Below are 144,179 nucleotides of genomic sequence, written 5' to 3' on the forward strand. Positions count from 1 at the left end.
CACCCTTACTGGTCTGTAACTCGGAGAGTATATAAATGGAACCGATTGAAACCTTAATCGTCCATTCGGTTGCATTTGTACACTCTCTGAGTTATGGGGGGCGCTTGAAAAAAAAAAAAGGGTTGAGGAACCACTGCTCTTGTGCTGTAGATTGGCTATTTTCGTTGAGCGACACCGTCGTACAATGGCGTATGAACGAAGCCTTAAAGGAGCACTTCACCCATTTTCAACCTATCTTCATATAATTGGTCATCACTAACGCTCATTATAAGATGACACCATTTCTGTCTACTCACTCTGTGTCTCAGAGGAGGACTGTGGACAGTTCATAAACCAGCTACATCATCGGTAGGCAGGTTTGGACATTTCAAACCTTTGTTAAATGTTTTTATTAATGCAATAACGATAGTTTATATTTCAGCATTGAAAAGTAACTTTCCAGGAAGAGAAAGGCTGTAGTTTCTATTAGCTCGGAATCCCCATCAATGATGTCACTCAAAGGCAGGTTTCTGAACTGTCCATAGTGAATAGACAGACATTGTGCCATCTTATATTGAGTATCAGTGAGGACCAATTATGTAAAAGAAAAGTTTGAAATCGGTGAATTGTTCCTTTAATCTCTCCTAGAGCTGAATGTACAATGGACAAACTGTGATGTCGTGGAAAGAGCTTTCCTAGCCCCCAATGCTTCTGCTTCTAACCGAACGCTGTGAGAAAAGCATCACGCTGTGTGCCTCTGTGTCCTACCCTTAAATCCTGGACAGCGACTGTCCAATAATTGCAGTATCAGCAATGTACATATTACAATGACTGTGCCATTACAAGTGTTCTTCTCTCCTGTAATTCAGAGACCTTAGAATTGACAATGTTGCAATAAAGTTTACATTTTTCTTAACGGTTTCTTGAATCACTTATAGTTAATGCTAATATGTCACGTTGAGCAGTTCAATTGTGGTATTATTGTGTATATTGGATGTATATACAGTAGGTGGGTGTGTGTGTGTGTGTGTGTGTGTGTGTGTGTGTGTGTGTGTGTGTGTGTGTGTGTGTGTGTGTGTGTGTGCGTGCGTGCGTGCGTGCGTGCGTGCGTGCGTGCGTGCGTGCGTGCGTGCGTGCGTGCGTGCGTGCGTGCGTGCGTGCGTGCGTGCGTGCGTGCGTGCGTGCGTGCGTTTTGCAGACCAGGACCTGATGACCTAAGCCAGTGGTTCTCAAAGTGGAGTCCAGGGACCCTCTGGGTTCATTGTAAGTAAGTAGCACTAGAACCAACTGTCCCATATTTATAGTCTTTGGTATGACCTGGTATTTGGTATGACGGGGATTGAACCCGACCCCCCACCTCATGGCGGACACTCTAACCATAAGGCCACTGAACTGGTTTTCTGGGTTCCTTCCTTGAGGGGGTTCCAAATGGATCCTTATAGTCTGTAATTCTGAGATTTATGGGGTTCCTTAAAATGGTTCCTTTGGCCCTAAACCGCTACGTTATTTGTAGACAAGAAACATTGTTTTGAGGCCAGTTGTATATACAACACACTGGCAGCCAATGTAGAGACCAGAGAACTGGTGTCTGTTCTGATTTCATTCCGAGTCTTTGTTAGAACACTGGCGGCATTCTGAATGAGCTGTAGCTGCCTATAAGAGCTTTTTTGGGAAGGCCTGAGAAAAGACTATTACAGTAGGCTACTCTAACCCAGTGATTCCCAACCAGTGGGCCGGGTCCCACTGTTGGGCCATGAGGATATTACAAGTGGACCCCCAAATAATTGGCAAAACGCCAAGATTTTATTGATAATATAACATTAATATAAAAAGAGAAAAAGTAGCAAAAGTCTCAGGTTGCGTCCGTAACCACATACTAATGTACATACTAACTAACTAGTACTACACAGTATGCTATTTTCAGCCTACTGTTTCGTATGTACTAAGCAGTAGGCTCCTCACTTCGGACATACATATACTGTACATAGTGTCCACTGTTGAATACTACAAAATTGCCTGAATTTAGTATGCATGTCACATATAAGCTCAGACATACTAACAAGTAATTTGTACTAAATAGTATGTTTGCATGTGATTTCGGACAGGGCCAGAATGTAGTATGAATCTCACATACTATTTAGTAGCTACTAAGCTTTCGGATATACTAAAAAGTAATTTGGCATACTGTTAGTATGCGGTTTCGGACAGGGCCTAAGTCTAATATTGACAAAGACTGAGGACATTTTCTCGAAACACAAATTGCAGTTTCAGTTAGTTATCTTTTTGTTGTTGTTGTGTAAAGCCTCGTTTTTATTTTCATTTGAGTTACTCAAATGTTTTGTCAATTCTAGTTTTTGTTAGTTTGTTAGTTTAACTATAATAACCTGGATCTGGTGTCATTGCTTCAAAGAAATAGAATCCAGATGTGCACCAGCTCTCAGCCTTTCTCCTTTTGCACCAAAGACGAATCATCTCAGTTTGTGTCCTTGTTTAGTTGGGAGGAAGATTTGGCACACAGAAAAGCCCCTGACCGTAACATCCGTGTAAGCATGTTGACGACTAACGTCTCCACTAATTCCTCTTAAACCATATAAAAGGTATTTATAGCTTCTGTGAGCGTGCGGACGGCCAGATTCTCAGGGGAATCGCATTCACCACCCAAGCCCCCCTACTCCTTCCTCCCCTCTCTCCCATACCTTGACGCCCTTTGGCTGAGGGCCACGTTGGGGCCCCGAGGTCCCTGCGTCTGTAAGAGCAGCCAGACAGGTGCAACGGGAGACGCGGAGACCGCACCACCAACCACTCTGCTCACCCTCTCCTTTTACATGCATGCCAAATCCACTTCAATTCATATCACACTTTGTTTTTGTGTGGATGTAGTTTCTCTGCAGTGGTGGAAGAAGTACTCAGATTGTTTTACTTAACCACTTATACCCTATCGTTGACCGGGGTCCCTCAGGGCTCTATACTAGGGTCTTTTTAGTTTTATGTTGCCGTGGGGAAAGCTTTCGCTGTGTGATTTAAGTGAGTAAGTAAAAGTAGCAATACCACAATGTAGAAATACATACAGGCCCTGAGATTACTTGAGTTAAAAGTACAAAAGTATTGGCATCAAAATATACCTAAAGTACCAAAAGTGAAGGTAGTCATTATGAAGATTTTTCAAACAATTTGAAAATGTATCAAAATCTTACGAAAATAGCAGAACTAGAGCGGCCATTTTCATATAGCCGTAGTATAAAATAGGTAACGAAACAGGTGGTTAATGTACTTTTTGTAATAATAATCTAAATCTGCTAAGTAACTAATAAATAATTGTAGTGGAGTAAAAAGTACAATATTTTCCTCAGAGATGTAATGGAGTAGAAGTTTCAAGTATCAAAAAGAAATACTCAAATAAAGTAAAAGTACCTCAAAATTGCACTCAATTATAGTACTTGAGTAAATGTACTTAGTTACTTTCCACCACTGGTTCTCAGCCAGAAACACTTGACCAGACATTCGGGTTTGTGAGGTGATGATGTTGTTCATCCTGCTTTATAGGCAGGCTGTGAAACTCAGCAGAAAGGGTCATTTCAAGGATGGATCCATGAATAGACCCAATCATCATGGCATCACCACAACCACAAATGTATTTCCAGGTAGATACAGTACTGTAACGCCGCCAGTATTTCAAGGATGGATCCTTATAACTAAACCCTTTACTTGGTTGACCAAAGTCCCTCAGGGACTTTGGTCGTGCTAATGCCCCCCATGGACATACCGGTACATACATGTACCAACACGTACGCACGCACGCACGCACGCACGCACCCACGCACGCACGCACGCACGCACCGCACGCACACACACACACACACCAACACTCTCACTTTCACACAAGTAGCCTACTAAGTATTTCTTGTCTTTATTGTCGGTTGCTGGGTGTTTTAGTTGTGGTGTATATGTATTCATTGTCTTGTCTTGAATGTATATGTTACAGGGAAATTGGCATTCCAGGGAAATTGAAAAAGGAGCGCTTGTTTTCACCGCCCCCAGGCAATTCTGTATAACCAACGCTAGGTGCGCTAGAGGGCACTGAATCCACACTGAATCTACACGCATGCATAGATATCTCTGCACGCATGCACATGCGTGTGTGCGCATGCCGTGTGCACACATGCACACGCACACATGTGTGTCGTCGTGGACACTGGATAGTAACCATAGACTGTAACCCATGAAAAGATCTATTCTCCCCCTATCGGTTCACAACTCGGACGGCGCTGATTCGACTAGCAGACCTTCGGCCGGTCGGCGCGGGCACTCGCGCCTGGAGGTGAAAGCTCTGCTGAGTTGGCGCGCCTCCGTCATGGACAATAACTATTATCACATGTGCGTGTGAACGCGTGTTCAGTTCCCCTAGCGTAGCTTCCTGGTTGCTATGTGGGGGGGAACAACAAAAGCCAGGTCGGCCTCGCATCAAAGCCCTGCCTCGCGCCTCCTCCTCCTCCTCCTCCTCCTCCTCCTCGCGCCGCCTCGTATCAAAGCCCCGCTCCTATGGATGCTGGGGTTTAAGTGGTTTAATAGACCAAATAATCATGACAACCAAAAATTTATAACGCCGGCACTTGGCAGCGGTATTATTCAATAACCTTATTTCTGGAAGAACAGGACACTTATGATATTGTTATTGACATTGAGAAATGTATCATTTTGCTCGAAATGTCCACAGGTTGACAAACATAGCTAATGTTCTGGACACATTATTTTATATTGTGTAAATGTCCATAGACATTCTCCCCGGAAATACCAACCTACACGTTTGTTTACAAACATTCTGATGTGGTCTTTAACCGTCATAAGACATCACAATACACATATTTTATCATTTAACCACTTAAAACCCTATATACTTAGTTGACCGGTGTCCCACAGGAGTCGATAATAGGTACGCTGCTCCTTTTTTCGATAATATCTTTTCAAACATTTTAATAACACAAATCCTGTTTGGGGGTCCCTGGCACAGACTGTTTTTAGGGGGCCTTGACTCTTTTTTTTTAACCGTATAAAAACTGACGGCCAACATTTGTCCCCCACTGTGTTTTTTTGGGGGGTGTTGTGGAGTCCAAGTGGGAGATGAATTAAACCGGTGACAAGCGGAGGCCGGAGACCTCTCCCACAGTCTAACTTTAGAAAGTGCAAGTCAAGGTTTTATGTTTCAGCGTCTGCTCCTGACTGAATGGGTTTTCCAGCTTTGCCAATTAGATGTACAATTTAAAGGCCCTGTTGTCCACGGGCCAGCTGGTTGAAAAGTCTGTGTGCTGGATGGACTTGGCCTAGACTGTGTGCATGCGTGCGCGAGTGTGCACGTGCATGCGTCTGCGTGTGTGTGTGTGTGTCAGTCAATATTATATTTCGAGCAATCTACCACATTCTATCAGTCCAAATCCAAATCCTTCCCCATTGTTCAGAAAGAAGCCAGAACACTTCACAATTTCAAAAAAGAGAAAATAAGTATATAAATAAAGATAAAGACATGGAAAGAGCTGTAATCCTTCTCTCCCTCAAGCAGCCAAACGAGTTCACGAGGGGCAAGCAGACCTCAGGAACGCAGCCTTGAAATGTTAGCACACCAATGGAAGCTCTAGGCCGGGTTACATGCACCATTGTGTGTGTGCGTGCATGCGTGCGTGTGTGCGTGCATGTGTGCGTGTGCGTGTGCGTGTGTGTGTGTGTGTGTGTGTGTGTGTGTGTGTGTGTGCGTGTGTGTGTGTGTGTGTGTGTGTGTGTGTGCGTGTGTGTGTGCACGTGTACTGGAGAGGAACTAAAAGGGAAGCTGTCAAATGTAATCACTTCCTGACTCTGGACTCCTGGGAAATCTTGTCACCTCGCAGTGGCTTAGGACATCTTCTCTTTAATGTCATTGCTGTCGGACAGAAACCTTGTATCTCCATATTTCAACGTTTTATGTTTTTTTGTTGTGTAAATGGATGACCTACATTGCCATACTAGTGCCACACAAAAGTAGCAAAAATAGCTACAAGCTCACAAGCTTGTAGATCTGCCATTTTTGAAAACATTTTATAGTTAAAGTGAAGATAATAAAGTGTCTGTTCTATACATTTTGAACCTTTGAAATGCATTAACAAGAGCTTTGTCATTGTTGGTCGGAAACCTCATATCTCCATAGTTCAACTTTTTATGCTTTTCATAAATTAATGCCCTAGGCCTACTTCATCATACAAGAGTGTCACACAAAAGCAGTGAAAACAGCAGATCTACAAGCTCACAAAGCGTCACATGGGCTGTTTTTAAAACAATAATAAAAAAGGAAAGGTTTTGGACATACAAGGTTTCCACCTGACAGCCATGAGTTCATAACTGAACACCTTAGGAAGGCCTTATTTATACCGCTGCCGGGCTCAGCGGCGCGGCGGTGTGGTCCACTTGAGCCCAGCCACCTGGCGGCATGGCGGACCGGACCAGGAGCCAGATTTCCCCCTCGAGGAGTAAACACTAAGCCTGAGGCAGGAAGGATCGCATTTTCACACGAGACTCATTTCAAGAGGTTTTCAGTGAGTCAGGATTGAACGATGATGATCTACTGTATGTGAACTGTATCTACTGGAGCCTACGCCTGGGGTCCTTGAAGGGGTTCCAGAGGGTCCCCATGCTGCAACATTTGTTCATATTCACCTGTTTCCTAGGCTGTGTGTTTTCCACTTCCTGTCGATTTGATCCAATGAAATCCAATGAAACTGGTCAGATGACCAATGATATCCAATGAAATCGACAGGAAGTGGAAAACACACAGCCTAGGTGAATAGAATCAACATTTTTAGTTTAACCACTTTAATCCTATTTTATACTTTAGCTATTCAAAAATAGCTGACCTGCAAGCTCACAGATCTTCTATTTTTGAAGAATTTCAAAAATATAGAAATTTGTAAATCAATTTTTAAAGTGAAATATAGTTACAAGCTAGTTGTGTTCTGATTCTCTTATGGGGGTCCCCGCTGTCACAAAACCTTTTCAAATTAGGGGCCTATGCGGCAAAATACCTTTTGGCGGAACCACTGCTTTAATGCACAGGCATTGGCTTCCCTGATTGGCCCACCCAACCCATCGGCTTCACAGATTGGGTCTGCTGCACCAAGATAAATGGTAGCGTGCACAACATAACTGCTTCATGGTAGTGGGTACCACAATTAACCACTCAAACCCCTGACCTTATTGCTTGTGCCACGCTGGCATGGATGATGCAAGTGCAAATTAAATACTTAACCTTGTAGAATTTAGAGGAGAGTGCAAATGTGTCTAATGGTAGTCTTGAACCCCAAACAACGCTTAGCAGTGGTGGAAAAAGTACTCAAATTTTTTACTTATCTGTTACAAGTATAAGTCCAGAATTCAAAATTTACTTAAAGTACCAAAAGTAGAAAGTACTAAAAAAAGAATACTTTTCTGTTACAAGTTAAAGTCCAGAATTCAAAATTTACTTAAAGTAAATTTTCAAATGGCCAAAATATATATAGGCTGAAGTGGGTAATGTATATGTTTTGTAATAATCAAAATCTACAAAGTAACTAGTAACAAAAGTTTTCAAATAATTGTAGTGGAGTAAAAGTATAATATTTGCCTCTGAGATGTAGTGGAGTAGAAGTAAAAGTACTGAAAATTGGAGATACTCCAGTAGAGTAAAAAATCCTCAAAATTAAAGTACAGTAGCATACTTGAGTAAATGTACTTAGTTACTTTCCACCACTAGCACTTACAAACCATTGACACAGCTCTCGTGCCACAGAAGCATGGACGATGTGAGATTGAAATACTTTACCTTGTAGGAGTTAGATGGAGAGTGGAAATGTGTCTAATGGTGGTCTTGAAGCCCTAAACTTGTGCTAACACATCACTGGACACAGCTCTCGTGCCACAGAAGCATGGAAAGTTGCAAGTGAGAACGAAACACTTAACCTTGTTGAATTTAGATGGAGAGTGGTCAAAACAACTTGAACCCCAGTATTCATATTCTGGGGGGAATATTAGCCCAAAATAGTCTATAGCTATTTTTGGCAAAGAGATTTGGTGGAGAGGAAAACAAGCGATGTGGTATTTTCTCAAACTTATTTCAGCTAATCAATAGGAGGAGCTGTGGTCATAATACAGCACTGTTTGAGAAATTAGTTGAACTCTTTATATTAGAGCCATAATTGTTTTAATATAACAGTCCAAAGTCAGAACAGCAAATGTACTTGGTTTAAGTTCTGGTTGATTAAACCTGCTATAGTTTTGATCATCTGAAACTAAGAAATTGATTTGAGAGAAAAAGGGTAGGCCTATTAGTTATATTAATAGTGGGAATGTGCGTGCAAAGTTTCAGGGCAATCTGACAGTGTTCATGGTTTGTGGCATCTTATGCAAAACAGGTCACTCCCGTAAACTTTGGAAGGCAATAGTAGCCAATCATTGCAGCCAAAAATCTGACCCATAGGCCTTGATCACGAGAGATAATGTATACTGATTTGCATGAGGTTCTGTAAAAAAATCTGTAGGAGTAATAGGCCTATAATAAAAATATATATATTTAATAAAAATTGGCCACCTGGTGGCACTATAACAGGCCGATTTGAAAAATGTGGGGCAAGGGTTCTTTCTTGGCCTCTTGGGAGTGTGTGTGCAAAGTTTCACGCAGTTATGAAGAAAATATTGAAGGTTTAAGAAAGGCATACATTGAAGAAAAAAAAAGAGAGAAAAAGATACAGTAATAAGGCACATTGATCTTGTCTGACATTCACTTTTATTGTGTTAAATCTGGTTTTGGTTTATCAGCTGCTTGTCTTGTTTTCTGTTTAAACATCTTTTAAATTAAAAGGCAAACATTACACCATCATCGTCATCATCATCATGTTGAAAACCATGCAGCAGCATTTAAACATGAGGTCTACTGAGAGTCATACTATGTGTTCATTGTCAAAGTCTGCAATATCAAAATTAAAAGGAATCATAAAATGTTTTTTTTTGCCTGTTTTAACTTTTCTTTCTTTTTTTAAACACTTTTTGAAATTCGGCGCAATTCATGGTAAGCCGCACTCAGCTGATACATACATACATACGCCATGTCTAGTACAGTTGTGTGAATACAGAGGTTAACAACATGGAGGAAAAATAAATAAATAATGATGGAGACAGAACAACATATACAGAGAACAGAAGTGCATTTCCTATGCATGAGAACTGAAACGTAATCTTATATCCTATGCATCGCTCACTGTACGCCGGGATTGGTCTGGTTTCACACAGACATCGAAATGTTACATGTTGTCTAATACCAGTGGTTCTCAACCCCTTTTCTGGATCAGGGCCCACTTGGAAATCTCAAAAGTCTTTGCGGTTTATTTTTATGATCGGTCAATCGATTGCGACTGAATCAATGTGACATTATCATTCAAATCTTAAGTGTTTTGGCCAATTATTTGGGAGCCCACTTGCAATATCCTCACGGAGGTTTGAGAACCACTGGTCTAAAAAAATACAGAAAGATCCAGGAGAAAAACAGCAACTTCCTGCAGGAGGAAACGTAACAACTGACCGACCAATCAAGCCTTTCATCAGACTAGGCAACGACAATAACTGCAAATTCAGCGATGCTGAAAAAAACAAAAACAAATGCACTCGAAAATGACATCTTGACAGTGAACCCATAAAAGTTTACGAGTTCCCTTTTATGGGTCTGACATAATGCCCGGACCGTCCAGATCGCACTGGTCTGACGGCAAGGCAAAGAAAGCGCTATCAAGGCGTCTGGAGTCTGTTAGATTGAGCTTGAAGGACCAGTTTTTTGGAGTGAACAACAGCCTTAGCCACAAGCACAGTGACCCAAACCCCTTCGACACGCCAAATAAATACACTGGCCAATGCTACCGTCAAGTCAAATTCAGCACATCATACGAATGAAATGAGCCCCGCCTGAAGCGGTGAAAACAGCTCACCGGTGTCACTCACATGGCGTTTTCTATTGCATCTCGAAAATGTTTATGTACCATTAACACAGGTACACGCCAACTTAAGCTCACGGCTTTCCAATGCTTTCAGCCAGTTAACTCTACGATACTAGGCCAAGTTAATAAAACCTGAGTATGGAAAAAACAAAAACAATAACACACACACACACACACAAATGATCTGCCTTTATCACTAAGTCATAAAAACATTACTGTAGCAGCTAAAAAGAACAAAAACAAACTGGCTGAACATTGTGAGAGTCAAGAAAGGCAACTGAGATCCATTCTGGACCAAGACTGGACCACGAGGAACGGTCCTCAAGTCTACTGGGTCGCTGTCCAGCCTGCTTTCTAGTCAAGAGTTGTGCTGATCTAGAGTCACTTTACATTAAATATGTACACGAGTAAAGATGATTCTAGATTCTGCTTCCACTCTGCGAGGCTTCACGATTATGCATCAGAAATGTTCTGAGCATGTAGGAAGATGACAGCGGATGTTTTGATCTCGAATGACGCATATCATTAGAGCGTGTAGGACATGCGGGAACCGCACATGTTATTTTTTGACTGCCCATCCCGGATAGCTTAGTCGGTAGAGCACTCGCCTTTGGACCACAAGGTCATGTGGTCCAAAGCCTATGAGTAGCACGGCTTGGGTTCAGGAAGGTGTGCGGTAAGTACTGGGAGCTGATGGTAGGTGTTGCGTTCCACCTCAGCAATCCATCTACCAGGGGTCCAGCTTATTGAAACGGGGATAGAATCCTGCGTTCTTGGCTGATACCGACAATAAGCCTCCAAACGTACTTACTTACACTCCCACCCGCAGCAACTTAAAAAAACGTCCGCTCCCATGAAATTTGCATTGGGTCCCCAATGCAGGGCTCTTGCGTGTACCATTGACCATATTCACATGGTGGCCATTTTGAATCAAGGATCAATAGGGTTGTCACTCAATCACTCACACATGTACAAGCAGCGACATTTTGTTCTCCTGTCATGTTGTTCGGGGGTGGGGAACCCCACCTCCCTCTGACATGAGAACAAAATGGCCCATGTGTGAATATGGTCAATAAGATCTACCAGTATGTTGAAATAATTGAACTCCAAGCTCTCGTCAAGAAAGGCTCTGTGGGGAGTCAAAATCCAATGACAGGACGGACTAATGTGTGGACAAACTATGTGTCCCCTACCCAGATGTAAATTTCAATTCATTAACCACTGTGAAGCCGAACACTTTTTTTTTTTTACTCTTATGTACCTGTACACAAGACGTAACATTTAAGAACCTTGAACATTGAACCTTGAAACTCATTATAGGCGAAATGTTTTAAAAACATGTCAAAAACGTTCAAAACAACAATTTTCCAAAATAGCGAAAATAACAGATCTACAAGCTCACAACCCGTTGCGTTGCAATGCGACACGTTGTGAGCTTGAAGATCGACTATTTGTGTTATTTGTCGTAAAACAAAGTATATAGGGCTTACATTGTTAAGTTGAATGATGTCAGACTGCTAAAACTTCAATTGGTCTTAAAGGAGCACTTCACCCATTTTCAACCTAATCTTCATATAATTACTATTGTTCATTATAAAATGGCACAATTTACGGCATCTACTCTCCCTGTGTCTCATTGGTGGGCTGTGGACAGCTCAGAAACCTGCCTACCAATGACATCATTGATGGGAAGTTAGCATGCTAAAATAAAAGCCATTGTTCTTGCATAAATAAATTAAAGAGAGAGAGAGAAAAAAAAAGACTGACATTTAAATGTCATTTACAGGGTGGCTACCAATATAAAGAAAGTGAGTGCGTCTGTCTGTCTGTCTGTCTGCCTTCCGATGATGTCACTACTGTAGTAGGCAGGTTTCTGAACTGTCCACGGCACTCTGAGTCTGAGACACAGACCGAATATGGACAGACACAGTGCTGTCTTACAATGAGCATTAGTAAGGACCAATTATAATGAAGATAAGGTTGAAAATGGGTGACGTGGTCCTTCAATAGCTCAGGTCAAAAGGATGTGATCTCAGCCTTGCAGAGCACAAACATGGCACTCAAGTCTCTCCTCCCTTTCTGCCCTTCTAGCACATTAGTGGGTTATCAAGGCACCGGTGCTTACAGTCATGCAGAGAAAACATTTTGATCTGTGCACTACCCGTACCGAATCCCCCCTACTAGCCCATAATATATACACACGCACACACATAAAGCCCTCACAAAAATAAAACAGTGACAGTAATGTGTTAAAAAACACCTCTGTTTTCCTCTTAAATCGTCACCGTTTCTTTAACCATTAATTAACTTAGGAATAAAGCCCAACATTTATGCTTCTCTGTACAAACTTCAGGAGGAATATGCCTTTTTTTGTTAAAAGCAATTTCTAATGTTTTTTTTCCTTTTTCTATTTGTGTTTTTTTCTCTCTTTCTCTCACGGCAGGTCTATCACTTGATGGCTTTGTTGTTGAGCTGGAAGAGATCCAAAATATCCAGCATGGCCTGTTTGATGTTGGCACCAAAACGATGGGAGTCCTGAGACAGAGAGAGAAACATAATTTGAAAGCTGAAACAATGGACCAGAGGGGAAACTGAACTGAATCCATTGGTTCTCAAAGTGGAGTCCGGAGGGTTCCAGGGGGTCCCCAGCGAAATTAGTTAATGTAGCAGCACAATAATTTTATCCACTTTATCCATTTATACGTTGGCTATTAAAAAATAGCAGATCTACAAGCTTGTACAGCTGCTTTTTCTTAACATAAATCTTCTCTCCTGGCACGGGTCCGCGGCCAAATACATTATAATTTGGGGGTCCTTGGCACAAAAAAGTCTGAGAACCATTGCTGTACATATCGTTGCTGTCGGGCGCAAACATCGTATGCCCCAATGGATCCAATGTAGTCATTATTTACTCACAAGCTCTTACTTGCTCTTTACATACTTTTCATTGGTTCAATATATATAAAACCACACACTTAACCACTTAGAAAATAAAAAAAATAGCAAAAATAGGCGATCAACAATAGTAGATCTTCTATTTTTGCTAAAGCAGGCCTAGGCCATTAATTTACGAAAAAACTGAAAATGTTGAAATATGGAGTTTGAATGTTTCCGCCCGACAGCAGCATATGGGAACGGCATGGATCCATTGTGGATCTCTGACTTCATGTCACATATGAGATCACATACGAGAGATCCACTTTTCACAGGTTGTGAGCTTGTGGCCGATGTATCGAATATAGGGTTACAGTTGTTAAACCGTTGTTAAATTGTTAAAAAATACAGTTGTTAAATTTTTATGCTATATGAATTAATTTTGCTGGGGACCCCCTGGAACGCCCTAAAGGACCCCCACTTTGAGAACTGCTGTTATACGGCTAGACTCCTGCAAAACCGTGGCATAAAGAGCAGGCATGAGGGGAAATAAAACAGGTGCACTTACAGTTTCTGGGCTCGAGTGCTTGCTGGAGATGTGGAAGTTGATGAGGTTCTCGCCAACAATGATGTAGGAGACACCGTAGCCGTCATCAGCCACCTGGTGGATCATGAGGAAGACAGGAAGAGGGTTGGAAGGTTGAGTTGGGGGACAGTGGTGGACAAAGTACCCACGGACCCAAGTACTTGAGTCAAAAGTATAGATTCTCCATGACATGGATTAAAGAAAAATAAAATCTCATGACAATGAAACAATGTGAAAGGAGCCCCCCCAAACACACACACTAGCGCTGTTGCATAAACAATTAAAATAATATGTAAAATTATGATGTTTTTGGTCATATTGTTCCTGCTGTTCTACAGGTGAAGAAATCACAGATTGAGGCTTTATTTGATTTTATGAAATATCTGAGACCATGCTCCAAGAAGATGCCTTTGAACATATTGCTAGTTTGACCACTTCAAATGCTCTAATCTTAAAACAATAACCAAAGATAGGCTATCTACGCATTGAGAGCTTGTAGATTTTCAGTTATTGTTTCCTATAGAATCCAAATGACTGAAATCAGTCATGGCGACTGAGAACTTGAATCCATGTGATGATGATGATGATGATGATGTGAAGGGACAGGAGGTGTGTTCCGGTAAAACTCACCGGACCGAAGCCGCCTCCAGAGGACACGTAGTTTGGGTACTTGACCAGGTCAAACAGCTCCACCTGCTGCAGAGGAGTCTGACTGGTAGACAGCCTCCACGGCTCTGACAGCACCTACACACAAACACACACACACACACACACACACACACACACAGGCCTTTAGGCACAGCGCTTCGAAAACATTTTCATGTCAAGGACCCCCAAATTGATAAATTGCGCTGTCGGGGCAGAAACCTCTTATCTCCATATTTTAACTTTTTGTGTTTTTTTCTTAAATGAACGCCCTACTTGATCATACTACAGCGTCACACAACAGCATCAAAAGTAGCCGATCTACAAGCTCGAAACGCGGTGTGAAGCGATGTGTTTTGAGCTTGTCGATCTTCTTTTTCATTTGAATCCTGAAAAGTAACAGTTCTGGACATTCTGGTTTCCACCCGACAGAGACGATATGTATTTGGTCATGGACCCCCATCTTGAATTTTCGGGCCAGGGACCCCCAGAAGATTTGTGTTGTTAAAATCCCCACAATTCTTCCAATTCCGAATTGGCTACCCTGGCCTGCAGTTCTAGATGCTGTCCCCTGGAAGGCGCTAGAGCACACTGCACTACAGTGTAACAGTACAGCAGCACAAAATGACACATTCTGTAAGGTTTCAGTTATTGCAGCTGTTTTGTGTCCCAAAAGTGGTCATAATATTTTCTCCTTCTGTGGACACTATACAAAATATGCACAGAAGGGATGTTCACATTATATGAATTAATTAATTAAGTTAATTAACCGGCAGACACGTTAACAAGCAAAACAAGGACAACCTACAGGTGTTCACAGTAAATTTCAGTGTCACTTTACATCATTATCTTACATCATCTAGGAAACCTAATGTAGGAAATAGAAATGACTTGTGACAAGCTTTCAAGTGCAACCAGTCTCATCATTCTATGAGGAACTAGTCCATACCCGGGGATGTGAGCACTCAAAGTATTTGCAGACTTTGGGTTATGCACTGTGAGAGAGAGAGAGAAGTCTTTCTCCGCAGCCGGCTCGTATCATTTCTCAACTTGAAGATACTTGAAATAATGTACTTTCTGACCTGCGGTGAGATCGCACATAACACGCAGGAATGTCGAAGCGGCAGCGCTTGCCGACGCTCTGCTCCGTTGTATCAATGAATTAACAATGTACACACGCCAACGTTATTAGTGAGTGTGTGTGTGTGTAAGCCAAGTGTAGCCAGTGGCTCGCTAGAGAGATCCCATAGCTGCGGGGCTGTAACCATGACGACAGATCTCATAGGCCGAACTCCAAATCTCTGGTGCGCTATTAAACGGCTTAACTTTTGGGGAAGTGAAAGACAGGCTTCCTCTCGGTGTGCATATGCTAATGGCCAATGCCCATGTGCAAGTGGCTGTGACTGACTGACGGACAGAGGTTTCCTTTTGATATGTAGGATAGTTCCGAAGTTATTGTATGTATATTCCATTTTGTATATATATTCCAGATGAGTAGCAACAGCAGCAGCCAGTATGGTAGTAGTGTACTGTACCTCCTTCAGGAAGGCAGAGTCCTCTCCCAGGTACTTGGAGATCACGTAGAGGCAGAAGAGGTGGCGGTCGATGCCCATCCCCGTCATGGCCAGACGGTACAGGTTCTGGTGCTTCTCTGCTGCGTCCTTCAGCAGCTTCATGCACTCTTCTTTCTGGAGATTCACACAAAAACACAACAGGTGAGAGAGGATGATGGTGGTGTGATAGAAAAGAGGAAGGTTGTCGTGACTCGTTTGAATCCTCCTCTCCAGCTGTCAGGTGAAGCCATTCTGCGTTCTACTTCTGCACTATGCTTGGCAACGCCTTTTTACATAAAAACCATGAGAAAGAAAAATACAGGAGAAATGACGCAAAAGGCGACTCCAACGCAAAATATTGTCACCTTTAAAATAAGAAAAAAAATATATAATATATAAGTTGAGAATAGTTTTTTGTCAGCTGACCAATCGCATAAATTCTGTCTGTCGTCTCCAGAATGCTGACCCAACCCTCCAACAAGTCTCCAAATTGCCTGGAGTAAGCTTTAAAAAGGGCTTCATCCAGATCCAATTAACACTAGGCTTTACAAAAAAACGAGAACTAACTGAAACTACAATGTGTGTTTACAAAATGTGTTAGTTTTGCAAACAAACTAAAAGGTTGTAGTCGTTTCATTTTTCATGTTTGGCAATTTTCCAAAAAAAATCTTAACTTTTTGAACGTCACACCTGTCAAATACACCGAACTACAATGAAAAAAGGAACACTAAAACAAATTATACTAAAACTAAGCCACTATACTATCTAAAAAATTAAAAATAAAACTCAAACAAAAATAATAATAATAATAAATGCAAAACTATAACAACCTTTCCCCGCACCCTAATTTATGCTTCATCACGTGACAGCGTCGCGCGCCGAAAATAGCCGACCTACAAGCCCACGACGCAACTTCTAGGGCGGCTATTTCCGATGAGCGACACCGTCGTGCAAAGTACGAATGGGTCTAACGGCTGCTACAGGGGAGATGTGGTGATGCTCCTGGGAGAGGCTTACCGTCTCGTCTCCGAGCATGGCGCGGACGAAGGCACACGTCTCCATGGTGCAGGAGCGCACCGTCTCTGTGCGTCCCTCTCTGAACAGACGGGTCATGGAGGCCTCGTACGTCAGGCAGAACTTCCCCTTGTCCTGTAGCAAGACAACCCCCAGTTATAAACCCATGATATCGTTGCTATCGGGCAGAAACCTCTTATCTCCATATTTTTTTTTTTTTTTTATTAATGCCCTACGCCTACGTGATCATTCTACAGCGTCACACAAAAGCATCATAAGTAGCAGATCTGCAAGTTCGAGCTTGTCGATCTGCTACTTTTGCTATCTTTGAATTTTAATCCTGAAAATTAAGTTGTTTTCGACAGACAGAGACGATACTATACATGCACTGACAAAGCAAAGCCCTGGCACAAAAGGGGGAATATATAACAAAAGCAAACATATATCGCTATCGGTTATCAGCCAAATTATTGCTATTTCAAACATCGGCCCTGAATTTCCACATCGGTCCACCCAAGTCAAGTCAGTATGGTAGCAAAAGTTACCAAAGTTACCATAATAGACCTCTTGCAGAGACTTTAAACTTGCTTGAGATGGGTAATCCAACATAGTATAAAGTTAAAGTTTGTTGTAGTGAATTTGGTCAAATCTGCATCAATTTGCAACAATTATAGTACGATTTAGGCATTTAGCAGACGTGAATCCAGAGCGATTTACAGTAAACAAGGGGAACACAAGGTAATACATCAAATGCATAGATATAATAATCTAGGATCATAGGTAAACCAATAATCTATCATCAGTCTAAACAGTATAATATTTAAAAAAAAGGATAATCTGTCCATTTAAACTACAGTATACAAACTATAGGATGCCAGGTCTACAAATGAACCTGGCATCTGTTTGATAACGAGCTAATAACAAGATGTAGAAGCAGTGTGAAGCAGTGTATTTGTGTGTTGTTGAGTGAAATGACTGTAGTTCCATACATACCCTGAAGTGGGCGAGCTGCAAGGCAAGCTGGATGAAGGCGTCGGGGCTGGTGCGGCACTTCTTGATCAGGCCCTTGCCAAAGTCGTTAAAGGGGAAGATGTGAGAGTCCACGTCGTCTGCCAGATTCCTGGCCAAGGTCAGAGAGCTCTGAATCACCTCCTGGCACTGTGGAGGGGAGAGGTGTAGGGTGGCATGGGAGAGCGTTAACCACGTGAACCCCAACGCCCCCATTCTGAGGGGGGGAATGTTCGCCAGAAATAGCAGATCAACAAGCTCACAACGTGAGCTTGCATGACACGTTGTGAGCTTGTAGATCTGCTATTTTCTGCCGAAGAGATTCAGTGTAGAAGGAACAGCATTTTGGTTTTTGATATTAATGCATTGCTTGTATTGACATTTTCCCCAAAAATGTAAAGATTTTCCTGAACTTTTCAACAAATATCAATAATAGTGAAAATAGATCTACAAACTCACAAAGCCTTGCATCGTGACATGTTGTGAGCTTTAGATTGTAGATCGGCTATGTGTGTATTTAAACTGATTTATTTATATTAACAACTTTTGCTGGGGACCCACTGGAATCCCCTCAAGGACCCCATTTTGAGAACCACTGCTGTAAATGACTTGACTAATTATGTAAGAGTAAGACTCACTCACATACTGTAGGACTTTTACTGACAACCGTCATGCACATGGCTAAACCTACCAGCAGAGGGCAGCCAAGGTCCAAATAACGGTCTCCAGTAATAAGTACTCACATTTTTTACTTGTATTGTGGCCTGTATTTAGAATAATGCACTGTAAAAGTACAAAAGTATTGGCATCAAAATATACTTAAAAGTACTAAAGTAAAAGTGCTATTAAGATTTTTCAAAATGTGTCAAACTTTTTCAGAAATAGCACTACAAGTAAACAATTGTAGATAGAAGTATAAAATAGGGCTTAATTGGTTAATGTATGTTTTTAATAATAATTACAAAGTAACTCATAACTAAAGCTGTCAAATAATTGTAGTGGAATAAAAAGTACAATATTTGCCTCTGAGATGTGGTGGAGTTAGAAGTATAAAGAATTGGAAAAATGCAAATACCTCAAAATTGTACTTAAGTACAGTACTTGAGTATAAAGGTACTTAGTTACTTTGCACCAGTGTGTTGTAGCAGTTTCCTACCTCAGCAGGGATGTCCCACTGGAGCCTCTGGGGACCAGGCAGGTTGGAGTGGGGTTCCCCGTGGCAGTGACCCTCCTCAGTGTATCCCAGTTTGATGGGGTCCATGGAAAGCACATGCTGAAATACGCGAAGGTGTGTTTATATGATTGCCCTGATAGTCGAGTTGTTTATATAGCACATTTCATACAAAACATCTCTCAATGGGTCTGCCACCAAAATGTTGAATGGCCTACCAAAAGACATAAAGGTCCTCGACTCCCTACCCAAACTCAAAACTAACCTAAAGTAATTCCGGTCATGTTAATAAAGCATTCAAGGAATCAATCAAATAGGACAAACTCAATGCGCTTCAAAATAACAGAAAATGGTCAAAACGGTCAACACAAAATACATACACAATTACAACAAAAAAAAATATTCACACTGCAATAAAAAGAAGTAAGATAATGGCACACTTTCACAAGCTAAAAGCTTGTGAAAATAGTTTTAGCCTGCTTTTAAAAGAGGACACTGTCGTAGCAGACTGACATAGATCAACTGAGCACCTGGTATAGAATTCCATAGAGTGGAACCATAGTGACTGAAAGCGCCATAACCTGATTTAGGCACAGTGTCCACTAGGCTTTTTCCCCCAGCTGAAAACGCCCTCGGGTGACGTATGTCCCTGCCCACCACTAGTTTACTAGACAAAAGGCACTGCCACATACCTCCCAGAGATGTCCAATGATTGGAGCATCTGCCCACGAGTGCTCTGCGTTCAGTCCCATGGTACCGTTCTTGAACACGATGAGGTTGAAGGACTTATCAAACCATCTGAAAGTAGAAAGAGTTCATTTTGAACCATATACTGTATGCCAAGGGTACTCACACATTTTCATGTGAAGATTTGTGTTGTTTAAAAAAATTAATTGTTATAATAAATGTTCAAAATGTTTCAAAAATAGCTTATATACAAGCTCGCAACGCATCGCGATATGACGTGTTGTGAGCTTGTAGATCATCTGTTTTCGAATAGCCAAAGTATAAAATAGGGTTGAATTGATTTTGATGCTACATTAATACATTTAGCTGGGGACCCCCTCAAGGACGCCTGGGGGTCCCCGGACCCCACTTTGAGAACCACTGCTGTATGCTTTTGAGGAAAAAAAAGGACAAATTAAATCCAGTTCATCGTGACCACAGACGTACCTGTCATAGCACTTTCCATGAAGCAGAGACTTGGCATAGCAGTCCAGTGACTTGACGGGGTTGTCCGCCTCATAGCGCTGCTCGGTGTCGTCCAGGGTTACGAAGAAGGCCGCCTTCTCGATGATGTCCAGAGACTGCTTATTCTTACCGCGGATGAAGTAGTCGTCACGAGCCTTGGCCCATGGAGTTCTGCAAGGCGTTAACAGAGAACACCGACAAGTAAACCAACAAGCAATGAGATGACGGGCCATATTTTCGCCGGTGCTTTACCCATTGTCCTTAAACGTCTTTGCCATTTTTAAAAAAAACTATTTTTAAAAACATTTTAAAATAGTTCAAATAGCCAATCTACAAGCTCACAATGTGTCGATGTAGATCGGCTAGTTGAACTATTTGAAAATGATTTAAAAAATAGTAAAAAATGGCAAAGAAGTTTAGGGATAATGGGTAAGGCACCGGCGAAAAGAGGGCCCAAAGTCTTGTATTTATCCTGTTGGGGGAGATTCAGTCACCAAAGAAAGCACAGCAGTTAAGCTAGTTACAGGACAAGAAAAGTACTGTAGATACAGCATGGTAAAATACATCACACTAAAAGAAACACCATCAATTAATGAACAATATACACTATACACACTCTTAACAGTGCATGCATAATGAAGGACATAAAAAGAGAACACACAGTAAGCGTGTCAGATGTCCTGTAATGAACAGTTGTTAATTCCCCGCAAAGTCTATTGAATGAGCCGAGTGACCATCATTTGCCTCATTATCCATCTTCATAGTTAATGGCTCCCAAGGGGAAACACAACACAAAAGACTTACAGTCTTTTGCGTTTCCCCTTGGGGAAGATAAATCTATCATTAATCAATATTAATCAATATCACTGTTGATTCAGCGAGGTTACCAAAAGTACAGACCCAACAGCACAATGCAGAATATTTGAATGAAGCATCTGTGTGTGGACTCTGAACGGGGGGGGGGGGGGGGGGGGGTCTTAACAAATCCCCCCTGTTAACCACCAGTCTTTCCAGGAGGAGGAAAGCCTGGTTTTCATTCCGAACTGACCAGTGTGATCCGGTCTAGGCCACCCCTACTAGAAAGTTGTTAGAACTTTGTTACTGTCCACCACTGATGGCAAGTTTAACAACATTAAAAGAAAACAAGCTTAAGTACAAGCTTACAGCACTTAAAAGTAAATGTACTTAATTTTTTTTTTAAATGTACTTCATTACTGTCCACCACTGTAGGGCCCCCCCCCACACACCTTTCTCCAGCAGTGAGCGCAGCCAGCTTCTCCTCGCCTTCCTGGGGCTCCGACTCGTCCGCCAGTATCCTGGCCATCTGCTGTTCGATCTCCCTTGGCAGGAGCAGGCGGCCGTCGTAGAACATCCACACCTTGAAGTAGCGTCCCTTGTGGTACACGGCGATGTGCTTACTCTCGTTCACGTGCTGAATCTCATCTGGTGACAGAAAGACAACAGTAGGTGGAGGAAGACATGGCGGGTGGAGGGGTAAAGATGTACGACTGTGAATACACTTTATTTTTTTTCTTCCCCCCCTACTCTCCTATAACTAAATACAATCTGTGAATGAAGCTTAATAAATAATAAGAAGAATAATTAATAATTCTGAAGGTACTATGGGGGCAGGACCTCAGAGGATATTGTCGCTGTCGTGTGGAAACCATGTCCAAAACTGTTAAGGTAGGGTAAGTGATTTTCTTTGGTTAAAATAAGTGTTAAATAGCTCTATATTGTGATAGTACTCATTGCTATAGAGTGTTTGTTCAGTACAAGGAGTCTCCTTGTCTCTCCAGCTCTTTATAAAACAGAAAAAGCATTTTCGTTTCAGTTTCAGTTTCATTTCCAATTTTATCCAATCAGGATAGCGAACTCAATCAGGATATAGATTAAACAAGTGAAATGGGAAGTGATGACAGTAAGAAATGAGCAGGCAAAATTGGAACTGGAACACTATAAAAATGAAGCTTAAAAATGGGTACTTTCTCCTGATTGGCTGAGATTTTGACACCTACCGGAAAATGTATTTTCTTTTTATTAAAGAGCTGGAAAGACGGGGAGACTCCTGTTACTGAACAAACACTCTAGTCTATAGCAATGATTACTATCATAATATAGTGCTTTAACCTTTTAACAAAATACTTTCTGTTTTAACCCAAAAATATCACTTACCCTACCTTTAAATGGACAAAAGAAAACTTTTCATTAGTTCAATATTTATAAAAACCCACAGACTACTTTTTTGTGATACTCTAGTATAGTATCACAAAAAAGTATAGGGCATTAATTTACAAAAAATCTAGGACGTAGAAATATGGAGATATGAGGTTTATGTCCGACAACGACGATATGCAGATGTCACAGGATTTCATACCACAGTCCGTGAACAAGATTTTGGTACCAAAAACTTTGATCATAAAATTTGGAGATAGAACAGAAATGACTCATTGTGATATTACCATTTTTCATGAAGTTATGTCATTTTTTTTAATTACTGATATTCATTTGAAAACAAAAAAAACTAAAAACATAAAAAGTAACTAAATAACAGTAAGTGACGATTAGACTAACCAATCCACAATGAATGTAAAGCATCTTAAAATGGGTAGGGTAGAGGGTGATGGATGGATGGGAGGGAGAGCGATTTGGGAAATGGGTTTTGGAATACAATGGGTTGGTGGTACAAATAATTGTTTGAGGAGCATCATTCATAACCATAGAAACAGAATAATTACACGTTTTTTGTTCTTTATTTGTTTGCTTTGAAACCCTCCAAAACATAATCATTTTTGCGATGCCCCAAGCATTCAAACAACCATTTGCCCTGTTACAGGTATGACAGGAAAAGAGTGTCTATGTTAATAGGAACAGTTTGGCCCCAAGAGCACAACGAGCTCGCACCCAGGTTAATGTAACGAGCTCGCAGCCTCGCACCCAGGTTAATGTAACGTGATCACACCTCACCCAGGTTAATGTTTAGCCTTTAGCCCTGTAATAATGAACATCTTACTGTAAAGGCCCAGTCGCCAATGTAGTTTCACCTGGAATGCAAGTCAGGGGGGCTGAGTGTAGACATTTTTTTTAAATCATACAAAAGTAACTGGGGAAAAAAGTTGCGGAAAGTTTTCCACTTAACCAGCGGTGTGAGGTCTATACTGCTGCCCACGCGTTTCGGTACCGTTTTTATTTTTTGACAGGAAATGGGGATAGAGATGGGGAATGACACGCAGCAAAGGTCATCGGGATTCGAACCCGCGACCCGCTGTCAGGCTGGCATTGCAGCCTAGGGTGCCTAGACCGCCACGCCACGGCTCAGGCCATTTCGGCACCGTTTTAATGCGACTTCAGCAACTTGTAATAGTCCAGTCTTTTTAGTGTTTTTTTTCATTTTTTCCCCCCATTTGGTGCCCTCCAGAGCTTGGTGCCCAGGGCTGCAGCCCCTAAAGCCTGTGCGTTAAGCCGTCTGTAACTCTGAGAGTGTACAAACGGAACGATGTTGAGAACCAGTGTGTAGTTAGATCATGCAACATGAGTCCTTAACAGACTGGCAGATCATGCTCAATGTTAGGTTAGCTCCTTGCAGAGGACTAACATATGAAGTGTTTGCTCAACTTTGGACTTGGACTCCTTGTTCCTTGACGCAATATACATCAATACATTTGAATATGGGTCAATCTAAATAATAAAATATGTCTCAACTATAATAAAAAGCCAGATATGACTGAGAAAGTTAAGATTGATGGTAAATGTTTAACACCTTTCAGATTCCTTAGATTGCAGATGTTATGCCTATCATGCTTCTGTATCATTTGATCCATAAAGTAGTGCTGAGCAATTAACAGGAATTATGGTTTATTTTCTAGGTTAAAAAAAACTAAGAAACATTGAAAACTGGATAATATGCTCTTCCCTCTTTTCTCAGAGCTCAGTGTGACTGTCAAAAAACCTATGGATTAAATGACATGCAGTGCATACTATTGACTGCAGAGGGCAGCAATACACCTTCCAGTGTCTAACCTGTAGGAATTATATTAAAGACTTTGTGGTTTCAAAATATTCAACACACACAGTTCCAAAAAACATAATCCATGAGAACATTTCTCCTGAAGATGTAATACTATTGTTATACAAATACTAATGTTGTAAAAATACAATTTCACTGGTCATATTCAACATAGAGGGGGAAAGAAAAATCCAAATTAAAAATTACTTTCCAATACAGTATATGGGGGTCTATTTTTATGTCAAAGCTAAAGTTTAGAATCAAAATTGATCTTTTGGTAGATGAGTCTAGAGGTAATGAAACCTGGGCAAATCATGTGGTTATTGGATTAAAACACTTAAATGAAATGCATTTTTTTTTACAATGTAGTTGCTTTCCTCTCTATGTGTACTTCTTTTCTCTTTGTATAACTCATGTGTATATATACCCATGCTACTTTTTTTGCGTTTCTGCTTCCTTTTCTAAATTGGGTCTTGTAATGTTAATTTTTCTAATAAAAAAATAATATCGATCCAATACCGAACTCGAAAACACTGCTCAGCGCTACCATGAACCCAAGACGATTTAGTAACATTTTGAGGTAGCTGGATGGTCTGTACTAGTATAGTGAGTTATATACTCATCACCGACCTTGAGCTTTTGCTATTTTCGGCATGTGACACAGCGCGCAATTAAGTGCAAAATCTGACATTTGTGTTCCTGCACTAAACGGCAATGTTTCATTCACATACAAAGATCAGTACTTGCCACGTCCATATGGACCAGCATGCATGCATCATTATTAATACTATTATTATAATTTTCATTCAGAGAGATCAGATCAATCTCAATTTTAGAATCGAAACGTGCAAAAAGGTGGTGGGGTTGGGCGACAGGAAGTGGTGGAGGGTAGGAATGAGGCGGTGGTGTTGCTACCTGTGTCTACACCTGGGGTGCGACTGGTGTTGAACATACGCTCGTATTGGGATGAGCACATGGGGATTGTGTTTAGGAGCATGAGCTGAAAGGCAAAAGGGGAGAGGAGTCAAACACAAGAGAAGATGACAACTAAAAACTAAAAACCAACCCACCCACCAGGAGAGCAGCGGAGGACAGGACACACACACCTAGAAAAAGAGGGACAGCGGCGCGGGTGAAAGAAGAGGAGGAGGAGAAGGATGAAGATTGGGTTGACAAGCAGCCCTAAAGGGTGGGGAGGGAAGGCCTCGGGAAAACTGCCAGGATGGGCGATGTGAGTGGAGGAGGATGGGGTCCAGAAACCCACCTCGATGCCAACAGCAGAGCCCTGAGAGCAGGCAGAGCATTCAAATTAACCTTAATTTTTTTTGGTGAAATTAAGTGCCTAATTTTGCATCTGCAAACAAAAGCAGAATTGCTCGTCACATTTTTGGCTGGGAGGGAGGAGGGGTTAGTCCCCCAAAACAGGTGGGTTCTATTCACGGCCGTGCTGGTTGACACCGAGTCCTAGGGGTCAGGGTTTCCATTTGGCTGGATGTCTGGGGGACACAGGGCGGGTGTCATGGGGTCACCGCTGGGCGTGGACCCTCCTCTTACCTGTTTCCAAACCAGGGACACGGGTGGAGTTAAACATCCGCTCCCACTGAGCCGAGCACAGAGGAACCCTGTTGGCCAGCAAGTATATCTAACGCAGCGTCCAGCCAAGAAACAAAACAGTAAAACAAGAGACAATGTTTACCCAGTGCACAGTGGGTGTATGTATGTATGTATGTATGTATGTATGTATGTATGTATGTATGTATGTATGCATGCATGTATGCATCAGAACCATGATGATTTCACTGTGCGTACTGTATGTTTGTATGTATACAAAAATGTACTGTATGTATACTTAAATGTATGTTTTTTTTTTAACATTTGGAAACATTCCGACAACATTTGGACTACTTTTGAAAATGTTCACCTATGAAAAATAGGAACGCCAGGGTGAAAGTAATTAAGTATGCACGACAGATATTGAAGAATTTGCATCGGCGGTGCATGTGTGTCTGTGTGTGTGTGTGTGTGTGTGTGTGCAGAATCTACAGTCCATTAATTTAAGCATCAAGCAAAGGAAGAAGTCGAGGAGAAGGGTTATGAAGTAGAGGGGTGTGTAACAGCATGGAAGAGGAAAATATCCTATTCAACATGCACAGAACTAGCCATGATCTCATGACCATAGTCCTTCATGCACAAAGCGCTCATGCAATGTGCCTTCAAATTACGCAAACGTCACAATCACAATCAACGCGCAAAACGGTTAACATAGAACACACACTGAAGCAACAGAAAAAAGCGAGCATACAGGGGACATAACCGCTCTCCTTGTATACCTAATGGACAGATATACAAACTGTGGGAAAGAGAACTTAAAAACATGGGAGAACTTAACAACATGGGAGATAATGGCAATGAGAAAAATGCATTTCACTGACGTCACAACACATCGTCTCTGTCGGGTGGAAACCTGTCCAAAACTGTGACTTTTCAGGATTCAAATACAAAAATAGCAAAAGCAGCAGATCGACAAGAGCCTGTGGATCTGCTGCTTTTGTGTGACGCTGTAGTATGATCAAGTAGGGCGTGAATTTACGAAAGAAAACAAAAGGTTAAAATACGGAGATAAGAGGTTTCTGCCCGACAGCGATAGACAAACTGTGGGAAATAACTTTCACAGACGTCACAACACATTCCTATGTGAGCGATAAAACATTTCCACAGGACCGATGTGGTCCAACTGAGTACACTTTTATAACAGGGCATGCACAATGATGCCGTTCATACTAGTCAAATGAATGTAACAGATAGAGCTAGGGCTGGGCGATACGACTTCAAATCAGTATCACGATTATTTCAAACTTATAAAATATAAGAGAGAGAATCTGCTTCTCGATGAATCGTTTAACCTGCATGAGCAAGATAAAGATTACAATTTCCGTTTTAATATATTGTCAGTTAATTGCCTAGCCCTTTTAATCAAATGAATGGGAGAGATAGAGATGTAGAAAGAGAGTGAGAGAGAGAGAGAGAGAGAGACACTGTACTCACTGGTTTGATCTGGGCTCTGTCCAGCTTCCTTCTATAGAGCATAATGGCGTGGATGGCATTACCTGCTCTGGCAGCCTGGACGGACGTGGGGAACACATACAGGAAGTCCTGCAAAAAACAAACAAAGGAGAGGCTTTTCATTTCAAGCAAAACCCATAACTCTTTAGAGAGCACAAATGGAACCCATTTGTCGTCGACCAAAGAAATTCTTAGTCAACTAATTGTCAGGAATTAGGTGACTAATCGATTAGTTGTTTCACCCAAAAATCTTAAAAATGGTGTTTGTTGCATACAGTCATACAAAGACTAGCCTTTTCAGGTGAGTGAGGTTGAGAGCTGAACATTCTAATGGTGATTTCACAATGACCATTGGCTAGTTAGTTATAGACAAGCAAAATTAAAGTGTCATATCTAGTAGAGTTTACAAGAGATATGAATGGAAGCAAAAGGAAAAAAAAGGTAAGCCACCTAACAAAGTCTTGGTCAACTAAGATCAAACTGACCGATTAATCGACTATGAGGGAAGGACAGCCCTAGTTCTTAATTTAGATCAGTAGCATACGTGCATAAACCATGGCCTGCAATGTGTCCTGCTATTCCAACCATGTGAGGAGTTGTTCCACTGACGTCCACACTCACGTTGTCCACCTGAACTGGCAGCTGCCTCTTAAAAGGACTGCCAGTCTGAGCGCTAATCTAACGTTGTGTTTAACCTTGCTACAGTCACTGAGCAGGCAGACCTGTCCCAGACACTTGAGTCAGAAAAGAAAAACCAAAAAACGATGACTAGCATGAATGCCTACCCACGCACGCACGCACGCCCACAAGCGTCTGTGTCTCCGTGAACAATGACCCATGCCTGGTGTGCTACTGTTAACAGTGCAGTCTACTGTCTGCCTCCTTCAGACACAGAACCAAAGTCTCACATCAGATGACATAATAGAGTGCTCTCAATGCAAGACAGTTGCTATGGATATGGGTGGGTGGGTGGGTGGCTTCTCTGGGTCAACAAACACAGCTCTTCTTATTGCACAAATTAAAAGTCAAGGTGGAAAAACGCTGCAACTGTAAACACGCACCAACCCAGGTGATGAGCAATTCCCATGCTAGTAGGTCTTCAGTTATAATGAGCCCTCCAGGGGGACTCTTGTGATGTACTGTAGCCCCATTCCTGACATACTATAGTGAAGTGGATTATGAATAAGGCAGAATAATGCTGCGTTCACACTGGCAGCTACAAAGCTACAGGCTACCATTCATTTTCAATGGAAGCCAGGCTCACTCATCTGACACATGTTGACGCCACAAAGTGTGTTGATCAACACCTCAACAGCGACTCGGCGATATATGCTGCGTCACTTTGCATCTTTTGTAGCTGACAGTGAACAGAGCATAAGAAAAAAATAAGGCAGCCGGGAGCACGCACTGGCCTAGCGGTCCAGGCGCATACCACATATAGGCTGTAACGCCGACGACCTTTGCTGCGTGACACTCCCTGTCTGTCTCTCTCTCCCTGTTTAATGTCTATCTCCACTGTGTACTATCAATAAAGGCAGAAAAGCCCTCCCCCCCACCCCCCCAAAAAAAAGAAGAAAATAAACAAATAAGGCAGCCAACTTCACCAAATGAACAGTGTATAGTAATAATGTACTGTCTGTGTCTCGGTAATGACCCAGACACAGACTTCATGCAGTGAAAACAGCCATACATATAGGGTGAGAAGTCTTACCATGGCATAATAGTTGCTGTTAACCATGATGGGCCCACGGCCGCGCAGGTAGATGTACTCTTCCCACCAGTCACTGACCTGAGAGCCACAACAAGAAAAGAAACATGACCCCATCAGTCACATGGGGGATTTGTTGTTTTCATACCGTCACCCAGAAACCTCTAATGTCCAAAACAGTTACTTTTTTTTTTTTTTTACCCGTGTTCCAATAGATCCTAATGTAGTTATTAATTAGTCACAAGCTCTTATTAATACTTTTCATTGGTTTAATATTTATAAAACCCACGATCAGACTAAACTGTCACTTTCACTTTATTTTCAAGAATAGCAAAAATAGATGCGATGCGTTGTGAGCCATTTTTGCTACTTTAGTGTGACACTGTAGTATGACGAGGTAGGGCATTAATTTACAAAAATAATACGAAATTGAAATGAAATTATGGAGTTACAAGGTTTCTGCCTGACAGCAACAATATTCTACGCTAATCTGTGAGCAAAGTATGAGCAACAGCGTCATTTAGAAGCGAATAAAAAAAAACTTCCAAACTTACGTAGTTGGACGCCCACCAGGACTTGAGTTTGAGGTACCACTGTAGTCTGGGTCCCAGGGTCTTCTCAAAGTCCTTAGCCAGGCCCTCCATGCGAGCATACTGGTCATCATCCATCAGAGGGCGGGCTGACTCCAGGTACTGCAAAAACGCGTTCAATTAGTTTAGTGAAGACAATGAGCTGAACACAAAGAGCTCAACTCAACCGGTTTAATGACAGATGAGCAGATCGGCCAGAAAAACTGGCCATGTCTCGGCTTTGTTTTCTTGGCAGATAATAATCAGTGGACAGATTTGTGTTTAGTTGTTAATACCCTAGGCAACAATATCCTTCCATCCCTCCCCCCCTGGGTTTCTAATTGAAAGCCTACCCTGAGTTTATCTCGCATGGTTTAATCACATGCTTGGGTTTGAAAAACTCAACATGAACCTTGTTCATGTCTGTTGAGCTGTGACTCTGGATATTCTCAAGTAGAGAGTGGTGTTTGGTTTCTTTAAATAAGAGCTTTGGCAATACACAAGTGATCGGATTACTCAGGTCCATCTTTAGCGGGAAAAAAGGGCTGCCATGAAAAACACAAGACTGAATTCCACAACATCTTCCAATAAAAACAGAATAATACCCTTTTTGATTGATGACACCACATGGGCTATTATTAGCCTACTCGTGACAAAATGATTTGTCATTTTTACAACTACAAAGGGATACAGAGTGCAGAAAGGACAAAAGATGAGTTAAATCAATATGATGACTAGGCTCTTTTCCAAGCATGGCTCACATGCTATCCTCTCCCTGCAGGCAGTGGTGGACAGTAACAAAGTACTTTTACTTGAGTACTGTACTTAAGTACAATACATTTTGTATATGTACTTAACTTGATTATTTGCAGTTTTGGATACTTATGACAATCTCAAAGTTAAATATTGTACTTTTGATTCCACTACATTTCTAATAAAGGAAGAAAGTACATTATGAATAAACTTAAACCCTATAATGAAAATAGCAGATTTATAAGCTCACAACGCATCAATATCTTTCGAAAATGTCTGGAAAATCTTTATATAACTTATAACTTTTACTTTTGAATACTTAAGTATTTTTTAAAGCATGTACCTTTGAACACTTAAGTATTTTTTTTAATCAAGTACTCAAGCACTTTAACGTTTTAAGTACAAATTTGACAGAGCAACGTTCACTTGTACTGGAGTAATAATTGACCAGGAGTATCTATACTTTGACTCAAGTACTGGGGTCGGTTGAGTACTTTGTCCACCATTGCCTTTAGGTGACAGTACAGGTGGAACTCACTCTTCTGCAGGTGTCCTTGACAGGAGGGACAGGCAGTCGAGGCAGGGAGTTCTGGAAGCTGTACAGCATGGGCTTCCTGCCAGAGAACAATTTCACCAACACCTGAAAGAGCACAGCAGGGAGGGGGAGACAAGGAGAGAGAAAAATAAATGGAGGGGTTAAATTAGCCTTCGCATAATAACCTATATTTGACAACATGTATTTTGCTGTGGACCGACACAATATTTGTGTTATTAAAATGTTTCAAAAATATTCCTGATTATCCCCCCAAAAAAACTTTTTTGTTTGGACTGATTTTGATGCTTTATATGATGCTGGGGACCCCCTTGAACGCCCTCAAGGACCCCTGAGAGTCCCCGGACCCTGACTTTTAGAACTACTAACCTGAAGGATATAAAGCTTAAATATATAGGGTCGCACTTGTAATTCACTCCGGATAAGAGAGTTTTCTATATGCCTAAACTGTAAATTGTTAACCAGGGGGTTAAACTGAACAAGACCACTAGCTCGGGACATAGTCCTTCCTTGGAGACATACACAGCGGCACACACAAAGAATCAGTTGTATCCTTAGATAGGCTAACACGGATACAAAATGTAATCACACAAAAAAACACTATCAGCTATGTGTCGAGTACTTTTGCTGGTCTTCTGCATGACTTGAAGGAACACCTTGTAAACTCTGATTTAGATTATTATGGGTGTTATGTGTTAACAAAATAAAGTGATTAAGGCAACCCTGCAACAAGATAATCTTATACATCCTCTCACAAGTCACAAGAAGTCTTTGAAACAGATAGAACATGAACAATGGCCTAATATGCTTCAAAATATAATGTACACCAGGCTCTCAGATGCTCTGACAATGGCTCCCATAGGTTGTGCCTTCACTGGATTCGAAAGTGAATTATGCTCCATTGGGAGAGTATCGTGCCCAATAACTGAAATATTGGTGGGGCCAGAGACTGTATGACGTAATGCTACGATGCTATAAATGCTATTCTAGTGGGCATAAATGCTTCACTGATAATGGTCTAAGCCCGCGGTTTTCGAAGTGGGGTCCAGTTACCCCCAGCCAAATGATGAGTAGTTTAATTACAGTATAATTAATTTCATCTGAAATTATTAGGCTACACTCCAAATCAAGACAGAGTGTAAAAGCTGTGTGGCCTCCCTGGCCCATCTTTTAGCTATCAATAGTAAGTATATGTGTGCAGTTTATGAACACAGTCAGACAAATCACTAGTAAAGTGCTCAGTGGTGAAGTCGCACTGTACAGACTGGCAGCTTGTGTGCATATCCTAGTGTGCCGTCAAATGAAAGTAGCAATCTTTAAAAAATACTAAGCCATTAACAAGAAATGTGCTTCACAAGGTTAGACAGAACAACATAACACAGATTTGCCAAAAATAATATTGTTTGTAATGTACACATTTTCAACTACAATCCATTTCAATGGTCGCTAGGACAGAAACATTTGAAATGGGGAGGGTCCATGGTCTAATGGAATTCCATTTGGGGGTCTGTGACATGAAACGGTTTGAAAAACCCCAGGTCTAACCCGCGTACTCCCCAGGTCCTTGTCTCACCATCCAGAGTTTTGTGGAAAAGGACACGGAGCCGTGGCGGGCGTACATCCAGCCGTGCCACGACAGCAGGGACTTCAGGGCGTTCCTCATGATGAAGATGATGGTGACCCACAGGCCAGTGCCCACCAGCACCCCGCCCACTATCTTCTGGGTGTCTGTGGACATGTAGCGCCTGGAGTCGACAGAAGATGGATGGAGAGAAGAGGGAAGGAGAAAGATGTCATGGACAGGGTCGGAGTTCGCAAACATTGCTTATAACGACTTAAGCCCACTTATCATCAATGTCAGGTGCAAACCTTGTATGTCCAAAACTGTTACTTTTCAGAAAATTGAAATGTGCTCTATTGTAGTTATTTAGTCACAGGCTCCTGGTAATACTTTGCATTGGTTAAATATTTGTAAAACCCACATAACCACTTAAACCCACTTAACCACTTTCACTGGCATTGCGTTAAAAGAAAACCTGGTCAGTCCAAGCACAATCTGTGTGTGTGTGTGTGTGTGTGTGTGTGTGTGTGTGTGTGTGTGTGTGTGTGTGTGTGTGTGTGTGTGTGTGTGTGTCTATCTTGCAGTTCAAAGAGGAGGAAGTAATCATCATATAATAATTATGTCACAATGAGAGTGATTTATCTAGAGTGGAATAAACTCCTTTTTGCAGTAATGACTAATCAATATTATGATACTCTGTGTGCCCAAGCAAGCCTTGGTGATGTGTTTTATAGGCCTGACACGCAGCAATAAACTAATCTCTAAAGTCAAACCAAAATACTATCAGGTGGAACATTGACCTCACAACGTTAACTTCAATGAAATGCCTGAGGGTGTATTCATAACAATGCTTTCATAAACACTTAAACAGTGCCCTTGACCTAAAGGATTATACACTACACCACTGATAAGAAACACAGAAATCATGTACAGTACGCGTGTACAGTACAAGTGAAAACATTATACAATATTAACATAAACAAAATGAGCCAGCAAAAAGTAAAGAAGCAGGGGTTCCCAAGCTTTTCCAGCTTGAGCCCCAAAAGATACATTCGTTACATCGACTGTAGGCTGGATTATTGCAACTCGTTATTATCAGGCTGACCTGATAAGTCTCTAAAGACTGTCCAGCTGGTCCAGAATGCTGCTATGCGTGTACTGCAGGAACTAGAAATCTCTCCTTCATTAGCCTCTCTGCACTGGCTCCAGGTTATATACAGAATAGAATTTTTAATTCTCCTCACCTAGAAAGCTCCAGTGTATCTTAAAGAGCTCATTGTGCCTTATAAAGAAGCCAGAATTATATTATACTACTTTTATACCTGCTATTATTGTTATTGCTGTGATAGCTCTTAGTACTGCTGTTGCTACTACTTACTGTTATTGCTGTGAAAGTGTTATTGTTGTTGTTGCTGCTATTGTTGCTACTGCTTGTATAGTATCTCTCTCTCTCTCTCTTATCTGTCTTTCCCCCTCCACGGTCGAGGCAGATGGCGGCACACCCTAGATGCTGGGTATGCCTGACGTTTCTTCCAGTTAAGGAGTTTTTCATTGCCACTGTCGCAAAAACATTGCGACTGTGTCTTAAAACTGATTTTGGGTGCTATATTAAAGCATTTTGTTGGGGACTCCCTGTTACCCCCTCAAGGACCCCGGATCCAACTTAGAGAACCACTTAACTAGGGTCCTAGATATGCGGTCCTAGGACTGCATTTTTTACTGATCCAGACCCCTAACCTTATTAGCACAGACAAAACAGAATTTATAGTGGCCACCGGGTCACCAGTGCCGGGCTTGTCTTATCAGCAGCCTTACCCAACAGGTATGTGTCGGCCCATCTTGGCAAACATTCCCAGAGAGGGATCCAGCAGGTTATATTTATTGTAGGACATGTAGGACACCACCACCACCATGAACCCGCCAGGGCTGCCCGGGTAAACGCCAGTCATTACCCCATTCTGTGGAACAGAGAAACAACACATGGTTTAGGGGTCGTGCAACAGGTAACCACTTGAACCCACTTGAAAGTAAAAAGTACAATATTTGCCCCCTGAGATGGTAGTTGAGTACAAGTATGAATTATCGAAAAATGGAAATGCTCATGTAAAGTAAAAGTACCTCAACATTTCACTTTCAAACTTGTTTGGGGTCATTTTACTCCCCCGTGTTTCTGGGGAGATGATTCGCCCAGAATTAGCTGATACGAGCTTGTAGATCGGCTATTTCTGAGATTTGGTATAGGAGGAAACAAGAGCAGACCAAATACAGAGCCAACTCAGGTCTGTTTAACTCAAGTATAAAGGGTTATCAAAATAATCAATTTATAAATCTACAATAAAAAAATATATATATTTTTGCACGTACAATGTTCCCACCCGACAGCGACGATAAAAGCAGTTTCGTGGGTCATACTGCTGCTACGTGTGAGTCTAGGGGTTATCAATCAGATAAACAATGAGCCACAGGGTCGTTGTATGTGAAAACGTTAGCATGTCAGAGGGTCGGGATGATTCAGTGTGTCTGTGTGTGTGTAAACAGATGAGATAAATAGGCCAAAGGCTAGAAAACAAAGAACAGACAGGAAGGTTACCGTCGCGTCGCGTGTGAGTCATGTCATGTGGGTGTGCGTTCACTAGATGCCTGAGCTTCCTCTGTGTGGCAGTTGATGGATTTCTTTTATCCAAACAGGCAGACATAACGTACTGTAGTATCTCCACATCATGACCCCAGTCAATAAATAAACACATTTCTCAACGGCATTGAGAAACCCATCAGACCCTTAATACATTGAATGCGTACAGAGTCCGTTAAAAGCACAATTAAACTTTGGTAGAGGTTTGGGTTGGGTTGTTACCTTGCCATGATGAAACATGGTGAAACAGATCTGAAAGGCCCAATTCTAGCACACAAATGAATGCGACAAACTGGATTCTGCCAATGTATACAGTTACAACCCCAGTTCAGTGTTTGTTGTGAAAATTTTGATTTTACAATTTTAATTAGGAAGAAGATCCCAAAGGTACAGTATGTTTCCTGAACTGAGAATGTTTGTTATTGAGCATGTAAGAAACATATCGTCGCTATCGGTCAGAAACCTCTAATCTCCATATTTTAACTTTTTTTCCTAAATTAATGCCCTACTTTATCATACTACAGCGTCACACAAAAGCATCAAAAGTAGAAGATCTGCAAAGATCTGCCGAAGTAACAGTTTTGGACATACAGAATGAGGTTTCCACCCGACAGATATGATATAAGATGCATGTAAAGAGTACAGGGGGAAATTAACGGTTGTTTGTGTTCATTTGTACTAAATGTGTGACTTTGACACCTGTTTCACCGTGCAATGTAACTCAATGGGGAGAATACTGAATCATCCATTTCTAATCTACGGAGCAACTACTGATGTTATCTCGCCAATATTTGGAGTTACATCATGGCAAGGTAACTACACAACCCAAACCCTCTCCCACGGTTTACATTGTACTTTAAGTGAGAAGTCACTGCTGTTGTAGCAAACCTCTGAGGTCTTCACTCTCACGCCTAGTGGCTCTTCTTCTCACCTTGAAGCGAATGAACCTCTTTTTCCAGGAGTGGAGACCGGAGAGGTAGATCTGCCGCAGGGCCTCGTGGCACAGCTGTACGTCGATGCCATCGGGGGTGACGGAGAACTGGAAAGCCACCGCCTGGTGAGCTTCTGCCATGGTGGCTGCTGCTGCACTGGGTCACTGGGGGAAGGGGCACGAAACACATGGACGTTAGCAGAGCAAAGTGCAGTACAGTATACAGGCAAAGGTGACTAACCAGGGGTGTAAGTGGAGGGGGAGCGCGGGGGGGCGGCGTCCCCCTCACTTCAAAAAATACTATAGTGTTTGGGTTTTGGTCAATTGATTTAGTTTGTTTTCATATTATATTGACACAACGCTGTCACCACAACCTGCTGTGGACGAGGCCAGGCAGAGCCCGTCCATCGATTGGTTGTGATATCGCCCTGACAACCAACAACAACCAATAAAACCCATGGCTGTCCCTTCGGGCTATAGGATATATTCTAAACTAAGGTCTCCTGGAGATGGAATGATTGGGACCCTAAAACTCAAGTCAGACTCAGGCTGCGTCCTTGTATTTTAGTTATGAAAAAAGTCTTGTTGAAAAACATGTCAACTTCCTTCAATGAACGCATATAGGCTATGGATGGGACACACACATTGACAGGTGCATCGTGGTTGGTACCGGATCACAACAAGATAACAATTAATGCCCCTGGGGGTCTCCGGACCGCATTTTGAGAACCACTGCCACTGCCAGTATACTTCCTCATACGATTAATAGCAAAAATACCAGTGAGCTTGTAAATCTGCAATTTTTGCCGAAGATATTTGGTGTAGAGGGGGGAAAAGGAGGGGATCAAGTATAGATCCCTCAATAGATTAGATGTTTGCGTTACAATATTTTTCTTTCTGCTCTTTTCTTTTTTTTAAATAAAAAAACAATCACCCATAATAACATTAATGTGGTTGATAAAAAGTACAAATGATTAATTAACAACATAAGCTTCCATCCTACTCCCAATTCATCTTTTCAATGCCTCACATGTACCATTGTACACAGCAAACATGTAGCTGTCAAATTCAGGAGATAGAGTTAACACAGCCAGGTCAATTTCCCTTCCTGATGTCAGGATGCCATGTGTTTCTGTGTTACCCTGCACTTACATCAGCTGCTCAGGTTTATGATGAGCGCTCGAGGTGGGGGGGAATACATTTTCAGGTGGGTTGACAACTGCATCCAATCAGGAGAGAGTACCCATTTATCAGCTTCAGTTTTATAGTGTTTCAGTTCCAATTGTGTCTGCTCATTTCTTTGTGTCATCACTTCCAATTTCACTTGTTTATCCTGTGTGAGTTCGGTCTCCTCATTGGAGCAGTTAGGGATGTAAGTGTCCTACTCAGGGACACTTCGACACATAGACCAGGTGACCTTCTGATTACCAAGCTATGGCCGCCCCCAAGACTTTGCCCTTGTATGTCACCAAGTCGCTGAGTAGCTTGTCTCTCTCATATGCATGATGAAACTTTTAACTCTTTGCCTGTGAGCGTTGTTGTCTGTCCATTACCATTCATCCCGGAAGAACCTTTCAAACAGCGATTAACAGCTACATTAATTTAAACTTCTCAGGGGTTTCAACAAACTCTGAATTCTGTCTCATTCCCTTTATTTATTTCCCTGTAAATTGTCAGACATGTCAAATAAGACGGGAAAGGTTCATTGTCCCCATGTTTCCTCCATATGGTTGACAAACATAACATATACTGTAGATGGATTGCCCTCTATTTTGTGACTGACAGTGAAATATTTTTTTTGCAGCAGCAGCAGAACGCCAGATGAGCACATCTACCCTCTGATTAGCCACCAGTGTCGCTGCTTGTTTGCAAAAAGTCAAAGGCGAAATTTCACCCTCTGTCTCCTCGTTGCCGTGCTCTTTGGAAAATACTTTTTCTCTCTCACGAATGATCGCTGGCTTTGCGAGTGCAGGTCACACAGAGTATGTAGGCGAGCTGTGGTCATATGAGAAATGAAATGTGCATGGGCAGATCACCCATATATCCAGGCATGCAATGCTCATTTGGTATGTTCTTGCACTCTATTTCAATGACGTGACGCGCACGTCGCTTAACACCTACACTGCAAGTCACACAATGGACAATTGATATGCATCTAGGCTTATTCCTATGTTAATTCGCTAGGTGTGAGTCGGGAGCCTTTGAAAACTTTGTTGAGGTGCGAATTTAAAGTAGTTTTAAATCTATGCGTGTGCCTGCGTGTGCTCCTGGTCAAATAGGTTCCGGCACGGCGTGCAAGGCCGTCCAGTGAGCATTGCACCCCTGCACGGAGCATCTGAGTGAGCAATAATGTGATTGGATTTGAAAGCAGGAGGGTTACGACACTACAAGGAGTTAAAAGGCCAAAAGGCCATCGTCTCAGACACTATTAGGTCTATTCCAGGGCCCACAGATACACGTGGATACTGTGTATATAATTACTGTGTCACTGCTGTTGAACTGTGTCAATGACGCAGACACCATATGGGAAGCCGCACCTCCTAATGCATACTACTATGCCCCAAGTACAGTATGTCTATTGAATTGGAAGGTCTCTCCGGGTCCACAACTAAAATCACCATAACTGCCTGAATTCTCAACCGATTTTCAAGCGGCTTGGTTTGTTACAAATGCAAGACACATGTAGTTATGCTATGAATGATATACTTGGTTAGATTTCATACCAAAATACCATCTTAGATAGTGACAGTAATGTTTATAAAATGTCTCCTTGATGACACAGGCACATTTCTTGCAGTTATGGCTACCAATATGGCAGCGATGTTGACCTACGATCCCAGTGGCCAACTCGGTATCAACATGACTGTAGGTACTGTGTGTATGTATCAGGATGTGCATCTTACTAGGGCTGGTCAATATGGAAAAAAATCACAATATTTTTGATCAAATACCTAGATATCAATATTGTGATTATATCGTGGAGGTGCTTTCATAAAATATTTTCAAAATTACCTTTTTTAAATAAATAATAATCAATATGCCTGTATAATAACTAAGAGGGTAAAGGCAAATAATAGAGCTTGAACAGTCAGGTAAGTTCTGAAAATGTTTTGACTTTATTGTAGCACTTATGCCATATCACAATATTATGATATCCAAAATCACAGACAATATGTAGTCTCAAATCATGATATCGATCATATAATATCGATGTATTGCCCAGCCCTATGTCCTACTACCCGTAATTGACACGGGTAAACATCTCTAGTCAATTAGCTGAATCTAGCTTATTGTGTACTTACACTAAAATAGAAACAATAGATGTGTGTTCCAGAGTCTACAACGTATAACTTTCTTTTCACTGTGGGTGTGTGTGAGACTGATAGGAAATAGTCGTTTAGCTCAGTGGTTCTCAACCTTTTTAGCCCGCGACCCCACAAAATAATCATATTGGAACTCGGGACCCCCAAAAATAATCATCTTTGCCTCACCCTAATTGAGGCATTACATTTAGTTTGACTCGGTTCCACAAATAAATACTGTGAAAATAGCAGATCTACAAGCTCGCGTTGTGAGCTTGTAGTTCGGCTATTTTCAATTCTATTTTATATCTTATATTATTTGACAATTTGGCCAATGTTTGGCCAGTTTGTTGATTACTTTTGATGCAGTAATGGTCTTTTCTTTTTCGAGATATTAAAAAGGTCTTAAAAGTCAATTGTCACTTCATTGTCATCTGGGGACCCCCCAGAAATCATGTGGGGACCCGCCTGGGGTCCCAACCCACAGGTTTAGAACCACTGGTTTAGCACATACCTCTGGAAATCCCCCCCATTTAGTCTACAGGTGTTAGTCCGGGGAAAAAAGTCTAAAGGGGTCATGCCTATGTAGGCTACTGTGTGGTTTGCCGCACCAAAAAAGAAGAAGAAAATCTACACAGTGAAACTATAGATACCAGGTAAACAATGAACCTGGCATCAGTCTAAACAATATGCTATCGAATAACAATCTGCACAAAACTATATAGGGAACTCAGATTAAAGGATACCAGGTAAATAATGAACTTGGCAAATGAAAATAAAACCATCTGGAATTCTGTGTTTTCTTGATTCAATTTTTTTTTAAAGATGCCCGGTACTCTAAATCGAAGTCTCAAAAGTTACTAAGAAGTTCTGCATGTCAGGAATAGATCTTTATCTTTTCAAACTTCATCTCAGATATAGAGACCTCTTGGCCGAGAGATTCTCAATACAAATGTTATACACAGAGAACTGTGTTCTCAAGAGTCAGACAAGAACAGCTGGCCAGTCCTCCTCCTCCTCCTCCTGACAGGGTTGTTTTACTAGCTATACAAGTATACAGTATACATATGGAAATACAGTAGGTGGTGTGAATCAGCTGCTGTAAGGGGTTTGTGTACTGCCACTCAGGGAAGAACAGGTGATGATCTCGCCCCCCTGGAGAGAGAGGATGGCAATCTGCATCTTCACTACCCAACTTAGAATTGACAAGTACATTAAGCCATTAAGACTTTAAGATTACTCAAATCTTTGCTTCTGTGGGATTCCTGGAACTAAATATTTTGAGAAGGGTGGGGGGGGGGGGGGGTCCGTGGCCAAATACATATCATTCTGGGGGTCCTTGACATGAAAAAAGTTAGAAAACCACTGATATATATAACAACAAGGATTTAGAAGACGACAAATTTTCACTATTTTTCAAAAATAGCAGATCTACAAGCTCGGAGTGCTACGCTATGAGCTTGTATATCTGCTATTTTTTTAATAGCCAAAGAAATGACACAGATGCTTTCCTTGTCTTAATGGGTTAAATATAATCAATACCGCAATGACTCTTATATGAATTCTGTCCACCACAGTACTTTATGATGTCCATGTCTGAATAATTCAACATCTAATTTACCACTTAAACCCAATAAGACTAGTTGACCGTGGTCCCCCAGGGCTTCATACTAGGTCTGCTAGTATTTCCGTCGTATGCTCATCCCAAAGAAAACAGATAATGTCACTTCTCCATTGCACAGAACCGGATCAACTCGACTGTGTGTGCGTGTGTGTGTGTGTATATTCCATCTCTGAACTGACCAGGCTACATGCCTGGTCAGGGTACAATTATGCTAACCATTCAGGCCTTCCTACAATGTTCTGTTTTGATTATTCTTAGTTTGTAAAATGCTATACAGTACAGGCACACACACACACACACAATATCCCAATGATTTCAAACCTTTGCCTCGATTACGATTAAAGAACGCTTATTAAAAAAGAAAAAAATAGTGAAAATGGCAGATTTACAAGCTTAGCTGTGTTAACATTAAACACAACACAATGAATACATGTTTTACCCATGCATCATTCTCTACCAGCAGTCATCACTGCTGCTACCTGCAAGCAACCACTGGAGTAGTCTGGCGGTTTACCTGCTGTATTTTGTTTTGGTAAACCCAAAAAACATCCCCATAACAACAATGAAACAATGAACAATGAAAACATCAAAATACAGCGAGGCGGCAGTGTGTTTCTGCAGGTAAACACCACCACACTACTCCAGTGGCTGATGCCTGCTGGAATAGAGGGAAATGATTGGTAAAACAATCATTTATTGTTTTGGTATGTAAACACTGGGCAAAGTTACATACTATGCCTTTAAGTTGAAGGTTCTTCTGATATTGCCCAGGGCCTGAGATAGCAGAGGTCAACTCAACAGAGAGAGAGAAAGATCTATAGGATTTTAGGAGGTTTTCTACTTATATGTGCCACTATAGGCCAGTGCAGTGCTATGGGCTTTCCCCCCTATGTGCCCATATTATTACTCTGTAGATGATAAACAAAGAAGGCACAGATAAATATCCAACAAAGCTGTTGTATGTCTATTTGCAATCCCACACACACTGGTCACACTAACCCAATGCACTCTCCTGACCCTGGCCTGCATGCTTCTCCTCCACCTCAACCATAAAGAGTAATTACTCAGCAATTACTCAGTATTACCACTTGGATGTGCATTCTCCTTTAGGTCAATACAGCACCTCTCTGCAATGGTTTTGCCCCATCATCAGCATGTAACTCTGATGGTACCAAATTGAACCAAATGGACCCATAAGGCTTGACGGGTCCATTTCAGGGGTCATCTATATGTCCGTAGTGCGTACATGGACAAATGTGTCGGTGGCAGATTTTAGATTTTTCTGTTTCTTACACAATTTTCAATTCAATTCAAAGGGCTTTATTGGCATGAGAAAACATACGTTTACATTGCCAAAGCAGAAAGCATAATACAACAATACAGCAATACAATCAAAACAAAAAATATGTACATTTGAAAGTCAGAATCTTCAATAGATCAATTTCTATGTACCAAGATCACTGGGTGCAGATATAGTGCCGGAATATACCCAATGATTAGTCTTTAGGGTGGTTGTGTTCCGTTTGATATCCTTTTCCTATCACAGCAACTCACGAAATGGTCTTACACACCATTATAATGTTCTTATTTTGATCATAACACCCAATTACTGAATGTCAGTCTCCAGGTTTTCTTCAGAGTATGACACTTATTTACTATGACACTATGTATGGCACATCATGAGTCCTCTAGTACTAGTGGTTCTCTCTCAAACGTTTTTTTTTCAAGGATCCCCATAACTCTGAGTGTACACACTCAGAGTTACAGATCTGTAATGGTCATTTTATGTGTTTGTCTACTCATTTTGTATGTCCATCATGGCAACAAAAAAAAAAATGTCCACCACAAGCCAGCATGGCGATGACCCCCCCTGGTCCATTTGGTTCAGTTTAATTGGTAGGCTACCGCTACCCTCTGCAGAGTGAAATGAGCAGCGAGGGCATTGAGGTGCTCTTTTCAGCAGGCAGCCGGTGCCTTTCCCTCTTCCCTTCCCCCATGCAGCCGGGTCCATAGCATCACATGATCCGCCTGTGCTGCTGGAAACTAGGGGAAAGGTCGCAGCGGTGTGCCGGGCCAAAAAACTCTGATCTACCGGCGATGATGCGTTCTGATTCATTCAGCAAATAAACAACTGGTGTCGCAATGATGCCCCATGGCGGTTTCACACAACATAGTGTTTATATGGGAGGTGTTTTTTTTGTAAGATCAGAGTATGCCATTTAAAGGAGTAGTTCACCCAAAAAAAATAGAATATGTAGGGAGCATGAATACAAGAATTCAATGCTTCATGGGGTGTGGAATTGATAGAAAATAAGTAATTTATTGGGTGAACTACCCCTTTAACCTGTTTGTTTCTTTTCTTCTGGACCGACGTGTACTAAAACTGGTTTAAGACCAGAACGACGGGGGGGAATGTGTCAGACACCCCCCACCACGTCTTCTAACCGCGGTAAAGCTCCTCCAACCACCAGTAGCCAGCCTACACCAAGGTTTTAATATCAGTTCATTTATGATCAGAAGCATGCTTGTTAGTAGCCTTCATATAAATATGTAATACAACTTATTCCAGCATTGGAATATGAACTATACAATAGATGTCCATTATGCAGTATATGCCAAACCTATTGGACGTGGTCCGTGTTTGGGTTTGCACGACCTCCCTGACTCAACAAATAATCATTTCCATAATCTCATAAATACACAAGACAAGTGGCAGGTCACTTTATGATGCTCCTCCTGCACAAGACTCCATGGATGAATGTGCTTCCATCCATCACTAACCTTCACTGAGGTGTCACCCCTGGGGGGTTGTCACTGTCACCTCAGGTGACAGTGACAACAGTAAAAACAGTAAAAACAGGTGGAACGTGCCCCCCTGCTTTGACCCAATAACTTCATGGCCCTACCTAACCACAAGGGTTTGTGAGCAAATGACCTTAACTTGGGACTTTTGCCCACAAATGTAGGCTATATTGTATTGTTATAGTTTACCGTATCATATCAACATGCATTAGAGCACTATTAAGTTAAAGGCTTTTTCAGCAACAGCCTACGTAATTATAGGCCTTTTAAAAACATAATAAGGGCCACGTAAACCAACCAAGTGCATGGGGAAACAGAGGAATGTCACATGTTAACACTGTGCTGCTGCTTTCAGTTTCATCATAAACAATAAGGGACATTGTTGATCATTCTGCACATAAATAAACTTTGTTTCCCCCGCCCCATTGCCCTGGATTACCAACTATAGCTATACTAGGCCATACGAGGACGTTATTCACACATGATGTGAGACAGTTATGACCGTAAACACTGTGAATGCCTGTCTGAACGTAGATGGATGTTGTTATTACACCGTATGTCGGCATAATATTTCAAACGCAGGTTTTTTTAGACCTTCTTTCGACCCCTGCAGCCATGATGATATGCGTAGCTTCGGCACCACACAGCAGTGTTGCCAGATATTGCGAGAGAAATAAGCAACTAGGTCTATGAAAACAAGCCCAAAAAGGCTACCTTATAGGCCATGAGCGTCGGATTTTTGAAAATAGCCGATCTACAAGAGATCTGCTATTTAAAAAGAATCTTGGGGGAAAAAAGTGAAACATTTTGAATACCTTTTGACATTTTAACAGTAATCTGGGACACAAAATACTCAATATGGGGGAGGGTCCGTGGACAAATACATTAATGTGGGTGTCCTTGGATAAGAGAGGTTTGAAAAAACACTGTTTTAAACAACATTTAGGAAGCAAAACCCAAAATAAGAAACATGAAGCCCAAAAAAAACGCAACCCGCAAAACTACCAATATTTTACAAGCAACTTTACAGAAAAACAAGCCCAACGTCGCTTATAATAAGCGGACGTGGCAACACTGCACCTAGCACAGCACAGAGACGCGGAAGGAAAGGAAAGGATCAAAAAGGAGAAGTTATTATGAACGTTACGTTACTCACCAAGCCGTCCACTTAGTGCTGGTCTCGCAGATCTACAAATGGGACTCTGTTGGATGGACGTGTGCGTGTGTTTGAGACGGTCGATGAGGCTGATCTGTTGTGACTGAGTGTGTGTGTGTGCTATGATACGAGCCCTGCATGAATGAGAAGCAGAGCCCTACTGAACACTTGTACACAGACCGCCCCCAGCTTCAAACGTCACCTCAGTGCTGAGCTCTATCTATTCCATTGGTTCTCAAAGTGGGGTCCGGGGACCCCCAGGGGTACTTGAGGGGGTTCCAGGGGGTCCCCAGACCCCCAGCTAAATGATGGACAGGAACCAAATGGACCCTTATGGGTCTGTAACTCTGAGAGTGTACAAATTTGGACCCTAACGGGTCCATTTGGTTCCATTTGTACACTCTCAGAGTGAAATTAACATTGGTTTTACAATGTGAATTGGGGTCCCAGAGGTATAAATGCCATTAAATGGGGGTCCGTAGCCTAATGCATGTCAAACTGGGGGTCCTTGAAATTAAAATGGTTGAGAATCACTGCTAGAGAGCCGTAAAAACCTTCTCTTATTGGGGTCCCTGGCTTATCTTTTCAAATGGGGGTCAATGAATTAGGGGGTCCTTGACATGAAAAAGTTTGAGAACCACTGCTCTATTCTATCATTCACTCAGTGGTTCTCAAAGCTGGGTCCTTGCATGGGTCTGTTCCAGGGGGTCCCTTGCAAAATGTGTTTATATAGCATCAGAAATCAGTTTAACCACTTTAACCCTCCAGCTATTTGAAAAGTGTAGATGTACACAACAAGCTCATAATGCATTGCCTTGTGAGCTGCCATCCACCCCCCCCCCCTTCCCCCTTTCGTGGCGTCGACTAGATTTGTTTATTGACGATTTCTCATAAACGCCACAATTTAAATATGACATTCACTCATTTGTATTCCTTCCCCTTCTGTGTATTCTGAGAGAACACACACACACACACACACACACACACACACACACACACACACACACACACACACACACACATGTACTTGCTTTTTTGCTTGTGTGTACATATACACACACACACACACACACACACACACACACACACACACACACACACACACACACACACTTCCTTTTTTGCTTGTGTGTGTACACACACACACACACACACACACACACACACACACACACACACACACACACACACACACACACAATTATATTATACACATAAACACAGACTGCTATACTCATTATAATTACATAGCCTAGCCTACCTAGCTATAATTATGTCCTTATCACATTATAGCAGGCTATTTATACACGAACACATATAGGCCTACGTAAACTAGCCTACATCTAGGCCTACTCACTTTATAAATTATATATTACTATACATATTATATCTATAAGCTACGTAGCCTCTAGGCTATCCACATGTCATGAATCAACATGACTATGCTAATACTCCTATGAAAACATGACTACTGTGCCAATAGGCATATATATGCATTGTATGTGTTTTACAAAATAACGCAAGTGCAGCTTGTTGTCGACATGCATGTACACGTCACTTTAAGTTTTGACACCATGTGATTTCATAGCGCCAGGCGGCATTGAGGAAGAGCATAGATATGGTCAAGAGGTTCATTGAGTTCGTCTATACATTTTCGTTAAAGCACTCTCAGTGAATGTCTGGAGATACATACAGCGCCCCCCTGAGGATTATGGCGCTATGGCAAGGTTGTACGAGGACATGTTTTCTGCACCAGTGCACCACCCACCCATTATGCATTATATCATATGACAAAATAATATATTGGCATTTCCCTACTAAACAATATTTCCTTTATGCACTCCTGCCAAAAAAAGCTATTTAAAGGTTGTTTTGTTTATCAGTAGCCTACTAGCCTAATGATGATGATGTTTAGCTAAAAGGAGATCCTAATCAATATTAGACCTGCATAGTCATGTGATAATTGAAAGCCTTGTGGTTTAGCCTTATTTCTAACTCTATGGGTTTAGCCCAGTGGTTCTCAACCTATGGCCCGGGGTCCACTGGTGGGCCGCAAGGGTATAGCAAGTGGCCCCCCAAATAACAAACAAAATACTAAGATAATAGTGATGATACTACTGATAATATAACATTAATATCATTGCTGTCGGGCAGAAACCTCTTATCTCCATATTTTAACCTTTTGTGTTTTTTCGTAAATTAATACCCTACTTGATGATCATACTACAGCGTCACACAAAAGTATCGAAGCGACACGCTTTGAGCTTGTCGATCTGCTACTTTTGCTATTTTTTTATTTGAGTCCTGAAAAGTAACAGTTTTGGACATATGAGGTTTCCACCTAACAGAGATGATAGGAAAATGTACAAAATAAATACAAATGACATTGTTTTTCTTTAAAACCTTGAAAAATTCATTTTGATACAGATATTAAGAATGTTTATTTACAACGTTGTGGTTCCATTGATCCAAACCGGAACACAATCGATTGATCGTTCATTAAAATAAACTTGCTCTGAAGATACATTTAAGTGTTGAGTGGTCAGATGGGTGGGCCAGGAACGGTTTCAAGATTTTCAAGTGGGCCCTGCTCCAGAAAATGGTCCTTACAGGAGCAGAGTGAACAAATGAAAGTGTAGGGTTATTTAGACCAGCTGAGTTACCTATACCCTACCCTGCTGTAGTTACCATGGAAATTAGTAAAGATTATACAGTATATAATACACATCATCTCCACAATGAACTAAATACAACTTAACTAAATACAAGTAAATAATTTACAATTATTTAGTTGTAACAGTATAATAATTAAATAATCTATTCTTCTGTCAACACATTGGTGTGTTATAACATGAGATGGGCTATTGTTAAGCTTAATTTATGGTATCATACAGTGCATCGTATACATGGTGACAAGGTGTAGCCTATCCTAAGCATTTTGCCTGTCTTCCAGTGTGCAGGAATTCTGCAGTTAAAAAAAAGACATGGACACTTAAGGATGGTTACATTCCAAAAAGTCTATAGTTAGGAATGATCTTCTACCAGGTCTGTCCTCTTCTGCCAGAAATTTATTTCTAACACATGAATCACTCACTGAATGTATTATCCCTTGTCTACAGGGTTTTAAAGTTTTACCTGTGTGACCTTCCTGACAATCAAGAGACAAAGGACAATATAGGAATAGGCTATGAGGAATATTCCTATTTAATTTGAGAAAAATGACATTGAGGGAATGACCAATAGTCATGAATCATCCTGGACTTCACATGGTCCTGGTCATTCACCAGAAGCAAGGACAGGTGTTTTCATTGAATCTAACTTTAGTTAAAATGGAGTTTGAAGTTACAATGGGTGTGTACGAAGAGGGCTTGATGGATACAATGAATGTCAAATACCTAAACACAGTATTGAATCAAGCAACTTGAAAACTGTCTGGGGTGCACACAATAGCCAGAGTAGACGTTAAAATGGCCCCAGAAGTGTTTTTAAAGTGAAATGCCTATTTAAGTACAGTACTCAGTTAGATATTATTGCAAATTCTGAAGGTAATTCCATTCATGGTAGCCCTATACGTAATATAGTACCACTGCCATCTTGTGGTCACTTACACTCTTGGCACTGTTAGAATAGGATGGATGCCACTTGAAAACAGTGGTTCTCACTGGTCATAGTGATTCGATACTACTGCTGATTTTCAAGTATACCAAGTGGTAACTGTGGTTAGATTATGATTTGTCTAGAATGAAAAGAAAGAGTACTCTGGATCTCCTGGACTGGAATTACTTGAAACACTCTGCATCAACTTCAAAGTGAGTTGTTTTATGTAAGGGAGACAAGCAGGGATTAACACAGAATAACACAGAATAGAAGAACAATTATTAAACTGGCTTCCATGAAACTAGGATTTGAAAATTCATTGAAATTAACATTTCAAATTGGTACAAAAGCCAGAAATTGCTATTCTGCAACACCAGAATTTACTGTCGAGGCTTAAAATATAGTTGTATCCCATCCCATTTACTTCTGTAAATAACTGACAGAACCAAGACGAGAGACGACACAGGAAATTATGTTTTTGACAGATGACATTTATTCTCACCAGGCATCTGACATTAGAATCGCTACAGTCAACCATTTTGGAATAGCTGCTAAAACTCCAGTGGGAAAAGAGGGGAGGGCTCATCCAGAACATGTTGAATTAAGTACACCTCAACGATCAAAAGGACAAGAAGTAGGCCATTAAAACATCACCTGCTGCCTCATGTAGGCCAGGCTCCATTCAAATGCATCCGTCTCTGTCTCCGGACCTCTGGCTTCTCCTGCCAGACTGCCTCTAGCGTTGGTGGTCCCGTAAAACATTCAGTCACATTACACTTTTTCAACGTTTGTTGAATACATACAGTACATACTGTAATTAATGCCTCCTCCGGTTGCTGTTCTACTGAACATTCAAAAGCGACGTCACACAATCTTCACAAATAGACCAGCTGAAGAGAGGGAGACCACTACTAATTCACACAAGAGGGGGGGTCCCACCAGAAATGGGAGACAGACCAGGGAGAAGAAATGAACACCAACCACGTACCACTCAAATTTTGGCAGCGGTGGCTGATGACTTTGACTATGGCCAAACCCAGTCTCTTTTCTTATTCTGAAAAGAAATTTGGCATGTACGTACAGTATAAGAGCGAAAGTGAGTTATGAAGTTACATTTCTTGCCCAGGGAAGACTGTCAGTCTACACGGTTAGGCTTACAGCACAGGCAGAGTTCAAAGGCCCCTCTTCTCAGAAAAGAAGATACAATTATATACAGTACATCGCTACGATAACCAGGTGGACCTCACCTGGAGTCCGTTGAGAAGCCCTCATCGTCGGAGTCTGAGGTGAGCACACAACTTAGCAGCATTGGGGTGTTAGCTCTGAGTCCAGTTATGTGGTTTGGGGGGTACATGTGAGAGTGAACAGTACATCGCTACACATAATGACACAATGACAAAAAGTGGTTATCCTCACTTAAACACTGTACTTGCACATACAGAGAATGTGTAAGGAACACGAATACAAGTAGTAGTAATAGTAGCGTAGGCATCATTCTTTTTCTTTTTTTACAAGTGCTAAAGTGTGAGTGGCTAATAGTGATGTATTTGATTCACAAGTACAGTGCCAGTACAAGTTAAAGACAATGCGTCACAATTTTGGTCGCCGATTTTAAGTAGCCGCTTGAACTTGAAGAAGAAAACACAAAGCAAGAGGAATTTTTTTTAAGGGGGAAGGGTAATTTCTCTTCTTTTTCTTTCTACATAAATAAAGCCACTTTTGATATTTGAAGGGGAAATGGCCGGGGTACATTGGTTCTGATTTCAGTGCAGAGAAAACAATCGTCTCCGTTCCCAGGAGATTGGGGCTGTGGAGGCCAGCTACTAACCCCACTATCTCTGCAAAAAATCATTTTCAACTATTCATTTCTCTGCCTTCTCATTTTCTCATTCAATCATATGTGCTGATTCCTCCAAAAAACATCACAATTACCCTTTGAATTAGTATGGGTATATCGGCACGTGTTAAGCTATATGCTAGCACAGAATAAGCTGAGCAGCATAGATAGCTTAATTATGTTAAAGTGTATGTGTGTGTGAGTGAGTGAGTGAGTGAGTGAGTGAGTGAGTGAGTGAGTGAGTGAGTGCACGTGCATTAGCCTTATCCTATATTGTCAGCAATAAGTCTTGTGAGTGCAGGATATGCACGTGTGTGTGTGTGGCTTTGTTTGGATTCAGTGATCCATGGCACGAACATTTGTACTAAGCAACAAACGTGGCAATGAGGGGTTTATCTCCAAAAAGTCATGGATAGTAACAACTCCCCTTCTAGAGGAAAACCAGGCTTGTTTTACCTTATGCTAAAGTTAGGAGAGATTCCCCCTTTTAGTGTTTTCCTGTGCACTCGGCCATCGAGTTAGGATCAGAAGGGTGTAGTAGTTTAAAGGTGTGGTGGGGAGGGGAGGGGGGCAAAGTGCAGGCCAGGGCAGCTGCATCACAAGCCGCCGTCAAGAGTGTCCTTCCAGTTGTGACCGGCAGGAGGGCGCCAGCGTTCAGTTGCTGGCCACCTCCTCTGCATTGTCGGTGCTGTCTACGGTGCTGTCCAGTCCACCACGCGCTCGCCAGATCTTCACCGTCCGGTCGCTGGAAAATACATATTAAACCCATTAAGACCTGAGACCTGATTCTGCCTTCTAAATCAATAGTTCTCACACTTTCAAGATTTTTCAAAAATGTTCAAAAATAGCAGATGTACAATCTTGCAGTGTGGCACGAAGTGATGCGCTGAGCTTGTATATCTGCTATATTTGTAATAGCCAACGCTAAAATCGAATACACACAATATCGCTTGGCTTAGCAGCTAAAATCTAAAATGAAACAGATGCTTTCCCGGTTTTAATGGGTTAAAAACATGTACATATAATACACAATATCACTTGGCTTGAGTCTAGAGATTCACCGACAAAAAACACGGAAAAGATGATTCAATGCAGAAACCAGCTGAAAAAACAAACATAATTACGTTTATATTATAATAACATTCTTCTATTTATTCTACGTTTTATATGAATCTGACATTAATACAGTCTATTATTATTATGATAAACTAAATATCTGACAAAAAAATCTTTGGATGACAGAAATAGCAAGGTGGAAAAACGGTACAATACCACCAACAGATCAGCCATTTTCGCTGCGCAACATCGTTGTGCAATGAAAGAATAAATCAGGGCTTAAGTGGCTAAAGAATTAAGCCCAAACTTGGGCTTGCGTGTACGTGTGTACGTGTTTGTGTGTATGCGTGTGTGTGTGTGCATTGACTCACTCAGAGGCGGTGAATATATGGCTGCTATTGGTGGAGATGCTGTTGATGGGACTCTCGTGGCCCTTCAGCTCCCCTAGTGTCCCCAGCGTGTCCGTGTGCCACAGCTTGAGAACCCCTCCCCTGCAACCACTCAGCAGGGCCGGAGAGCCGGGCACCACCCCCAGGGCACACACCCAGTCACGGTGGGCGTTGGGCACTTGCTGTTGCACAGGAGATATTCAAGTTTTGAAACTTTTTCTATTTTGTTATGATGGTTACAGTGTGCAGAGTAAGAAAAGTTGTTGTTGTTGTTGTTTTTTTGGGGGGGGGGGGGGGCATGCAGTAAAACAGTGCAGTCAAACGCCCAAATCTATTTGGTTGCGGACCCCCATCAGGAAATATTTTGTGCCAGGGACCCCAACAAAATATTTTGGTTTTTTGGTTTGAAGCTTTACATTCTAAAGTTATACAGTGTATAAGTAAGTACACACAGTAGTTACATTTACCACCACACGTCTCCATAGCTCCATATCAACAGTATTGTTTAATTCCCTGAGTTTTTTTTACTTGGAAATAATCATTTTCCATACCAAAATTTACCACATAAACTTCCGTTAAAATTGGCTGGCAAACTAAATTAAAGCTGCACTCTGTAACTTTCATGTTCTACACAGGCCTCCTGCGCAAGTACTGACTTTTTTTGTATACCACTGAGCTAATAGAGACTGCCTGCTTGCTTGGAGATATTGAATTTTGACCTGCATTATATCAACATGCGCTACCATACAGATTGGACAAATTAACACAGTAACTATTCACTGAAGTACAGTATATAGTACAGCATTAACTCAAACATGATTAAAGTCCATTCTCTGTGTGGTCTACCTGCAGCAGGTCTTTGCGGGACAGGTCCCATTTCTTGATGCCATTGTCTCTGGAGCCGCTGAACAGGACGTCTCCCTGGACCACCAGGGACTCGATGCCGTCGTAATGGGGAGGCTCAAAGTTGTGTGTGGGGACGACGCTGCCGAGAGAACCTTCACTCACGTCAAACAGCTGCAACAGACAAAACATCAGGTGTCAAAAGGTACTCTCGCAGGAAGTCTTTCAACCAGCGGTGGTATGCCTTTTTCACTCCTTATAATCCGCCCACTTTCACTATTTTAGCATTTCAGTTGGTTGTCCAAAACCCAGCTCAGCGAATGTCCCAGAATGTCTTAGCATAGCAGAACTAGTCATTCTAATGCTTTTATTTAGGAAAGGTTTTGTGCTCTGTACCCTTTTGCTCCCTTCTTTGACTGTATGTAGGCCTACTGTATGTTTGTCTCAATTCTCAATTCAGATCTGCCCAGTCCATCGAGGCTTTTAAGTAGTTACTTAAGACTCAGTTATTGTCCCTGGCTTTTTAATCTCATCTTATTTATTCCACTTTTGTACATATATGTGTTTTTGCGTATGTGGGGACATGTGTACAATATGTTTGTTTGATTGTTTTTATCTTTATTTGAATTGATTTGAATTCTGAATATGTCATGACCCTGAATCAATGAAACATTAGGAATGTAACCCTGATAACATACCCACACCTCCAGTACTATGTGTACACCAGTGGTTAGACTTGTAGTAGACATTGGAACATCTACCTTGATGTAGTGGTCCTTGGAGCCAGTGATGACCAGGTCTTGGCCATTTCCTGTCTGGTCGACAGTCAGACACATGACGGGACCAAGGTGACCCGTCAGCTTCCCTGTGGATGCAAACCTGTTGACCACATAAGGAGAGGAAATCCATGTTTAACCGCCTTCGACCGCAATTTTGCAATGTAATGGTAATGATAAAATAAGGTGGTTTGTAAAGGCAAGGTCTAATGGGATTATTTTTGACAGTATTATCATGGTTGTGATTTGTCAAGGGTTTACGCTTTCTGGGGGGTGGATTCCTTTACAGGAGTTTCCATATCACTGACAACTACTCCTTATAACATGTCAATTTACCCTCAATCAAATTTGACTCCCAAAGCAAAGAAAAAGGAAAATCCATTCTCTGAAACCTTGGATATTACCACCATGTGACAGCTACCAATTAATGACATTAATTTGAACACACTGTACCTCCGGAGGTCCCAGACCCGGACAGAGTTGCCAGCGGCAGCATACAGGACTGTCCCGCTGGGGTTGAGGGCTATCTGGTAGATCTGGTTCTCCCCTGCAGGAATGGTGACCGTCCGGTTGGTGTTGGACGCAGACACGTCTCCCAATGTGACCTGACCGGAAGACCTGGGGAACATACAGAACATCAACAAAACTATCCACACACTATGAAAAGAAGAGAAGCTTGTAGATCTGTTCTTTTTTAGCAGACAACACCTTCGGAGCATAAGTGAACCGTAAGGTATCGTCTCTGTAGGGTGGAAACCAAGTCCAAAACTTGATCATGCTACAGTGTCACACAAAAACAGGAAAAAGTAGCAGATCGACAAGCGCAAAACTATCTGCTACTTTTTATGCTTTTGTGTGACGCTGTAGTATGATCAAGTAGGGCATTAATTTACGAAAATACACAACAAGTTAGAATATGGAGGTAAGAGGTTTCTGCCCAACAGCAACGATATATACACCACACTCACGTCAGGGTGCGGATGCACTTGGCAGAGTCTCTGATGTCCCAGACTTTGATGTAGGAGGTGGAGACGGTGAAGACCAGGCTGGAGCTATAGCGGACAGACACCACGTTGTTGGGATGACCTCCCAGAGACATGATCTCCTGTCCCGTCACCAAGTTCCACACCTTACATGTACGATCTGCAGGGAGCCGGGAGATAAATAATGACAAAATTGGTAATCAACAGAATACATTTTTATTGGAAGGAATATTTGATCAGACCAGCTCAGTGGCCTTGTGGTTAGCAGGGTTATAATAGTTAACTAAAGCTAATGAAATAACTGAAAGTAGAAATGGGGAAAAAAATCATTTTAGTTAAATTAAAACAAGGCTTTACAAAAAAACAATAACTAACTGAAACTGTTTGTCAAAAATCTGGTAATGGCCAATAGAAGCTATGTAGTCGACAGTTTTAGTCAACAAAATTAACACTGATTGAAAGATGGAGGGAATGCTGGTTCTGACCTTTGGATCCAGTGAAGAGGAGGTCATCTGTACAGTCCACACAGAGGACAGCCTTGCTGTGGCCCTCTGCTACATGGACACACTGCAATGTCCCCGATCGACTGCTCTTAGAGGATGGCACTGGGTTGATTACACCTCTGACACACACACACACACACACACACACACACACACACACACACACACACACACACACACACACACACACACACACACACACACACACACACACACACACACACACACACACACACACACACACACACACACACACACAGTCAGTGAATGAATAGTCATGAATATAACCTTTTTGAAGGTTAATAACCTTGGGAGAACAAGAGTTAACACCACATAAATCAACAGCACACTCTCAGTCATGCAAAAAATGCACATGCATTCCACTTGGCCAGGTAGCAGCATGCAGCAAATTATAGGAGAAAGTGATGACTCAAACAGTGCACAGAAGAGAAGGGTACGACGGACGTGAACAAAGCCACCCCCCGATGAAAGACAAACCCAGACACACAGAACCAACCCCCATTTGTACCTCGAGCTCTGAGGAGCCTCGCTCATCCAGCCTACAATAGATTAAGACAACCCAAGGAGAAAAGAGTCAAGACAGTCGAAACAGACATGTTCATTGGAAACTAGTGACCGACTGGGAGTGGGAACACTCATTCGATACCGTCAAAGGCAGCTGGATCTATAAAAAGACTGACTGATGTTGACAGCACATTGGCTCGTGGTGTCATTGAACTGTATGTACAGTAATGAAGACATGGGTATTGACTGTTGCCGGGAAGGGCTGATGGCCTGGTTGTCCTGAAGTCATTGTCAATATAATCATCGGTGAGGTGCGGGAAGATGAGGGTTAAAAGGACCATGCCAGCGTCAATCGATGTCTAGTCCACTGTTTCTCAATGTCAACTGTTTTTGAAGATTTATGACACCTAAATGTATGAAGTATTGACAAAGACTAAAACTAAGGACATTTTCTCTATGGTTTTATTTAGTTTGAGTTAGTTTTGTAAACTGACAATACAATTTCAGTTTGTTTTCTTGTAAATGTGTGTTCATTCAAGTTTCCGTTATTTAGTAATTTAGTTTTAATTAACTATAATAACCCTGGTCGGTAGTAATGTCACATTTACTGTGTCTAGCCCATTGACTAAGATTAGACTAGACTAAACATGCCGAAGTGCCGGTATAGTCCTTTTAAGTGTCTCTGTAAGGGGAAGGTCAGTAGTAATAGACTTAAGAAGGTTGAAAATTACTCTCAATTCACTTTGAGGCGCAATACTGTAGGTTGTGATGAGAGTTGGGAAACCACACCTTGTGAATACGCTCTCCACAATCACCTCCAGTTTGTGCCACACGGTTAAACAACAAATGTATACTTGGGGATGGAGGAGGGAACGGAGCAGAGGAAGTGGTGGAGGCGTCCGTTCATCCTGGAGGGGGAACAAAGTGTCCCGCATTCTTTAGTTTGTCACATAGAATGATTGCAGCTATCATTCACTATCTCTTTCTGCAACCCTTTCCTTATCTTTCATTTATTTATTGTAATAACGCATGCAATAGATATGCAGCTTTTTTGTAGTTCTTATCTCTCTTTTCATTAAGCTATTAATGTACCATGTCATTTATCTACAGTATGTATAAATGATAAATCATGCTGTCACAACTAACTTATTAAGCATATACCTCTCAGCTATTATGCAGCTCTTCTGACATCTAGCTTATTGTCACTTACTCTTAACCAGTACAGCCACATTGCATCAGACATTCAGGGTCTGTGACATAATATCCTGATTCATTTTGGACAAGCTGCCTGCACAGTCTTGACAGATCTTGTCAGTTGCAATGTACTGCACTGCATGTAGAACTAGACTGAAAACTGTAGCCTCAAGTCCGTGCCAGCCTAACATCAATCTCACTTCTCTCTCTACTCCTTACTCATGCTGCAGAGTGTCCGCAGTGCAGCCCAGATACAGACGGATAAACACGTTGGGGTGTTTACAGGGACGGATGCTAGAGGACGGGGGGTAGAGCGGGCAGGTCTTGGCATCTAAAGGGGACAGACTGAAAAGGTGCAGTAGACAGTAATCCTCCATTTATGCTGGTTGCAAACCCACCCTCCATTCACAGCTCATTGCTGTCGGGCTGAAACATATTATCTCCATATTCTAACTTTTTGTGTTTTTTCGTAAATGAATGCCTACTTGATCATACTACAGCGTCACACAAAAGTATCAAAAATAGCAGATCTGCAAGTAGATCTGTTGTAGATCAGCTACTTTTGCTATTTTTGAATCTGAATCCTGAAAAGTAAGTTTTGGACATAAGGTGGTTTTCACCAGACAGAGACGATATTAACTTTTTATGTTTTTTCGCAAATTAACGCTCCACTTAGTCATGCTACAGTGTCAAAAGAAAAGTTGCAAAAATAACAGATCTACAAGCGTTTTGACATGTTGTGAGCTTGTAGACCGGCTATTTTCTAAAATAGTTTTTCCTCCATCATCTGATGTCATGCATTCTTCAATCTTGTAGCTTAAATCAAGTCACAATACCTGACAAACTACAACTAAATAAAAGCTAAAAAGCCAGTCAATTTACTAAATCAAATTAAAACTAAACTGAAATCAAACACCGAAGTGAAAAACGGAATAAAATCTAAAACTAATGAAAATGTCAAAACTAATTTATAACACGCGTTCTCGCCCACATACTAGAGGTCTTTGGGTTTAATAGCCTTATGTAGCAGACAAAGAATTAATTCCCAAGCAGTGGAGAGCAGCTCACTCAGGGTTTTTAGCAATCACAGAAAATTAGTACCACATTTCTCAGGAAGTGTAAAGATAGCAATGTCTTCAATATACAGGTAAGACCTTATATTGTTTATATTATTGACTGAGTAGTTAAATAACAAGTTCAACACTGAATTTATGCCTTAAAATACCATGAATAAAACAGGCTCTCTGGAATTATCTCCCAACATATCTCAATAATCAGGCTGAAGCAAGAAATTCTAAACCACCCATGAGGAATATTGTCCAAAGACAGTACTTTTTAGGGAGCGAACTGTAGTGTAAACAAATCATACCTTACAACTCGTTTCCACTCATTTTGTGAATGTATGCAACCAGAAGTCCATTCACTCCTACGGGAAACTCACCGTGTACTCAAATCAGTTGCTTGACTATATTAATTAAAAACATGGTTGATTAACCACATGGTTAATTAACCATGAATTAACCACATTAACAACCAAACCAAATGGACCACGATCCATTTTGTTTAGAATAATAGGTTTGGTTGAAAATAAAAGGTTTGAGACCCACTGGTCTATATACTGTACAGTATGTATAGCCACAAGAACAATTATTTTAAATTCAGTGTAGAACTTGACAGACACACCAGGCACAGCAGAATTACTGATTTAGTTGACACACACACACACACACACACCATGCTTTTCTGAAGCAGGTAAACCCAGAGGAAGAGTTATTAGTGGAGTTGGAAGAAGGATACAGTAACAGTTAACAGTATGCGACTCGTTGGCTTCTCCAGCCTCACAATGTGGGACAAATTGTCTCCTTACTGTTTCATCTCCTTGACCTTGGAGCGGTCAGACACCGTTTGCGCCTTCTCATAGGTCTTCTCATAGGTCTTCCTGCGAGAGAGCGGAGAAGGTTCCGGAACCCGCTTTTCGGAACCTGCTGATGAAGTTCTGGAAGCGGAACTGCCGTGTTTCGCAAGTTCGTTAGCGTTAGCCACGGAACGAACGACACAAGGACACCAAAAACATACATAACATAAGAATGATGTGAAGCCAAAAAGAAAATAATGATGCAATAATGAGCAGCATGCAGTAAACATAGAAACAACATTACCTGACATTTAATATAGTCCCCAAAACAGTGGCTCTTCTTTCGCCAAATGGATTAATTTTATTACTGTTGGACAGTGTGCAGCGTTCACGCTACACAGTGTCCACCCAAAATCACTGCCTAGTTTTACTGTCAGCCAAGTTACTCTTGCAAACAATTAAAGCAGTTTACATTCTGAAGTGCGGCCTTCTGCAAGTTATTTTAAAGCCATAATTGGTAAGAAGTTAAGCTTTTAGTGCATATGAATGAAAACAATGCAATTAATAAAATGAAAGGAGGAATAAGTTTCACGCTACTGCAGTGAAAAGAGGAAAAAAATTGCGTTTAAGTAATGTAATGTAATTGTTATTATATATAACATGCCTAAATGACTAAGACTCATTTCAGTTGTCTTGGTTAGGAAATTATTGAATTCAATGTCAGGCAAACTTGTACGTGATATAAAATATAAAAAAGAATATTAAAAATGCCATTTCAACATGCAGGAACGACAGAAGCGGCAGCAACAGCAGCTTGCAGAGTGAGCGAAGCGTCAGGCCTGGACTTACATGCTGCCCATTTTAGAGGAAAAGCCGGGGGAGTGAGCAGTGAGGTCCCTGTCTGCACATCCCTCAGGTGTTTCAGCCAGTGGTAACATGGGGCTGGAGAAGTCAGTGGTGGGGGTGTCAGGGGCCGAGTCGCTGTTAGCATAAAGCAACTCCATCTGGGTGGTGGTCCTTCTACGGGCCTGTAGCGGAATACAATTCAATTACAATTTAGGCATTTAGTAGATGCTCTTATCCAGAACGACTTGCAATAAGCAAACACGAGCGAGTGACCAAGACATGTCTGCATAGTAGCCATATCTTGGTCATTCACTAGCATTCAATCAAGACAGGAATACAAGTGTGATTGAGAGAGAAGTCATAAGTAGTCTCTGTCGGGTGGAAACCTCATGTGCAAAACTGATACTTTTCAGAAAATGGATGGATCCAATGTAGTTTGTCACAAGCTCTTTGCTAATAGTTTTCATTGGTTCAATGTCTATAAAACCCACAGACACAACCACTTTCACTTTTAAAAAATGTGGACAAAAACTGCAGATCTACAAGCTCACGATGCGTCGCAATGTGACGCACTGTGTGAGCTTGCAGACCTGCATCAGAAAACATGACATGATACAAGCAAGACCATTCCAAAACTGGCGTACCTTACTCCTCGATTTGGTCTCTCCGCAGAGTTTCATGAGGTCTGATGCCAATGTACTGGATAAAATAGAACATTTGATAAATGAATACTACTGCAATACTGTACAATACAAAGGCATTTAGCAGATGACCTTCAGCAGAGCAACAATGTAGAGCAACAGAGTAAGAGACATGAATCCTAGTCAACCGACCGGGTATGTGGTCAAGCAATAAATAAGAGTCCTTAGCCAACAAATATGTGCTAGAAAGTAACTTGGATACAATATAATGCAACAGAAATGTTCCTAACCATTAGATGGCGCTGTGTACTTACTTTCCATCAGCAGACGGGCTCTGGGCAGACTCATCACTGCTGCTGTTGTCTCCATTTTCTGACAAACCAGAATGGAAAAAACATTAAAGCTATTGAACATCATTCCTTGGGTGTGAAGCGACTGAAATGACAATGCTCTGAACTGATACTCAACTCCTCAAATGACAAATTAACTTCACTTTAGATGCATTGAAGCAGTGGTTCTCAAAGTGGGTTCCAGTGACCCACAGGGTTCCTTTAGAGGGTTCTAAATGGACCCTACCAGGTCTGTAACTCTGAGGGTGTACAAATGGAACCAAACTTTTGTACACATGTGTACACTCTCAGAGTTATGGGTGGTCCTTGAAATAAAAGAAGTTCGAGAACCGATGCACTAAGAGGCTATATGAGCTTTTCATCAATGAATGTCCATTTATGGAAAAAGCGGCATTAGTTTTAGTTGATCTAAAATGAATGTGGGTAAAGATGACCGACAGAAGCAAATGGTGAAACAATGTCAGCTTAGCGCCATGCCTTTTTTATCCATAAAACGAGAAAAGCACGGTCCTTCGTCCACTCACTGCTTTCAACGGTGGACCAAAACAGGAGAGAATAGGAGGTCACAGGTCTAACAGACAGGTCAGTTGGGGAACGGGTTATAAAGATGAGTATGCGTGTGTGTGGGAGTAGGAATAAACCCAATATGATATCATACAAGATGAAGAAGGGTCAAAGGGATTATTAGCCCGTTGCTCCCCGGAGTTCTGAGAGGAATAAAACAAAAACTGTGTTTTAGAGTTCCTGCAGGAAGGTTCCGGAGGTTCTGGAGTTAGCTGGGAAGGGAAGTGCTAAAGCATGGTGACTGTAGCACATGGTGAGCTAGAAGAATGTGTGGAGAAAACGGGAGAGGAGAAGAAGAAAAAGAAGAATGCCTAATTTCTGCTCAGTTGTACGGTGCTGTCACACGCCGGAAATAGCCTATCGACTAGACTGGCTATTTCGGCGCGTGACACGGCCGTACAGCGAAGTATAAATCAGGCTGAAGAGGGGGGTAAAGGGGTGGGGACGGGGTCAGCAGACAAATGGAGGGAAGCCTGGTTGCATCGCACCTCATGCACCTGCATATGTTATGTTGTTTAGTTAGTTCCACAGTGTGGGGAGAGAGAGGGGGGGGGAGGCCACCATGCATTGGTAAACATATAGATAAGGAGTCTAATGTATTTTCCACTTACCAGCTGGGATGTTACCTAGCTCTGGAAAAAAGAAAAAAATCAAGGCCACATGGGGGAAACAAACACAAAATCAAAAACACATTCCCCCAGAGTAAAAACTTGAACTGGACAGAGGCTGGCATAAAATTCCCCAAAATAGAATATATCAGCATAATAAATGGATAAAAATACAAATTCCTCAGCTTTCAAGGAACAGTCGAATTATTTAAGGTTCATAGGTTGAATATTAGTTCCATACCAACACAAATACAAATTTAGCGGGACTTTTAATACCAGCATCTGTTCAGTGACAGGCAACAGGCAAAGGGCAGCTAAATAGGCCCAGTCATGCACTAAACCAAACTAGCCACACAGCCCTGGTTCTGGAAGCCCAAATTCTTGGTTGGGACTTCTGATAAATGTCAACTGTCGTTTAATTAATATCAGTCAAATTCCTGATAGATGAGCGTGAGACGTGAATGGAGGAGGTGTCACATGAATTTCTGTTCTATGTTGTCAGCTCAGTATTGTAAACGGGTGTTTTTGGGTGGTCCACTTAAGGTCTTCCATCAAATCTCGTCTCTGTCGGGTGGAAACCTCATGTCCAAAACTACTACTTTTCAGGATATATTTTTTTTTTTAGTTCAGTTTAGTTTAATTAATTTTTTGAAAAGTTTTTAAATAACAATTATTATTATTTTGTATTTATTTTTGTCACAACCCATACAAAACTGGTCCCAAAACCCAATGTTTGGGAAACACAGCTCTACAATATCAATATCATGAATCCCACAAAGTCCAGGAGGCCACTTCCAGGAGCAGGGCAGAGCCAAGGGTTTTTTGAGCCTGGTTTATTAGCTACTCCAACTCAGAGAAAAACACAGCTACATGTCCAGTGTGATGCGAGTTCCAGGAGGTGCAGGGTGACCGTTTACCTTGCAGAGCATTCCCCAGCAAGGCATCCAGCTCAGGGTTGAACTCAGCCTTCTCCTTCAGCATATGGAAGAGCAGCTGGTTCTGCGTGGCACTGGTGATCTCCGTCTGCTTCAACCTGCCCTCCATCACCTTCACCTGGGATTCCTTCTGAGCTGCCTGAAGGCCCTGCATGAGGAAAGAGCACAAGCGGCCGTTATTTATATATTTGATTTATTTATTTCCTGGACAGTGCACATTAATAAACATTTCAATCAAAAAACATGATATGTAAATATGCCAGATTTAACTTGACAACAACAGAGAGAACATACTGCCTAAAAACTAATTTTAAGAACACCATACCTAGTTTAAACCCAACTAAAATCCCAAATGACTTGACTACCAAAGTCTAATACCTAAATAATAGAATATCTAAAGCCTAATTTGAAATCTAAGATTAGCATTCTATCCAAAAGTGGTCTGCCTACGATGGACCTATGGTGGGATTCTACTGGGAAAATTACCTTAAGGTCAACTGTTTGTAAGACCATAGGTTTCCAAAAATAATTGTCTATAAGTCATATATAAATGATATACACACACATCACGGTTTCATATGGAGGTAGGTCTGTTTAGAGAGTGGTAACGATCAATAAGCTACAAGATTGGCAGGGCTATCATAGCCAAATATAAACTAGAGGCATGTAGGAAGACAAAACATTCTTTGTCACCTTGGGCGGTAGCAATTTGTCAGTATTGCCCCCTGGACTAAAAGGCGTTTTATTTCCTTAGCATTTTTCTGTACTTTGCCTTTGGCATTTTTAGCTGGTTGTCCAGATTTGAAATATGGTTGACTCTTGACTCTGCTCTCAGTCGCTTTAGGATGAGAGAACCATGCGCTTTCAGCTGGGAAAGAAAAACGTGTTGGTGGCCACACGGCCAGTACAGCTTTGTTTTTTATAAATAAAAACACAAATATATAAAAGAATAAGCAGAGAAAGAGATAGAGAAAGCCGAAAATACAGTAGTACCTTGTTGACCGCCATAGACATGAAGTTGTCGAGGAGAAAACGGGATTCTATCAGCGTGCAGGAGCCAATCACAGCGGAGATGTCCACCGTGTCTCCCTCCTCCTGAAAACGCACAAGATTTCAGTGTCAGTTAGTTCACTTTAATTTATGCAAACACTCAGCATCACACCAGAAAAATAAATGTCATGATCTGATTTGGGATCATGGTTGGTACAAGCATGCTTTATATTCATACACTTGCACATATCTACTCCATGGAACTGCCTTGTAGAACTATAGTATTTTACTGCTATATAGGCTACACATGGTATATCGTTGCTGTCGGGAAGGGAAAAAAAAGAATGTGATTGTGGAGAAAACTAGGGAACGCTTTTCTTCTTTTCACACCTCCAGGATTGTCTACCTAGCCGATATCACTTTAGATAACACCAATGGAAACACTGAGTGTGATTGGTCAGAAATTCATATTCCATAATTAATGCGTAGGGTTCAGTATGGCAGTGGTTCTCAAAGTGGGGTTCTGGGGTTTAAATTCTTTAAAGCGTTGAATCATTTTGACAAATCTTTGCTTCTGGGGGTCCCAGGCACAACACATTTTCTCATGGGGGTCCATTGCCAAATAACGGTACATATAAATTTGGGGGTCCTAGGCACAAAAAAGTTTGCAGAATCGGCCTCAAGTCTTAATGGGTTAACTAAATGTCACCTTGGCTTCCTCCAACTGCATGATGTTCGCCTGGCATTCTGCGATGCTGTCGTTGATGTAGTCGATGTTGGCCGTCAGCGTGTCAATCTCCTCGTTCAGGTGAAGTGCCGCCTTCTCTGCTTCTGGCCCCTCCCCCGACGCGGCCGACAGCCGGTCCCGCTTCCTGATAACCTTCTCTTTGCGCTTGGTCAGCTCCTCCCGTTGCTAGGAAGATAGGCACAGGACACAACACATCATGCATGGCGAACATCATGGATGGAACCGTCTACAGCAAGGGTCTTCAACAGGCAGTCCGCCAAATCTTTGTGTGATAGGAACTTTGTTTTTACATAAAACATTTTTTTTAATGTATTTTATAATTTTTCTTCCTAATCGATCAAATTGTTTAGTTTTGGGAGTTGTTGTTTACCTTCAGCAGGCGGTTCATGTCCGCCTCCATGTTGGCGATGGTCATCCTCTGCATTATGACGTCAGTGACGCGCCTCTCCATTTCGCGCCATTTCCCCCTCGCCACCCGGGTGGAGTACACCCCCGCGGATCGTCTGTACGACATCCTGGGTACAAACGTAGTTGAAGTTAATGATGTCATCAGCTGAATGAGCCCGTTCATTGTCAGTTTCATACAGGATACATACAGTACACAAGTGCAAAATACGTAGGAATGTGACTGCACACCAACACACACACTTAAATAAATCTGCACAAATATGTGTTTGTGAGCACACACAGACACACACACACACTTACTGACCTGGTACCATTCGGGGCGGTGTTTCCAGGTGCGTACATGCGTCCAGAGGGGGGTCTGTGTGCGGAGTCCTGGAGGGAATCCGTAAAGTTGGACTTCCTAACGACCTTCCCTGAGGTGGGTCTGGCCTGCCTCCTCAGAGATGTCACCTAAAGCCCATGCACGCACACACAAACAAGATAAAATGTAAAAGCAATTCAATTAAAGAAATAAGAACATAAAAATGGACATTGTTATGATGTCAGGCAGGCATAACAAGAGACCAGTAACATTGCCAGTGACTTGCTGAACTGTTTGAGAGCTCAGAGTATACGTATACTTGTCTAAATGGAAGTATATACATTGATTGATTGATTGAATACTTTATTAACAGTATACAAATAGTACAGGGGTACGATTATACAATGATGCTAAAAGGATAACACAAAAAGCCCTAAGGAATTGTTTCCATTGTGGTCCTATGTATTCAATTCATCAAAACATTTAAAGACAAACATACAAGAAATCATCAACACTAGTAGCAATAAACGTATATGTACAGAAAACAATGGGGGGGGGGTTCATTTCTGGTGTCAAGCTTAGAAGACTTATCTAGGACCAGTTGCAAATTGCAGACATTATTATGTACTGTAGTGATGTGTCATATGGTGACTCACCTCTTCTGTCTTTCTCCTCAGAATCAACTCCTGTTGCCTCTTCTGAGCCTCTAGTAACCTCAGCTGGTGCTAAAGACACGCCAACGTCACAGTGTGAATACAAACATTTAATGAGTGGGTTTGTTAGGATTTGCGGATATTTAAAGCTCATTTCAAATCTCCCAACATATACCAACATAACTACTGTCACTTTCCAAGATATTTTCCATACTTTTGTGCGACACTGTTATACGGCAAAGTATAGGACATTAATTTATGAAGATAAAACATGGAGATACAAGGTTCCTGTCCGACACCAACAATAACTAGCATTTATCTATATACAGCAGTTAAGACTGATGGTCATGGAGGGACATAATGAGAAACAAATAAAAGAGGCTTGTTGCTGACCTCCTGCTTGCGTTGGTCCTTCTTCAGGGTAGCGATCTCTCTGTTCCTGCGAGACTCATTCATGCGGTTCTTCTCCTGCTGTTCCTTCATTTGCTTCATCAGACGGACCTGGTCCCAGCATGGCAAACATTCAATGATGTTACAGTTTATTACAGGTGTCTGCAAAGCCAACGCCGTCTCAGGAGAACAGTAAAATGTTGATACTTGTAGGGGTGTAACAGTTAATCTTTATCTTCTTATCTTCTTATAATACTATAATTGGCGCTATGGCGATATGAGGGTGGGGGGGGGGGGGTTGAGTGTTGGGGGGGTGGGGAGATTATGGCGGTATCTAGGTGGGGGGAGGTGGGCGATGGGGTGGGGAGGTTATGGCGTTATGGGGGTAGGTGATGGGTGGGGTGAGGGTTGGGGTTGTTGTGGTATGGGGGTGGGGGGCTGGGTGATTGTTGTGGTATGGGGTGTGGGGTGGGGGTATGGAGGTTCTTTCAGGCAGGACAGGGGCCAAACGGCCCTAAGGGCACTTTTTCTTGTTGAACTAATCGAGGGTCTAAAACAGTAAAACATTTTCATATACAGTACACTGATGACACAACCGTCCCACCTTAGTTTTCTTCATCTCCGTGACGTCCAGCTGGAGCTTCTTCAGCTGCTTCTCGTACTGCGATTGGTTCTTCAGCAGGCGGGCGTGTTCCTTCTGAGCCGACTGGAGCTTCTGCATCTCCTTGTTCATCACGCTCAGCTTCTTCTCGTATTCTAGCTTGATCTTGCGAGCCTTGTCATCCTGGCCGGTCTCCACTGACCCTGGAACAAGGACACAAATGGCTCTATTCCACTGCGATGGGTAACCCTGAACATTCCACCACCTGAAACCAAACCTTCCAGAACCTATGAAGTTCTGTGATGGTTTTTTGTTTACGTTTCCACTATAACCAGAAACACCCCTGAAGTGGGAGATTAAGTCATAAAAAAAATCTAGATGTGCTATTTTGGAAAATGTAGGCAGATCAACATGCTCAAAAAGCGTTGCTTCGCATCGCGTTTCGAGCTTGCAGATCTGCTACTTCTGCTACTTTTGTGTGACGCAGTAGTATGATCAAGTACTGTAGGACATTAATTTACAGAAAAAAACACAAAAAGATAAAATATGGAGATAGGAGGTTTCTGCCCGACAGCGACGATATAACAGCTGATGCATGACTAAGTTTCACTCGTGGTTGAGTAACATTTGACCAGGAGTGCGTAGTGGCGGCGAAATCCTATGTAAAACTAGAGAAAGACACATAGGTTTTAAAGGCCTTTCCAGGCCTCTAAAACCTATGTGTCTTTCTCTAGTTTTACATAGGATTTCGCCACAACAAGTAAATGGTAAATGGTGCATTTATATAGCGCTCCTATCCGAAGCGCTTTTACATTGATTGTGCCATTAACCCATTCACACACACATTCATACACCGATGGCAGAGGAAACCATGCAAGGCACCAACCTGCTCATCGGGAGCAATTAGGGGTTCAGCGTCTTGCTCAAGGACACTTCGACACTAACTCTAGGGGAGCGCCCCAGCCCGGGATCGAACTGGGAACCTTGCGGTTTTCCAGTTCACTCTACCCGGCCACTCTACCCCTGAGCCACTGCCGCCGACAAGTGTCTAATACTCAAGTAACAGGGGTTGAGTTTACTCTGTGTCCGCCGCTGGTTCTTACCCATGTTCTGCAGCACGCGGTCGCGCTCCAGCTGCGTGTCTCTGATCTTACACTGCAGCATCATGAGCTTCTGCTCGTACTGCTGCTTGAGGGTGTGGAGACGCCGCTGGCTGTTCTCCAGCTCGTCGATCAGCTTCTGCTTGATGGCGATCTCACAGGTGATGTTGGCCAGGTCTGCCTGGAAGTTCTCTTAAAGGGGAGACGAGATGAAACGCACATGATTTTACCCATTCAATCCGGGAACGCATCTGTGTCGTTTTTTTATTTCTTTGGCTATTCAAAAAATAGCAGATATACAAGCTCCGAGTGCCGCGCTACGAGCTTGTAGATGCTGCTATATTTTGAAAAATCGTGAAAGCGTGTGCAAATCTTTGAATATATATATTTTTAAATATTATAATATTTTGATCCAGGGACCTCCAGAAGCAATGATTTGAGTTAAAAAATTTGTTTCAAAAATATATATATTCAAAGATTTGCACAAATGTTCACGATTTTTCTAAAATAGCAGATCTACAAGCTCATAGTGCGGCACTCGGTGCTGCGCAATGAGCTTGTATATCTGCTATTTTTGGAAAAAAAAGTATAAAATAATGGTTATAGCTCAAATCTAAAATGACACAGATGCGTTCCCGGATTGAATGGGTTAGAGGGCCGTTCACAGCCAAGCACTATAATTTATAACGATAACAGTAACTATAACGTTCCACAGTGTCTTTGTTAAAATATGGAGGGTGTGTGAACTCTTCCAGTTGATTTTACAGTTTGTAGACCGAGGATCCGCGGATCCAGTCAGAAAAGGGCTAAATCAACATGGAAGTTCTTCTTTCTCTCTTCACACTGGGTTTTGTGATGTTATATATAGTCAGAAGAATAAGCTTTGTTTGCTTTCATTTATTTGATAAAAGAGTCTTTGAGAGTTGTTTCACAGTACAATGGAAGTCAATGAGGAGCAATTCTTTTATTATTCATTTCAAGTCAACTACTGGGCAACAGAGCGATATATGTCACTAACTGGACTAATTACATCGTGACAAGGTAAGTACACAACCCAAACCAAAGTGTCCTAAGGCTGAGTGGAGGAACTGGTACCTTTCTCATCCTGTTCAGAGTCAGAATCATCAGAGCTCTCCTCAACGTCCATCTCCTCCTCATCCTCGTCTTCTTCCTCATCTGCATCCTCATGGTCGCTGCCTTCATGGACCTCCTGCCACATAAATTGACAAATCATCTAAAACAGTGCTTCTCAACCTTTTTCATGCTTTGTGCCAGGGAAGATTTGTTTTGTTAAATTAGTTCACTCTGCTGGCTCTTGTGGTTATGAGGACAATCTACAAAAATTCAAAACATTTCTTAGTGATTATTCTATCGATATAATAATCGAGGAGCATGTCAATGAACGACAATCAATTATTTCCATTAACCCCCGTTTTTGACAATTTTTATATTTCTGTCGTATATAATGACAAGGAATTATATTTCCCCCCTAAAAAAGTATTATTTTATTAAAATGGATTATTTCTTATAATTGATTACATTGATTAGTGTGATTACCATCTCAGCCTCCTCACTCGCTCTCTCTATAATCTCCTTCTCCTGGTCATTGTCAGGGACCTCCTCTTTGACAGCACTGAAAAAGTTAAACAAGAACATTATCAATCAACTTGCAGTGCACATTACAATGCAATACAGACGCTCATTCATATTCTGCAAGCACAACACAAGGCAATCTCAATACAAGGCAATCTCAATGGGCTTCAATGTGCAGTGTACTTCCAAAGGCACTCTGTACCGTTACATGACCACAGAAAGCGCACAAAGACTTCATAATTCATACATGAGCAATGAATACGTCCATCACTGTATGTGGCTCACAGCAATCCATGTGTGTGTAATACAGAACAGCCTCACACTGTTGCAGTCAAAGGAATACTGTAGACTTTGGAGATAAGCTGAACATTGCAGTGCAAGAAATGCGTTAGCATTTACCTCTGTGTGTTCAGTTTAGTGCACCACTATGACTTTTGACATGATGCAAATTGGGGTGCAACAGTTAATCGAAATAATCGATTATAAAAAATAATTGATAGGTTAAATGTTTTACAATTTTCATAAAAATAAATAGTGACGACAGCCATTCTACAAGCTCGTGGCTGTCTTCACTATTTTTGCATGACAACGTTATGCGATGAAGTATAAAATAACCCTTATTGATTTGTTGATGTATATGTTTTGGTTTAAAATATTCAAAAAACTAGCTTTTTGATTATTTGATTAATTGAAACAGTAATCGATAGAAGAATCGCCAGTTGCAGCCCTAATGCAAAGCTAGCTTGTACCACCAGCTACAAAAATAGAAGAGTGCTATAGTGTTAACGCACAGAGATTAAACTATACATCTTCTTGTGGCCCAAACAGTTCCGTTGATGTCGAACTTATCAGCCAAAAAGTGACAGTATTCCTTTAACACAGAAATGGGATGCTTTTCAAACATGTCATAAGTTTCTGCATAAAAACCCAAAGCCAAAAAAGCATGACAGGAATAAGTAGCACAACAGAAATCTGAGAACTCAGTTCTGTTGGATAATGCTTTATCCAATCCAAAGAGTTAGCAGGCCTTAGGTGGTGGTATGCACAACATCATCCAGACAGGCTGAATAAACGAGGAAAAAGAAAGATTAACACAGGGAAAGGAAAAATAGGTAGTTACCATACCACGTCAAGTTACACATATAAATAAAAATGTAAGATATCACATTTGGTCGATGCGATCAACTTCAAAGACCTTCTCAAAACAACTCAGACTTGGAAAGATTCCAACATCCACAATGGAAATATGGATTATTCTGTCGTCATATCAACCAAAACGGAGACACAGGCCATTTATTCCTTCATCCAGTTTGGGCTTTCAGTGGGGGAGTTGTATGAGAAATGCAAATGACTTTTGTACATGAATTGAAGCTGTGAATCAGCCAAATCAATAGTAGTACCAGATACTTAATTTGGGAAACTGTATTTTCTGTCATAGCACTTTTGCTATTACATGAAATGTGTCCTCGGCAGTTACCCATCCCAATTATTATTAGGATCAATTATTAGGACCCGGGTGATATTACTACGGCACCCAGGGAGCAGTTAGGGGTTAAGTGTCTTGGTTAGTTACACTGTGACACATACAGTAGTGGTAAGAGTGTGGTAAGAGACAGAATTGTGACACTCTCAAAAGGAATACTTCCATATTTTAAATATTTTTTTTCTATCACGTTTGGTGTATAACCTGAAACTAGAAACAGCAGGGGTAGGAACCATAGATCTTAGAGTTTGTGTCTGTCCAAGCTGACATGTTTGTTCCAAATATGGGAAAAGCGGGAAGAGATCGATCCCAGGAGAATGCCTGGGAACATGCGAATCGTGGAATTTCTCGGTGGAAAATCGGGAATGTTGGCGAGTGTGCTCCCAGGCTGGATATCTTTCCAGTCCCAAGCTTGTCTTGACAGGCCATGAGGAAAGCACTAATTATTAGGGAAATAGTATGAAGGGGGATTATGAGTCAGTGGTTGATGGGACCTCGGTAGCCACTACAGAGCATCTACAGGAAACATTAAGGCTTAGTGAATGTTAAAGTCTTTGGTGAGGAAATTATGTGCTGCTAAAGTAGCAGGTTTTTCTCCAGGTGTGGCAACTACCTGTCAAAACAAAACAAAACAAAAACAAACTCCACATGGTGAGTTAGAAGGACGGGAAGGAAGCAATGGAATGTGGGGACGTTTTTGGGTGAAGACAAGGGGGCGCGTTTTGGGACGAAGACAAACCTGGCGACCTCAACCTCCTCCTCAACCTCCACCTCCCCCACCTCCCCCTCCTCCATCTGTCTCTCTTCCAGCAGCTGCTGGAGTCTTCATGGGGGGAGAGGTTGAAGGTACACAAGGGATGTGGAAAGGAGGGGTGGGGAAATGGAAGGAAGAAAGGTCAGAGGGTAAAATGCAGACATAATCCATAGCATCTATGATCATTTGGTCGCGGTCAGGTGGAAACCTTGTATGTCCAAAACTGTTACTTCAGAAGATTCGGGGGGAAAAATAACCTTTGTTCTGATGGAGAGTAGATCTACAAGCTCTGCTAGTTTTGCAACTTTTTGTGCCCTACTTCATCAGCATTCATTTACCCCCCAAAAAGTAAACGCTTGAAATATGGAGGTACAAGGTTTCTGCCCGACAGCAACGATATTTGATAGATGCTTTTATCCAAAGGGGGCCTTAACCAAAGCACCACGACTACCTACTGTATATTTGTAGTGTAAGTGAACCCAGTGGGAGTCACAATCCTAGACGCAGTTGGGGTCAGGCTCTGCTCATGAGCTACATACTGTAGGAACAACACTGCTTCTCACCGTATTTGAACCCTAGCTAGGAAAATGGACAGAACCTCTACTGAGTGTGCGTGTCTATATGCACCATACCATCTAACCAACTGTGCGACCAGGCAAAAATATTTCCAGCAGTTAGTAAAAATAGTCATTCACTTTGAAGCTCAAAATCAACATAAACAGAGCTGTACAAACAGAAATGTATATATTACCAAATAAAATGTTACAATACAATAACTTACTTTATCATAGATGATCTATTATTATCTAATAGCATCTAACAGCAAATGCACAATTCTTCTGGTTGTGTAAGATAGTTTATTTCTAATGCAATGTCTCTGTCTACAAGTCTCTTTATTCCCTTTTAATTGTACAAACATTTCTTAGTATTGATTTTGGTTTGATTGGTTTAATTTTTGCTTTGGCAAAGCAGATGTACGTTTTCTCATGCCAGTAAAGCCCCTAGGAATTTAATTGAAATATCAAACGTTGCTTCAGACCCTAACAGACGTACCTTTTCTTCTTCTTCTTCTCCCTCTTTTTGAGCTTCAGCAGGTCTTTTTTGGCCAGTTCGATGATGTCCGAGGTCTCCTTCTCGGGGGCCATGGTGGAGAACGAGCCTGGCCCTCCGTAGAATGACTGTCGGTTGGAGGCACGGGAAAGGTTCTTCCTCAGGTTCTCGCTGATGGCCTCGCTCTCCAGGAGCTTGGCCCTGGAAGAGGGAAGGGGGACACACACAGGTGTCAAATGGGTCACAATTATTACATAATCGCCTGATCACAATAATAAATAAATGTTAAATAATTTTAGGTAATCATCAGAATCGTTCCTATTCATCTGTAGAAATTAATCTGTTGGAAAATTGCGGGAAATGACCGATCTACAAGCTCACACCGCTTCATGATGCGACGTGCTTGTAGATCAGCTAATTCCAAATTTTTAAGAAAGTATAAAATATTTAGATGCATGGCCTATTTGGGCCATAGTACATTTATTTCTTTGAATTTAATTGCTACTGGTCATTGTCCGTAATTTCTGTGTATATTTGAGTTATTTGTCATATCTGCCCTTTGCAATTTGTGTTTACAAAGCCTAAAAGACAAACAGAAATGTAATTTTGATTTATATGTTCCAATGTTCAATGCCCAAAACACAATTTGTACGACAATTAATCGTCAACTAAATTGTCATGATCGTGACAACCCTACCCCCACCAAATAGAAATATGAACAGATTGACAGACGGAGAGAGAGAGAGGTACTGTACTCAGTTATTTACCTGAGTTCTTCTATCTCTTTGATGTAACTCTGTATCATGTTGCCAATCTCCTCATTCCCTCCTTCACCTGGGGGATGAAGCAATCAGAGTTCATTAGAAGATTAGATTTGATTTCAAATGTGTTATTCAAAAGATAATGAAATAGGCACATCACTTCTTGGGGTACTGGGTTCAAAATAATCATGGAGAAAAAAAAGAATAGAACCTGCACACTCATATGCTCCAATAAAATGTATTCAACTTTTCTTTATTTCGGAAAAGTAAAAAATAAAAGAAAATGTATGAAATTTCATGTGATTATAAAGTTCATGTGATTATATCCTATCACATCTCAACTCATCCACAGTTTAGTTTAGTTTATTTCAATACATTTTGTGGGAACATAGTTACAATTACATAGGTAATATGAATATGAATGTATGCAGTGATGACACAATGTCATCTCTACCAGAGATGAATAAAGGAAATATTTATCTTCTAAATGCATTTTGGGGTTAGACTTAAATTAAATAAAGTTTGAATTGACTATGATCTGATCTCATGATATCTTTTTCTTTCTTTGGCTCTCATCGTAATTGTATCCACACTTTATTATCCCCTGCAGCACTAACCCAATATTTCCCCTTGCGGATCAATAAAGTTAATCTTTTCCTGTCTCATTTTACCTTCTCTCATATCATATTCTCTCTATTTGAACTAATGTTATCCCAACACACAGGGGGACTGCAAGTTTCTGCAAGTTTGAACACAACTGCAAGTTTGAGCACAAAAACACAGCTGCTGGGTTTTGTTTTGCAACTCTCAGGCTGAATTCAAGACGTATGATATATGATTTCAGCATTTAAGCCTTTAAGGCCTGCCTACACAGTAATATACTCATGATATCTATCCATGTGTAGCTCATGAGTGAATTAACAATGAGGAATGTAAACACAATTGAAGATTTGTACGACTTTTTAAGGACGTGCAGCAGACATGCTGTCCCACCGTCACCCTGCTGTCCTACCTGCCTTGGACCCCATCCCTCACTCCCTCCCTCCCTCCCACACCCTACTGTACCTGCACTGGACTTACTTTCCATTATTTCATTCGTTTTAGTTAACTATAATCCCCTGCCCTGGACACCCCCATCACCCCACTGTACCTGCCCTGGCCAGGGTCTGGTTGGCCTGGTCACTGAGCAGCTGGGTGAGTCTGGCTCTCTGGTGGTCGATGGTCTCCTGCATGGCCTTCACTCGGACCCTGAGGTTGCCGTTCTCTGTCTGCAGCATGGAGACCTCATGGAACATGTCACTGAAGCTCTCCATGCCGTCCTCTCCCACCATGCGTTTACCCTGCAGGGACAATGATGGCAACTCTGAATGCTGTACACTGGCAGCTAGCTACAAAGCTACAGTCCCCCTGAAGAAGGCAGCTCCGTCTGTAAAAAACATTGGTGTGTTTTTAAAGTCTCTGTGTAAAGTACTGGCATTGGCAGCTACGAGTGTGCGGAGACCCTTTTATTCTTCACAAAGCTACAGTCTACCATTCATTTTCAGTGGAAGCCAGCTAGTGCTGCACAATTAAGCTCCAGGAAGACACAAAGCGACACACAACATTTGTAGCTGCTACAAAGCTACAATCCAAGTTGAGCTGGCTTCAACTGCAGCTCCAAAACGACCAAGTGTTGTTAAACCATTTCCACTAAACTTCTCTCTTCACACAATTACTGCTTATAATGGTGGGAAACTATACAAATTTCCATCAACCAGTTCCGTGTTCTTTTTAACCCCAGGCTTTATATTTTCATTTATACTTTTCTTGCTCATCGGACGCATGCTTGATGTCCGCGACTGTGTTGATCAACACTTCAACACTGGCATCGCTCAGGGACAAATATTCTGCAACGCTTTGTATCTCGTGTACAGTAGTTGCCAGTGTGAACGCATCATAAATGTATGACTTGTCGACAAGATCCGACCTACAAGCTCTCAACAAGCCAGCTTGTAGGTCGGATCTTGTCTGTAAATGACTCAGACATACATAAGTCGGAGCATTCCCCCTGCCATTTCTCCATCTCTCTCGCTCTCTTTCTCTGTCTCTCTCTCACCGTCTTGTACTCCATCAGTTCTATCTGTAGTCGTGCAATCTCGGTCCTGAGAACGCTGATCTGCTGGCTGGCTTTGTCCTGGTTCACCACCACCTTGTTCTTGATGTTCCTGGCCCGGTTCGCGTACTTCAGCGCGTTCAGCGTCTCCATGAAGTCGCGGTCCGACGGGCTGATGCAGGCGATCATCACGGTTTGGCTGACGGGAAGAAAGCAAGAGAAGTGAGACAGAGAAAGAGACGGGAGAGAGAGACACATATTTGACATTAACTGCTGCTTTTTGTGAATATTTTAAATATGGTTGAAAATTGCTATACTGTAACTAGAATTAGGAAAGACTTAAATAGTTAAATGGATTTCTAGAAGCCTATTGATTGAAAACCTAAGTCTTTCCTGATTGACTTTCACTGGCATCGCTATAGAGACTGCTTACAGGATGCTGGAGTATCAAGTTTAATATTTTTTCGGAAATAGCCGATACACAGCCGATACAACCAACCAAAAGTATAAAATTATGACAAATAACTATAATATACAAAGAAATTACTGAGACTTTTAACATCTGCCCTGTGAAATGTTTGTTTACGAAGCCTAAAAGCAAAACAGAAATAATAATATCTATTTTCATGTTCAATGACAAAAAACACAATTGCAATTATTTGTGTGACAATTAATTGTCAAGTAAAATGTCATAATCGTGACAGCCCTAAAAATGGGTAATATCTTAGGGGGGGAAAAAGCATTTTTTGTCGTGCAGGAACCTCAGTCCACATACCTGTTTCCACCCAAAGAGTCCTGCAGCAGGCGGGTGAGTTTGGAATCTCTGTAAGGCACATGGGAGGATCGCTTGCTCCTGTCACCCAACGCACTGATTACATTCCCCAGAGCAAGCTGCACACAAATGATGCAGGAGAGAAAGAAAATGGGTTTCAGCAAAAACACACACATTGAGGCATCATTAGACATTGCATACTAAAGGAGCACTTTGATGTTTTAAAACCAAATCTCCATAATGTATCTGGGTCGTCACTAGTGCTGACTATGGGATGGTACCATGTCTGTCTACTTGCTGTGTCTCAGAGGCACAGCTCAAAAACGTATCCACCAATGATGTTATCAGTGGGACTGTCAATTTGACAGCCCCTCACTCAAGAGGAACATAGCAGAGCACTTCACCGATTCTGGACATAAGAATCTGTTTACTTGTCAGGTGGAGTTGAACATAGCATGTGAAAAGGCTTTTTAAAGTTTTCTGTACTTCACCTAGAACGAGAGAGTCTGATAAACAGATTGAATAAACAAATTCTAATGTCTAAAATTGTCATTGACAATGTGTACCTTTTCGTGCCATTAGTCTATTGTCATTGCAGGTACATTAGCCAGCCACTAGATGGCCCGATTGTGTAAGGAGTCGATTTTACTTCACTGTACTTACTTCAGTCGATCTTACTTCACTCACTCACGATCACTCACTCACGGTTGAATTACTTTCAACCTGGCAGCCCTATTTTGACCATGTCATGATATTGTCATAAACAAGTAAGAAACAGAAGCAATAGGCAATCTACAAGCTCACAGCTATTGTCGTTGTACGACAAAGTATAAAGGGAGGGCTTAACCATTGTGGTAGACGTAAACAAAGAGATGTGTTTACATTGTGTGTTTGGTGCCACTGTTTACGGAAGGTGTCGTACATCAGTGTGGATGCTCACATAATTATCGTTATACTTATCGTGCTCAGTGTTAATGGCGCTTAAGACTAGGTTAAAAACTGGAGGTGAACAAGTGTTTGCGGCGGCCGCCCCCCAGGCTCTGGAGCCATAGCAGAGCTGCCCAGTCATAGACATTTTTAAATCTCTATTAAAAACCTATTTCTTTTCTCTGACCTTTGATTACAGTTGAGCCTGGCACACTACGCCCTTGCCCTCTTTTCGTTTTGTATTTTACTCGATTGTGTATTCTATTGCCTTGTTGTTTAGATCTGTATAGCACTTTGGTTGAAATTAAGTTTGAGAACCACTGAGCTTGTTAGTTCGACTACAAGCAGCTTCAGGCTTAAAAGGAGAGTAGAGTAGCTCACCAGTCCACAGTTGATGGAGATGCCTTCTTTGGCTCGTTCGCCCGTCGCTCCCGTCCTCTTCAACCTCTCGGATCCGGCCAGGTCCACGAAGTGGAACTTAGCCGTCAGTGTCTCAAACTCGTCCATTTCAGAGTTTCCGTTGGACACCTTCTCAACAGTCTCGTCGTCTTGCTGGGTATGGGAAAGACAAAGGCTTTTAGAAGCGTAATTTATAGGCATTTAAAAAGTGTTCATTCTACTGTAATACATTGATGTAGCCATAGCATTAAAAATAATTGTACCTTTACAGCACATATATCACACACTAAGATATTCTCTCTTTTGCTTATTAATTAATTAAAAGAGATAACTTCCATTTATGAAATATGACACCTAGGCCTACTCTATAGTCCAAGAAAAGGACTGGTAGCCAAATATTGAAAACTAATTATTGGAATCCTGAGAGTATAAAAGGTAGTGCTAACCCTAAATAGACCAAACAATTCCATCACACACAGGATGGGTACACATCCCATACTGTACATACTGCATAACTGAACTCTTCAATTAATTTATAGCTCTGTCTAGGGCTGGGCAATTAACCAAAAATACATCGAAACCAATATTTAGAACCAAGACCGACTTAAAACCGAATAATCTTTTCTTTTTTTTTATCGTTTTTCTCATATCAAAGAATAAAAACAACTTTGTTGTACACTGTTGGCATAAAAAAATAGCGAGTGAGTTTTGAATCTGCTATTTTCCAAATTTTCCCATAATCGTTCATTAATCGTGATCGAGGAAAAGGTTTGAATCGTGATAGTGATTTGAAGTCACGTCGCTCAGCCCTAGCTTTATAACGGTCGACCACAAAGCGTGGCAAAACGACAGGTTACACAGGTGGACAGACGTACATTGTCAGAGGCACAGACGCGGACTTGGCACAGGTGGATGGTGAAGATGGCGTGGGAGCGAGAGCTCTGCACATTCATCTGGGTGCTGGCTGTGGTGCGGGACAGAGCCCCCAGCTTCAGGCACTGGATCATCTGAAACGTCAACACAAGGTGCTCCGTCACCTACGGTATAATGTACTGTAAATCTGAATCTATGTAACTATCACTCCATTTTGTTTCTGAAATGTTTCACTGAATTACTCACACACACACATACATATCTATCTTTTTTAGTTGTAGTTGTTTTCCTGATTTTTGTCCTTGCCAATTCCCCCCCATGTACATAGTCCCTGTCACTGTCAACCGCTACTGTTGGTCTTGGTAGGGTGTAGACAAACACATGTGTCCTCTGATACACATGCAGTCACTAGCCGCTTCTTTCCACTTGACAGTAAGGAGTTTCCCCCAGAGGGAGGAACCAGCTATACCTCCCAGTTCCGATCCCTGCAGAACAACCTGTAGTAGTCACAACATTTTCCAAGGTTCCAACAGGTACTTTCCCCCTACGCTACCCGGACATTCAGCTTTTTGTGTTTCTTTGTGTACATTCTTGTTTTCACAGTGACACACACAGATGCGTGACACACCTACTATCTATCTCTGCCTTGGAGGACACCGTTCGTGTGGTCACATCCATAGTGTGGAATAGATGCTCACACCTACCTCTGCCTTGGAGAACAGAACACGGTGTGTTTGGTCACACCCACAGTGTAGATGCTCACACAGTGTAGAAGCTCACACAGTGTAGATGCTCACACTTACCTCTGCCTCGGTGGACACGGTGCGCGTGGTCACACCCACAGTGTAGATGCCTCCCGAGGCATCCTCGTGGATCTTGATGTGAGATTTTTCCCCCTTATCACTCGTCGAGTCAAATAGATCCAGCACCTCCTCGTTGTACAGCTACAGACAGACACACACACACACACACACACACACACACACACACACACACACACACCTTAATTTTTGAGAAGAAATGGAGTACCAACGGCCATCAAAACGGGAGGTCTAGTAGTTACGGGAGGTCTGGTGCATCACAGAAACGGGGCACAACAGCAGACAGAAATACGATTAATTGCCTTTTTACTGCTAAGTATGAACAGTGACTAACGTTTCGATGCCTAGTACATCTTCATTAGAGTCATGACTCTGACTGATAAAGATGCACAAGGCATTGAAACATTAGCACCTTGTAACTAAAAAGGCAATTAATCATCTGAGATGCTCCAGTGCTTAATTCTTTCTGATATCTTTATTGTAATCATAAGGGCTACAATCAATTACTTTCTTGGCAATTATTCTATCAGTTATACTTAATTTGTTTTGATAAAATAAAAATTTACATGAATGAATTGATTAAATGAACTAGTTTGATTAACTCTTGCAGCCCTAGTTATCATTCATAATAAGCTGAATTTGTAATTAAGCTGAACATTCAATTGTATGAAATGACAAGCCATTGTCGATGAGAAGTACTTTTTTCACGTTTATTTCTAGTATAATATACCACCAGCAATGACTGGGCAGCCACTTCACTAGTGCTGAAGTGCTCCTTTAATGCTATAGCAACAAGGTCTAATAGCTCTGTGCTTTTAAAATGACAAACATTCGGCTGTCATTTGTCAAAATGAGTAGACCATTTCTATTGTTCTAAGCTACAGGAGCTAGAGAAATAAAACATGTAAATAGCATGAAGATGGATACAAAATGCAAAGCCTTCTCATGCACCATAATCTTTACTGCTAAGAGTATTTTGTGTTTCCTATTGCATTTCAATGCCTGAATACAAGCTTGAATATTGTATTACTCAGAAAGGCATTAAAGCTAAAAGGATAACAAAAAAGTCATTTGATGGAAAGTACAAAATACTTCCATGATAAATGAGATTGATTTGTTTACTTTATGTTTATTTTATGTTTACTGTATTTGATTAAAAAAAAATATGGCTGCTGTATCTACTTTGGCTACTGAAACAAACATATTACTAGGCCTGTCCCCGACTAAGGATTTGTATAGTCGAATCTGATTGGCGACTAATTGCCAATAGTCGACTGGCAGTCGACTAAGGACATACCCCCCCCCCCCCAAAAAATAATAATAATAAAATCGTTTTTTTTTTCTTTCTTTTTTTTCATGATTCCACTGAGATTGGCAGTGGAATCGGTCTGATTCGATGCCAATCTCTCAGTCAAATCATGTAAAAAATATGTTATGCAATAGAGGAACATTCCATTTGGGCTGTAGGGGTGATAGTGTCTGATTTAACATATACTATTGGTTTCTCCCAATAAATCATGATGTATATCCTATTTTTGGCAAACTATTAGTTAATTAATATAAAAAACTAGGCCAATCTCTCAAAAAAAAAAGTTTAAAAAAAGAAGAAAAACGTTTTTTATATTTTATAATTCGACTAAGAGATTGGCAGTCGACTCAGAGACCCCTCGACTAATTAGTCGACTATTCGACTACCAGAGGTCAGGCCTACATATTACATAAGAAAATGTATAACGTTTTTATTGTGTAAATGTCCAGAGGTTTCTGTGGCTGACAGGACGGCCTCATCAGCCTGTATCTAAAAGTTGATGGGTTCAATTCCTAGCCCATATGTCCATCAACAGCCCATGTATCTGTCAAAATGTGTCGTTCAGAAAGAGAACACTGAACTCCTACCTGAGTGCTCACACATTGGAAGTCTGCATGCATACATAACCTAAAAATGTCTAAACTATAGGCCAAGAAAAGTCTTTATAATACTGTCCTAACATAACTTAAGACTTTATCTACTTTCACACTCCTATCACCAGTTGTCACGAGATGCAGAGTTTAATTGCAATACCAATATTTTAAACAGAAACTGAGATTAGGATGTTAAACTCAACATTACGTGGATTTTGAAACTAAAAATGGCATGGGATTAAAAGTGATAATCCAACCCGTTTAATCTGAACGGTTACACAGTAAAAATCATCTGTGTTAATTCAACTCTGACAGTGCACAAATGGAACCAAATGGACCCGTAAAGGGTCTATTTGGTTCCATTTGTACACAGTCAGTGTTTTTTTATCTGCTTGCCTACGGCTGAACCAGCGCAGTGTGCTTGTGGTTACAGTGTCCGCCCTGAGATTGGGAGGTTGGGGTCGATTCCCAGGCCAGGTCATACCAAAGGCTATAACAATTTGACCCAATGCCTCCCTGTTCTGGCACTCAGCATTAAGGGTTGGATTGGGGGTAAGTCCCTGTGACGTACTAGCGTCATGTCTAGGGGGTGTACATGTACATCATGGCTGGGGGATGTACTTGTACATCAAGCCGCCTTACGCTACAGAAACAGGACTCCTGCCCCTATGGGCCACATGGCTTGGCAAGGCTTATACTTACAGAGCTGAAATATTGTCAACTTGGGCGTTTGGAAGCGGGTTTTTTTAGGCGAGCACCTGCCGTTTTCAGCCGGGAAGAAGCTCTTTGGTGGGCACACAGCCTTTGGTCTGTGTGATTCCCACACCTCTCATTGAGGGTCTCATGGCTCCGCCGCTGTCAGCATTGACAGCCCCCGGGCCACGCAGCTGTCTGTGTGTGCATCCCATCCCCTTTAACCCGTCCACTCCCAGACCCTGACTCGACACTTCCTAACCCCCCCTCCCTCCGACGATGACAGCTGCTGCACTTCAATTGTCAGTGGAGGCATGTTCTGCTTGATGGAGAGCCAATGTTAGATGCTTGTTAAATAAACGGTGTCAACGACACGCAAGTCTGACCTGCACGGTGGTTGTAAACGCCCGTGGTCCCTACGGATGGCGATATAAAAACGATGCTTTGAGCGGAGCAGAGCTGTCATTTGGCGTTCAAGAAGAGCATAACACCCCCCTATCCCCTGCTGTATACTTCTCAGTGCCTAGAACAGTGCAAGAAACCTACTTTTCGGTCATACTGACTGATGGATTCAGAACCATTTTACAAGCTAAATAAAACGTTTAAAAACAGGACTGGATATTTGAATAGTGGCTGACTACCTGCCAAAATTACCAGCGGACAGGCAGTAGTTTTGGGTAAGTCAAGGTACCGGCGCCCGGGTGGTGCAGTGATAAAGCTGGGGGTTCGAATACAACGCGGTGGTGTGTCCGGCTTTGTCGAGCGTATACGAACACTATTGGCCCGTATTTGGGGGAGGAAAGCCGGGCGGGGAGGGTGATATTTGTCACTGCATGTACTCCTACGGGCTGGGGCGGCACCAAGGGGCCAGCATCCGGCTTGTAAATTGAGGAAGTATGACAGTTCATATGAATGGCCTGTAGTCTGTTTCACCCCTGCTGGTTGCAGAAGCAATAAGGCTCTAGTCAAGCGGATGGTGTTTTGGCTTGATTTTACACTCTACACTTGATCTTATTACCTTAATTAAACATTGTAATAAATACTATATGCTTCCAGTCGCTAGTTTAAAGTCTTCTTTCAATCACCATGATATGCGTTTTGGTAAATTATGGTTCATTTTATTAAAAAATTAACGATAAAGTAGGGTTTCTACTGGTGAGGACCTGCCCTTGCTGCGGTTTCAGCCAATAGCATTAATTTCCGTTTGCATTTCAGACCGGATATAGAAATAAATTTGAAATCGCTGCAAAACAGGCTTCATGTACGGTCTGTAGAAACCAATGGCGTGACGCTGTCCATATTTCTTTATGGTCTATGGGCGGCACCTGTCAGCAGGGAGTGTTGGGCAGGAGGAGTAGGACGGAGGCTCTGCGTCAGATGAGTCAGTAGGATACAACAGCAGTGACAGTTCTGACAACACACCCAAAAATGTGTGTTCTGGCTAGACTCCCACCCTGGTACAGTAGGTAACTACAGTTGGTGAGTAGGTTAGGTGGTTGGGTACCTCAAGGAACTGGGCGTTGATCTTGAACTCTGGTACGGGGCGTCCCTGTTCCTGGGCGGCCTGCCGGCGCTCCTCGACGCCTTTGTAGAGGTGGTGGACGGCTCTGGGGATGATACCCAGCTCCTCCTCTCCGATGTTGACGTCGAAACCCGTTCCCATGGTGTAGGTCTTCCCCGATCCCGTCTGCATGCCGAGGGGGGGAGGGAAGAATGTCACGTCAAATTTTATATAAATAAAATAAACATGTTCCAGTGATGTTGCTAGGTTTTCAATGTAATGGGTCCCGGGACCCACAGGTGGTCATTCAAATGGGTCCCAGAAACATTTTATGGGCCCCCAATTACACGTCCCCCCCCCCCCTCTATCGTTTTCTTTGATCTCCAATCTCCATATCTTCTATGCGTGTGTGACTGTGTACATCATATCCTAATGCAGTGGATCTCAACCTTTTCAGGCAGCGACCCCCCAAAATAATCATATTTGAACTGGGGACCCCCCACCCTGAGGAAGCACTTAGAATTAGGAGTTGAGGCATTTAATTTAGTTTGACTCAGTTCCACAGATAGGCTACATATTGTGAAAATAGCAGATCTACAAGGTCGTATTTTTTTTTTAAATCCGATCTACAAGCTCACAACACCTTGCTTGTAGATCGCCTCTTTCTTATATTATTTCACAATTTTGCCCGTATTTATAGTATAGTTTGTTGATTAGTTTTGATGCAGTAATAGTCTTTTTTCTTTTCTTTCTTGAGGTATTAAAAATATCTTAAAAGTCCTTAAATTGTGACTTCACTGTCATCTGGGGACCCCCCCCCCCCCCCCCCAAAATCATGCGGGGACCCCCCTGGGGGTCCTGACCCACAGGTTGAGAACCACTGTCCTAATGTACATTCTATTATGCTACTTGTTGTTGTCACAAACTCAGAATACAGGGTAAAAACTACGATATAAAGTTCATAATAATAATATGAAAAAGATAATACACATGCTCATAGGAGCAGAGATAGATAGGAACTAAAGGACAACAACACTTTTATTTGTGGAAGGGGGAAGAGAATGTAAACGGAACAGAGATATTTGTTTAAGAAAAGTAGATGTTTGCGGCAGTATTTATTGCTCTGGTGTTTTCTTCTTAAAAAGTGGGGTTCCCTTCAAATGATTTATGCTTGTGTCGCACCGAAAATAACGATCTGAAAACAACGTGTCACGCGTCGGTGTTTCGGCTCGCGGCTCGCTTTGGTGCGCGTCTCGCGGCTCGGTTTGGTGCGCGGCTCGGTTTGGTGCGCGGCTCGGTTTGGTGCGCGGCTCGGTTTGGTGCGCGGCTCGCGGCTCACTTTGGGGTGCGGCTCGGTTTGGTGCGCGGCTCGGTTTGGTGCGCGGCTCGGTTTGGTGCGCGGCTCGGTTTGGTGCGCGGCTCGCGGCTCACTTTGGGGTGCGGCTCGGTTTGGTGCGCGGCTCGCTGCTCGCTTTGGGGCGTGGCTCGCGGCTCACTTTGGCTCGCGGCTCACTTTGGCTCGCGGCTCACTTTGGTGCGTGGCTCGCTTTGGAGCACGGCTGCGTGGCTCACGGCTCGCTTTGGTTGTATGCGTCCCGTGGACGCCGTGATGGTTGGTTTAATGCGTCCTTTATTAAAAATGTGCGTCAGAGACGCAGTGCTAGCAGCATCTCTGATGTTCTGAAAATACGGGCCCACCCATCTGCCGATAGTGCTCAAATGGGTGGGCCACGAACGCTTTCAAGATGTTCAAGTGGGCCCTGATCCACAAAAGGTTGAGAACCCCTGCTTTACTTCATACGGTGTAGGGCTGCACGACAGAATGATGCAATGTACTGTAGTTAATTGCACATAAACAGATTGCACTAAAACTCTATTTCTTATTGATAGAATAAACATTGCACAAAATCTTGGTTTATACAAGGATTTAAATATCTTTACTTTACTTTATTTGTTTACTTGGACAGGACAATGCATATTAATGGACGTCACAAGGACATAAAAACACCGGATTTAGCAAAGATGCTAGTTTTCATCCGCAGTCCTCACACGCATTGTGACTCGGCTTCCTTTATGTTTGCAATGAGTCAATATGCTGTTTAGGAGGACTTGAGAGAAGACAGAGTGCCTCAGAATTATTTGACTATATCTGGAGAGGACACACACACACACACACACACACACACACACACACACACACACACACACACACACACACACACACACACACACACACACACACACACACACACACACACACACACACACACACACACACACACACACACACACACACACACACACACACACACACACACACACACACACACACACACACACACAAACAATGTGTCAGTCATTATTTAGATACTTTTGCCCATAAACCGTGAAAAACAGCAATAGCTTTGTCATAAGGAATCCAATCTACAGAAGTCAGCTTAAAGTAAACCAAAACAGAACCAGATGGCCAATGTCAATGTACAGGAGAGAGGGAGGGGTTGCAGACATTAAAGCCAGGGGGGAGGGGGGGACAGATGGAAAGAGGGATGATACAGAGGTGGTGTCAGATGGAGGGCGGAGAGGACTAGAATACAATAAGATAAGGTAGGTGGGAAAGGAAAAATAAAGGTAATGGTCAAAGATAATACAGAGGAAGCTAGAAAGTGTGATAAGGCAAGGACTGATAAGCCTGTAGCACTTGCCGTAGCACTTGCCCTAGCCTTGACGACCTTGCAGGCTTATGCAAAGGTTAAAATGTAATTTAGATAGCATGTTATGTAGACAGATGCCAGGTTCATTTGTAGGCCTGGCATCACTTTGAGATTACCTGTTCATGTTTTCACTAATTATCATTATAACAGATCTATGACGCAATGATTCATATATGTGCTCTGTGTATTGTTGTTGAGTTATTGTTGTATGTTTTGTTTTGCTCCCTTGGTTGATGTAGTTTGAATTGTCTGGTTTATTATTATTATTTTGTGGACCCCCTTGAAAATGAGATAAATAAAGAATTTCAACACAGTTTGTATAGTTTCAATTTACAGATTTATTTTAATTTTTATATTATACTGTTTAGACTGATGATAGGTTCTTGGTTACCCCAGGTTATTATTTCTATGCATTGGATGTATTACCTTGTGTTGTTCTTGCTTACAGTAAATCACTCTGGATTAAGAGCGTCTGCTAAATGCCTAAATTGTAAATGTAAGATGATAAGGAGCAAAGGAGGACTATGTAGAGGAAAGAGCCCATGGTAGAACAGAAGTGTTGGTTCCTTGACAGTGAAGTTAACGAAGCACATGAACTCCTGCTGGACTTGAAAGGAAAATCACTACAACGTTTCCTGACAGGTTCTGTCTCTCTTTACTAGGGGTGCAACAGTTAATCAAACTAATTGATTTAATCATCATATAAATAAGTTTACTGATTTTCCAAAATAACGAAAATAGCAGATCTACAAGGCTTTATAATGATTATTGTTATATATGAGTATTTATGAATTATACAGTGTTATAAGAAGTTTATAATGCATTATAAGATAAGGGATGTATAGCAAGTGTTACCATATTTTTTTATTATAAAAAAACCCAACGCCTCTCGATTATTGTCTCCGCCAGGCCGAAGGCGTGGCAGAGTCTATGTGTTGCACCTTGAACGTCCGTCTGTGAGTGTTTGTCTGCGACTGTGTGTCTGTCTGTCTGTCTGTGAGCAGCTAATCTCCGGCACCATTGGGTAGATCGCAGCGACACTGTGCACACACACTCCCTGGATGCCAGAGCAGAACCTTTGCCCCCAATTTTTCAAATAGGCCTGTTATAGCGCCACCAGGAGGTACATTTTTGCACAAATATTTGTTCGTATTACTCCTACAGATTTTGACCAAACATCATGCAAATTGGTACATAGTATCTCTATAGTCATTAAATGAAACAGATTTTTGATATTCCATCCTGATTAGCTAAGATTGGCTTCCTTGCAGGTGTGCTCCATTTTTAACAAAATGCCTCAAATCATGAACACAGCGTGCGATTTCCGTGACATTTTGCACGCACATTCCCACTAGGCCGAGGAAGAAATGCCACTTGAAATTTTCTAATCAGCCTCATGGTGGCACTATAACAAGCCGATTCGCGTTTTTACCTATGACTGCACCGATCTGCATAAAACTTTGTAATGCACACTCCCTAGAGGCCAAGGAAAAACCTTTGCCCTGCACCAGGAGGCCGTTTTTTGCAAAACAATTTTTTAAATATTACTCCTACAGACTTTGTCCAAACATCGCGCTAATCGGTACACATTATCTCTATAGTCATGTGATCAAGACATATATGTCTGATTCTTCATATTCCATCAACATTGCAGCCCCACAATAACCTACCTGACCTGGCGGAAACCTGTGCTCCTAGGAGCACTTTTTCTAGTTCACAAATGTAATCGATAGAATAATCGCAAAAAGGATAATCAATAGTTGTGTTTATTCCACAATCCCAATACAAAGACAAGACTCTCAGGGGAAGAAGACTGCCTGCTCTTCTTTATAACAACAACACATCTGCTCTATCTGTTAGGGCTGCAACCTTCCATCTAAAATAGTAAGAATGAAGACAAAACGAAAAAAGGTATATTTACCTGCAACCCATAAAAATGGGTCCCGACCCACTGTTTGGGTCTACAGTATACTGTATTTACAATAGTGCCTGTAAACCACACAGGCCAAGGTACAGCAGACTGGGCCAAACCAGCCCAACTACTACCAATGTGCGTGCGTGCGTGCGTGCGTGCGTGCGTGCGTGCGTGCGTGCGTGCGTGCGTGCGTGCGTGCGTGCGTGCGTGCGTGCGTGCGTGCGTGCGTGCGTGCGTGCGTGCGTGCGTCCTACAGACTAGGCCAGCGTTGATACGGGACGTTTTTGAGGAGATATGGGTCAACGTGGGCATTAAAAATGTACAGCTATCTAAATAGTTTGTTAGTGTGGTGTGTGTTTAAGTCTCCCCCACAGAAAGCCTCTATTTTCTTTATACAGAGAGTTCTATGAACCGTGCCTCCTGTGAGTGCCAGGCGGAAAGCAGCTCTGTTGTCAAGGAAACCTAGACGGCAATGTGTGTATGTGTGTGTTTTTCTTTCTTTTCTTTTTTTTGTTGGGGGGGGGGGGACGGGACTTCAATGTAATTTCCACGTGGTAGAGAGAAGTGGTGAACAAAGTACTCAACCCCAGTGCTTGAGTCAAATTATAGATACTCCTGGTCAAATATTAGTGAACTGCAAGTGAAAGTTGCTCTGTCGAAATATATACTTGAGTTCAAGAGCAGAATGACCACTAACTCACACCTTGGGAATATCCTTCAACATTTTATTAAGGCAGGGGAGTGACGTCGCTGTCGGGTAGAAACCTTGTATGTCCAAGACGGGAAATTTTTCAGGAAATGGAAAAAAATAACCTGTATTCCAATGGATCCAATGTAGTTATTATTTAGCCACAAGCTCTTGTTAATGCTTTTCATTATTTCAATATTTATAAAACCCGCACACACACTTGACTTAACATTTTCATTTTTCTTTTCATTTTTGAAAGCGAAAATAACAGATCTACAAGCTCACAACGCATCGCGACACATTGTGAGCTTGTAGATCGGCTATTTTCACACGACACTGTTGGACGACAAAGTAGGGCATTATTGTACAAAAACAATATATGGTTTCTGCCCGACTGCCATGACTTGTTTGCCATGAAGACAAAACAAGTGGTGAAGTTCTTGGGACAATACTTTCTGTGGGCCCCATAAGAACTGCGTGGGATTACTGCAAAACAAGACCCGTGGTGAAACTCATGATCAGACTTATTGCTTTAGCGCCTACAAAACCGCTGCACTCGCCAGTACGACAGTATGTCAAAGCATGAGACACGTCAACAACATATACACCGTGCATGAATAAGTACCATGTGCAGCAATACATCTATTCCTGGATAAACCCTACAGGTCACAGGGGTCGAGTTTCCGCAACTGAAATCTCTGCTACTGGGCATCTTACCCAAATGTCAACACTCTCCACTTTCTATACCTCAGTCACACACACTACCACACACGGAGCATGTCATGTATTATGATGCTATGAGTATGTGGACGTGCATGTGTGTGTGACACACACACACACACACACACACACACACACACACACACACACACACACACACACACACACACACACACACACACACACACACACACACACACACACACACACACACACACACACCTAACCTTGGATAGTATTCCACTTTTGACATTGAGAACAGAATGTAACACTTTAATGAAAAAAGCAACATAATCTTGCCTGTCCGTAGGCGAATATGGTGGCGTTGTAACCCTCGAAGCAGCCGTCGATCAGCTTCTCGGTGCAGTGGGTGTAGATGGCGTCCTGCTGGGAGTCCATGTCGAACACATAGTCGTAGGTGAACGACTTGTCCTTCCCCAGGATGATCTGGGGCTCCCCGGGCATCACGTACGTACATATGTGACATCCCTCTATCTTCTCCCTGGCCTGCTGAGGACGAATCCTGCATGGGTTGAAAAACACACATGGAAGTCAGTATTTATTCAATGGCGGCAGGGTTAGAGTCCGTGTCTATACACACACAGTATTTGGGGCAGCGGTGGCCTAAAGGTTACAGGAGCACGTGTGTGTGACCGAAAGGTCCCTGGTTCAATTCCCCTTAGCATCTGTGTGTGTGTGTGTGTGTGTGTGTGTGTGTGTGTGTGTGTGTGTGTGTGTGTGTGTGTGTGTGTGTGTGTGTGTGTGTGTGTGTGTGTGTGTGTGTGTGTGTGTGTGTGTGTGTGTGTGTGTATACTTCTGAGGGCCAAATGTCCCCACAAGTATAGTAGGATTTGAAAAATAGTGACTTTGGAGAAAAATGTCCTGGTCCTCACCAGAGAGTTTGTTTAATGGTTAAAAATAAGAGTTTACAACTAGGAAGAGATAGGTTGGGGTTAGTTAGGATAAGGCATTTAGAGATTAGGTTGAGGGGTTAAGATTGGAATTACTTCAGCTACCAGCACAAAAGACAGACCAAGTCTATCGTAATTCCTCTTGTGGCAGATGAATCTATCATTCACCCTCCAAAGTGGTAACTGGCTGCACTGTCTCACTGGAATCTTTAGTGAATTCAGCTTCATTGTGGATTTTTCCCTTTAAGCCTGGCAGTGGGAGTGCTCTCCCTCCCCTGGCTCTCTGACCTAATACTGTGTCCTATTAAAAACCTCTGCTGTGTGAGTTTACGTGTGGAGTTGAGAATGGCTATGTGCATGATGTAAGTGTGTTATTTATGAATTTGTGTCTATGTTCACGTGTATCTATGTGTGTGTGTGTGTGTGTGTGTGTGTGTGTGTGTGTGTGTGTGTGTGTGTGTGTGTGTGTGTGTGTGTGTGTGTGTGTGTGTGTGTGTGTGTGTGTGTGTGTGTGTGTGTGTGTGTGTGTGTGTGTGTGTGTGTGTATCTACAGGATTACATGTTTGTACCCTTGTGTATACTGCATCTGTAAATGTCTTTGTGTGTGAGAGAGAGAGAGAGGAGAGAGAGAGAGGAGAGAGAGGAGAGAGAGAGAGGAGAGAGAGGAGAGAGAGGAGAGAGGAGAGAGGAGAGAGAGAGAGAGAGAGAGACAGAGACACAGAGAGAGAGAGAGAGAGAGAGAATCTGCAGGATTAAATGTTTGTATCTCTGTATGTGTATAATACATCTGTGAATTTCTCTCTGTGTGTGTGTGTGTGTGTGTGTGTGTGTGTGTGTGTGTGTGTGTGTGTGTGTGTGTGTGTGTGTGTGTGTGTGTGTGTGTGTGTGTGTGTGTGTGTGTGTGTGTGTGTGTGTGTGTGAAAATGGGACAGAGCTCTGATGCTGTATGTCTATAATGTCCTGCGTTGCTGACCAGATGAAATCTGACCGTATACACCGAAATTCATCCGATGTGGATATGAGAGCCAGAATCATTGTGGTTACAGGAAAACAAAGACTGTATGACTGGGATGAAATGATGGAGTATGTAAGCTGAGATGGAAAAGAAGGAAAAATTAATGAGAAGCAAGTAGGGATGCAACGATACAAAAAGCCCATGACACGTAATATCATGATACCAAATCCACGATACGATATTTATCACAATATTTAAAATAAATACAATTATGTTCCATATTCCTTATCATGATATGCTCCGAACAGAGGATGCTATGGTTCATGTGATTAATGTGATGCACTGCTTGTTTGAAGCTTTGTGCCACTTTACTTTGAGTCTGTTGGTACAGAGCTGGCAGCACTGTTTGATTAAAGCTCAGTTAGCTGCTAAGCTAAATGACAAGGCTATGTTGCTCAGCCAACAACAACAGGTTAGAAGTTTAGCTAAATAACCAAGCAATCAGCGAGAGAGTCACTACAAAGTAGAGACAGGCGGTTTCACTCTCATTACTCTGCAATTTTTCGGCGATAACATCATAACGACAATATGTTACATCCCTAGAAGCAAGCCGCCTTACTGATGAAAAAGAAAACAGATGAACGTTAAAATCTCGTTCGAAATGCTGAAAATCAGCTGATTCATACCATCCTCCCTGCCTGCCTGATTCATACCGTCCTTCCTGCCTGCCTGCCTGCCTGCCTGTCTGTCTGTCTGTCTGATGCATACCGTCCTCCCTGTCTGTCTGTCTGCTACTACTGTACATACCGGGAGGACCCTGCCTCTTTGCCTGTGCGTCTTACTTTCTGCCTGTCTGCAGGTTTGTCTGTGTGCGTGCGTACGTGCGTGTGTGTGTCTTTTCCAGTGTGGATAATAAGGGCTGTATTGTGCGTCGGGGTGCAGGGGGCAGAACAATGCTGTGAGAGGGAGTACAGTGCAGCCATTGTGTCTGTCTGTGTGACACTGGATCCCACCAACCCACTGTACTGTAGGCTCCCGCTCCGGGATGGAGGGATGAAGGATGGAAGGATGAAAGATGGAGGGGAGGAGAGCAACGTCCGTGATGACGGCTAATGTGATGGGAACTGGTACATTAACCCATTGGTTCTCAAAACGTTTTCATATCAAGGACCCCCAAATTAATATGTATTTGGCCGCTGACCCCCGTCTGAAAACAATTTGTGCCAGGGACCCTCCCATACAATATTTGTGTTTTTAACATGTTTAAAAAATATTCAAACATTTTCACATTTGATCAAGATTTTTTGAAAATAGCCGATCAACTAAATTTGCTTGAGACCCCCTGGAACCCCCTCAAGGAACCCAGGCTGCCACGAGTTAGAATAATTTTTAAAACGACATATTTAACGGCGCTTTAGGCACGAGGGACGGCAATGCAAGACAGTCTGACAACAAGTTAAGTGAATGAGGAATAACCGTGGCCCTCCTCCCTCATTAACTATTATCAAAGTGACCTTGAGAAGCCACTTCACAGCTAAAGCTTGGTGCGAGACACCGGCACACAACTAAGTATAACGCAGAAATAACTGCTCCAGTACAGCTGCTCAGTTGCTAGCGGTACAGCTAGCGGCCGTCCAGGTGTGTGGATGTTCTAGGCTTAAATAATGAACTTCAAGATCATCATAAACTGTCGCAGTGTCACATTTCCTCTGGCCTTTGTCGTAAGAAGCAGCTGAAGATTGCAGTGCAGTTAAAGTGGGAGTAATGCTGAGCATGGCTCTGCTGTTCTGTGTGGAAAGCATCGGATTTAGTTGTAAAGATGGAGCAATGCATGGTTCCCTACAGCAGTGGTTCTCAAACGTCAAGGACCCCCAAAATAACGAGATTTGTGTAGTTAATGCAAAAATATTATAAGATATGAGCGTCATGAGCTTGTAAAACCCAGACCTGAGGCCCATTTTAAAAACGCCTTCTAAATCCTGACCTAAGTTTTCAGGAAAAATGTCTCTTTTTTTATTTAAACAAATAAAATTAAATTCCTGTTGCTAATGACACAGATACCTTTCCGGTTTTAAAAGTATAACAACGTATAGGCTTTCCCAGTCTTAATGGGTTAAGGATGCATATACGGGTTAAAGGGGTTAAACTGATTTTGACGCTATATTAACCAATTTTGCTGGGGACCCTCAGGCTGGAACCAAACCTCAAGGACATCTGGAGGGTCCCCGGACCCCAGTTTGAGAACCACTGACCTACACATCAAATCAGATGGAAAAGTGCCATGTTGACAGTAAAATGTCAATCTCGTATATGAATGTGAGCCAACCCCTGATGCGAACAATGCATAAATCCCCTCCATCACCACCGGCCCCCCGAGTCCTCCGTGTAGCTTTTAGAATTAGAATATGCTACATGTGCATCTTACTGCTGCTTGTTTGCACTGACTGCATTGTCAGCTACTTAGGAACTGCAGCTTCTCGCCAGCTTCTGCTCTTAACCCGTTTAGACCGGTAACGCATCTGTGTCATTTTAAGATTTCTTTGGCTATTCAAAAATAGCAGATATACAAAGCTCATGAGCTTGTAGATCTGCTATTTTTTGAAAAATCATGAAATGCAAATATATATATTTTTTTTTAAAGCGAACATTTGTAAAATATGCTGTTCCAGGGACCCCCAGAAGCAAAGATTTGAGTTAAAAATGTTGTTTTAAAAATATATATATATATGTATATATATATATACAAAGATTTGCACAATGTTCAAGATTTTTCAAAAAAAGCAGATCTACAAACGAATAGCCCAAAGTATAAAATAATGGTTATAGCTAAAAAATCTAATGACACAGTATGCGTTCCCGGTCTTAATGGGTTAAGTCAATCCAGCGGCGCATCAGCAAAATGACCAAAGAGTGTGCACAGCAATACAAAACTTAAACTTTTGAGAGAATGCCTCCAGGGTAGAGGCTGGCAACCGACGGCCGACAGACCGACAGTAGTGGTGGTCCATGAAATTAATTTCTGGCCCAAAAGCAGTCTTGAGATATTATGAAAAGTTGCTTATTTACAGTTTGGACATGTACGGAGATGCTGAAGATGCAGCTGAAAGAGGAAGGACAAAGAGGAGGATTAAGTGGGGGCTCCGCCTCACTGGCAGGTGAGCCAGTAGGATACAACAGCAGTAACAACACACAGTAGTGTGTGGGGAGGAATGAATTGGCATAACCTCCTTTTGGTAGAGGGAAAGGGGTAAAAATTATTGGCTACAATAATAGGAGGGGGAAAAAAATCAATTATCTGCTGTGTCAAATTCATAATATCCCAAAATCCCCTTTACACCACTTGCACATCCAGTGATTGTAAGACTGTAACAGAACTAATCCTTTTCCTTTGTCTTTAGTCTATTATAATGGGCTGTGTAATCCTGTCTTGGGGGTTTCATGTTCTTTCCTACAACGTACTGCATTAGCCCTTTTCCCATTGACTGTAGCCTACAGAGGCACATACTGACATTCTCAGTTAGCAGCAGACTACAATGGACTGTGAATTTAGGATTGAATAGTGTATTTTTGTTTTGTTTTGTTTAGATGTTCCAGCACACTCTGATAAAAAATATCCTTGAATGACAGTAAAATTTCACCTAATCTGTGAAATGGAACCTAAATCTAATGTTATCAAATGGCGAGCACCATAAGGAAACATATTAGTCTATGGGTGTATTTGGGTGTACTTGATTTTGTGTAAGGGGAGAGTGGAGCCAAGGTCATGTTAAGAGTTGAGCGGAGGGTCAGGGTTAAAGGTGCTGCAGAGGCCTGCTGTCGCCTTCACTTAGACACCGACCCATCCAGACACTGACACGTGTGGTCCAACATGGAAGAAAAAAACCTGACATTTAGACACCGACCGGTCCAGACACACGGACACAAACTGAACTGCAACAAGAAATGTTCATGCCACCTTCTATTTTGGATATTGCACTTCCATTGAATTATCTAGTAGTCATCTCTACCCATTGGGACTTGATATGTTCAATGGAAGTGCAACATCCAAAATGGCATGAGCAGGTATTTAATGTTGCACACGAAACATTAACAAATGTAACGTTGGTCTTTAACAGCTCCTTGTTTTGTTCATGAAAGTGGTTTTAAATAGCACCATGAAGCCAATTAGAGACATAACATTTTATTTTACAGTGGCTAGACATACAGTACTTATTCCAGCCTATTAGCCTGTGCATTTACCTACGAGTTTGTAGCCACTTCAAATAAACAATGTGAGTTCTATCCCTAAAACCCATAGTGTAGTAGAATAATTGTATTGGATACAGAAAGAGTGCTGTTACATGTCAATCAATACGTTTATGTACTCGGGACTGACCCCTGCGGAATGACTTGCAGTCAATGCCTCATCGCTTGTGAATAACTCACTAATCGTTCAGTCACGCTGCCAAGCCTTACCGCCACGGTAGATAATAACCATGATTTGTTCCGTGCATTTTCCACAAGATCCAAAACAAAAGAACCTGCGGCTGTTATCTGCACAATTTAACACTTATCCCCCTATGTGTTAGTGTCTGATCCTTGGGTGTTAAGCTCCGCAGACGATGGTTGGGGGGGGGGGGGGGGGGGGGGGGGTTTCTTTCCTAAACCAAACACACTATGGAGCCAATATGAGAATCAAACACGCCTAAACCTGTTACTGCTGCACCCCAGCCCACCACCACCGCTTCTGCCCCGCCCCTCTCTTATTATAGTTAACTCAAACTAACCAAATAACAAAAACTAGAATTGAAAAACGGATAACTTAATTATAATTTAGTTATCTGAAATAAATATAAAGTGTTTACAAAACTAACTAACACTAACTAAAGTCACAGAGGACATGTCCTTTGTTTTAGTCTTTGTAAAACATCTTGAAAGGTATCAAAAAATAGTTGATCTACAAGCTCACAACGGTGTTGTGAGCTTGTAGATCTACCATTTTTGCAATTTTTCTAACTTTGTTCAATCTCGCCCAGACTAATCCATATTACAAAAAATAACTAAAACTAACACGAAACTTGCAAACCCACTTTAAAGGCATAGTATGTAACTTTGCCCTGTGTTTACATAACAAAACAATAAATATATATTTTTACCCATATATATATGATGGGTATATATGACAATGGCTCTATACCAGCAGTTATCAGCCACTGAGAGTAGTGTGGTGAATGGGGACGTTTTTGGGCAAACAAAACAAACAGTGAAAACACCTAAACACAGCGAGAGGTCATTGGGCCTGATTCAATAAGCTGGTCGTAAATAATGTGTAAATAAAGTGACTAAAGACGTGAGGAATTTCTAAGCAAAAACGGACGTGCAATTCACGAAAAAAATCCCTGAAATGTGCGGATCACATGTGTGTCTTGATGAATCCGGACGGCTGCCAGCTGATCGTAAAATCACAAGCACGTTCCCGAGAAGTTCATTTGCATTGTTCCACGCCAAATTTCACACCATAAAGGGCAACAGGAAATATCCAACTTCAACTTCACCGTGCTGAAGATGTCCAACTTAGTCTCTCGTCAGAAAATGCAAATCTCGTCGGCGTCGCATCGCCTTGACAACTTGTAGCCTACATCTGTTCTGTCTGGAAGCGAGTCCCTCGATTGCACAATGGAACAGCTGAACGTAATGCTCTCATATGTAATGAGAATAAGAAGTTTAACCCCACCACCAAATACTAGGCTAATAAACAGGAAAAGGACATTATATAAGCCTTTTCTACTGAACATTGCTCAATGCTCACCTTTACCGAAGTAAAAAGATGATGCCGTAAATAATCCAGCAGGGCACACTGGCACGCTGCTATCCGATTATGGACCAGAGCTTATTATTACTGAGGGGACATTCGTCTTTGGATTAATATATCACTGGAATGGGGAATGGATCTGTTCTGGACACAGCTTTGGTCCCCATGTAAGTCTGCCTGCAAGCAGACGTGAGAAAGAGTGTGCCTCCGTAAAAAATCACGGACAAAAATGCATTGATGAATCACACTCATAACGTGGGAAGTTGCGTAAATTCCTTTACGATCAAAATATGGGCGTAAACAGCTTAGTGAATCGGGCCCAATGTGTTTCACCACCACACTACTCCAGCGGCAGATAACTAGGGAAATGAGGGGTAAAAAATAAATGTATTGTTTTGTTACGTAAACACAGTTAAGTTTTAAAAAGCAATACAAACTAAACTGAAATTGCAAACAAAAACGTCAAAACGAAGAAAAAAAAATGTAATAACCTTGTTAGTGCTGCCTGCTCCCTTTAGCCACGCTCACTCCATAAATCATTAAGGTAGCTGCACACACGGCCACAAGGCAGAGGTGGACAGGGGTGCGTGTGTGTGTGGGTGTGGGTGGGTGGGTGTGTGGGCGTGTATGAAAGAGTCATGCATGCACAAGTGCACACAATGCGTCCTTGGTTCACCTAATAAGACAAACACAAATGTTTGTATACTCTGCTGCTGTTCACGTGACATAAAAAAAAACACACACACAGACTATACATTAATGTTGGGTCCAGCACAATCAATCTCTAAAAGTCAAAGCCGTGCAAAAAGCTAAATGCAAGATTGTGGTGGGCGCTCGCTCGCACACACACACACACACACACACACACACACACACACACACACACACACACACACACTAGGTGCTCATGTCTAGATTTGCTGAGACAAGCAGTGTGGCTCCCTTTGATGATGTCATCTGCCACTGGGCTCTCTACTGAAGTTAAAGCACAATGACTGTCCTTCATAGAGGAGAGAGAGAGGGGGGGAGAGAGGGAGGGGGGCAGAGGAAGGTGAAAGAGACAAACGGAAAGAAACAGAAAGAGAGATGGAAAATCGAGAACAAGAGGTTGAAAAAGGCAGAGAAAGAGGTGTGTGTGCGTGCGCGCGTGACTGTGTGCGTGCGCGCGTGACTGTGTGCGTGCGTGCGTGCGTGCGTGCGTGCTTGTACAAAATAGAATTTAACGCACTCTTTTGTGACAATAAACTTGAAGTTTAAGTGTGCGTGTGTGCATGCTTACACATAAACACACATGTACTTGGCTCAGTGCCACGTTGGGGTTCATGTGTGCATGCTTGCTTGTGTTTCTGTAGCCATAGTGAGACTGAGACACACTGGGCATAAAGAACTGGTGCTTAGAGGCAATCAGCCTCGCTCACTATACAGACACTATAGGAGTCTAGGCCTGGGGCAAAAACTGTCTGCAAATACATTTTAGCATTTGTTTTAACCTGCTCCGTGTAGCAGTCAGGGGGGTTTGTCGTGTTTGTCAGTGTAGTATAGAACTGGGAGAGGTGTTCCATGCAGAAAATGGTCGATCTACAGGCTTGTATGCAACGTGTTGTAAGCTTGTAGATGGCTAGACAAGCAGCCTGGCCATACGATGGAGTATTTAAGCATAACCACACTTTTAGAAAGGTATACTAGGTTGACTTCTGAATACTTGATTATCAAGGACCCCCAAAATGATATGTATTAGGCCATGGACCCCGATGTGAAAAGGTTTTGTGCCTGGGACCCCAAAGAGTAGAATTGGCAACATTTGCCAACATACAACGTGTCACGATACGTTGCGTATTGAGCTTGTAGATCTCATTTTGCTGGATGAAAAAACACATCCCCATCCCATCCAGGATCACCCTGGAAATGAGCATTACAGAAAGCACGGAGAACATTACAAAAAAAAGCAAAAAGACAATAAAGTGACACGTGCAAACACTAACATGTTGAGGCAGTCACCGACATTCATCACATGATCTATACTACTGTATAACTCAGAGAGAGCACAAATGGAACCAAATGGACCCTTACGGGTCACTATTAGACTAGAGTCTAGTCTTATAGTGACCATGATATGAGAATAGTGACCATTGAGACAATCATTCACTACTAGACTGATATACATTTATACCTCCTGTAGCGTAGCACAAAGCCATCTCTGTGCAAGTACTGCAGCTACAGGATAATATAGTGTGCGAGCTTCAGCCTCTGCGCTGCAGGGATTATAGATTGGATTGTGGTTGAAGGTGGTAGAGAGAGCTTATCACCCTAAAGTGGAAGAATTTACTCTGTGGGAAACTGAAATGCTATCTGGGGTTTTGCGCAAAGTAGCTGTTAAGACTTGTGGTGAATGTGCATTGTGAGGCTCCTAACTCCTCAGTAGTACCTACTGTCAACAGTAGTCAGACAGTAAAACATGCCATCATCTGTACAAGAATATCGTCTGTCGGGTGGAACCCTCATAGAGTATATCCAAAACTGTTACTTTTCAGGATTCAAATGAAAGAATATCAAAAGTAGCAGATCTACAAGCTCAAAACTAGCTTGTAGATCTGCTACTATTTGTGTGTGACGCCGTAGTATGATCAAGTAGGGCATTTAAAATATGGAGATAAGAGGTTTCTGCCAGACAGCAACAATATACAAATTCATATCCATGGATGTTCACCATGTTCTTTAATGAAAATAAAAGGGTCTCTCTTTATGGCGGAGGTCAGTCCGTTATGACTTTCCGAAGATATGAGGAAAGAGGGTTGCCATGGGGACGGTAATGGAAGAGGGAATTAATAATCCGATCCCGGCAGCAGGATATCAGTGTGACGAGGCTTTCTGTGAACCACATTAAGAGACAGACATGACTGGAACCCACTGACTCCATGAAGAGGATAATTCACTGTTGTGACGCACAACAAAGTATGTAATATCATTAGCCCGGAGGCTAATTACAATGACTAATTACCGTCCATCCATGTGCATCTACCTACCAATCTATCCTCCGCCGATAACCCATCTAAATGTCACCAAATTCTATACAGTGATTGTACAGTAGTACAGATTTTTTCTAAACGAGCACTTGGAAAGTTACATCCTCTGCTCCAACGCATGAGTAGGCCTGTCACAATTATTACATAATAATCGCAATTATTTGAGGTAATCACGATTATTTTGTCATCTCCATGTTAATGTATTTTTATAAATGTTCCAAAAATAAAAGCTTACAACGTGTCGTGTTGTAAGCTTGTAGATCAGCTATTTCCGCTATATATATGTTTTTTTTTGTATAAAATTATTATAAATGTCGGTAATTTTTTTTATTTTAGTTTTTTAGTTTAATGTTTAAGTTATTTGTCATATATCTGCCCTGTGCAATTTGTGATTATGAAGCCTAAAAACCAAACAGAAATTGTATCATATGTTCTAATGTTAAATGCCAAAAACACAATTAAATCGTTAATTGCAATTATTTCTATGACAATTAATCATAAACTTAAATTTGTAATCTTGACAGCCCTACCCATGAGCCTGAGTCTCCTGGCTACATTGAGGAATGCCAACCATGCCAACAAGGCAGGGTTAGGGGAAGTGAAGGACAAATAAATAAATGCAATTTTTAAGTGTGCAGTAGAGTAGAAAGATTTATGATGTCAGAAAAGTCTTTGTCTCTTTATCTTCCCACCCCTTCCACATCAGGCAAATGTCTTTTACATTACAGATATTGGCCTTGTTCTTGTTAAGCACAAGGCCTGAATAACAGCCCAAACTATACCCCCTGCCAAACTATACCAGGGGTTAAAGTGAAACAGGCTAGCCCACTTTAACCCCTGGGGAGTAAATATACGATTTACTGTAAGTATCTGTTTAGTATCTCCAAGAGGCCAGGGCGAGTGTCCTCTTTTTGGGGGATTCAGAATATGGACACCCTAAATTCTTAAATGTAGTATGTGTAGAAATGGGCACACATTTTTACACCAGTATATCGCTGCTGTCTGGCAGAAACCTTGTATCTCCATATTTTAACTTTTTTTGGTAAATTAATGCCCTACTTGATCATACTACAGCGTCGCACAAATTGACAAAAGAATCAAAAGTACTTTTGAATTTGAATCCTGAAAAGTAACTGTTTTGGAGGTTTCCACCAGACAGACGATAGGTATTAAGAATTACAAATGTTCTCAAGCGACATCAGACCACAATAAGTATAAATGAACCTATAGTGTTGATGCAATGTTCTTCAAGTATATCCCCTAGCAGTAGAACAAACAAGCAGGCACTCAAGTGAGTACAAAGTATTTTTATAATAACCTGGTGCACTTGAAATGATGGGAACAAGAAAACATGTCAGGTCCCAGGCAGTGCAGGCACTCAAAATAATTGTAGCAGATAGAACAAATACATTTAAAAGCTTTTATTGTAAGGTGGCTACATAGTTTAAAAAAAAGATGCCAACATGTTTCGACCACACAGCTGGTCTTCATCAGGGCATAATGATAGTGGAATGTATAAATACATCTCTAGTAGCGCAAGCCATGCAACAGCCAAATCAGTATGAGATAAACAATATGTATGCCTTTTTCTATGCATCGCTATGACTTAAAAGTGCCCTCTTCCTTTGGAGTGGTCCCTGTCCCAGAGAAAATACAACTCACAGTCTTTCATTGTCTCCTGTACCTCGACCACTCCTAACGTCAACACGAGTCATTTTGGAAACATGTATTCTGAGACACTGGGACCTGTTCTTGGCATTGCTTTGGGAGGAAAGCATTTGTCAGAGCAGAATGTGATTACCAGTGATGTAATGTAACCGCATTTGACAATGAGGATATATATAGTGACTTTTACCAAACTGGGTCCAGACACAAAGGTTACGCCGAGATAAATGTAGCCAGTCACTTTATTGTTTGGTGTCCTTTGAAGATTTCTCCAAACAATGTGTAACTTGCCAGCTTTGTAAGACGTCACCAGTCACCACACTGTCTATATCAGTGGTTCTCAAAGTGGGGTCCGGGGGCCCCCAGGGGTCCTTGAGGGATTTCCAGGGGGTCCCCAGCCAAATTAGTTAATATACCATCAAAAAACACAACCACCTTAACCCTATATACATCAGCTATTTGAAAATAGCTGCCCCGGAAAAGTTTTTAACATTTGGAATATTTTTTAAACAAAACGTGTATGGGAGTCCCTGGCACAGAATATTTCCAGACGGGGGTCCGCAGACAGATAGAGGTTTGCAGTCAGATGTAGATCAGATACTTTCAATGCGCGGCACCATTGTACGACCAAGTATACATGATGACGCTTAAAGGGGGGTTTCCCCAAACCCCATGTACACATAGGGTCTAACCAATCACATCTAAATCTGTCTCCTTATCTCAACCGTTCCAATATCAACAAAAGCTGTTTTGGCAACTGATTGCAAAAAAAAAAAAAACTAATGGGAAGGCTCAGTCTAATCCTAGTCTAACAGGTAAAAGCATGTCCCTCTCCAGGGAGACGCTAACAGTGTCAGGAAACCAAACCCAAACCTCTGCTCGTGCTGCCTAAAATCTTCCTGTGCAAAGAAACAAAAAGGGGTAGGAATTAATTGGACTGGTTTCTACACAAGAAAATGTCATAATGATGGATTAGAGCCTGGAAGAAATACTGTTATTAGCAGGCATCCATATGCACTGAACTCAGGAGTACACAAAGGAAAAGGTAGACAGCTTATTACTTCTTGGCTTATTATATAGCTATAACTCAAGAGTTCTATTGTAAGACCTAGGATTAGAGATGTGCTGATGCCATTTTTTCCTTCCACATAACGATTCAGATACTTGAACTTGCAGGAATCTGGTTTTATGTTGCAGGTTGTGTTTTATGTTGTGTACGTTGCAACTTTGTACTGCTGCTACCCTGAAAAAGAGAGATCTTGATCTCAATGAGATTTTCACCTGTATAAATAAATTGACGGTATTTTGTTTTTAATAACAACAATAAAATACCGATCTGATACGGTGCATACATTTCTTTAATAAACTGTGCAGCCATAATTTAGTGAAACAAGACATTTAAGTGCAGTACAGTATAAAACATAATACAACATCAACTTAAAAACCAAACAAATATAGGATCCTGTATAGACTTGCGTACTCCCAAATATCATCATTATAGGCAATATTGGAGCATTGATTTCCAATACTGGTATCGGTACAACTCAACGAGTTTTAACCAGTGCTAGTACCTCAAAAAACAAGTACCTAAACCCCCTGTCTCCTCCAGTTCCACAAAATCCTTCCTTTGGAGGAAAAAAACCCAGACCAGAGCAGAAAAAACAACTAGTTTCCAAAGAGAAACATGGCATTAGGGTGAACTGGATCTTGGGCTGAAACACTATTATTAGCAGACTCCCAAATGACAGCTCCTGAAAAGCACACAAGGGAAAAGTGCTAAAAATGAGATGGGTGCATGGTGTGTCTGATATCAAGAGGCCATACAACCCATTACTTCCCCTTGGATAATTCATGGGGGTCTGTTGCCGTTTGCTCAGTTGCCATAGATGCGGACCGAGGAGGACCCACATGTAAGTTGTTTTTTTTTACATTTTAACAACCTCTAGGGAGGGAGAGAGACACTGTAACCACAGGCCTGCATGCATCAGCCCCACCTAACCCTTATCTGAGACCTTATTATTGGACTTAACAGCCTGAAATTGAAGCCAGACCTTGGATATGGAACATGTCTGGAATGGCAACCTGTGAGGACTTAATGTTGCCCTGACTACAAATAAAGATAAAGCACGTCAGTAGCCGGGTGGCCTTGTTACGATTACATTAACTGTCTAGTAACCGTCTAGATCATTGGTTCTCAAAGTGGGGTCCGGGGAGCCCCAGGGGTCCTTGGGGGGGTTCCGGGGGGTCCCCAGCAAAAGTAGTAAATATAGCATCATAATCATCTTAACCACTTTAACATTTTATACTTTGGCTATTCAAAAATAGCAGGTCTTGCCGCGCTGCGAGCGAGCTTGTATATATCTGCTATTTGTTGATTTATTAATTTTGTATAATGAAAATGTTTGGAAGATTTTGAATAATTTGTATTTCTTTTTTCTTCTGGGAGTCCCTGGGACAAAACATTTTCAGATGGGGTCCGCGGCCAAATATGTATCTATCTGGGGGTCCTTGACATGAAAAAGTTTGAGAACCACTGGTCTATATGTCCAGTTTATCCACATGAATGAACCCTAGCATCCCTGTTCTGGACACAGAATGTTGTCTAAATTGTAAACAGTACTGTACGTATGTATTTGGTTGCACAGTGCTGGGTGTTTTTTACCTGCAACACAAAAGAATACCTCCTCTGGCTAAAGAAGGACTCTTCTAACACTGATCTGAGCACAGCTGCATATCATCCATTTGACAATCAAGGCTGCTGTGCTATGTCCAGAAGTGAAGCTGATCTGAGATCTGCACGCACACGCACACACACACACACACACACACACACACACACACACACACACACACACACACACACACACACACACACACACACACACACACAAAAACAAACAAGGCCGTGTAACCCTCTGTGGCACGTTGATAATGGCTTTACTGCTTCCTGTGGGGTCAGGAGGTCGCCAAGCAGACCGCCCCCCTCATTATCAGAGGTGTGGGTGTGTGCGCACTTTTACTATACTTGTGAGGGCCAAAATGTCCCCACAAGTATAGTACAATGTGAGGACAATTTTCTTTTTATGTTTTAAGGTTAAATGTGATTTTTAAAGGTAGAATTACGAAGAGATTCAGGATGAGGTTAGATATTAGGTTTAGGGTTTGGGGTTAGAGTTTACCATATTTTATACTATAGTTATGCAGCGATGTCACACACAAAAAAATTGATCCAAGGAAAATGAATGCACCAATGTCAATGCCGTCCTAAAATATTGATGTCCTCTGAAGTATAGTAATACAAACGTGTCTGTCTGTGTGTGTGTGTGTGTGTGTGTGTGTGTGTGTGTGTGTGTGTGTGTGTGTGTGTGTGTGTGTGTGTGTGTGTGTGTGTGTGTGTGTGTGTGTGTGTGTGTGTGTTGGAGGGGAGGACAGGATGTGTCAGGAAGGGATGATCTCTAGCTGTCAACATAGAGAGGGGACAGAAACAAGACCCTTCCCTCCTCGCATATCCATATTGCTGACACCACAGACACACACATATTCACACACCTACACATGTACACACCCGTACTACTTAACCTCACTTGACAACTGTATGCAGAAAAACATCTGGCAATGCACAACGTTTACAGTATTTCCTACAGCTCCCCATGGGTGAAACAGGTTAAAATGACACGCTTTTAACTTCATGCGGCCGGATGCTCAACTGTAAAGTGTAGGCAGCTATCCAGAGGCGTGCGCCAACGTAATGACACGGCAGAGATCATTCCTAAAACAACTCAAAATGCTTCCTGGTCATTATGCCAGATGACATAATTGAAGTGTACTGAATCAAAAAGAAAAAAAGTCAAAACAAACAGACAAAGCATAAAGCCTTGAAGATTTCGGTATAGCCTTGATTGCCATTTGCGCCCCTAAATGTAGTCTGCTACTCTGTCTACACAATTTAGTCTCCACACACAGTTGCGTCCACAAAGCACACAACAACAACAACTAAAGAATAGGTGTGGAGTGCAAGTGGCAATAAGCATCCAACAGGAGAAATAAAGTAGCAAAGTGAGACACAGTGTCACATGCCTGGATTAAAGCGAAAACTAATCTCACAACTGAACATTTTCCCAGTCTGTGATTTGTGAAGCAGCGTGAAAGCAGTGCTCCACACTAGTACTTTGTTTCCTAAACAATTAACACAATATGTAGACTTATGTTTACTAGTCCATCCATACCCGGGGATGTGTACAGTCAAAGTATTAACAGACTTTGGGTTATGTGCTGTGCTGTACAGTAATAGTGCCAAACCTTTTTGGCCCCAAGGAGGACCCCTTCCTCCCATAGCTTGGGGGCCGTGACCATGGCGATGGCTGTAACCATGGCGACGATAGCTCCCCATAGCCTGAATTCCGTTACATAAAAACGCTAATAAACAGCTTCCATTTTGGGAAAGTGAAAAACGGGCGTCACTGTTCCGTGCACATGCTAATGGTCAATGGCTGTGTGCAAATGCAGATCAATTGCTCCGGCCACTGAAGAGAACTGGGCATAAAGTGACAGGTTTTGGTGACAGCTTTTGGTGAGAGGTTTGGGGAATTATAGGAGGATTGTAAACATTCTAAACCTATGTTCCTGCTGTTCTACAAACGGCCACCCAGTAAAAGAAAGCACAGATTTAGGCATTATCCTTTGCTCTTATGAAATATCCGAGACCATTTTTACCAGTTTTATGGAAGATGCCTCTGAATATGAATTTAATTTTAAGCAACAGAACATGTATTCTATGGCTACTCTGGCCCATTCTAATACTCTTTAAACTTATGAAAATGAATTAAATCAGTCGTGGCGACTGACAACTTTAATCTCTCTCTTCCACCAGCACTCAGCCATGTCCTGTTGACACAGGGTACCATCTCTGTCTGTGTCAACAACGGGCCAGTGGTCCGGGCCGGGGAGGGAGGGACACAAAGGCTAGCCCCGAAAACATGGCTGGCTAACAGCTTTCAAGGAAACAAGATAACAGAGATAATGGGTCGGGAGATATTTAGGTTAGGATATATGCAGCTTTTATTGTACTTTTACTCAAGTCAAATGTTGAATGTTGGCCTTTTACTTGTAACAGAGCATTTCTATATTGAGGTACAGCTACATTTACTTACTGTAAGTAGTAATAAGTAAGTAAAGAAAGACTACTTCTTCCACCACTGGTTATATGTGCTAGTAGTAGAGGTCACGACAATGTTAACGCATGTCTGTGGTTAAACATTTGCATTTCTGTCCAGTTGGGAAGATTTACTGAAGAACTTAGGGCTGGGAGATATGACTTCAAATCAATATCACGATCACTTTTGCCTCGATTACAATGAATGGACAATTATAATACACTTGTTTTTCAGTACCCTCATAGTTCTCACAAGGTCTGCACTGTAGATACTACGGGCTCACTGTTTTTGTATGCACCAATGTACAACGTACAAAGTATAATACAGGGCTTAAGTGATTAATCAGACTAGTTGATTTAGTCGATTATAAAAAATATATATTTCTTTTTTTTTCTTGTTGATATATATACGAAATAAAAAATTGCATAAAAACGGCTACATCTAGATTTTTCAATTAACCTGTATGAGCAAGATTAAGTCGGTAAGTGGTTCTAAATGTCGGTTTTGAATATATTTTCACTTAATTTTCCAGCCCTAGAACTGTACTGCTATCTTTTGCCAGTGAGCATTGTGTAACAGTGATGTGATTAATTCAGGTGCTTGTGGGCTTAACCTAAACAATTTCACAGTTTCATGGTCGGGTACCTGCCACAGCGTTCTGATGCAGTTGTCTCTCTCTAGCTACAGCCCATTACTTGGTTGGCAGAGCGAGGTAATAACACTGTCTGGTGGATCCTTCCTCACACCTGATGCAAATACACAAACTGCTCACACTTCATGAATATGCAAAACCAGACAGCCGTGGGCACGATAACAGCAGGTGGAAGGGGGTTCATTTGCATACACTGCTTTCTACACTGTCTAAACGTAGCCTACATTTTAGTCAAGAGACACAGCACAGCGTCAGACGTTCTAGCCTGCCCGATGGTGTGAAAGCTAAACAGCACTGAATAATAATAAGTTAATTGTAGTTCACAGCAACATGCTTCCTTACTGTTCTTGGAAACACATCCTTTGCTAGTCATTAGCAGATATAGACTGCCGAGCAATAAATAACAAGGTGACAGCTCACTAAAACAAGCAAACCGTGCTATTTGTGACTGTCTGAGATCTATTTATGACGCTGTTCTTGGCAGTTTGATGACGGTGGAAGTTAAGTTACATCCATAGCCTATTTGTAGTATGGCCAGTGCCACCACATATAGATGAGGTGCAAGCCTCATCCACTTCAGAAGGGCCCGTAGCAGGCCAGTTGATCGGTATCTTGAGGAAAAGGGTAACACTGTGAAGATAAAGAACATTGTACGGCACTGAAATAAAAGGTTATAGAGAGGGAACAGGAAAATAAGAGACGGAGAAAACAATTAAGAGGGAGGGGGGAAGTGCAGTGCAGCATGAAAAGACAAAGCCAAGAACAGAACGAGCGACTTGCTTTCATGCGCGTGGAGTGAAAGTGAGTTACTGTAGTAACTGTACTATGCAATTACAACCAAATTATCCTGCGTGTCAGCTTGCCTGCTTTCTGTGCCCGTTTTCAGAAATAGCGGTAATAGCATATCACAACGCATCCTCCTGGGTCCCAACAAAATGTGTGAAAGTATGAAATAGAGCTTAAGCGGTTAAACTTTTTATTTGGCATAGTAAATTAAATAAACATTTACCGAGTGATAAGAGTGTATAGAGTGTTATTTAGCATTGATATGAATACAACAGGTGTGCCTTGAGATTTTGACCTGCCCTTCGGTGTGCCATGGGCACAGAAAGCTTGAAAACCACTGTATGTTATGCCTATTCTCTTTTTCTAAAACACGCATAGGCCTTACGGGAGGTCCAGTAAAGCCACAGTCTTCTACTGAGGAAGTATATCAGATTGAATTGTAAACAGTAAACACACCGTCCCACAACGGTAGGAGACGTATAGCCTCCATTCCATGTCATAAACATGTCTACACGTGGTGGCCAGTGGGGGGGGGGGGTGCATGGCTTCTGCGTTGGTGCGGATGCGTCTGTCAGAAATTTGCTGACTCCTCACACAGAGGTCATGATATATAGATAACTGAGGACTTCCAGTGACGCTGTGGTCGCTCCGCGTCTATTTCGGTGGCGAGTTCAGTTTAAGTGTAGGCTATGCTTAGCGGTGTCTTGGAACACAACACTCATCAGTCTAGGAAGAGGAGTGTGGCTGCTAAAGAGCGAAAGCTCTTGAGAACCACGTCTCACTCTTTTAGACGACTGCATTACAGGGTTCTTCTAACAAAGGCCTTTACCATTCAGGGTTTTTCCGGGTGCAGAATGGGCATTTGGGGACTGAGACAGTAAAGCATGATCTGTCTGTGTCACAATTACGCACAACAGCAAAGGCAATGAGTCTGTTACCTGATTTGACAGTAAATCTATGCATTTCCATCTTATTTCTGACCATAAATGTCTATTTTGCTTGAGTATATTAAACCGCAATTAACAACATAGTGGAAAGAACAATAACTGTATTAGAACACTGGAAGGAGGTTGGGGAGTGAGTTTGAGGGGAGTGGAATTCCATGAGCCATTTGAAGAGGCAGGTGATAGACTTCAACCCTAGTGATTGATGTGCAACAGCTCATCTTACTTGAGCACCAAGGATACATATTTTATTCTCAATTATTATCATTTAACATTTCAGCGCTGGTCATTTTCCTTCAGGGTTGTAGCTAAAACCTCCTTTGGGGTGCGCCAAAACAATCTCGAATTCAGGAAAAACGCTTCCATTATTTGAACCGTCGATATGACACCAAGGTAAAGTAGTGCCAATGCCAAGTACCCATCACAACACCAAGTATGGTCAGTTATGTTGTGAGCTATTCAAGTCTAATCAGCTAAGAGCCAAGTCTATTCAAAGGTGACCATTGGTTAAGATCCACACAATCCTTCTATTTAGCGCTCAAGGCAAAGTAGGTAAATATATTCATAGCGTCCATCTGGATAACGTAGCTCACTGGTTCTCAAAGTGGGGTCTGGGGACCCCCAGGGGTCCTTGAGGGGGTTCCAGGGGGTCCCCACCCAAATGAGACAATATCAGTTTAACCACTTTAACCCTATATACATAAGTAACCAATCTACAAGCCGATGTACGAGCTTGTAGATCAGCTATTTTCAAAAGATCTTGAAGAAAAGAAAAGAGGAATATACATAATAAGGAATAACATTTTAACAACACAAATCTTGCACAAAATCTTTTCGGATGGGGGTCTGTGGCCAAGGCGCCACAGACCTAACACTTTATCACTCTGAACAGCCCTGATATGAGCAGAAAAGGCATAATAAACACAATTATTTCCTCTGGGAATTTCTAACCCTACTCAAAGACCAGTTACAATATACAGTACTATAGAGCAACAGCCTATGGCCTAGTTGATCCAGAGTTCAAGTCACACATATTTCCTGCTTAACCACTTTAACCCTGGCACCCGACTCTTTTTTCACTCTACACCAAACCTCTTTGCCGAAAATAGCCAACCAGTACTGTGAGCTTGTAGATCTACTATTTTCGTGGAATGTTTTCCCCCAGAATAGGGACACTAGGGTTCATGTTTTTGGTCTTCATCAATTACATGACCACAATGAAAATGTTTAACCAGATAGTAGATAGAAAATGAGCACTGTGTGTGCACTGAGTTCTAATTGGATGTGACAGTTCCTACCCACTCCCTCTGCATTCTGTTGACATGTTCAGAGCCCTCCTAGCTCCACAGTGGGCTGAATAGTTGGAAGCAATAGGCCCAAATGTATTTGTCTATCTATATCTTCTTCTGTTGCACTCAGTACTGTAAGCAAACTAAAATATGAACAATGTCGTCACCGTCAGGTGGAAGCCTTGTATGTCCAAAAGCGTAACCTTTCTGGAAATGGAAAAAAGAACCTGTGTTCCAAATTGGATACATGTAGTTAACTAGTTATTATATTATTGTCACAAGCTTACAAGTTTAGGCTCACAAAGTGAAGTCACAATACTTTTAATTGTATTTTCGCTACTTTTGTGTGACACTGTAGTGTAGTATGACAAAGTAGGGCGTTATTTTGCAAATATTACGATACGAGATACAAGGTTTCTGCCCGACAGCAACAATATTCACCTTGGCGGTTGTTATGCCACTGTTTCTTGATGATTTCCCTTTAATATACGCATTTCTCTCATTCAACCTTGAGTCGCAATGTTGTTGTGTGTAATAGGTTTGGGTTAAGGAGCTTGAGGTTTTTGCCTGGGGATTGTGCAATCCCTTTAACCTCCCCCAGCTTAGTTCAACAGAAGTCGACCTGTTCTTCCAAACTCCGTCAAAAGAAGGTACACAACACTCAGGACATTTTGCTCCCTGCGTGTGCATTAGCCCGGCCATAGTTTATGTTTACATAATGCGCAATCTGCAAGCTGCACAGACACTGCATTGAAAGCATCACAGCATGCATACATTCCTGACTACAATATATTGTAGTTTTTGGAGGGACGTTTTATTTGCGTAGAGCAATGTGCCACCATTGTTTGTTATTGAGGGTTAAGTCAACACTGAAGGGAAGGGTGGTTCTGTAACAGTTCTGGTTGAACCAGCCTGATGAGGTTATTATTTCAGGCAGGTATAATTGATGTTCTGGGTGATGGCAGACAAGCTTTAAGGATCAAAGCGGCAGGGGAGGGGATTATTATGGTTTGTGAATATCTACACTACCAACTAGGAGTATTTGTCTGCTCTCTCTTGTTCTATAATGCCAACAAGGCTGACCAGTTGTACTGTATGCCAGCGCTTCTGCTTGACATTCTAGGTGACGACAGACAAGCCGTGTGGATCACATATAGAAGGCGTGTCAGATCCTGTGATTTTCTAACTGCCACAACTCGATGGAAGTAATCTTGCAATTACCAGTGACATGATTGTTTAGCTTCAAATTAAAACCTGTAGTGGTAGGGTACACGTTGGCCAAGTTGTTTCAAAGCAGGTGGTGTGTTCTTCCTGCTTACTAATAATGTCACGCTGATGTTTCTGTACAGTTAAAGGGCATAATATTGATGCTAATGGAAAGAAATGAGTCACTACATCACGTAACCACTTAAGTTAAACCCTATACTTAGTTGACTGGAGTCCCCCAGGGCTCTATACTAGGCCCACAGGCCCAAGTTCACAACCTATTGCAGCCGAGCTTGAAAATCAGCTTTTTCTACCGAATGTTGTTCACCTTCAGAATAGGGACGCTAGGGTTCAAGTGGTTAAGTATTAACTTGCATGCATACCCTCTATACTTATTAAAACGGAACCGAGTTGCAATTGTACTTGGTACGCTACACCAAATCTCTTCGCCAAAAATAGCCGATCTACAAGCCCCCAACGCGCCGCAACACGTTGTGAGCTTTTAGATCGGCTATTTTGGCCAAATGTTCCTCCCATAATAGGGATGATGGGGTTCAAATGGTTAAAGCATGTAGCTAGTCTGTTCTTAAGCCTCAATTGGTGGAAGTATAAGACTCTCAGATAAAAAATAGTCCAAATTCCTGTGATTAATTAATGACCATAATAAGTTCACAAGAAACAATGTTTTTTTGTCTGCTTTGTTTCTTCACATCCATCCATCACTACTGTTCATCTGTTGATTGTTTCAGCGTGGTCATGTAATGTATCTCTGCTGGCCTACAGTACCACTGAGCCCTGGCCCAGGCATCTGACTTTGGGGCTCAGGAAGACACTGAACCCCTGTTTGCACCCAACGACCAGCAAGTTTGGGCCTTGGCTCTTGGCTGTCAATCTGTGTCATTGGTTTGTGGGGAATGTAAGCACTTTGGAAAAAGCAGCTATAAAGACCAAGGCAGACTATTCAAAGAACATGCGTAGTACATACTAGAAATACAGGACTATTTGTCACATCTATTGTCTGACCCTTGGGCTCTATAATTCTGGTTACTTGTAATGTTGACAATCTAGAAAATGGAACATTATTTATATAGTTTGATCATGTTGTCATTAGACCCTTTGCCAAAGACTTATACATTTTTAGATTCAATACCAAACAGTGCTCACTGATTCTGAATTAAATACATACTTAATATGGATGAGAGGAGGAGCTCAGATGTGTGCCTGTCACCCATGGCAGCAGTGGTCAAACACAAAAGGCCTGACAGAGACTAAAGCCTCCCCAGAACCTCTGCTTTGTTCAGCTCCGCCGAACCAAGCAGCCTGGGTCAGGAGTCAGCCACGGACCCACAGACACTAACAGCACAAACTGACTACCCAGCGTACCTGCTCTCATGGTTGATTCTACAACTAAAATTACGATTGCTGGGATGTGTTATGCCGTAAACTTCAAATGGACACTTGATATTCCAGTTGAACCTCAAGCTACCATTAGCTATCTCTCTTTGTAATTCATTCATCAGAGGTAATTTCAACAGCACCATTTAATCTGTTGTTCAACCCTGTCATTGTAGTCAACACTGGAACAACTGTGACGCAGCATCATGCTTGTTTACACTGCAGCGCTGCTTGCTCACAGACCTTGTGTTGGCTAGAGGATGTAACACTTAGCTCTGTCCGACTCCTGTCCTGAGTGGTTCCTCTGTAATCTTGTGTCTCGGTGGTGCTTTGGTTGTAATTCTAACTTGGCCTCCTCCACATCTGTCCTTATTTAGTCCCTACAGTTCTGAGACAGCTCTCGGTGAGATGCTCAAACCAATTGACTTAACCATAATAAAAGCATGTATTCTAAACCTCAGGACTAAACGTCTCTGAGATAAACAGGGGCATTTAGGTGAATTGCACTGTTGTTTCAATTTCCCATTTCCTCTTCTGAGTCGTTTAGTGTTTTTGCTGCCATGGTGCAACATGAAGAGTACCGTTTCCATCCAGCTCTGAATCTTTTTAAACTTGGTATGATTCCCTCCCTCTAGGGAAACCTTGCCAGCCTCCATGTTTAGGTCCAAGCAACAGAACACCTCCCTTCGAAGTTTGCTAGGGATTCACTGCCTTGCTCCAGAATGAGCCCTTGAGCCCTATTTTACATTTGTTTTGTTTTTAAGATCTTTGTATTTTCCTTTTTAAATAGCTGATGTGACAAGTTGTGTGCTTGTGTATCTGCTATTTTTTTGGAAAATCTTTTAGTTTTAACGTTTTTAACATTTTCCCCTCTAATCCTGGGGGTTTAGAGGGGGGAAATTTCAAGAATGTGTAAATTGTAGAGTGACAAAAAATACCCTAAAGGAGTGAGGAGAGGACTACATTATTATCTGTGAGCAGCTGCAGTACACAGTACAATCCTCTGTGTTTGTTTATCCATTAATAACTCAGAGAGTGCACAAATTAAATGACCATAAGTGTCAGTTAAATTAACATTGAGGATTTTACAATGTAGACAGGGTCTGGAACCAATAGTGGTTGATTGATATACATATACAATGATACAATGATATAAACAACTGACCCAAAACATGAACTCAATATCATCACAAAGTAGATTTTCAGTAGGGAATACTTTTCTGTAACTTGAAACATTGCAGAGTAGTTACCTGCATACTAGCTTTCATTAATTGCACACAGAAATTGGGCTTAGTGGTTTTCTATTTCAGTCAGTTGACCTTCATCAGAGCTGATGAAGGCCACCAAAAGCCCAATAGATAATTTTATGCAAAATGATGGAAGAGTGCAGAAATGTGTTGGTTGCTTTTAGCACACTCATTTTGGGTGTGCAGGTAGATTGTAGGGTCACATAAAGAAGGAATGTAGCAGATGGGTACACAGGGAACACCTTCTAGACTCTTAGAAGGGCCATTTACTAATGGTACTGCTGCAACAATAGCAAATTGCAAAAAAGCATGGTGAGAGGTTGTCTACTAACTAGTGATTGGAAATGTAGTCCCTGTTGTAGGTTCAATCCCCTCAATAGTAACTAGCCAGTGTGTCCTTTAGCAGTACACACGCTCAGTTAAACTGGATAAGCAAATTTGTGAAATGTCTATATTAATATGTCAAATCAGACAGGTTCCAAAATACACATGTAGAAAGTGTGCGTAGTGTACATTACGCACTTATAGAAATGCACTCGGCAGTAAGCATTGGAAACACGTGAGCTCATGACGATTATGGTCAAACACACAGGATGGGAAGCAGAGAGTACACACCCAAACCCACACAATGGGAATTCAAAACCCTGCAACATTATAATGACCAATTATCATCTTCAATAGATGCAAAACTCCTGTTCTTTGAGTAAAACCTGATGTGCATGCTTGCATTTTGCATAAAACAAGAAGAGAGCTAGAGACAGTCAAAAGACAGCATGAGAGAGAGACAGAGACACAGACACAGAAAGGGTGACAGAGGAACAGACAGAAAGAGACAAACAGACCATGGTGGTGCCAGCTGTCTTGCCCATCCTGTCTGTCACTGTGCCACATCACCAGCTGGGTGGGAGCAGCCCATTTCAATACAGTGGCATATCAATAACACACATGAACAACTGAGATGATGGATCTTATTCTGGTTAGTTTGCTAACAATGAGGGATACAGGAAGAGTGGGCATCTAAACATTGTGGGCACCTCAAAGTCATACACACACAAAAAAGACTCAATCAACAACCTCGCATTAGTGAGTAACCGACTGAGTAGCTTATTTGAAAACACAAAGCACTACATTTAACAGTGCAACAAAGCTCTGAACGGTTGTCTTTCCTTTGGACAGTTAGCCGTCTATGAAGCACTTTCTTTCATCGATTAACCGTCGCTCAACAAACAGACAGTCGAGTCTTTGAGAGGATGGATGCATGGATGGATGGATGGCGGGATGGATGCATATGGCTGCCCACACGGAGGAGAGAGGCCGGTGAGGAGGCCTTGAGGACGGCTACTGTACAACCCTCCTCCCCCCTCCCTCTGACAAACTCCCAAACCTCGTTTATATTATAAACCGTATGACGGTGTCACTTCCATAGCCTTGGATCAAGAAAGACAATCGTAGATGTATTTGATCGAGTCTGACTTTTACTTACGTATCTATGCAAAATGTCAAAATCGATTAAAAAAATACATCTATGATAGTCTTGATCCAAGGCTATCTATCACCCCCCCCCACACACAAAAAAAAGAACAGTTCTACAAGCTATAAACGCGTCGCGATAGCTTGTAGGTCCGTTATTATTTGGGCGAGAGCTTCAGCCGTTACAAAAGATGATATCATCGTCTTTATGTCAACAAGGGCTGACGATCCTGTCCAGTAAAAAACGGGCAAACGGCCCATAGATAGATGGATGGCTCCTATGCACCTTGCATCGCTACCGGGGGGCCGTTACTGTATGCTACTGCTGCGTCATGAGAAATAAAGAGCAGCACAGTTCAGTTCCTCAAGACAAAACGCGTCATGGAGGCTCACAGAATGACAAGAATAGGTAGGAAAAAATAAATCCTCATTATTGCTGGCTGACTGGAAATGGGTCAATGTGCTGCAGCCTAAAAACATTAGATGGGACTGTATTAATCAGCTGGCCTAGCATCATCATCATCATCATCAACAGATGCTGCATCGAGAAGTGACAGGTGCAATGAATTAACATATAATATCAATCAATAACATACCGCAGCACTCAAAACAAGAGATGCTTCTTACAACATGGTGTAGTGAACTTGCATGCAAGGTGCAGTCAGTGTGAGTCTCTTACCTCAGAGCCACTCGGACAGTGCTCTCATCCTGTGTTGTCATGGCTCCTCCACGAATGTTGTTTTTCTTCGTGAGAGGAATGGAAGGAAGCCGAAATGAATCCCAAATGTGGCGTTGGAGGTTAAATTATTTTCATTGGATTCACTTGTGGCGAAAAACTACAGCGCACACCACAAGCTGGCTGTGGGAGTTGAACGTGGTGCAGCGGAGCACCTCCTCAGCTCGACTTCAACACCGCCATATCTATTAATAATAGTTGTAGAAGCTGTAATAATCACCATAACAACCGGCTAACAGAAGAGGCAACAATGTGCGCCCTCATGTTGCGTGCATTCTGTCCCCCTGCTCTGCTTTCTAACAAACAACACTCTACATTCACACAGCAGCACACACACGCACACATTCATTTCACACAGGGACACATGCACGAGTCGCTCTCTCGCTCTCTCGCTCTCTCTCTCTCTCTCTCTCTCGCTTGATCCGCAATGCGTCATCAAACCACGCCCTGCGAGCTGACGTCATTATTAAGGCTTTTCCACACATGATCCAAAATATAGCCTAACTTTGTTATACACATTGTTTTCATAATGTAACGTAGGCATAAAATAAGAACAATTTTATTAAATGTTTAAATTGTTGCAGTCTTTGTATAGGCTACATTGTTTGTTTTGTATGGTACTGTACACCTGCACAGTATGCTATAATATCCCCCACAACTATGGGGAGAGATTTGTCTCAAAAGTATTTGTGAATCCAATACCAAGATGCACAAATATTCTTTGATTTACAAATGTGTTTCCATGATTTACACATGTATTTTGCAATCTACAAACACAAATTATTTATTTCTGACTTTTGTAAATTTGAATTTGTAATTTTTACTAAAAAATATTATACTTGTGTGTGCATTTATCATAAAATATCATTTGTAAATCATCTATTCTGTGTGTGAATTGTTGGATCTTATTTGTGAGTAGACCAACACACGCATACATTCCTTTTTCCTGTTACATCATTTTGAGACAAACATCACGCTTTTTTAAGATAATTTTTACAAATGTATTTTCCTATCCACAAACTTACTTGTAACTTGTAAGTTTGCATTTAAATACATGTGCTAAGTTTCACACAGTGTTGGTGAGATTCACTCTCACTTTCTGCAGATCCGTGTGTTGGTGAGATTCATACTTTCTGCAGATCCATGTGTTGGTGAGCTTCATACTTTCTGCAGATCCGTGTGTCGGTGAGATTCATACTTTCTGCAGATCCGTGTGTTGGTGAGATTCATACTTTCTGCAGATCCGTGTGTCGGTGAGATTCATACTTTCTGCAGATCCGTGTGTTGGTGAGATTCATACTTTCTGCAGATCCGTGTGTCGGTGAGATTCATACTTTCTGCAGATCCGTGTGTTGGTAAAATAAAATAAAATAAAATAAAATAAAATAAAATAAAATAAAATAAAATAAAATAAAATAAAATAAAATAAAATAAAATAAAATAAAATAAAATAAAATAAAATAAAATAAAATAAAATAAAATAAAATAAAATATATACTGGGGGGGGGGGGGGCAATTGTAACAGAAGAAAACCTTCACAGTCTAATGGTAGGTATGATGTCTCCCCGGGATCCAAACTAGTTAAAATAGCAGATCTGCAAGCTCACAACGCTTGTAGATCTGCTATTTTCATTGCGTGTTCTTTTTAATTAATTGATGGAATTTCTTAGATCTTTTATCTATTAGTTTTTAGATTTTAGATTTTTGGGTGGGATTTTTTTTGAAATAATATATAATATATTTGAAACGGAAAAAAGGGATCTTTCCTTGTGAACCATAAAAATGTGTACATGACCCACAAAAGGGTCCCGACCCACTGTTTGGGAAACAGTGATCTAACCCAGTGGTTCTCAACCATTTCAGGCCGCGACCCCCCAAAATAATCATATTTGAACTGGGGACCCCCCACCCTGATAAGCACTTGGAATGTAGGAGTTGATGCATTACGTTTAGTTTGACTCTATTGTGAAAATAGCAGATCTTCAAGCTCACAACGCCTCGCAAGGAAGGTGTTGTGAGCTTGTAGATCTGCCATTTTCAAAATGTTTTCTTATATTATTATTATTGTTAGACAATTTGGCCAATGTTTGACAATTTTTTATAGTATAGTAACTATAGTTTGTTGATTACTTTTGATGCAGTAATGTTTTTGTTTGTTTTTTGTATTAAAAAGGTCTTAAAGATCCTTAAATTGTCACTTCACTGTCATCTGGGGACCACCCCAAATCATGTGGGGACCCCCCTGGGGGTCCCGGCCCACATGTTGAGAACCACTGATCTAACCAAACTTGACCAGCTTATCAGCTGGACTTTGCTGGGCTGTCCAGTGTCCAGCCATCTAAACCAGCTTTAGCTGGTTTAATGGCATACCAGGCTGGACAAGCTTGTCCATGCCATCTAAACCAGCTTAAGCTGGTTTAGATGGCATACCAGGCTGGACAAGCTCGTCCATGCCATCTAAACCAGCTTAAGCTGGTTTAGATGGCATACCAGGCTGGACAAGCTGGTCAGGCTGGTTTGTCAGTGTAGTTGGTTAGCTGGTCACTAAGCTGGATTCTGCTGGTCTTTGCTGGTCAGCCAGCTGGCTGGCTGGACTGACCAGCAAAGCCAAGCTGGTAGCTGGTCTTTGCTGGTCAAATGGGTGGACTGCCCAGCAAAGTCCAGCTTACCAGCTTACCAAGGAAAGATCCCTTTTTTCCGTTTCAAATATTATATATATTATTTCAAAAAATGTCCCACCCAAAAATCTAAAATCTAAAAACTAATAAATAAAAGATCTAAGAAATTCCATCAATTAATTAAAAAGAACACGCAATGAAAATAGCAGATCTGCTATTTTAACTAGTTTGGATCCCGGGGAGACATCATACCTACCATTAGACTGTGAAGATTTTCTTCTGTGACAATTGCCCCCCAGTATATATATATTTTATTTTATTTTATTTTATTTTATTTTATTTTATTTTATTTTATTTTATTTTATTTTATTTTATTTTATTTTATTTTATTTTATTTTATTTTATTTTATTTTACCAACACACGGATCTGCAGAAAGTATGAATCTCACCAACACACGAATCTGCAGAAAGTATGAATCTCACCGACACACGGATCTGCAGAAAGTATGAATCTCACCAACACACGGATCTGCAGAAAGTATGAATCTCACCAACACACGGATCTGCAGAAAGTATGAATCTCACCAACACACGGATCTGCAGAAACACTGTGTGAAACTTAGCACATGTATTTAAATGCGAACTTATAAGTTACAAGTAAGTTTGTGGATAGGAAAATACATTTGTAAAAATTCTCTTAAAAAAGCGTGATGTTTGTCTCAAAATGATGTAACAGGAAAAAGAAATGTATGCGTGTGTTGGTCTACTCATAAATAAGATCCAACAATTCACACACAGAATAGATGATTTACAAATGATATTTTATGATAAATGCACACACAAGTATAATATTTTTTTGTAAAAATTACAAATTCAAATTTACAAAAGTCACAAATAAATAATTTGTGTTTGTAGATTGCAAAATACATGTGTAAATCATGGAAACACATTTGTAAATCATGGAAACACATTTGTAAATCAAAGAATATTTGTGCATCTTGGTATTGGATTCACAAATACTTTTGAGACAAATCTCTCCCCATACACAACTGGGGGACTCCACACTGCACAGGAATAGTCTAGTCCTGTTCCTCTGATGTCACACTCACTCACTCACGCACGCACGCACGCACGCACGCACGCACGCACGCGCACGCACACACACACACACACACACACACACACACACACACACACACACACACACACACACACACACACACACACACACACACACACACACACACACACACACACAAAAGACAGGAATGTTACACAGTAAAGTCCTGAGGATTCACTTGACTCTGAGAGTGTACCAATGTTAAGTTGCCAACTATTTAGGGCAGGGGGGTCAACCACAATATGCCCTCACCTCCCCCCCCCCCCCCAAACATTTTTTTTGATTGTTTGATTGATGCAAAAATGAACAAAAAATGCATATGCTAATAGTATACATACATGAATATTTCTGTTTTACTCGTTCCTTTAGCGCCATCTGGTGTCTATGAAGCGTCAATTTATGGACAGCTTGACAAGCACTGAGAAGTTTTGTGGGTCACCTGTCACCTTAGGGACATCATATAGCAGCAGTACTTTATGGAATGTACCCTAATGTGAGCTCAGACAATGTCTAACAAATACCCAGCACTGTATCAAATCAATAGACAGGGAACGAATTAGTAAAATGTCATACTCAAAATGTAATCTCAATGTGCTTCACATTAAATTATAAAAAAAGGGAGGGAGATGTGGAAGAAGAGGCTAACATGAACTTTTATGCCTCAATTACCTGCCTTCTAGTGTCCAGCAGTCTAAATCAACTTAGAGTTGTGAATTTATTGACCCTTGATGAGGGCCTAAGAGTCTCCCTCTAACTAAGGGTGAGTGATGGTTCTTATTGGAGAAGATAACACCAGAGAGTATCACACCATATGTTATTACCAATGGCACTGCATATAGTATTACCATGTCCTCAGATATGTTATAGCCTATTCTTGTACTGACTATATGCTATAACCATGGTATAGTAGCCTACACTATATGCTACTAAGGTAGGCTACTATATTACCATGGTACATTAGATATCATGGTACTATATTAATTACCTCAGTGTACCATGATGATTGTACCACGTGATTAGTATGATACATATTATGGTGATAAGTGACTTATCACCATGATATGTATCATAATAATCACATAAATCCCATCATGTTAATTCATACGTTCTAGGTTACAACAGCAGTGGAAAGCCATGGGAAGAATTAATTGGTATACATAAATTGTGACAAAAAAAAGGGTACAAAAAATACATGGGTATAAATTGATATTACAAAAGGAACAATCTAAGCACTGACCATGGATCATTGTGATATACTGCTAAAAGTAAATTTACATTTATATTTTATAGGCTACCATTTTGCTGACACAATATAACTTTTGAATGCAGGCCTACTTTTAAAGTGTAATATAAAGAATTACACAAATTTACTGCGCTTTGAACTTGATGTTTCAGCAACATCCCTTCACATATTTCTGCTAAAATAATGCTCTTATGAATGTTTATAAATACGACATGATTAAGAAATAGTGCAACGAGATGTGAATTTGAACAATTTTATTGGCTTCCAAGAAATTACAGAACACAATCTTCCCCTACATGACCACAATAGCCTATAGTATTCGCATTAAAACGAGGCATACAGAAAAACAACAAATTTAAAATAGTATGTGTCTAGTTGAGTTGAAAGTTGAATTTTGAGGTATTTTTTATGTTAGTGTATTTCCAATAGGCCTACTTTTACTTCTACTCCACTAGGCTTACATCTCTGAGGAAAATATTGTACTTTTACTCCACAACAATTATTTGTAGTAGGCTAGTAACTAGAACTACTTACTTTTTAGATTTAGATTTGAATGACTAAATATACATTAACCACTGTCTGCTCTATATTTCGTACAAGCTCACATTGTGCGCATAAGCCCACATGCAGATTTTTCAAAAGATTTTGTATACATTTTTGAAAACTTGAAATGGGACATTCTGCATAATGAGTATTAGGCCTAGTACTTTTACTTTTGGTAGGCTACTTTAAATATGTTTTGATGCGGCGCCAATACTTTTGTGCTTTTCACTAAAGTAAACTCTGAATACCAGACTTGTACTTGTAATTGTGGTATTATTGATACTTTTACCCAAGTAAAAAATGTGAGTAGGCCTACTTCTTCCACCACTGGAAAAAAAAAACAGCAGGGCAATAACAATAAACAAGAACCAGTCAGTCAGCACCATGGACAGCTGCCGCGGTTTATTTCCCAAAGTACTCCGTTCGCCTGTCGTTCCCGAAACAAAAGTCTCTCAACACCTCGTTCAGGTCCAACTCGTCGGTCAGCTGTTTGTGGACGTGCATGAAAAGCAGGTGGTTGAGGCGTTTTTCGGTCATCGACGAGGAGCAGGTCTTCAGTTGACGGAGGCCCGAGGGTCTCGTCTCAGCAGTAGGACTGGTCATAGGCACAGTTAGGTAGAGCCGCAGTAGCTTGTCGACCTCGCTAAAAGCTCTTGCTGTGTGTCCCGCATCTGCCAGCACCTCGACCAGCGTAGCTATGCTGGTTACCTTTGCGACGCGTGCGTTCTTCGCGCTGTCGTTGTGGACTGTGAAAAGGCACGGGAGCATTGACAGCTGTGTGGAGAGCCTGTCCGTGTCCACGTCTGCCATCCACTCGTGAGGGATTTCAATTGCCCCATGACCACCTGACCTGTTAAAACACGAATAATACATTATTATTACGATGATATAACAACAAATAATAATGTTATAAAACAATAAGATCTAAGCCTTTCTTAACTTTATATACACTACTGATTTTTTTTACTCATTTTCTCTCAAAGTCATGAATAGTAGAAAACACACCTGTTGACAGCACCGAGCAGGACCTTTTCGATGTGAGACAGGATCTCCAGGGTGGGCTGGTCAAACCTACTGGTCAGCTCAGACGTCAGCAGGTCAAGCACCTCAAAGAATTGGCTCCTGTAGAACTCTTCTGGGCTTCTCCAGTCACGTGGTGCCACACCAGTGCGTCGTCGAGTTCGAGGCAGAGTAGGAGCTTGGGTCAGTTCGTTTTTTGCACTTTCATATATTCCATGAAAGAATGCTTCCGATCTCATTCCCCGATAGTGCGCACTGAGCATGTTGACACTGGAATGGACCGCTTCTGCGCTTATGTCCTTAGTATGAAGGACTCGTGCTACCTCCTCAACAGTTGAGAACAGGTGGAGGAAAACCTTCAAGCCCAGGTGAAATTCAAACTGGGTCATCAGTGCCTCCACCCCAATGGCTTTACTGGCTGCCTTGCTGGAACAGCGTGCATTTGCTAGATCATCCACATCATCGTACACTGCCTCGTAGTTATCCAGAAGGAATTTCACAGTTGACGTTCTGCAGGTCCAACGAGTCGGGCAGATGGGTTTCAAACCTCCCCTGTTGACAGGCTGATTGGAAGAGAGAGAGGCGCGCATTTTCCCAAAGATATCCATCCTCTTTGGCGAGGAGGCGATCATTTCGTGAATCTCGTGAACAAGATGTAGGGCCCCCTGAATGAATGAATGGACACCTGGATGCGACCTCTTGGAGAATCAGGTTGAGGCTGTGATTCATGCAGTGGATGGAAAGCGCTTTGGGATTTTTATCCTTAATTCCTTTGGCCACGACTGACATGTTGCCCTGCAGCACGCATGCACCGTCATATGTCTGGCCCCGCATATCCATTATATCTAGACCGCACCGGCACAGAATGTCCTCGACCGTGTGCGTTATGGACTGTGCGTCAGTTTCAGGACAATCGTGTATCCCGATGAAGTCCTCATGCACGGTATAGTCTTTTGACACCCATCGAATGGAAATGGACAGCTGCTCTTTGCCGCTTATGTCCCGGATCTCATCCACTATTACGGCATAATGTCTAGCACCTCTGATATTGGTCAGCAGAGCATTGAACGAGATGCGATACATGTGTTGTAACAGCTCGTTCAGGATATCATGGGAGAAGTATTTACCCGTGTCCATGAAACTTTTCAGCGCTTTGTTTTCTTCTGTTGCCATCAAGGTAGCCATCTGGAAGTTTGACTCCTTGTCCTCGTTTGCCCTGATAGCATGCCCCTGCCTCACAAGAAAACGCAGAATCCAGAGTAGCTGCAAGATGCCATCTCGCCTCTGGCTCTGGTCAGCAGCGTGTTGATGATTTACTAGCTGGAGATGCTGGACATCAGCAGATGTCTGCTGCCGTTGGTAGGAAAGCCACTTCAACACAGCGTCCTGGTGTTTCTGAGTTTTCTCGTGGTTGTTCAGGATCTGGGGGCATTTTTTCCAGTTGTTAACACCCGTAGTCGAGAAGCCGTCCTCTCCGCCGTTTGAGATGTGGTTGCGGGATGCGGCAAAACGGCAAATGTGGCATATGAGTCTCTTTCGAGTGCTGCACAGCACAAGCCAGCCTCGTGTGGTGTACCATTCTGGGTTACAATAGCGCTCAGTGTTGCTTCCATAGGTCCTGCCAGTGTCCTTCTTAAGAACAACTGGCTGAGCCGGTGTTTCAAATTGTAAGGAGACCAGATCAAGTTGAGACCGCGTCTACTGTCGTCCTAGTAACAGCAGATGTTGTCCCCGGTGAAAAAAACACGTAGCTGTCCTCGTCAATGCCGTTTTCTTTTCATATCACAATGTCAAAACATACCGATCTGATTCTTGTTTGGGTGAAGAAACGCCAGACAGACGAACACTCACGTTGCGTTGTGGACGGCTCTCCGTTGGTTTTGTTGTTGTTGTTGAGGAAAAGGAAGACAACCACTTCCTGTGTCAGTCTCTCTAACAATAGATTTACACGTTTTATAAATGCAACTATTTGCCATTGGAGTCGGAGTCAACATGTGTAAGGTACAATCACTATTCAGCCCATTCAAAGCGTGCAAATAAACGCATCAATGAATTAATAAATATATAAATAAATGTTCATTCCCTCCTGGGATTCGAACTCTTCCCAATGTCAGCATAAATACACCAGAGAGGCGCTTACTCCGGTGCGCCATTCTTTTCACAACAAATAGGTACCATAAACAAATCATAGAGTATACAACCAGCCATTAAAAAACAAAACAGACATGGTCACAGATTAACTTGAGACCTCAGTCACCACACTGATTTTATTTTACTGGTCTCCAACACGGCTGTTTACTACAGATTTGTTTCTAAAATATCTCACCATGATCATCTATTATTCATTATGTTATAGGCTACTTAGAAATAGTAAATATGACGCATGATATAGGTTAGATAAACTGTTTATAACATGACCAATTATAGAGAAAATATGGCCAAAAGTGTCTGAAACCCCACATTACAGTGACGTGATTATTGACCAGTCAATTTTAAATGTCCTACAAATTATTGAAGCTAATGTTTATGTAATCTAATCACCTGGAAATAGTATGTTTAAGATACAGTTGCAGTCGCTGCACAGAAAATGGCATTTCAAGGCATGTCCATTTAGAGCTCTGGTCTCCGTTAGGAGCGGTGCTCCTCCCATTGACTGCAAATTCCACTACCGTGCGAGGTCTCCAACTGTAGTAAAACTAAAGAAAACGATTTTGCTACTCATCGAAACAAAGGCTGTTTTGTGTTGCTGAAAAACTATTCTCCACGGTGGGTTACATCTCAGCACACCACCTTCTCTGTATAATACACTTTTTGTGCAGAAAATAAAATATGTATTGCAGGTGAGTATTAAATTACTCACCTGCGCCCTCTACAGATCTGGTCAATATAAATAACCATTGATCATTAGGCCTACCATTGATCATAAACGAACAGTTTATCTAACCTATCATGCGTCATATTTACTATTTCTAAGTAGCCTATAACATAATGAATAATAGATGATCATGGTGAGATATTTGAGAAACAAATCTGTACTAAACAGCCGTGTGTTAGAGACCAGTAAAATAAAATCAGTGTGGTGACTTGAGGTCTCAAGTTGATCTGGCGACCATGTCTGTTTTGTTTTTTTAATGGCTGGTTGTATACTGTATGAGTTGTTAACGGTACGCAATTGTTGTGAGAAGAATGGCTCACTGGTGTAAGCACCTGTCTGGTGAATTTATGCTGACATTGGGAGTGGTTCGAATCCCCGAGGGGATAAACAATTATTTATTTATTTATGTATTCATTGATGCGTTTATTTCCACGCTTTAAATGGGCTGAATAGATATTGTACCTTACACACAATGACTCCAATGGCGAATAGTAGCATTTATAAAACGTTTAAATCTATTGTTAGAGAGACTGACACAGGAAAGAGTCTTCCTGTTTCTCAACAACAACAAAACCAACGGAGAGCCAGCGCCCAACGCAACGTGAGTGTTCGTCTGTCTGACGTTTCTTCATCCAAACAAGAATCAGATCGGTATGTTTTGACATTGTGATATGAAAACAAAAAACAACAGGCATTGACGAGGACAGCTACGTGTTCTTTCACCGTGGACAACATCTGCTGTTACTAGGACAACAGTAGACGCGGTCTCAACTTGATCTGGTCTCGTCTTAATCTTTGTCCCCGGCAGCAGGTATCCACACACACCGGTGGTGCAAACTGACGCCCAGGAGGAGCAGCAGGGGTCTGCTGATGAGAGTGGGACTCCTCTCTCTCGTTCAGTGGTGGTGTTAGTAGTGTTGGTTTCTCCTCCTCCTCATCTGAGAGCAGAGCGTCCACTGGCAGCAAGCCAGTCTGGGTTGCAACTGGAAGGGATGTCGCTGCAGGTCTAGGTGTTGGTGGTAGTAGGCCTGTTGGTTTCTCCTCCTCATCTGAGAACAGAGCGTCCACTGGCTGGGATGTTGGTGCAGGAGGTCTAGGCGTCCCCAGCACGAAACTAATAAGTCTGCTTTGGACAAACCTCTTTTTGGTCGGTGGCTCACTCATTTTCGTTAGCTGACTTAGCCTACTGTTGTAACCTGCTCTATTCTCTCCTCTGGGGTTTATATACTGTGTCTTCTTGAGGCGCAAGTGGTCTTTGTGCAAAGCTCAACTGGTGATTGTCTATTGTTATGGTAAGTAGCCAGCCTAGAAGCTACACATCAAGCTTCTAGACAGACCTTATTCCTGGCCACGCCCAGGAAGTAGGTAGGAAGGTAGGGGAGTAGGGGCATAAATAAGGGGGGGGGGTGTTGCCATGTCTGCTTTTGGCTTGATTCTTCAGTGTAGTTGCTTATTTTGGCTTGCTTCCTAATGTCTTTTTAAACTAGTGGTTCCCAAAAAAAAATCATTTCAAGGACCCCCAGATTTATATGTATTTGTTCGCGGACTACCATCTGAAAATATTTTGTACCAGGGACCCCATACAAGATTTTTCTTGAAAATAGCAGATCTACAAGCTCACAACATGTCGCGATGTGACGCGTTGTTAGCCTGTATATCTGCTATTTTCAAATAGCTGGTAAAACTTAGCCTAGTCGCTTTTTTGGGGGCTTGTTTTCATAGACCTGGCCGCTTGTTTCTCTTGAAAATCTGGCAACACACTGATTATCTGCATTACACCAGGAAGCCTTTGCACACAGATAGACAGGTTTATTCTACAGTTTATATTACTAAACGTTAATCATCTTTGAAGATTTATTCCACGTGTGAGGAATTACACAAAATTACAAATCAATCAATAAAATGTAAAAAAACAAAACTATAGACTATTAGAGCAAAAGAGAACTCCATGTCTGTTCCACTGTGTTTAAATCAGAAAGTTGGCTGCATGTAGACATGGACAATAGGCTACACAGTTCAACTTAACAGTTTATTTAATTACTACACTATATGTGTGTATTATTATCAAAGGCAAATATTACCTTTGTGTTTAGGTATTTTAGTATATTTGACACATTGTCAAGTGGTGAGCCACAACAACACATATAGCCTAGATAATTTACAGTGAACAGTCACTTGCAGTGATATGTAGGCTACATGTATACCCCTCACAAAGATTAAATTTGATTATTATTATTTAGGAGTATGCAATGATGTAGGCTATTTATTATTCTTATTAATTAAATTAGATTGCATTTTTGACAAACAATGAGTAATCTAACAGTCTCAGTGGTGGTAAAAGTAGCCTACTTAAATAAAAGTATCAATACTGCAATGTAGAAATACTCTGTTACAAGTAAAAGTTTAGAATTCTAAATTTACTTGAGTAAAAGTAAAGTCAAAATATACTTAAAGCACCAAAAGTAAAAGTACCCATTATGCAAATGTCCCATTTCACATGTATAAACATCTTTTGAAAATAGCAGATGTACAAGCTCATATCGGCTATTTTGAAATTGACAAAGTTTAGGGCTGAAGTGGTTAATTCTACAAAGTAACTAGTAACTAAAGTTTCTAATAATTGTAGTGCAGTAAAAAGTACAATATTGGACTCTGAGATGTAAAAGTAAAAGTATAAAAAATTGGAAATACTCCAGTAAAGTAAAAGTAGGCCTACCTCAAACCTGTATAAGTATAACCTGACTCAGCCAGATGGGGGCGGTGTTCCATTTGGCGGAATCAGGTTAGTATAAGTACAGAGTAGCCTACTCAAGTAAATGTACTGTGCTGTTGTTCCTCCAGAACACCAGGTCTCTGAACTCAGGTGTGAAATTAGTTTAGTTGTGATTATGCTTTCTTTCAATGTATTTGAATGCAAACGGCACCGCATTCTTTCACCTGGTTAAAATGCACATAGCCTCCTAGGCTAATGATGATGTCTCATATGATTGTCAAGACAATTTAAATGCAGCGATCAAAGCTGCTAAGGGACCAGTCGAAATTTACATAAGGGGGGGCATGGAGGAAATGTATGTGCCCTGATCTAAAATGCCATGACCCTCCCTTTGACAAAAAAAAAAAATCAATGACCCTCCCCAAGTGATTACAAAAAAAAGAGTAACCCTCCCCGCCTAGAAGTGTCACGATATATTGTGTCACGATATAGCCTATCGTGGTATTAAAATGTGATGATAGGTATTGTCATGATGTCATACTGTATCGTAATATTTTTTTAATTGTTTTTTTAATAAAAAAAAAACACTTTCTTTTTTTTTGCCGGTGAAAGTTAGGAGTTTTTACTGTATGATATGAAATGTAAAGCTTATCATAATCATAGTAATTATTAATCATGTCCTCCATCATATTCAAGGTATTTTGGAGAGAAATGAAACAGACTCCAGTCAGTCACTTTCAGTTTAAAGCACTGCAGAGGGGAGGTGTTGTGTGTCAGCTGATGCTCGTTGACGCTCGTTAATGTGACATGCATCTGCACTCTCAAATAGGCCTACATCTAATCTAAGATTGTATTATACTGTATCTGGTATTATAGATTTTTTTTAGCTGTTGGAAATAACTAGGCTGCACTTGGTTGGTAAAGTCCAGATGACAAAAATATGATGTTTGTGGAATTAAAGTTATGCAGTCTTATATTATATTATATTTGTTATATTAGTGTCTATCTGTCCTCTGAAACAATGGGTTTATAGTTAGTGAGAACTTCACTTCTCCATTAAGCTTGCACAAATGTATTTATTTGTGTGTACAAAGCACTTTGTAATTGTTTCTAACTTGCTTTATAACGTTATTTATAAGATGATGGCCAATGTTGATGATACATGAGAAAAGAACATTAATAATATATCATATCGATATCATGCCCAACATGTATCGTATTGTGAAATTCTTGACACCCCTAACCCTCCCCATCAAATACAACATGACATTTAAAACTGATATGTCCAATGTTTTGCTTTCCACATTGATTAGAACATTGCTGTAGTGTAGTCAGTCTTGCTAAATGCACAGTGTATCTGTAGTAGTGGTAGCAGAATGGATAGTGTTCTCATCTTACATGTGGGAAACCCATTGAATCCTGGTCAGATTGAAGAAAGTTGAATATTTGGTAACCAGTAGTTTAAAACTTTTGTCACTCTGCCCTTTTAATGATCAACTACAGTGACTACAACTACACTGTTGCCTACATAAAACAAATTAGGCTATCAATTATGGCCTGATGCTTCTGGTTTTACCTGTGGAGCTAGGCATCTATACACAACTGTCCATATAGATCCACATTAATCACATGCACAGAATTACTTCAAATGATTATGAATATCCAGTTATAGTAGGCCTATTTATAATGCATCTCTCCAATAACGCCTGTTGAAGTTTTGCTTAATTGTTCAACCACCATCGTTAAGACGCTGAATAGATTTGACTGGGTCGTTCACACTCGCTGTGCGTTGCTGGCTTGTTAACGACCGTCATTGATTCTAAATAGACAAGGTGTTACTTGATTTTAATTCTTTGTATCTTTTGAAATGGAGAGGGGTCATTGACCACTGTTCTGCTGTACTAAAAAGGTATATAAAAAACGGACTATTTTATCAATTCAAAATTGCATGACCCTCCCTTGGATTCAAAGTAAAATTAGCTGACCCTCCCTTGGACCAAAATTAGAAAGGCATGACCCTCCCCTATTTTCCTCCATGCCCCCCCTTATGTAAATTTCGACTGGTCCCTAATGGTTGCCCAGAATGTTAATTGGCCTGGATCAGTGGTTCTCAAAGTGGGGTCCGGGGACCCCCAGGGGTCCTTGAGGGAGTTCCAGGGGGTCCCCAGCTAAATGTTGATAGTTAGGAACCAAATGGACCCTTATGGGTCTGTAACTCAGAGAGTGTACAAATGGAACCAAATGGACCCGTTAAGGTCCATTTGGTTCCATTTGTACACTCTCAGAGTTAAGTTAACATTGATATTACAATATAAATTGGGGTCCCAGATAGAAATGCCATTAAATGGGGGTCCGTAGCCGAATGCATGTCAAACTGAGGGTCCTTGAAATTAAAATGTTTGAGAATCACTGCTAGAGCTGTAAAAATCATCTAATATTGAGGTCCTTGGCATATCTTTTGAAATAGGGGTCCGCTGGCTAAGTGTCAATTTTGACCATCCCATTATGGATGGGCCGGAGACCATTCTCCTCTTTCAGCCTGCAGAGTTTCTGGCCTGGCTTGACCGATGGTCAATGGACGTGGACAGACGAGCCTAATACACAACACAACTGAGAAATGAATTTGCTCTGGTGCATGCAGTGGTGTAAAGTAAACATTTATTCAAGTACTGCAGGCTCCTTAAGTAAAGCAAATTTGAGGTATTTTTTTTACTTTACTGGAGTATTTCCAATTTTCTTTACTTTTACTTCTACTCCACTGCATCTCAGAAGCAAATATCGTACTTTTTACTCCACTACTATTATTTGAAAACTTTAGTTACTAGTTACTTTGTAGTTTTTGATATATTACAAAATCTACAAGCTCACAAGGCATCGCTTTGCGACGTGTTGTGAGCTTGTAGATCTGCTATTTTCAAAGCATTTTTATTTTGGAAACTTGTGAAATGGGACATTCTGCAAAATGAGTACTTTTACTTTCAGTACTTAAGTATATTTTAATGCGAATGCTTTTGTACTTTTACTCAAGTACATTTTTAATTCCGGACTTTTACTTGTAACTTGTGTACTTGTGTTTCTACATTGCAGTATTGATACTTTTACTTAAGTAAACCACTGGGTGCATGATTCCTCTGGTTTCCAGACGAATACGTTTTCAAGCACAGGAAGAAACACAGACATAGTAGGCCTATAACAAAAATATTCATACCATAATGTGATTAGGGTGTTATTACCCAATGAAGCCTATATTTCAAGGTAATGTGTTTTATTTCAACCATGCATGCTTACAACTCACTACTACATAATTACGAAAATGTAGGATAATTTCTTCTCTCTCCCTTGGAATGCAGACAGTGATCTGTGTGTGTGTGTGTGTGTGTGTGTGTGTGTGTGCGCGTGTGTGCGTGTGCGTGTGCGTGTGTGTGTGTGTGTGTGTGTGTGTGTGTGTGTGTGTGTGTGTGTGTGTGTGTGTGTGTGCACATTTAAAAATGTAGAAGCAATTTCTAATCACTGATATGATACCCCTTTTAACATTAAACTCCATTTCTAATCACTCATGTTAACATCAGTGTACAACAAGCATTAACCAATTAAGCCTTATCTTATACTTGGTATATTAAAAAATAGCCGATCTACAAGAAAGATTTGGACAAATGTTGAAAACTTAAAAAATGTGTGAAATAGGAAGTTCGGCATAATAAGTATGCCGATACTTTTGTACTCAAGTAACATTTTGAATACAGGCCTTTTACTTGTAGCAGCACAAGTTTTTATATTGTAAAACAAAAATCTGAGTACTTCTTCCACCACTGTTCTGCTTGTAGTCTGACTCATCATCTTCATCATTCAATACACACAGCTTTGATCAGTTCAGACAAAGAGGTGTCAGACATCATGTTCATCCTCTTTTCCCCCTCCAAAGGGGGAGGTGATTGTCCTCTTTGAGGGCATTTTCACCTGTATGAAGACATGTCCACTTGTGATGCAAATGGTGAACAGGGCCTTAGACACCCAGGATGCATTGAAATGCAAAGTCTGACCAGGACCATACAGACTTTTCTGTACAAAATAACAACAATTTAATTGCAAGAATTCTGAACAAGATACTGTCCAAAAACACACATTATGTGCACATGTGAAGAGAATTGTCCTAAAAAACAGTATGTTATTGGATAACAAGGAGCACAGCTATAAAGTATAGGGACCCGAGGAGAGAAGATACTATAATGCCATATATGGGCCATATTACCATATATGGAGCCACCAATGCACGCAAAGCTTGGCCTGGTGGCTATAAACTGTATGATAGATACTGAGTTATCATTGACTGATAATGTGATGCCTGTCAGTAAGGTACATATATTAAGAAGCAACACTTATACCCCTCTACTTGTCTTCAGCATCATCATGGATACAGAGCATCTGGATTACAATGTGAAGCATCATCAGCTGCAGGATTCCTCCTCTCAGACAGGACCTCTAGCAGAGCAGGACAACAGCTCAGAGAAACAGAAGGCGGAGGACACCTCCACTCAAACAGACTGCAACTCTGGTGAGCTGGACAATTCCTCAGTTTAGCAGGACAAGGTAGAGGAAGCTGATGAAGGCCAACACTGATGAATAGGACATGGCCACTGATGAAAGGTTTAAGGCTGAGGAGGCTGAGGCCGACAAATGGGACGGGCCCCGAGGAGAGGAAAGGATCATCAAGAAGTTACAGAAAGAAAGAGAGCGGCAACTTTTTTCATTAAGACTCTAGTCTAAAAGTTATTCTGAAGCTGTTTTAAACCAGTGATTCTTCTTTTTAATTTCAAGGACCGCCAGTTTAATACGCATTAGGTCACAGACCTCTGTTTGCTACAATGTTTTATCTCTGGGACCCTAATCTACACTGTACTCAGGGTTAATTTAACTCAGAGTTTCAGAGGTCCATTTGGACCCCTGGTGGTCCCTGGACCCTGAGAAACAATGTTTCATACCTTTAAGCTGCCTGTTGTGATAATGGCATGATTGATACAATGTAATTATATAAGGTAATAAATAATAAGGTTTAATATATAGTTTTGTCAGGCAGAAGAGGAAGAGAGGGTCGCTGGTGGTAGTCAGGTGTGGGTGCCTCAGTGGCCGATAGCGGGACCATGAACTCGGATGAGCAGGTCTGTATGCAGTCTAGATTAGAGCACTGATAAAAAGCGTTCCACGTCATAAGTACATTGTGCATTCATGATACAATTAAACTATTTTCAACTTTTCAAAGCACTCCGTTCAGCCAGAGAAGGTGGCATGAGATGTGTTTTGTAGGCTGTACCTATTGTTTTTTTAAAGGCTATTTTGTCTGCCTTTTGACTTCGGCAGAATAGAGGTGGCTGGCTCCTATTATAGTACCAAATATAGACCTATATTGCCATATATGGAGCCACCAACACACAAAGCTTGGCCCTGTGGCTATAAAAGGTATGATATGTACTGAGATATCATTTTATGTGTTGCCTCGTCTGTTATGTGATAGTTAATATAAGAACAATTTTTACTATATTCTGTCTTCAGCATCATGCATACAGCAATCACAGAGCCAGGCCAGGACAAATCCAAGGCTGATCAAAAGTCCAAGGGCCAAAAATGTGCATGCAACAAATGTGCTTTGAACGAACAACAAATGAAATGGGACACGGCTAGCAAGACTAAGCCGAAGAGAAGAAAAGCAGTAATTAAGGAGCCTTCATATATGACACCTATCTGGGTGTCACCCTTGCGCCCCAATCAGAGCATGGTTAAAGACACAGTGAAGCGTTCGGTGGAGGATACCGGCACTCAGACAGAGAAGTCCTCTTTTAAACAGGATGACAGAGACATGTCCAAGGTTGAGGAATGGACCCAAGTGGGTTACATGGCCAAGGTAGAGGAAGTTGACACACCCAAGGTAGATAAACCGGACATGGCAGAGGCTGATAAAAGGGACATGTCCAAGGAAGACAAATCGGATGAGGCTGAGGCTGATAAACAGGACATTAAGGTGGATAAACCGGACGTGGCCGAGGTTGATGAACAGGGTAAGTCCACTAAGCCTAAGGTGAAGACAAGAAGTACAAAACCTAAGGCGGCCACTTCATATACTACCCCTATCTGGACATCATCTGTGCCCCCCAGTCTGCGTGTGAAGCAACAGCAGCTGCAGCACTCCTTCACTCAGACAGGACCGGTACCAGATCCGGTCATCACCTCAGATTTGCTGGAGGACACCTTCACTCAAACACCGGACATTAAGGTAGAGGCCGACGAAACAGTCGAGGCCAAGTCTGATGAACATGACGAAGCCAAGGATGCTGAACAGAACGAGGCCAGTGAAGGGGTCATGGCGGAGGCTGACGACCAGGACAAGGCTGAAGCAGATGAAGGGGAAAAGTCTTAGGCCGATGGCCAGGACAAGGCCACAGACTTGCCCGCAGACTAGTGAGAGTTTGTGGCCGATGAAGGGAAAGTCTGCGGGACCACAAGGCTGATGAACAGGGAAAGGTCCATGGTTGGTGACCAAGGCCAAGAAGGCTTAATGAACAGGACGAGGCCGATGAACAGGACAAGTCTGAGGCCGGCAATGAATGGGACAAGGCCAAGGCCGAGCAACAGGACAAGACTGAGGCTGATGACTAGGGAAGTCTGCGGCTGATGAAGGACATTTTTGTCTCTCTGCTTTTTAGTTTGTAGTACCCTGCAAATCGTCCTCACACATATATTTGCCATTGTTCACGGTTAAAGCTACTGCTTTTCACAATGAGCAAGATGGTGTGTGTACGCGCTGTTCCTGGTGCATGGTGCTGAATGGAGCAGAGTTAAGTCTAGCTTGCTTTTCGTGGGTGTAAGTAGAACTTTAGGCCCTAATTCAATTATTTCCTTTGTAGCGATCCACAGAATAGAAAACAACAGTTTGTCTCCAGTGACGTTTCAGTCAATGAGAGAGGAGGAGGAGGAGGAGGAGGGAGAGGAGGAGGGAGAGAGAGAGAGAGCTACGTGGCATGAGAAGAAAGACAGACAAAAGTGATCTGAATAATCATCTTTTTTGTTTTACTTATTATGTTATATTATGTTTAACTTTTTAGCTGTCATCTCTCAGCTGTTAACACTATGGTTATTTTGCCCTGGGCCTCATCGCCTCGTGCCCGTATCAGCTGTATGTAAAGATTCTGGAAGGTGTGCAATGTCTTGAATATGAGGACAATTTTTGTTTGTATACTGTACCATTCCTTTACGGTGAATGAAGAATCCAAAAAATAAGAAAATACTTGATGAATTGAAGTAAAACGGAGGCCAAGATGAACAACTGCAAAACTATATCAAAATGTGTTTGTAAACTCCAAAACAATGCTCACAGTGTAATCCAAAGCCTCTCGTTTCTCTCTAAAATATAACCATAGAAGAAGAAAATAAACCTTTTAAACGACTTCTGGGCTAAATCGTCTCATGCACGAAGGACGCACATGCCTGGGTGCTCACGTGCGTGTGAATGAGCTTCCGTTGAACCCGGCCTCTTTGCTCATTTATGCTCATTATGCCGCAATTAAGTGACAATTCTTATTCGGAACGAGGTCTATTTTCACCGCAAATAAAGGCCACAACCTCTATGAATGAGGTATCAACTATATATCAATCATTTTGATACGAAATACTTACCACCAGTGATGTTTGTATAGTTGATTCGGCAATCCGATGGAGTATCTTTAAAGACCTTTAGGCTGCAAGACAAGTGTGATGAGAGATTAAACAAGACATGGCATAATAATGGTGTAGCTTCATGTAGATTTCGGACTTCATTTGGTCAGTCGTCTATGTATGATTCCATATTTGGCCAATGTTTCAGCCTGACTCGAGCACCATTGACTTCCACTATATAATGAAAGTTTATATATGTACTGTATGCATGCACATATCCAGCGGTGAGATTAGATTAGCTGTCTATTGTCTAATTTATTTATTTCGTGCAGATATTTACATGAAATAAACACATTTGAAAGTGCAGCTTTCTGACTGAATGAAGTCTTGTGAGCATTAATAGCACATTCTAATAGATATAGCATTTTTAAATCATCTTCCAAACAGCTGCTAGGGGGAGAAAAGAGTGGTGAAGTTGAGATGTGTCCCATTTCAAACTATGGTTCCATTCTGGTGGGCACTACAATAGGGTAGGGTCAAGGGGTGGTATTGGCATTGGCGGAGGTATGCGCTCTGCTAATTTGTAATATTCCTTCTCGTTGAAATCTGCAATTTCAGCAGTATTTTTAGTTGTGTGGGGCCGGATGCTATATTACCATATATGGAGCAATATTGCCATATATAGAGCCACCAACACAAGTCCAACCTTGTGTCACAAAGCGTGGCCTGGTGGCTATAAAAGCTGTGATGTGACCGAGTCATTAGGTGATAATGTGCAACTGCTAGCACACAGACAAGGTTAAGGAGGAAGAATTATACTACTTTACTGTTTTCATCAACATGCATACAGACAAGAAACTCAAAGTAACCGAACTAGAACCGTTCCCTGTCCGGGACAAGTCCAAGGTCAAAGATAAATATAACAACGGGGCTGATAGGGTCGTTAAACTGAACAAGGACGATGTTGATCACGACAAGTACAAGGCCTATATGGCAAAATATAGGAACAGCACACTTAAGGCATATACTACCTCTGTCGGTCCTAAGTCCGCATTTAAGCCCACATCTAAGCCCACATTTCTGTCCACATCTCTGTCCACATCTCAGTTCACATCTCAGTTCACATCTAAGTTCACATCTAAGTTCACATCTAAGTCCATCATTCAGCGTGTGCTGAAGCCAAGTGTGAGGAACATCTCCACTGCGTCATTTTTGCCCATCAGTCAGCGCGCGGTGGAGGTAAGTGTGAGGACGCATCTGATGCAGGACTGCTCCACTCAGACAGAACGTATACCAGAGCTTTACAACCCAGATAAGTATCACGTTCAGGACTGCTCCACTCAAACAGAACGTATACCAGAGCTGTACAACACAGATAAGCTGCAGGACTGCTTCACTCAGACAGAATCTATACTAGAGCTTGAGATCACCTCCGATAAGTCCTCAACAGAACGGGACAGGGCGGAGACCACAAAAAGACCGGACAGGGCGGAGGCCGCAGAATGGGACGAGGCAGAGGCCTCAGAATTGGACGAGGCGGAGGCCAGAGGACAGGCGGAGGCCACAGAAAAACTGGATGAGGCGGTAATCGGAGAGGCCACTGGGAAACTGGACGAGATGGAGGCCAGGGAACTGGACAAGGCGGAGGGTGAGGCTGAGGCCGGAGAATGGGTGGAGGCCGGAGAAAGGGTGGAAGCTGGAGAATGGCTGGAGGCGGCGGTCGGAGAAAGGGGAGAGGCCGTAGAATGGGTCGAGGCCGGGCAATGGGTCAGGGCCGGAGAAAGGGTAGAAGCTGGAGAATGGCTGGAGGCAGCGGCCGGAGAAGGGGTAGAGGCCAGAGAATGGGTGGAGGTGGAGGCTAGAGAACGGGTAGAGGCCAGAGAATGGCTGGAGGTGGAGGCCAGGGAACGGGCGGAGGCCGGAGAATGGCTGGAGGCGGGGGCCAGAGAACGAGTAGAGGCCAGAGAATGGCTGGAGGCGGAGGCCAGGGAACGGGTAGAGGCTGGAGAATGGCTGGAAGCGGAAGCCAGGGAACGGGTAGAGGCCGGAGAATGGCTGGAGGCTGAGGCCGGAGAATGGCTGAAGGCGGGGGCCCGAGAACAAGTAGAGGCCAGAGAATGGCTTGCGGCGCTGGAGGCGGAGGCTGGAGAAAGGGGTGAGGGCGAGGCCACTGAACAGGGCGGGGGATGGGGCGAGGGTGAGACTGCAGAACAGGGCGAGGCCATGGCTGATAATAATGAGGCAGAGGTCTCTGCTGAACGGGAGGAAGCCGTGGCGGCTGAACAGGATGAAGCCTTGACCTCTGAAGGGAACGAGGACATGGCTGCTGAAGGGAACGATAAGGCCGTGGCCCCTAAAGAGGATGACGAGACCAACACAGAACCTATACAAGAGCCTGACATCTCAGATAAATGGGACACGGTGGAGGCCGGTGAACCAGTCGCTGAGGCCACTGAACAGGATGAATCCGTGGCCGGCGATGGGGACGGGGCCGTGCCCTCTGAAGGGGACGAGGCCGTGGCAGCTGATAACTCCTTCAGTGAGTACTCCTCCGCTGATACAGAACTCATACTGCAGCCGGACACCTCAGATACACGAGACAAGGCCACTGAAGGGGGCGAGGCTGTGGCCACTGAAAAGGATGAGGCCGTGGCTGCTGAAAAGGACAAGGCTGAGGCCACGGATTAGTCCTTCACTGAGGAGTCCTCCACTGATGCAGAACCTATACCTGGACATCTACGACATCTAAGACGCTGAACCCCTAATTGCTCCTGATGAGCAGGTTGGTGCCTTGCATGGTGTCCTCCGCCTTCGACACCGACACCGACACCAACTCGACTTCTGGATCACCACCTTCCACTCTGTCCTTTCCAGCATAAGCTGGCCCTGCTGTCATGACACAGTGTGTCCATGTCGCTGTGGCTGTCTTTTTTTCCCCCCCTGTTCTCCTTTTTGCTTTTATTTTTCTTATCTCAGTTTAGCCATTTTGCCAATAATACTCCCTGTCACTGCTGACCCCTACTGTATGGACAATTGTGTTCTTTGGAGCGCCCGGCCAAAGCAGAGCCACCGTAGAGGATTCAAACCCCAGTATCCACGCTGGTGGCAGGAAACTACCCCTGCGCCACCGGGATGCTCCCTTGTGGCTGTCTTGTGTACACACTGGCCTTGGCCCCTTTTTTACTGCACTGTGAGCGGGAAAAGGCTGGCTGCATGATGTCAGAGATCCACATAGAAGCCACACCATTATTAGACCCCCACATTTCTTGTGCACACTGTCAGTAGTCCCAGTTCAAATCAAGAGTACCTCCACAGATATTTTTTTGAAGTATTTAATAGCATGTTTGTCTGCGGCTAATCTCACAAATCACTTGAGCAATCAGTGCCAGTTTTCTTTACTACGCTGCCAGTAGTCCAAAGAAGTAGCCCCACACATTTTTTATAGTCTCATACTTTTTTAACCTCGCTAACTAACTGGGAAGATGTTCTCAAATCTTCTCTTATTGGGCTCCCATTGCTACGTTGTATGTACACATTATATTGGTCATATACATTGGTCACAGTACATTTGAAGTGCTTGTGTTCCCATATATAAATGTTCCTCTGCAGTATGAGCAATGATGGAAGACTTAACTGTTTTTTACAGTTACTTTAAGAAGGACTTAAAGTAACAGTACCACAGTGTAAATACTTTGTTACAAGTAAAAGTCCTGTATTAGAAATCTTACTTAAGTCAAAGTACAAAGGTCTCGGTCTCTCTCTCTCTCTCTCTCTCTCTCTCTCTCTCTCTCTCTCTCTCTCTCTCTCTCTCTCTCTCTCTCTCTCTCTTCTCTCTCTCTCTCTCTCTCTCTCTCTCTCTCTCTCTCTCTCTCTCCATATATATATATATATATATATATATATATATATATATATATATATATATATATATATATATATATATATATAGTATATGGAGAGATTTTAATAATCTAATCTGAAAAGTAACTAGTAACTAACGCTGTAAAAAGCGAGTAAAAAGTACAGAATTTTAGTCTGAGAGTAGCGGAGTAGAAGTATGAAGTATCAATAAATGGAAATACTCAAGTAGAGTAAAAGTGCCGTACAATTTTACTTAAGTATTAGTACTTGAGTAAATGTACTTTGTTTTACACCACAGAGTATAAGTATACATATCTATTTACATGTTTCTCTATATGTGTATGTACATTTACGTTGTGTGCAAAATAATATGTTTTGATATGTAACCACCTAAACTCCATACTGTCTTTTCTATTTTCTGTTATTGCGGGGAAAGCTTTCACTGAAAATAGCCGATTTTCAGCGACAATTAACAAGCTCACAACGCGGGTCGCGTTGTAGTGATCTGTTATTTTCAATGAAAGCTTTCCCCACAATACGGATGCTGGGGTTTAAGCGGTTAAAAGTGGCATGTGGAGGGTGCAGGGTGTATCTTTAAAACACCTACAGGCTTCCTCTGAATCATAAAGGTGAATCACGTGGCATTGTGACGTCCAAGAACATCTTTTGATTGTCTAATGTCTTAAATGGTGCACTTATATTTAAAATGGCGCATTTACAGTATATAGCACTTTTTTCCAAAGCACTTTACAATGTGTAATTACATTCATTCACTCACCGACGGAGGAGGAAACCATGCAAGGCACCAACCTGCTCATCGGGAGCCACTGGCGCTTGGCCAATGGAGCCTAGGAGAGCACGTGCTCTTGCACCTTTTCCGAAATATAACCTTTAGTTAACTGTATGTTCCCTTTTATGTGAGCCCGATGCTGTGCAGTGGTTAGCTCTGGTCCATAGCATTAGAAGGAGTTCTCCTTAACGCTATGCACACACAACCGAACAATCTAGTTTCCCGTTCAGAAACGGGTTCTCACTCTAACGTGTCAATGTGCTACCTACCTGCTCGCCAATCATCTAGGAGCATAAATGCTTTCGTACAATGAGAGACAGAATGCAAAAAGAAAGTGTGGGATTCTGCAACAAGGGGGCTTGTTTAGCTGTTCAACAATAAAGAACCCTGTCTGGAACAATATCTCTTTTTATTTAGCTCAGTCCTGACAATCCATAAATCTATTATTTTTGGCTGACTAACACATATTTGTTTTGGGTCGGGGGGCTGGGTAGTCTCTCATAATGGGTCCGGGTACCTGAAAACCTGATCCATGTATCACTACTGGCTGCTATTACCATATATGGATCCATATTAGCATATATGGAGACACCAACACCAGTCGCAACTTGCGTGACAAAGAGTGTCCTGGTTGCTATATAGGTTATGGTTGCCTACTGAGCCATCAGTTGACCACAGCCAATGTGATATTGTATTCATATGAATAGGAAGCAATTTTACTCCTCTGCTTTTCTTCATCATCAGGCATACGTTGAATGTACTGGAGATAGAGATGTCTAAGGCCAATGAATGGGACAGGTCTAAGACCAATAATCTGGTCATTGGCCTCAGCATGGTCCCTGATAAACAGGACAAGGCCGAGGCTGAAGACCAGGACAAGTTTAAGGTGGAAGGGGACACGGCTGAGGCTAATAAACAGGGCAAGGACGAGACCGAAGAAGAACAGGACCAATCTCAGGGATCGGCCTCAGACTTGTCCAGGACACAGCTGAGGGTCGATGAATTGGACAAGTTGGAGGCCCATAAATGGGCCAAAGTACAGGACAAGTCTACGGCTGATAAACGGGACAAGATGGCAGCCGAGGCCGATATCCTGGATAAGGCCTTTGCTTTGTCCTTGTCATTGGCCTCTGCCCTGACGTGTTCATCAACCATGGACTTGTCATGTGTTGATGATGAACAGGATACATCCAAGGCTGATAAATGGGACATGTCAGAGGCAGAAAAAAAGTTCATGGCCGAGGCAGATGACCTGGACAAGACCATGGCCGATGACCTAGAAAAGGCAGAGGCCAAAAAACAGGACAAGTCTGAGGTCGATGAACAAGATGAGTCCCAGGTTGAGATACGGGACACGTCAGAAGATGAAAAATATCTATCAAAGGTCCATGACAGCAAGGACAAGTTTGAGGCTGATAAACAGGTCCAGTCCAAGGTTTCAGATAAGTTTGAAAAATCAGAGGCAGAGGCTGATAAATTGGTCAAGACTGACAAGTTCAAAGTTGACAGACAAGGCCAGTCCAAGTCCAATAAACAGGACACGTCCGAGGCCGATAAACCACGTTACAAGTATATAGTTGATAAACAAGGCAAGTCCAATAAACTAGACATGTCCAAGACCGAGAAACTAGACAAGTCAAAGGCCAAAAAACAGGACATGGACAAGACTGCTAAATGGTACAAGATTAAGGCCAATGACCAGGACACTTCCAAGGTCAATGAACAGGAAGAGATGAAGGCTGATGAACAGGAGAAGAGGGATGCCATTGAACGGGACAAGTTATTCATACTGGAAACGTTCAAGCCCAATAAACAGTGGCCATGCTGTCAAAACACAATGTGTCTATGTTGTCGATGGAATCCAATGTGATAAGAATGCGCAGGATCTCAGCCAACGCCAACTCTGCACTCCTGGATCGCCACCATGCATCCATCCACTCGGTCCTTTATAGCATTAAGAGCACAGCGGTAGTGTTACTGGCCATGTCAAGTCTCAGTGTGGCCATTTTGTGTAGACACTGTCCAGGGCCTTCTCCTGGAAAACTGCAACCTTCTTTTGACTTTTCTTTGCCGTTCAACTTCCAATGTAAAATTACTGAAGTAAAATATTCCACACAAGAAATTGGTCCCTGAACAGTCCAACGGTTTGTGAGATTAGACCCTGGACCAACAAACGTGGACACATACACATCAGAATATAATTGCTTAATAAAAAGATGCCATACTATACTATTATACTGTGTTGTCAAACAACAGCCACTCTATACAAAGCTGTAAAAAACTCCACATAATATACTGTGGTCAGAAATACTGTACACTACTTTAGTGGTGTCAAACTCATTTTGGGTCATAAACCTGAATTGGCAAAATTCAACATAATTTTGAACCAGTTGGGCGCACGTGAACCCATGTGCAATTATGCATGCTCCCTACTCGCAAGAACCCGTTGCCTTTGCTCTTTTTCAACCTTCTCTCATGCATCACAGTAGATTCTTATAAGGAATATTGCCTAGCAAGTATTTCCTTTTATCAGGAACGGAATAAGACTCGTAGGGGCCCATGGGACAATTATCTTTCAGGGCCCGCCACACTACCCAGAATGGCGCAATGGGCAATTTCAATTTAGATCATTTGAATTTAGAATTTGTCAATTGAAATTGAGCCTTGTGGTCCAAGGCTGCCCAAGAACCCCTTGTAGTCACGGCCCCTGGGCACTGGCCCCATTGTCTCAGCCTATAATTTATCCATGCCTTTTATGATCGGTAGTATTAACTTACAGTCATACGCTACAGGACAGTTGAGAGAATAAAATATGATGCTATTTGTCTGTTTGTCTGTGCAAGAAGTGACGAGCTGGCCTTCTAATCTACAGCCCTCTGAATGACGACCTCAAGGAGCAAATGCTGCCCTTTCTCGAACCTGTGTCTAAATGAACTGATTTCACCTAGACCACTGTTTCTCAACGTCTGGTACGGGGCCCACCATGGGTCCAAATGGTCCCTTAACTCTGAGAGTGTACAAATGGAACAATTCTTTTTACACTGTAAAATCTTCAGTGTTTATTTAACTCGAAGTGTACAAATGGAACCAAATGAACCCATTTGTGCACTCTCAGAGTAAATTAATGCATATACCCACAACCGTTGCAGTTATGGTCTTGTCCTCACAATAATAGTTTTAAAGTGCTATTTCAGAGTCACAAATACTAAAAACAAGCAAAACAGAGGACTTCTACCTCCAATCGCTGCACAAACTGTCTGGTTTAATTGATTTTGTAAAACAACAACATTGAGATGTTCTCTCCATGTACGCTGGATAAAGTTAGTATTTTGCAACATATCATATTATACCAAGTTATAACACAAGTTTATAGTCATTAGTAATGCTGCTATAGAATCATATATGGAGCCATTTTACCATATATGGAGCCTCCAACACAAATCCCAATGTCTGTCACCAATTGTTGCCCTTGTGGATATAAAAGGTGGTAATGCTGTGTCATCTATAGACAACCCTACCC

General features: G+C 41.8%; 3 protein-coding genes across 10 annotated transcripts in view; 1 reads left to right on the plus strand and 2 right to left on the minus strand.

Moving 5' to 3' along the window:
- LOC308091513 (SITS-binding protein) overlaps nucleotides 1–819 on the plus strand; it is a 38,579-nt gene extending 37,760 nt beyond the window's left edge. Inside the window, exon 10 of the mRNA XM_080437172.1 lies at nucleotides 1–819. This exon is cut by the window's left edge and continues 2,032 nt beyond it. The gene's annotated coding sequence lies outside the window, so the exon portion shown is untranslated.
- Nucleotides 820–8,735: 7,916 nt separating this feature from the next.
- cpt1ab (carnitine palmitoyltransferase 1Ab (liver)) lies at nucleotides 8,736–44,809 on the minus strand. Of its 3 annotated transcripts, none has more exons than XM_080436835.1 (19): nucleotides 44,662–44,809; nucleotides 35,778–35,942; nucleotides 34,030–34,172; nucleotides 32,227–32,398; nucleotides 30,639–30,740; nucleotides 29,333–29,470; nucleotides 28,782–28,859; nucleotides 27,053–27,160; nucleotides 24,923–25,007; nucleotides 21,249–21,444; nucleotides 19,984–20,172; nucleotides 19,503–19,608; nucleotides 18,796–18,912; nucleotides 17,625–17,789; nucleotides 16,635–16,766; nucleotides 15,600–15,752; nucleotides 14,050–14,163; nucleotides 13,402–13,494; nucleotides 8,736–12,494 (listed from the first exon to the last, which is right to left on the minus strand). In XM_080436835.1, the coding sequence occupies exons 2-19, from the start codon at nucleotides 35,916–35,918 to the stop codon at nucleotides 12,408–12,410; spliced, it is 2,319 nt and encodes a 772-aa protein (XP_080292961.1). In that variant the 5' UTR covers nucleotides 35,919–35,942; nucleotides 44,662–44,809; the 3' UTR covers nucleotides 8,736–12,407. The 3 variants fall into 3 exon arrangements, with proteins under 3 accessions (XP_080292961.1, XP_080292960.1, XP_080292962.1); XM_080436834.1 differs by lacking the exon at nucleotides 24,923–25,007 and adding an exon at nucleotides 25,562–25,649; XM_080436836.1 differs by lacking the exons at nucleotides 24,923–25,007; nucleotides 35,778–35,942; nucleotides 44,662–44,809 and adding exons at nucleotides 25,562–25,649; nucleotides 34,333–35,752.
- Nucleotides 44,810–48,728: 3,919 nt separating this feature from the next.
- On the minus strand, nucleotides 48,729–116,570 carry LOC308092398 (kinesin-like protein KIF21A). 6 transcript variants are annotated; one of them, XM_080438259.1, is made up of 35 exons: nucleotides 116,176–116,570; nucleotides 89,310–89,532; nucleotides 82,979–83,161; nucleotides 78,862–79,002; nucleotides 78,061–78,192; nucleotides 77,168–77,338; nucleotides 75,863–75,978; nucleotides 75,091–75,286; nucleotides 74,146–74,335; nucleotides 73,002–73,068; nucleotides 72,238–72,435; nucleotides 68,912–68,987; nucleotides 68,450–68,564; nucleotides 67,358–67,546; nucleotides 66,258–66,457; nucleotides 65,657–65,764; nucleotides 65,267–65,335; nucleotides 64,614–64,759; nucleotides 64,272–64,416; nucleotides 63,863–64,066; nucleotides 63,157–63,258; nucleotides 62,146–62,311; nucleotides 61,232–61,252; nucleotides 60,021–60,078; nucleotides 59,710–59,764; nucleotides 59,069–59,247; nucleotides 58,232–58,372; nucleotides 56,584–56,709; nucleotides 54,628–54,764; nucleotides 54,128–54,302; nucleotides 53,613–53,777; nucleotides 53,145–53,262; nucleotides 52,387–52,557; nucleotides 51,523–51,722; nucleotides 48,729–50,840 (listed from the first exon to the last, which is right to left on the minus strand). In XM_080438259.1, the coding sequence occupies exons 1-35, from the start codon at nucleotides 116,214–116,216 to the stop codon at nucleotides 50,750–50,752; spliced, it is 4,815 nt and encodes a 1,604-aa protein (XP_080294385.1). In that variant the 5' UTR covers nucleotides 116,217–116,570; the 3' UTR covers nucleotides 48,729–50,749. The 6 variants fall into 6 exon arrangements, with proteins under 6 accessions (XP_080294385.1, XP_080294386.1, XP_080294387.1 ...); XM_080438260.1 differs by lacking the exon at nucleotides 61,232–61,252; XM_080438261.1 differs by lacking the exon at nucleotides 56,584–56,709.
- Nucleotides 116,571–144,179: the final 27,609 nt, after the last annotated feature.

The sequence above is a fragment of the Gymnoscopelus braueri genome (genome assembly GCF_963280865.1).
Source record: "Gymnoscopelus braueri genome assembly, chromosome: 9".
Classification (NCBI taxonomy): Eukaryota; Metazoa; Chordata; class Actinopteri; order Myctophiformes; family Myctophidae; genus Gymnoscopelus; species Gymnoscopelus braueri.

Excerpts from the sequence above, each read along its gene's own strand:
- cpt1ab (XM_080436834.1), bottom strand. The coding sequence starts at position 35,918 with ATGGCAGAAGCTCACCAGGCGGTGGCTTTCCAGTTCTCCGTCACCCCC. Across the intron at positions 32,399-34,029 it reads GGCCGACACATACCTGTTGG|GCGCTACATGTCCACAGACA; the intron begins GTAAGGCTGCTG and ends TGTCGACTCCAG. Across the intron at positions 14,164-15,599 it reads ACTCTGCCTTCCTGAAGGAG|GTGCTGTCAGAGCCGTGGAG; the intron begins GTACAGTACACT and ends GTTTGTGTGTAG.
- LOC308092398 (XM_080438259.1), bottom strand. The coding sequence starts at position 116,216 with ATGACAACACAGGATGAGAGCACTGTCCGAGTGGCTCTGAG. Across the intron at positions 75,979-77,167 it reads TCTCCATCAACTGTGGACTG|CTTGCTCTGGGGAATGTAAT; the intron begins GTGAGCTACTCT and ends ATTTGTGTGCAG. Across the intron at positions 53,778-54,127 it reads AAGTGCATCCGCACCCTGAC|GTCTTCCGGTCAGGTCACAT; the intron begins GTGAGTGTGGTG and ends TATGTTCCCCAG.